Genomic DNA, 144,179 nt, shown 5'->3' with positions numbered 1-144,179 from the left:
AGCAGCCTGTTAATATTTTATCAGTGATCACATCACAGCATGTGGGGAGCCACCCTTTAGGGCACAAGAGAGCGATAACCTGCTGGACTTCCTGTTTGAGCACCCCCCCTCTCCGCCTGTTGAGATAACAGAATTTCTCATCAAAGCTGGGAGCCGCTGGCTCAGACCGCGAGACCAGGCTAGGCAGAGGCCAGGCTTCAGCCAGCTGAGGAGGAGCACATGTGCTTCTCAGACCTGGGGCCCCCATGTCCCAGTGTGGGCAGCTGTGGCCCGAGTGAACCCCCCCTCCCTCCATGAGCCCAGGGCTGAGTGAGAGGGAGCAGTTGAGCCTGCGAGGCCTCGTTTGGCTTCCTTTTGCACTGAGCCCCTCCTCTCTTCTCTCCCTGCTCCCACATCCGTGTTTCTCCTCTGGTCCAGGGCCAAACGGCTTCAGGTTACCTGGATGGGCACTGCCTCGGCTGCAGTCTCCAGACACCTGCCCAGGAGGAGGAGGTGGGGGGGGGGAGGCTGAGGCCCTGGCTCATCCCCAGCATTTAGAGCCACATAGGGGACCCACAGCCACATAGGGGACCCACAAGGCAAAGTCAAAGATCTCCTAGCTCACTGTGCAGCCAATCCCCGTTTCCTCCTAAGCACTGCTTTCTGTCCTATTTCTCTCTCTCTCTCTCTTTTTTTTTTTTTTGTCTTTTTAGGGCTGCACCAATGGCATTTGGGGGTTCCCAGGCTAGGGGTCCAATCAGAGCTGTAGCTGCTGGCCTACACCACAGCCACAGCCACGCCGGATCCGAGCCGCGTCTGCAACCTACACCACGGCTCAGGGCAATGCCGGATCCTTAACCCACTGAGCGAGGCCAGGGATCGAACCCGCAACCTCATGCTTCCTAGTCGGATTCCTTTCCACTGCGCCACAACGAGACCTCCCTCCCCTATGTCTCTTTCCCATCACCCTTTGGCTAGAGGAAGCAGCTTCTTTGGATCATCCTTCCCCCAGAAGCTCCAGTAGTGCCAGACCCTCATTTCCTCTGGACTGAGATTTGAGAGAATTTACAGACTGTTTTTTGCACGGGCCCCTGACATACCCTACCTTACGGTACTTTTTCCTTATCTCTTGCAGGCCAGACCATGGTGTGCCTTGTACCACAGGTAGGTGTGGGGGTTTAATCTCCCCAGAATCAACTGTCACCTCCTACGAGGCACAGCCTTTACCTGGTTCACCCTTGTTGCCCTCAAAGCCTGCAGCACATCACCTGCCACCGGGTGAGAGTGCAATCAATCAGTGTGGCTGAATGAATGGCTGTTGGACCGCCTGGAGGAAGGTCTCTCGGGAGGTTGGAGCTTGTCTTGCCACCAAGAAGCCAGTTTCGGCCTCCTCCTCCTCCCGCATGAATGATCACATAACAGTGGGTCGCTAGGGCCCCCAGGGGGAGAAAATGTGAGTCATGCCATTATCAGAGGAATGACGACGGAGGGCAGAAACATCTCTCCTTGTGCAAGGGTCAGAACCCAGAGCCTAGGGAATAAACACAACGGCCTTCACTGGCCCCTCGGTCTATGGTTAATCTAAATTACTTTATGATGGAAGGCAATGGGGTGAGCTGAAAGCTGTTCGACTTGAACCCAGACTCACCAGACATTTCTGGAAAAGCATTTCAAGCAAGATTTTTCTTGCTCAACCAGCCAAAGGGAACAGTTTCTCTTTGTTGGGTCTCCCCTCTTTTTTCTGAGTCAGGATGGACTTCCAGCTCCTTCCATGGGAGCTTTGGATTAGCAGATGCATTTGGAGTGGATAAGCAATGCGATCCTGCTGGATAGCACAGGGAGCTACATCCAGTCACTTGTGATGGAACATGATGGAAGATAATACGAGAAAAAGAGTTGTATATATATATATATATATATATATATATATATATATAACTGGGTCACTTTGCTGTACAGTGGAAATTGACAGAATACTAAATCAACCATAATTTAAAAAATCTGAAACAAAAGAATCTTCCCAGCTTAAAAGGAAGGCTCTCCTTTCAGGCCAGCCTCAGTCTATGTTGAGGTGCCCTGTGCCCTATTTTCCTCAAAAGCCCTCCTGTTGCAGGGGCGGCCAGGGATGGGAGGGCAGCCGGAATCTGGAGAGCAGCAGGCACCCTTATACCTTCTGAGACAGAATCCCAGACCCATGCTGCTGTGGCAAGCGTTTCCAAGCTTCTGTTCAGCCTCTGACATCCCACCAGCATGTAACTATTGCGATCTTTCCTCACCAGGAGCACCCAATAGAGGGAATCTTGTATTTGCCTGTTTAGTTTCTCCCCCGCCCCCTAGAAAGACTGTGACATCCTGTGACGTTTGCACTCACCTCATTGTGCCTCCATTTTGTCTCCTGCACAAGACCTGCTTCATGGCGGGTATCTGGAGGGTGCCCTGAAATCATGGATCTGAAAGTACTTGGGCTGCCAGAGGCTGGGTCATCAGAGCCCTTACCAGACTGCGGCCCCCTCAGCACAGCAGGGTCAGCAGAGGCAGATCCCCTGTCTTGCACCGGGAACCCCATTTTTGGCAGTGTCACCACAGTTAACGTCTTGAGGAATCAGGCTTGGTCAGTTCCCCCTGAGGTTCAAACAGGGCCAAATCATTGGCCTCTCAAACCTCCCCGCCTCCAGAGCGTGAGGGGATTGGACCTGAGGTGTCAGGTCTTATTCAAGTGTAAGCCTGATGAGCCGGCTAGCTGGACCCGGGCTGGCCAGCGCCACAGGAGAGGCCATTCCAAGTGGTCCAGTCAGTGAATTGTTCCTGCTCTCCCAGATTCTCCTCACGGGGGACCAGGAGGGCCTACGTGTCCTCCATGTTACCTTGCTGGCCACACGCTGTTTCCTCAGACAACTTGGGGACCTCTGGCAGGCTCTTCTTATCAGCTGTGAATATTGTTGGATCAGCAGAATGCAGAGTCAGGAGCCTGGGGCCCTAGCACCAGAAGGGTGGCCCTGCGGAAAAAATCTCTTTACTGATGTGGGCCTTAGTTTCCTCATCTGTCAAAAGGAAATAATCCGATTTCCTTCCCCTTTCTCATAATGGTGGTTCAGAGATGAATGGAGTAAACACATAGCCATTCAGCACATCACTCAAATGAAACATTTCTTGTGAGAAGGGAGGATCCCTGGACATGATGAAAAGGTTAATGTTTCCCCTTGGGAGAAGGAGGGGTGTCCTGCTTTCTTAAGGTCTCCTGTAAAGTCTCGAATTTTCTATCCACCCAGTGGTGGGGGGGGGGGCGAAGAAATACCAATTTCCATTCTATTTTCCCCTTAGCCCAATTCCCTCAGTCACACCTGTTGTGTGTGAATTAGTTTGAATTAATAAAACAGTTACTCTGGAGTTCCCATCGTGGCTTGGTGGTTAACGCATCATGACTAGAAACCATGAGGTTGTGGGTTCGATCCCTGGCCTCGCTCAGTGGGTTAAGGATCCAGCATTGCTGTGAGCTGTGGTGTAGGTCACAGACGCGGCTCTGATCCGCGTTGCTGTGGCTGGGGTGTAGGCTGGTGGCTACAGCTCGGATTCGTCCTCTAGCCTGGGAACCTCCATATGCCCTGGGTGCTGCCCTAGCAAAGACAAAAAGACCAAAAAAGAAAGAAAGAAAGAAAAAACAGTTACTCAATCAACAAGTGTTTATTGATCACCTAACACTGCGTGCCCAGCACTGTTACAAATAATCCGGGAGATAGAGACAGGTCTACCACGGGGCCCCTCCCCTCCAAGAGTTTACAATGTACTTGTGAGATCAGATACATACATACACAAAGACAACTATCCATCACAAATGGTGAATGCTAAGCATCGAAGAGTGACTCTTACATCCAGGGTTGGAGGATGGAGGGGTGGGAGAGGGATGGAGTGGTCAGAGGAGGCTCAGTGGAGGAGGTGGTGCTGAGCAACTTCTCCAGGCATGAGGCAGACGTGGCTAAGGGGAGAGGGCCCTCCCTCCCCCTTACGACAGTTTAAATAGAGGCAAAAACAAATCGAGAAAGGCGCAGAGGCATGTTACAAGGAATGGGCCCCTCCTGCCGGCACGGAGGTTCAGGGAGGGGTCCTGGAGTTTTTTTGGAAGCTGGTCATGTGCAAACCGGTGAGGGGACAAGGCCTTTGGTTTGGTTGGGACCCGCACCCGCACCTGCACCCCCACCCCCAGGGAAATGGGGCCTTTTCACACGTTAGAGATGACCACCTGGGCATCATCGCCTACATGTCCTCCTCAACGGCAGCCCCAACTGCAGCTCAAGTATCACCCGGATGTGGGCCATGGGACCTTGGGCAGGATTATACCACGCGGGAGCCTTTGGGGGCCTCCTGGCACCTCTGCCGTGTCTGGTAAAGGCTGGTGGGGAGACTATGAAGAGGGCTGCCAGGGGGCCCGTGTGGTGCTGTGTTCCTTCAGAGGCTCTGTAGTGCTCTGGGGGCAGCCCCTGGGGGCCTGATCCCAGGCTTCGGGCTGATTTTCCATTAGGCCCTGAAGACCCTCTGGCCCCGTAGAAACACCCACTGGACTTCCCACACGTGTCCACCCAGCTTCACAGACACCCAAGTTCTTATTCTTTCTTGGGCAGCATCAAGGAGGGGTATCCTTCTCAAGTCCCCAGTAGCTCCCATGCTGCCATCCCCCAGCCAAGAGCCGTGTCTTAAAAAAACTCAGTTTCCTGTTTCTAAGGAGATCACCGAATAGGCCCCTTAGCAGGATGCCTGGTCGGAGGGAGGCAGGGGCTTCAGAGAAAGTTGGAGCTGAAGTAGCTTCGGAGGGAGTTCCTCAGGACAGTCAGTGTCTGCTGCCACCTTGAACGTTCCACCATGTCTTCTTTCCTTGTGCTTTCCCTGGGCAGCGATTCTGGTCTTTTTTGGTCCCCCTCCTCCCTCTCATCCTATACCCACTGGTTCTCTGTTCCCTTGGGACTGTGGGATGGCTTTATTTCAGGTCACACACAAACCAGTCCAGACACTGTGGAGTTATAACAAGAGAGGGATGGAGGCTCCCGGGCCCATTACTTACTAGCCAATCAGTTCCTTTGGAGGGAGGCTTGGGATGGAGCTTAGCGCCAGATGGCCATAGAAGCCACCGTGTCTCCTTCCCACCCCCACCCCCCAGCAATGAGCTGAGAACCAACCCGAGCAAGAGGAAGGGTCTTCGATCACAGAGAAGGTCAGTCACTGGGATGCGATTGGTGGGTTTGGGGTTGGAGTTTCAGGTAAACCAGAGGACTGAGGGGCGCCTCTGGGGCCTGGCCTAGGGTGGGGGGTGGGTTTAGAGTGGAGAGTTGGGGATTCAAGGTGGGAGGAACGGGGCGCCAAGATGAAGGGAACCGAAAATCTGGCTTGGCAAGCATCTTGACAGTTCAACCTGCACGCTGTCACAGCAGCTCCCGTTTCTGCCCTTGCTTGATCCAGTGGCCAAAGTCAGTCTATCCTCAGCAGCACCTTCTGGCGCAATCCAGTGGCAATGTCCCTCACCTGTGGCCCTGGGGGAAGGCTGTCCACTGGCTCTCACAGACCCAGCCCCCCCCAACCGCCAGCGCTGGCCCCTGGGTCTTCACACATACCCTGTCAGGCTGTAGGAGTTAAACTCACTCTTGGCTTTGGGTGGTTGACCAGGCCTCGGAGAGCTCCGGGTGGCGAGGGGCTGGGCCTGATAGGCATCGTAGTAGTTGGAGCGATTTCCTTGCAGTGGGCAGGAAAAGCAGAGGATGATCCCAGCTATCAGGGAGAACAGGGAGGAAATGATGCCCAAGTAGAGAGCCTCTCCGATCTCAAATTTCATGCTGTCAGGCACCAGGGGGGAGTAGAAGTCCCGCAGGATCCCATGAAGATTCCACGCAACGGGGATGAAGCCCAGGAGGCCTCCAAGGAGGAAGAAGACTCCACCCACCACCGCCACTCTGTCTTTGGCGCGAGAGTTCTGGCAGAAGACGGTGCACCGCATGCCCACCACGGTGATGATACAGGCCAACGAGGAGATGGCGCTAGATGTCACCATCATGGCCTGGGCAGCCTGGATGTCAGCAGGCAGGCCCAGCATGGTGCTGTAGATGTCACACTGGGTGATGCCAGTGCTGTGCGTGGCACACTCCATCCAGAGGCCCTTGGAGAAGCCGACTGCCGTCACGATGCTGGCCCCGACGTAAGAACTCGTTCGCCAGCTGGGGAGCAGCATGGCAACCAGGGTGCCCAAGAGCCCCAGAAGGCCTAGGATGTAGCCTACAAGTTGGAGGCCGAGAGAGGCCATGGCCGACCTCTCCGTAGATGCGTCTTCAGGGCCCGTTCCCTCGTCTCCCGGCTGTAGCACTTGCTCCTTGGATCCTGGCCTCTAATCCCTCATTGCACAGTGTCTCCGCCAGGCCGACCTCTCGCCTCCTTACAAGTGTCTGTGGGTGGCCACGAGCAGGCTCAAGAAGGCATCCAGAAGACCTAAAAAAAAAAAAAAATCCATAAACCAGATTAAATATTGACCAGAAGCTTATGAGAAACCAGAAAATGCTGGATGCCTTTTGACCTTTGTTATCTTTAGAAATAACACACGAGAAAGAAAAAAAAAAAAAAACTTTGAAAGTGGAGCCAAAATGTCGTCGCCTCCTGCGTAGGCACATGCATTAGTTTGGCAGCCAGACAAAGCCAGCGGCCAGACGGGTGGCTGCTTTCCGAGAAGCTGGTGATGGCAGCGTTGGTCGTGGGGACTGTGTTTAACTCCGGGTCAGGCTGTCGGCTGGCACGGTTCTGTCTCCCAGGCCTACTGTTTAACGCATTGCCCGGCAACAGTGCCACAGGGCCCCTCAATTGCACACTGGGGCCAAACTCCAGGAAACTGGAGTGGGAGGAAGAGGCCCCAAGATAGAGCCGTGAACTCCAGCTTGTGAGAGACCTCTCGAATCTCCAAAGGCCTAGAGAGCAATGATGTAGGCCCGAGTCAACCTGTCCATGATGAAAGGGTTGGGGCAGGTTGGGACAGGCAACAAAGCCTTCAGTCCACTGTCTCAGAGTTCAAGTCTTCCCAGCCCTGCCCAAATCCTCCTCCACAGGCTAGCCTGAGGTCTCCTGTCTGTATAACACACGCAGATTTCTTTTCTTTTGTTTTCTTTTTTTGTCTTTTTAGGGCTGCTCCCGCGGCATATGGAGGTTCCCAGGCTAGGGGGTCTCATCGGAGCTGTAGCCTCCAGCCTACACCACAGCCACAGCAACGCCAGATCTGAGCCGCATTTGCCACCTACACCACAGCTCACGGCAACACCGGATCCTTAACCCACTGAGCGAGGCCGGGGATCGAACCCGCATCCTCATGAATACCAGTCAGTTTGGTTAACTGCTGAGCCACGACAGGAACTCCCACCCCGACAATTCTTGCCCACCCTCCTCAGAGGTGGCCCACCATCCCTAGGCCTTTTAGGTGACGTGGGAGGATTCAGGAGCAAAGATTGTTCCAGGGCCTGGAGGGAGTTCTGACATTCCCTAAGCTCTCTGTTAGGGGCACCAGGACAGACAGAGGAAAAGATAACTGCTCTAGAATAGAGGGCTTTGCAAGAGGCAGCCTTTAGCATCTCAGAGCTGTTCAGGATTTTGCAGGGTTCAGTGAGCATCCCCCCAGCCCCTGCCACTCTTACCAAGTTTCGACACATTAAGGGTCATCCTTCTCTCCAGCTATTGGAAGACCCTCCGACCCCACTACTTTTTCCACAATCTGGCTATTCCATTTTACCCTCTTCAAGATGTCTCTTTCATTTTACTCTCTTCAAGATTTCTCTTTCTCTAATCACCTCTTTTTTTTTTTTTTTTGCCTTTTTGTCTTTTGTTGTTGTTGTTGTTGCTATTTCTTGGGCCGCTCCCGCGGCATATGGAGGTTCCCAGTCTAGGGGTTGAATCGGAGCTGTAGCCACCGGCCTACGCCAGAGCCACAGCAACACAGGATCCGAGCCGCGTCTGCAACCTACACCACAGCTCACGGCAACGCCGGATCGTTAACCCACTGAGCAAGGGCAGGGACCGAACCCACAACCTCATGGTTCCTAGTCGGATTCGTTAACCACTGCGCCACGACGGGAACTCCTTTTTTTTTTTTTTTTTTTGTCTTTTTGTCTTTTTGCCATTTCTTGGGCCGCTTCCGCGGCATACGGAGGTTCCCAGGCTAGGGGTCCATTTGGAGCTATGGCCATCGGCCTACGCCAGAGCCACAGCAACGCGGGATCTGAGCCACGTATGCGACCTACCACAGCTCACGGCCACACCAGATCCTTAACCCCCTGAGCAAGGCCAGGGATCGAACCTGCAATCTCATGGTTCTTAGTCGGATTCGTTAACCACTGAGCCATGACAGGAACTCCTCTAATCACCTCTTAAATGTGAGTCCTCCTTGGAAGCCCATCCTTTTCTCAGTCCTGGCTCTGTCCCTGAGCAAACATGTCCACACCCAAGATATAACCGCCTACCCTTTCATGGCACTCCCTAATCTGAATTTGCAGCATAGAGCTTCAAAGACTTCCAGAGTGATCACCTGTTTAAAATGTCCACTGGGGAGTTCCCGTCGTGGCGCAGTGGTTAACGAATCTGACTAGGAACCATGAGGTTGCGGGTTCGGTCCCTGGCTTTGCTCAGTGGGTTAAGGATCCAGCGTTGCTGTGAGCTGTGGTATACATCGCAGGTGAGGCTTGGATCCTGCGTTGTTGTGGCTCTAGCACAGGCTGGCAGCAACAGCTCGGTTTAGACCCCTAGCCTGGAAACCTCCATATGCCTCAGGTGCAGTCCCAAAAAGACTAAAGACAAAAAAATTAAAAATAAGAAATTTAAAAAAATGTCCACTTGGAGAGTTCCCTGATGGCCTAGCAGGTTAAGGATCCGACGTAGTCACTGCTATAGCTCAGACTCAATCCCTGACATGGGAATTTCCACATGCTGCAGGCATGGCCAAAAATCAATCCATCAATTATTTAAATAACATGTCCACTTGGAAATCTCATGGGCACCTCACATTTGGCAAGTTCAAAAGAGCACTCATCACCTCCTCCGTTGCATCCCTCCAAAGAGTTCTTCCCTGGGCTCCCTGTGGTCACTGAAAGATACCTCTCTCCATCTTCTTGCACCAGACAAGACCTAAATCCCTAAATCCTGGAAGGGATTTTTTTTTTTTTTTAGGGCTGCACCCACAGTATATGGAAGTTCCCAGGCTAGGGGTCCAATCAGAGCTGCATCTGGGACCACAGCCACAGTAATGCCAGCTCCAGGCTGCATCTGCAACTTCCACCACAGCTCATGGCAACACCGGATCCCTAACCCACTGAGCAGGGCCAGGGATCTAACACACATCCCCATGGACACTAGTCAGGTTCCTTTCCACTGCACCACAATGGGAACTCCCAGAAGGGATTCTTGAAACCCTCTCTCACACTTAACCTTCGCCTCTCACATCACAGTCTTATCCTTGGAGATACTTCAAACCCAGGGCATCCTCCATCCCCATTGCTGCTTCTACAAGCCAAGGCTTCATTATCTTCTCTTCCCTGGTCTATGGCAATGATTTTCTCCCCGGTCTTACTTCCAATCTTGCATCCTCCAACTTCATTCTCCATGCTGTTGCTAAGTAATCTTTCAGCACTAATCTGATCAAGTCTCTGTGTAAAACATTCCAGTGGCTCCCCATCGGCTAAAGTCCAAACGTGTTTGTACACTATGACCTGTCAAACTTCATCTCTTGCCATTCCCCTCCTCATACTCTATGCTTTTGCTTAATTAAATTACTTTCAGTTCCTCAATCATGTCATGCCGACTTTTGCTCCCAAACCTGAGTGCAGGCAGCTCCTACTGTGCAGGAGACTCGGCATTCTTCTCTCTCTGTTTAGCACCTTTTCATCCTTTAGGGGCTCAACTCAGATGTCTTTTACCCTAGCCTGGGTCAAGTTCCCTTCCTGTGTGTTCTTATGGTATCTTGTGTTTATTTACCTCAATCATCGTAATATTATTCCTACTACTAATAATAGCAACACTCACATAATAAAATAGCAACACTCATAGAGTGTATCCTATGTGACTTTTTTTTTAGGGGGTCCTATGTGACTATTATAAACACTTCTTGGGAATTCCTACTGTGGCTCAGTGGAAACGAATCTGACTAGCATCCAGGAGGATGCAGGTTCGATCTCTGACCTCACTCAGTGGGTTAAGGATCTGACATTGCTGTGAGCTGTGGTTGGTGTAGGTCACGGACATGGCTTGGATCTGATGTTGTGGCTGTGGTGTAGGCCAGTGACTACAGCTCGGATTTGATCCCTAGCCTGGGAACCTCCATATGTCATGGCTATGGCCCTAAAAAGAAAAAAAAATATTATTATAAACACTTATTTACCTCAATCATAGTAATACTACTACTACTGATAATAATAATAGCAACACTCATATAATAAAATAGCAACACTCATATAGTGTATGCTATGTGACTATTTTAAGCCCTTTAATACGTTAACTCACTCATCACCACAATATCTTGTGGTAGATACTAATCCCTATAGCGTGGATAAGGAAACTGAGGTAGAGATTGTACTTATTTCACTATATTGCAATCTTCTCTTCAAATCCTTATTCTGGAGTTCCCATTGTGGCTCAGTGGTTAACAAATCTGACTGGGAACCATGAGGTTATGGGTTTGATCCCTGGCCTTGCTCCGTGGATTAAGGATCCAGAATTGCTGTGAGCTGTGGTGTAGGTTGCAGACGTGGCCCCGATCCGGCAATGCTGTGGCTCTGGCCTAGGCCAGTGGCTACAGCTCCGATTAGACCCTTAGCCTGGGCAGCTCCATATGCCACTGGAGCAGCCCAAGAAATGGAAAAAAAAGACAAAAAACAAAAACAAAAAACAAGTCTTTATTCTTCCCCAGGATTCTATGAGCTACTTGAACCTAAGGCTTGTATCTTGTTCATCACTTTGTCTCCAGGGCCTTGCATGGCACATTACCCACCAATCACACACCCAAAGAAGGGGTTCAAAAATGTCTTCTGGACCTCTTGTTGTGGCTCCATGGAAATGAACCCGACTAGTACCCATGAGGATGCAGGTTCAATCCCTGGCCTTGCTCAGTAGGTTAAGGTCCTGGAGTTGCCACGAGCTGTGGTGTAGTTTGCAGATGTGGCTCAGATTTGGCACTGCTGTGGCTGTAGCGTAGGCCGGCAGCTGCAGCTCCAATTTGACCTCTATCCTGGGAACTTCCATGTGCTGCGAGTGCAGCCCTAAAAAAAAATGTCTTCTTAATGAATAAATAAAGATGGTAGAGAGGTTTGAGGGACTCTGAGCCATGGACTTTCTAAATGAGTCGATGACACTTCGGTGTAAGATTCCAGAGCTGCCCAACGTTGGAAAAGAGAAACGATCAGAGAAAGAAGGAAAGCAATAAAGAGGGGGTGGGGAACACAGAAGGGAGGGGGAGAGAGAGAGAGAGAGAGAGAGAGAGAGAGAGAGGCTGTGACTGAGAGAAAGGCAAACGGAGTTTCACCATTGTATACGTATCTTCAACCAAATGCCAAAACAGTTTGAGGGAGGAAACCATACATGAAGCTCGTATTGTGCCTCTGCAGAGTCTGTCCCAAGGTTGATGGTCATCACTCCTCATCAGTGATGGTTATGGTGATGCCAAGGTGGATGCAAAGCAGTGTGGAGCAGGGGCAGGAAAACATTGGACAGGAAGTGTGGAGGGAAATCTGTTTGAATCTCATCCCTGTCTCTTGTCCGTGGGGACACTGCTCAAGTCTCTAGCAGGCATTCATCCTCTTATTGCTAAAACGAGCCCCATGCTACCTGCTCCAGTCATGATTATGCATCTCAATGGGGGCTTAAGAGCTGGTGGAAGCCCTTCTACCTCTCCCTGGTGAGTGTCTCCTGGGGACCCCTTCAAATACTTACCGGGTCTTTGAGCTCCTTGAGCTCCCTATGCTTACCTCCTCCCTACAAAGCTATCACCCTATCCTAATCATCCCCTTTTGCAGCCAGGATTCTTTTTTTTTTTTTTTGGCTGTTCATCTTTTTTAGGGTTGCACCCACGGCACGTGGAAGTTCCCAGGCTAGGGGTCCAATCGGAGTTACAGCTGCCAGCCTACGCCCCAGCCACAGCAATGCAGGATCCGAGCTGCATCTGTGACCTCTACCACAGCTCACAGCCATGCGGATTCCTGACCCACAGAGCGAGGCCTGGGATCGAACCCATGTCCTTACAGATGTTTGTCGGGATCATTACCTCTGAGCCATGACAGGAATTCGCTCCACTGGAAATGTTCTCACCAAAGTTACCAACAATGTCCTTGTCCCCACATCCAGTGGTCATATCTCTGCCATCTCACCTTGTCCCTCTCCTTCATGAAATTCTCTACACCCTCATTTTCTAAAACCGCACCCCCAGGTCTCCCTGCTCTTCAGAATGATTCCTCTACCGCTCCTTTATAAGTTCCTTCTCTTCTACACATGCTTTAAATCTGACTATTCCTCCCACCCAGGGTTTCATTTAGACATCTCTTCTTATTCTTTTTTGTGTGCATGTCTCTTTTTTGTCTTTTCTAGGGCTGCACCTGTGGCACAAGGAGGTTCCCGGACTAGGGGTCTAATGGGAGCTATAGCTGCGGGCCTATGCCAGAGCCACAGCAACACCAGATCCAAGCCGCATCTGCAACCTACACCATAGCTCACAGCAACACCAGATCCTTAACCCACTGAGCGGGGCCACGGATTGAACCTGCCACCTCATGGTTCCTAATAGGAGTCGTTAACCACTGAGCCACGATGAGAACTCCCCTCTTCTTATTCTTTACATTCTCCATGAGTGACCTCCTCCACTCCATCTCTATGCCAGGGACCCGTGAATCCATACATCTTGCCTAAATCTCTGTCCTGAACTCAAGAATTGTAGATGCATCTGTTTGGAATGTCCCATTCTGAACAGTTTAATGGCACCTCAGACTTAACATTTCGCAAACCCGAAATCATTTTCACTCTTCACTCTCTACTCCTAATCATTTTCACTCTTCCCTCTCTACCCCTAATATCATTTTCACTCTTCTCTCTCTACACTCACACCATGTTTCCTATCTCAATGGGACCATCACTCATCCAGCAACCCAAACCAGTCATCCTTGGCTCCTCACTTCTTGACATGCAATCAGCTATGAAGTGTATCAGATCTACCTTTAAACTGCATCCTGAATGCATCCACTTCTTTGCATCTCCACCACCTAGACTATAGTCAAACCCTCTAGCTATTACCTCTGTCCAGTTGGAAATCCCAAAGGTACCTCAAATTGATCTAATTCTGCTTCTGCCCTGCCCCTGCAATCAATTATCCCGCCAGTAGACAAGGAACTTTCGAAAATGGAAATCAAGGAGTTCCCATTGTGGCTCAGCAGTTAACGAACCCGACTAGTATCCATGAGGATGCAGGTTCTATCCCTGGCCTCGCTCACTGGGTTAGGATCCGGCATTGCTGTGAGCTGTGGTGTAGGTTGTAGACGCACCTCGGGGCTGGCATGGTTGTGGCTGTGGCTGTGGTGTATGCCAGCAGCTACAGCTCCGATTGGGCCCCCTAGCCTGGGAGCCTCTGTAGGCTGACGGTGCAGCCCTAAAAAGACAAAAAATAAATAAAAAATAAAATAAAATGGAAATCAAGTCATTAGTACCACCCCACCTCTTTGCCATGTTTAAAAAACCTTCAGGACCTCATCATTGTTTTCACAATGAAGTTCAAACTCTATAGCCCAAGAAACTAGGAGAGTTCTCCAATGTCTGACTCTTGCTTTTCTTTTTTTTTTTTTTTTTTTTTTTTTGTCTTTTTGTTGTTGTTGTTGTTGTTGCTATTTCTTGGGCCGCTCCCACGGCATATGGAGGTTCCCAGGCTAGGGGTTGAATCGGAGCTGTAGCCACCGGCCTACGCCAGAGCCACAGCAACGCGGGATCCGAGCCGCGTCTGCAACCTACACCACAGCTCACGGCAACGCCGGATCGTTAAGCCACTGAGCAAGGGCAGGGACCGAACCCGCGACCTCATGGTTCCTAGTCGGATTCGTTAACCACTGCGCCACGACAGGAACTCCTGACTCTTGCTTTTCTTCCAAGGCTCATCCCTCACCAACAACCACCAACCTCATGCTTTATATTCCTATGTGCATGCGCACACACACACACACACTCTCTCTCTCTAACCGTTCCTGAACATGTGTGCTTCTCTAAAGTTGCCTTTCTCTCCGGCTCCAAACCCTTAAGCATGCTATTCAAGCATCCAATATTTGTTTGAATAATGGCTAGTCATTCTTCAAGGCTCATCCTCTCCTTGAAACCTTTCTTAAACCCCTCTTCTGGAGTTCCCATCGTGGTCCAGTGGTTAATGAATCCGACTCGGAACCATGAGGTTGGGGGTTCGATTCCCGGCCTCGCTCAGTGGGTTAAGGATCCGGCGTTGCCGTGAGCTGTGGTGTAGGTTGCAGATGAGGCTTGGATCCCGCATTGCTGTGGCTCTGGCGTAGGCTGGCGGCTACAGCTCCAATTCGACCCCCTAGTCTGGGAACCTCCATATGTGATGGGTGTGGCTCTAGAAAAGACCAAAAACAAAAACAAAAACATGAGGACGAGGGTTCGATCCCTGGCCTCACTCAGTGGGTTAAGGATCCAGCATTGCCATGAGCTGTGGTGTAGGTCACAGAAGCAGCTCGGAACCTGCATTGCTGTGGCTGTGGTGTAGGCCAGCAGCTACAGCTCCGATTCGACCCTGTAGCCTGTGAACCTCCATATGCTGTGGGTGTGGCCCTAAAAGACAAACAAAAACCCCTCTTCCCATCCAAGCTGGCTTAAATGTTTTCACTTTGTAGTTCCTATCCATAGCTGAGCAGTCCATGAGGGTTGGTGAGCTACCCTGAGGACTTTCAGGGACAAGGATCCCTGCCTCCCAGAAGAGCAGCTCCTGATTTGGCCTTCCTCGGAAGAGCCTGGTTTAGGTTTCTCATGGGAGTCCACAGTGTCCTCAGGAGGAGAGCCTCTCCCCAGAGCCAATTCTGACTCAGGAGGAGTAAATAGGAAAGTGGTTTGGGGCAGAGGAAAGGCAAAATTTGTTTGTTCGTTTGAGGGGTGCACCTGCAGCATATGGAAACGCCCAGGCTAGGGGTTGAATCAGAGGTGCTGCTGTCAGCCTCCGCCACAGCCAAAGCCACCACCAGATCCGAGCTGCATCTATGACCTACACCACAGCTCATGGCAACGCTGGATCCTTGGATCCTTAACTCACTGAGCGAGGCCAGGGATTGAACCTGCATCCTCATGGATACTAGTCAGATTCATAACCTGCTGAGCAGCCACAGGAACTCCCAGGAGCAGGCAGCTTTGAAAGAAGTCTTCCTAGAAGTCAAGCCCTGGTGGCTTCAGAGGGACGGAGAACTCTAGGCTGTACCAGCTGAACTTGTTTTACTGGGCTTGGGGCCAACACACTCCATGGCCCAGGGGCTGGGGAAGCAGGCTTCATTTAGGAGTCTTATTTAATCTTCCTTAAGGGAGGGATTAGAACTGCAGGAGAGGATTAGGAGGGTCAAGACTGACAGCAGCCTTGGAATTAACCCCCTCTTGCCTGAGCCCCTGCCCCCGCCACTTGCCATTTCTTGCTCCAAGAGTCTTGTGCGTGGGCACTTTCATAAGACTCCATGGGATGAGACGGGAGGGGTTCTTGGGCTCAAAGAAGGATATGCAGTACTGTTGTGGGGGTGATGGAGGCCACCACGGCCCTCCTCTGTTAGCCTCATTTCTCCATCCCTTGATCTCACAGCCCCTCACAGAAATCGGAGACCCTGGCTTTCCTCCCCACACTCCACCCCCAGTTCCCAAGGGCTCTAGTAGGTGGTAAAGCCATTCCTTCGAAACCTGGCTTTCTGGAAAGCTGGTCCTTGGAGCAGTTCACCTTTCTTTCTGCATCAGCTGGTTGATGATAGCTCAGGGAACTGCAACTGGATTGAGAGTTTCTATTTACTTGAGAAAGATGTCTAGGAGTTCCTATCGTGGCTCAATGGTTAACAAATCTGACTAGGAACCATGAGGTTGCAGGTTCGATCCCTGGCCTTGCTCAGTGGGTTAAGGATCCAAGGCCGGCGGCTACAGCTCTGATTAGACCCCTAGCCTGGGAACCTCCATATGCTGCGGGAGCGGCCCTAGAATAGGCAAAAATACAAAAAAAAAAAAAAAAAAAAGTCTAGGAGTTCCCATCGTGGCTCAGTTAATGAACCCAACTAGTACCTATGAGGATGCAGGTTCAATCACTGGCCTTGTTCAGTGGGTTAAGGAACTTGCATTGCCATGAGCTGTGGTGTAAGTCACAGATGTGGCTCAGATCCCACGTTGCTACAGCTCTGATTCGACCCCTAGCCTGGGAACCTCCATATGCTGCAGGTGTGGCCCTAAAAGACGAAGAAGAAGGAGGAGAAGGAGAAGAAGGAGGAGAAGGAGAAGAAGGAGAAGAAGAAGAAGAAGAAAGAAGTTTAGTTTTGTCCTGATCATCAAAATAAGGCGCTCTCACATTTGAATGCTAGAAAACACAGAAAAGTAGAATTTAGAAAACAGATACCTCCTAGAATCTCCCCAGCTATCAGCGCTGTTCATGTTTTCGTTCCAATCCCATTGTCAAAGAGGTTACTTGAATAATGTCTCAGTCCAAAGAAGAACTGCCTTTTTTAAAAAAATTGAGATGTAATTGACATGTAACATTGCATTCATTTCACGCGTACAACATAATGATTTGATCTATGTGTATAGGGCAAAATGATCACCGCAGGAAGTTTAGTTAACATCCATCACCCCACGTAGTTACAAATTTTTCTTTTTTTTCTTCTGATGAGAACTTCTATCACCTATTGTCTTAGCAACTTTCAAATACACAGTACAGTATTAACTATAGTTATCGGAGTTCCCGTCATGGCTCAGTGGTTAACGAATCCAACTAGGAACCATGAGGTTGCGGGTTCGGTCCCTGCCCTTGCTCAGTGGGTTAAGGATCCGGCGTTGCCGTGAGCTGTGGTGTAGGTTGCAGATGTGGCTCGGATCCCATATTGCTGTGGCTCTGGCATAGGCCGGTGGCTACAGCTCTAATTGGACCCTTAGTCTGGGAACCTCCATATGCCGTGGGAGCGGCCCAAGAAATGGCAAAAAAGACAAACAAAACAAAACTATAGTTATCATGCTGTACCTGACATCCCCAGGATTTGTTTATATTATAACTGGACGTTAATACCTTTGACTTCCTTCACCATTTCATTCACTCATCCCCACCCGTACTTCTGGCAACCATCAGTCTGTTCTCTGTATCTATGATTTCTCTCTCTCTCTCTCCTTTTTTTTTTTTTTTTCTTTTTAGGGCTGCACCTGTGGCATAGGGAGGTTCTCAGGCTAGGGGTCAAATTGGAGCTACAGCTGCCAGCCTACACCACAGCCAAAGTAACATGGGATCCAAGCCATGTCTGTGATCTACACCACAGCTCACGGCAACATCAGATCCCCAACCCACTGATCGAGGCCAGGGATTGAACCCGCATCCTCAGGAGTACTAGTCAGATTCGTTTCCGCTTCGCCACAACAGGAACACCTCATTTTTTTTTTTTTTTTTTTAGATTTCACATATGATATCATACAGTATTTGTCTCTGTCTGACCTATTTCACTGAGCATAATGCCCTCAAGGTCCATCCACGTTGTCCCAAATAGCCAGATTCTCTTCAAAGAAGGAATTTCTAATGACAGACTTGGAGACCAGTGGGAAAGAGTTATTTAAGGGCTTAAGGGGGAGACTTCACCCAGAAATCCATCTTCTGCTGACTCCCTGAGTTCATGCCGAGAGGAAGGCACTAGAGCTAGCTATGAGGGAGTCCCCCTTCCAGACCTCCTCAGCCCTCAGCCCTTGTACCCACCAAAGCTAAGCAGAGGGGTAAACTGGGCCTCTGTTCCTCTCACCCCTTCGTTTCCATCTTTTTATCCTCAAAAAGCTCCATGCATCCAAAAAATTATTATCTGATTTGGCGAATGCTTCCTCTGGTCCTATAGTTTCAAAGAGTGGAAACTGGAATTCCCATCGTGGCTCAGCAGTGACAAACCTGACTAGGATCCATGAAGTTTTGGGTTCGATCCCTGGCCTCGCTCAGTGAGTTAAGGATCCGGCATTGCTGTGAGCCGTTGTGTAGTTTGCAGATACAGCTCAGATCTGGTGTTGCTGTGGCTGTAGTGTAGGCGGGCAGCTGCAGCTCCAATTCAACCCTTAGCCTGGGAACCTCCATATGCCACGGGTGCAGCCTTAAAAAGACAAAAAAAAAAAGAAAAAAAAAGAAAGAAAGAAAAGAAAACAAGTGGAAAATTTGTGGTAGTCTTGAGGAAACAAATACTACCAACCTAAGTGCTTCCTTCCCCACCCCTTTCCTCAGAAACCCAAGGTGGTCCAGCCTGGCTTCAGCATGGGCCAAACTGATAACAACTAGAAAGCAAGAACTCACCCAGGTGAATTTCAAAGCTTGCAAATAGGGAGTTCCCGTCCTGGCTCAGTGGTTAACGAATCCAACTAGGAACCATGAGGTTGCGGGTTCAATCCCTGGCTTCGCTCAGTGGCTGAAGGATCCTGCGTTGCCGTGAGCTGTGGTGGAGGTCGAAGGTGTGGTTCAGATCCCACGTTGCTGTGGCTGTGGCTTAGGCTGGTGGCTACAGCTCCGATTCGATCCCTAGCCTGGGAACCTCCATGTGCAGTGGGTGTGGCCCTAAAAAAACAAAAAAATTAAAAAAAATAAAAAATAATAAAAGCTAGCAAATAAATCAGAATCGAGACACTTACGAAGCAGTTCTCCTGCAGAGCCTTGGAGGAGATGTATGGCCCTGGAGAGGAAGGAAGGGATGCTGAGGGAGGGGAGGAAGGTGCAAGGGGCCCAGGCTGAGGTGATAAAGGATTTCTAATTGTTAGCTGCAGCTTTGCAAAATCCATCTGCAAATCTCAGCCTTGGGTCAGAGACTTATTACAGATCAGAATTAAAGCCCTGGAGGCTGTGGGAGATTGAGGTACTTAAAAAAAAAAAAAAAACTTTCAGTGAGTTTTGTGTTTTTCCTGTCAAAAACTCCAGCTGGGCTTTTGTGTGGTGACCTGTGTGGGTCCAGGAGAGATCTTGAGAGGAGAGGGAGGAATTTGGAACATTCCAGCATTGGGGTGGGAAGAGGTGGGGGCTCTGTAAACCCCCATTAGGTGTTCCTGGCTAGCGGCCTGGAGGCCCAGCAGGAAGTCAGCCTCATAAACACAGCCCTGGTGAGAGCTAGTACCTAAGCGGCCCTGTACTGCCTACAGCCCCGCAGACGCATCTACCCTGCTTTTCTCCAGCAAGTCCCCAGGCCTACCCCATGCCTAAGACTGACTACAGGCTCAAGGGCAGACTTGTGTAGGTTCAGACTCCAGTGGCTTCGAAGAGCACGTCCTGGTGCCTACAAGATGGGACTGAGGCAGCCATGATAAGAGTGGGCCTCCTGTGTGCAGCATACACAGCAGTATCCCCACTCTGTCACGTGATTCTCTCAAAAGTTTCTGTGGAGGGAGTTCCCCCATGGCTCAGGGGGTTAAGGATCTGACATGGGCACGGCAGTGACTCTGGTTACAGTTGTGGCGTGGGTTCGAGCCCTGGCCTGGGAACTTCTGCATGCCTTGGGCATGGCCAAAAAAGAGAAAAAAAGAAAAAGGGTCCATGGTGTGGAGTGTGGTGATTGGGGGTTCCTCTACAAATGGGAGAAAAGAAGGCTTTCCCATGTATTTTTTTCTGCTTAGAAACATAGATGCTATGGCAAAGAATTCCAAAAATAAAGCATAAAAAAGAAAGAGGTCCCCCATACCACAAGCAAGAGGTATAATTTTAATCATTGTTAACATTTTAATGTATATAGAAGATGGGAAGAGAAATACTTTTTACAGAATTAAATTGCATCAGTCCCCACAGTTCTATAACTTTCTACCAATTCTAAACAATATAATGATATGACATTGACCTAGTGCATTGATATGGGCCCATTTTTTATGTCAATTAAAAAGCAGAGCGTTCCCGTTGTGGCTCAGTGGATTAAGAACCTAAGTAGTATCCATGAGGTTCGGGTTCGATCCCTGGCCTTAGCTCAGTGGTTAGGGATCTGGGGTTGCCATGAGCTGTGGTGGAGGTTACAGACATGGCTCAGATCTGGCATTTCTGTGGCTGTGGCATAGGCCAGCAGCTGCAGCTCCGATTCAACCCCTAGCTTGGGGACTTCCATATGCCACAGTTGTGGTCCTAAAAAGACTATAAAAGAAAAGAAAACAGATGTGCATCATTCTCTTATGGATGTGCTCTATTCATATAGAAATATAATTTAACCATCAACTATTAGACATTTTTGCTATTTCCATTTTTTCACTACTATATCCTAACATCTTTGCATATAATACTGACAAATTTCTCGGAACAGAATTGCTAGGTCAAAGAGTATGAATGCTTCAAAGACTAACACGACGCATTACAGAAGTAGGGCAGCTATTGCTATTTTCAGATGAGAAATCAGGGGCCCAGTGAGATGAAATGAATGACACCCAGCATCTCGAGTTGAGCAGTAATCGTTAGACCTGGAGTCTAGGTCTCCAGATGCCTGGTTCAATAGACTTGCCAGTGTACCACACTCCCTCCCCCAAGAATGCCTAAGTTAAATTGGAAGACTAGTGGCCACTATTCACTGAACACTTTCTAGGTGTCAGATATCATGGTGAGGGTTTCATTATCTGACTGAGCTACTGCTGAGCAGGACCAGGTCTGGACATTAAGAGCCAATCCCTTTTTTTTTTTCTTGGGCTATTTAGGCATATGGAGGTTCCCAGGCTAGGGGTCGAATCAGAGCTACAGCTGCCAGCCTATGCCACAGCCACCACAACACAGGATCCAAGATGCGTCTGTGACCTGTACTACAGCTCATGGCAATGCCAGATCCTTAACCCACTGAGAGAGGCCAGGGAGCATACCTGGAACCTCATGGTTCCTAGTCAGATTCATTTCCACTGTGCCCCGACGGGAACTCCAAGAGCCAACTCTTAATCATTGGGCCCTGTTCCATCTTGGAAGCAATTATCAAAGCAACCATCAAAGCAACCAATCAGATTTGTCGCCTAGTGTGAATTCATCGAAGCAAATAGGAAATCACCCTCCTTCCCAAGGTGGCCTGTAATTGTCTTGGGGATGCTAAAGGGATGCTGGTCCCCCAGCAGTGCTCCTGATCTCAGGCCTTGGGAGTCTGGGGGCATGAAAGCAAGCAAGATGAGTGGGGGGGGGGGGAATAGCAGGCTAATCTTCCAAGCAGCTGTGTGTCCCAGGGTTAAGTCTTCATCTCTTCTTTCCCCAGGTTTCACCCAGCTGACTTTCCCAAACCTGGGCTAGAGTCTATGCTGACAAGTAGAAAATTCCGGTTGACATGAGGTTGCAGGTTCGATCCCTGGCCTCGCTCAGCGGGTTAAGGATCTGGTGTTGCTGCGAGCTGCGGTGTAGGTTGAAGACGCGGCTCGGATCTGGCATTGCTGTGGCTGTGGTGCAGCTATAGCTTGGACTGGACCCTTAGCCTGGGAACCTCCATATGCCGCAAGTGCAGCCCTAAAAAAGACAAAAAGATAAAGAAAAAAGAAAATCCTGGTTGAATGCGAGTGAGAAAGTATAATAAAGGGGCACCTTATCAGCTCACAGGGATTCTGTGCAATTGACGATAGGGAAAGGCAGAATCTTAGGGGCAGGTGCCAGGGCGGATGAGGGCAGGATGTGGTTACCAGATTGGCAGTCCCTCAAGGACTACGTTCTAACTCTGCATTTCCTCCAGGTCGGCACTGTCAGATCCTGGTGGAATCATGCCAAAGACTGCGACTCCTCAGTGTTAAGCCTAGAAGCCTCTTTAGTAATCTGCTAAGACTCCTGCTGAGATGCGGGAAGCCTCGATCAGTGGGGGAAGGGAGAGGACAGGAAAGAGGGGCAGTCTGAGAAAAGCAGTATCTGGGGAAGGAGGGGAGTCAGCGGTGAGAGAACAAAGGGAGGAAAATGAGGATCTGGGAAGATACAGCCTAGGGAGGAGAGCAGAAGAAACAGGAGAGGGGTCTTTGAGGAGGAAAATCTGAGAGAGATGTAAAGCCAGGTCTTAGAGAGGGAGGAGATGCTGCTAAGAAAAGACGAGTCTAGGAGGAATGAGAGATTCTAGGGGCAAAGGGGCAGGGATGAGAGGACTATGGGAGAAGGAGTCAGGGTCGGGGGCAGAGAGGTTTAGAACCATTCTAGCCCCACTATACCACCAAACCAAGAAATTCTCATCAAGGTCACGAATGACCCCTATGTCACCAAAACCAATGGCCATGTTTCAGTCCTTAACTTCTACGCCACCTTCGACAGCCCCTCTGACTTTGCCCTTCTTGAAATATTTTCTTCTCTTGGTCTCTGTGATAGTCTCCTGATAGTCCCCATCTCTCTGGCTACTTCTTCATTGACTCTTCCTTCTCCTCTGTTGGATTCTTTTTTTTTTTTTTGTCTTTTTGTCTTTTTTTTAGGGCTGTGCCCACCATGCATGGAGGTTCCCAGGCTAGGGGTCGAATCGGAGCTGCAGCTGCCGGCCTACGCCAGAGCCACAGCAACGCCAGATCCAAGCCTCATCTGCAACCTACACCACAGCTCATGGCAACGCCAGATCCTTAACCCACGGAGAGAAGCCAGGGATCGAACACAAACCTCATCATTACTAGTCGGGTTCGTTAACCACTGAGCAACGACGGGAACTCCTGTTGGATTCTAAAATACAGGTGTTTCCCAGGAGTCTGACCTCAGTCTATTTCTCTTCTGGCTCTGCATTCCCACTCTTGGGAGACTCATCTCTCTTCCAGGGTTTCAATTACCCTATGTAGCCTGATGACTTCAAATCGTCATTTTCAGCCCAGACTTCTCTGACATTCAGACCCCTATATACTGACATCTCCATTTGGCGGTCTGGAAAGCTTCTCAAACTCAACTTGTCCAAAAATTATATCCTTGATTCCCTTTGAACTAAAACCAATCCTCCCTCCATCTTCTCCATTTGAGAAAGCCATCAGTTTAGACTCATAGTTAGACTTAACATCATTCTTTTCTTTTCTTTATATAATGATTTTTATTTTTTTCCCTTATAGCTGGTTTACAGTGATCTGTCAATTTCCTACTGTCCAGCATGGTGACCCAGTTACACATACATGTTTACAATCTTTTTTCTCCCATTATCATGCTCCATCATAAGTGACCAATCATAGTTCCCAGTGAATGCCACTCTTTTCTCTCTCTCTGACCCTCCACACCCCATCGCATATGATCTGTAAATCCTTCCAATCCTATCTGCAGTATATGGCTCATTCATCTGTCTATTGGTTTCCCATGTAAAAATGATAACTCCATTAGTATCCATTACCATTATCTGTCTCTCAAAATTTGTGGTGTCGGGACCACCTGACACTTTCAAAAATTATTTGGGAAACAACTCAGTGTCCTTCAACTAGTGAATGGATAGACAAACTATGGCACATCTGTACAATGGAATACTACCCAGCAATAAAAAGGAATGTACTATTGGTACAGGCAATCACATGGATGAAGCTCAAATGTATTATGCTGAGTGAAAGAAGCCAGACTCAAAATGCTTTTTACAGTGTCATTTCATTTATATGACTTTTTGTTTTGTTTTGCTTTTTAGGGCCACACGCATGGCATATGGAGGTTCCCAGGCTAGGGATCGAATAGGAGCTATAGCCGCCAGCCTACATCACAGCCACAACAACGCCAGATCTGAGTTGCGTCTGTGACCTACACCACAGCTCAGGGCTATGCCAGATCCTTAACCCACTGAGCAAGGCCAGGGATTGAACCCTCAACCTCATGGATGCTAGTCAGATTTGTTAACCGCTGAGCCACAGGGGGAATTCCTATATGACATTTTAAAATGACAGAGCTATAGGGCTGGAGAATAAATTAGTGGTTGCCTGAGTTGGGGTGGGGAAAGGCATTGACTACAATGATGTGGCACATGAAATTATTCCGGATGTTGGAACTGTAAAGATTGTTGTATAACTACAATTCGTGAAATTATACACCCTAAAGAATGAATTTTATGTGTCTTTTCACATTGTGTCACACAGAATATAAAATGACATGTAGGGAATTCCCATTGTGGCTTAGCAGAAATGAATCTGACTAGCATCCATGAGGATGCAGGTTCAATCCCTGGCCTTGCTCAGTGGGTTAAAGATCTGGCATTGCCGTGAGGGTGGTGTAGGTCACAGACAGGGCTTGGATCTGGCATTGTTGGGGCTGTGGCATGGGCCAGCAGCTGTAGCTCCAATTAGACCCCTAGCCCGGCAACCTCCACATGCCAAGAGTGGAGCCCTAAAAAGACAAAAAAAAAAAAAAAAAAAAAAAAAAGAAAAGAAAAGGACATGTAGACATATTTAAAAATAAATAAATAAAAAGTATTAGTTAAAAAATTATTAAAGGCCCCAAAAGGGCTTTCATCTTTCTGGGTTATATCTATCAGTATTTAACATATTGGAAATTAAAATGGATAAATTTTAAAACTACTTTTAATTTAAAATCATAACAATAAACCCATTGCATGTTAAAATAAGCTATATTTATGAAAAATTACTATTTTCCAGAACCAAAAAATTAGCAAGAAAAACTGGCATTGTACTACATTTTTGCAAATCTCTTTATTTTTTATATATTTGTTTATTTTGCTTTTTAGGGCCACACCTGCAAAGTGGCACATGGAAGTTCCCAGCCTAGGGGTTGAATCGGAGCTGTAGCTGCCAGCCTACGCCACAGTCACAGCAACGCCGGGTCCAAGCCTCACCTTCGACCTGCATCACAGCTCACGGCAACCCCAGATCCCTGACCCACTGAGCGAAGCCAGGGATCAAACCCGCATCCTCATGGATATTAGATTTGTTTCCACTGCACCACGATGGAAATTCCCACAAATCTCTTCAATATCTGGCTGAATAAAAGAGCAGCTGGATTCTCGTACCTGCTCTTGCATTCAATCGATTGCAATATGTTGTTCTGGCTAAAGGATATGAAGATATGAAGAAAGGCTGGGTATGTAGTAAGAGAAGGGGGCGATTTAATAACTTTTTAGGCAGAATTCTAAGAATGACCCCCCAAATGATGCTTACCTATGGATAAATTTCCTCCCCTCGGAGTTCCCTGGTGGCTCAGTGGGTTAAGGATCTGTCATTGTCACTTGTGGCTCTGGTTACTGGGGAGGTGTGGTTTTGATCTCTGGCCTCAGGACTTCTTCATGCCATGGACAAAGCCAAAAAATAAAATTCACTTCCTCTCCTTTGAGAGTGTGTGTTTATGATGATTCTCACTCCCGTGATTATGTTATTTGGCAAAGAGAATTTCTCCAGAGATTAGAGATTAGAGATTCTAATCTAATCATGTGAGTCCTTTCCAAGTGGATTGCTTCCTTTGGCTAGTGGCAGGAAAGGAAGTCAGAGAGATTGGAAGCATGCAACGTGCTTGACGTGCCAATGAGGGTTTGATCGTAGAAGGGGCCACATGAGAAGAAATGTGGGCAGCCTCTAAGAGGCAGAAAATGGCTGTTAGATGACAGTCAGCAAGGCCACAGGGATCTCAGACTTACAACCTGAAAGACCGAAATTTTTCTAACATTCTGAGTGAAAGCAGATTTTTTTTTCCCCTAGAGCCTCCAGATAACAGCCCAGCCCAGCCAACAATTTGACTAAGCAGAGAACTCAGGTGAAACCCCCTGGACTTCTTATCTACAGAACTGTGAAATAAGGGAGTTCCCGTCTAGGCTCAGGAGAAACAAATCCGACTAGCATGCATGAGGATGTGGGTTCGATCCCTGGCCCCTCTCAGTGCGTTAAGGATCCAGCATTATCGTGAGCTGTGGGGTAGGTCATAGACACAGCTCAGATCCCAAGTTGCTGTGGCTGTGGTGTAGCTATGGCTCCGATTTGACCCCCGGCCTGGGAACTTCCATATGCCACAGGCGTGGCCCTAAAAAGGGAGGAAAAAAAAAAGAAATGTGAAATAATAAATGGGCTTTATATTAAGTTGTTAAATTTGCGGTACTTTGTTGTGGCAGCAATAGAAAACTAATACACTGTGCATATTCTTTTTAATAGTACATGTAAACTTCGCAAGTGGTAGTTTCTTAATGTTTATTTGCAGTGTGGAATCTGAAGCCATATCAATGAAACTTTTGTACTCTGTTATATTAAAATCCATTGACCCAAGTTGCACTTTGAATGGATCTATTATCCATGCACGATTTTGTAACATCTTGCGTTAGTCATTTGGAAAATATTGGCCCGCCCAGTTATACATATCTTCCGATTGTTGACTCATTTCATGATTATACAATATAAAAATCCACACTTATTAAGATCACTACTAATCTTATCAGAAATGTCTTCAGGATATTGAGAAACTCTTGAGCTCACAGAGGCAGATACAGGTTTTCCAGAATTCTTTTTCTTACTTGAAAGCTTAAAGTTTATCATTGACAACAGATATAATCAGTCATTTTCCTTGAAATGACTGGATCACTTTATTCATTTATAACAAAATGTTGGCCAAATACCCAAGCCTGAATCACCATAGCTTTTCTATCGGTTGTTCTTTCAAGTAAAAAAAAAAAAAAAAAGCATTCCATGAAAAACTGGCTAGTTTAGCTTGCAATTCCATCCAACAAGTGCTTTTCCTATGATAACCATCATACTTCAGTGACCTGTAGAAGAGCTTTATATATCCTTTCTATTTGTGACACAGACTTTTAAAAACAACATGTACTCAAAGGGTTGAGATTTATTCAAAATGAAGGATCTTGACTGTTTAATCAAGACATTCTTAAATGAAACTGGTATTTCTTCTACCAGGAGTACATTGATGATGAAGAAGAATATGAATATAGTCTCATGCCTTGCCTTGATCTGTGCTAAGGGGCTTGCATTTAATCCACTGTTGCTTTTGCTCTGTTGGTGCAAATGTCAACGTGGTGAAAATGGCAAATAATGTCTCAGTATTATTATGAAAGTAGCTTTGAACCCCTTGATCAACCCTTAGTGGCCCCCATGGGTTTTGGATCACACATTTAGGGTTGCTGGTCTAGGCTGAGGCTGGCAGGAGAGGTTAAAAAGGAGGCTGGTGGTAAAATTTTAAATAGGCTTAGAAATGGTCTGTGGAGTAATGTGTATATATATGTATGACTGGTTACTTGGCTGCACAGCAGAAATTGGTACAACATTGTAAATCAACTATACTTTAATAAATTGATTAATTAAGAACAGAAATGGGGCATTCCCACTGTGGCGTAGTGGAAATGAATCCGACTAGGAACCATGAGGTTGTGGGTTCGATCCCTTTGCCTCACTGCTCAGTGGGTTAAGGATCCAGTGTTGCCATGAGCTGTGGTGTGGGTTGCAGATGAGGCTTGGATCTGGTGTTGCTGTGGCTGTGGTGTAGGCTGGCAGCTACGGCTCCAACTAGACTCCTAGCCTGGGAACCTCCATATGCCACGGGTGTGGCCCTAAAAAGACAAAAGACAAAAAGAAAAAAGAAAAACAGAAATGGGAATTCCGTCATGGCTCAGTGGAAATGAATCTGACCAGGAACCATGAGGTTGCCGGTTCAATCCCTGGCCTCACTCAGTGGGTTAAGGATCTGGAGTTGCTGTGAGCTGTAGTGTAGGTCACAGACAGGGCTTGGGTCAGGCATTGCTGTGGCTGTGGTGTAGGCCAACGTCTACAGCTCCGATTCAACCCCTAGCCCCTAGGAACTTCCATATGCCATGGGTGTGGCCCTAAAAACCAAAAAAAAAAAAAAAAAAAAAAAGGAAATGGTCTGTTAACAGAGGAGGCAGCAGAAATAAAGAGAAAATAATTTCTAGATTCCTTCCCCACAAGGACATCTGCTGTGATTTTTTTTTTTTTTTTGCCTTTTTAGGGCCACACTTGTGGCATAAAGAAGTTCCTTGGCTAGGGGTCAAATCAGAGCTACAGCTGCTGGCCTACACCACAGCCACAACTACAAAGGATTCAAGCCGTGTCTGCGACCTACATCACAGCTCATGACAACGCTGGATCCTTAACCCACTGAGCGAGACAAGGGATCAAACCTGTGTCCTCGTGCATGCTAGTCAGGCTCGTTACTGCTGAGCCATAAAGGGAACTTCCTGTTCCCTATTGTAGTCAATAGCTACTCTCTAAATCGCACCCCCGCCCCATTCTGAGATCTTGGTTACTCCGTCTTGCAAGGTCAAAATACTAACAGAGAAACCCATCCTGGCTCATGTGCAGCTGGCACCCTACCCTAGAGCCCCAAGGCTCTGCCAGACTGAATCTGTCCAATCACTCTATGTCAAAAGGCATTTCATTCCTATGGAATGAGTGCCTTCTGTGTACCCACTCCTGGGCCTGGGAGGGAGGAGAGATGGCAAGGCCACAGCCCCTCCCCTGATCACCTCAGTAGAGTACCTGGCTTCACATCTGAAAAGGGAGCTCAGATAATAAGCCTATGGAAGTAGGCAGATATTAGCACGGTCTTGGAGGTTCCCTGGGATAAGTGTGGGTGCAATGAGGACCTGAAAATGAGATGAAGAATTTGAATCAGAGGGGAGAGAGAAGGCATTCCAGACCTAGGCAGGGGCAGAGATGATCACGTCGGGGGCAAATGTAGTGACAAGCGCCAGCTGGGAGGGAGAGGGAGAGCTGGAATCGGAAGTGAGGCTGGAGTTATAGGGGAAATTGTGAATGCCTGACTTATTCCATGAAAGCTGTGTTTTTTGGTTTTTTTGTGGGTTTTTTGCTTGTTAGGGCCGTATCCATAGCATATGGGAGTTCCAAGGCTAGGGGTCGAATCGGAGTTGTAGACGTTGGCCTACACCACAGCTCACAGCAATGCCAGATCCTTAACCCACTGAGCAAGGCCAGGGATCGAACCCAAAACCTCATGGATCCTAGTTGGGTTTGTTAACTGCTGAGCCATGAAGGGAACTCCTGCAAGCTCTTTTAGGCAGCTAAACCAAGCATACAGAAAGTATGTGGGACAAAAAGAACGAATACCAATTTACCTACAGTATTTCATTCCATCCTCACTCTGGCCTGTGAGATGGGTGCTACTGTTTTTATCTCCAGGAAACTGAGGCTCTGAGCGATTGGTTAACTTATCCAAGGTAAACTCCAGAGGAGGGATTCCAACCCAGGCCTGCTTTCAAAGCCTATGCTCTGAATAACCGTAATGATGGAGGGGCAGATGAAAATAATTAAAATGGTAACAGCCAACATAGCTTGGCTCCTAAATATGAGTCCTGCTGAACAATCTACACCCTTTTTCATTCCATCTTCACTATAATCCTGTGAGGCAGGCACCATCATTACCTTATTTCACACGGGAAAATTGGGAATTGAAAGGTTAAGTCGGAGTTCCCGTCATGGCTCAGCTGAAATGGATCTAACCAGCACCTATGAGGACGCAGGTTGGATCCCTGGCCTTGCTCAGTAGGTTAAGGATCCAGCGTTGCCCTGAGCTGTGGTATAGGTTGCAGACACGGCTCGGATCCTGTGTTGCTGTGGCTCTGGCGTAGGCCGGCAGCTACAGCTCCCATTCGACCCCTGGCCTGGGAACCTCCATATGCCGCAGATGTGCCCTAAAAAGACAAAAAAAAAAAAAAAAAAAAAAAAAAGGTTAAGTCATTTGCCCCAGGGCACACAGCTGGGATACACACCCAAGCCCATCCAACTCTAAAGCCCAAGCTTTTCCACTTTAGGGTCTACTGCAGAAATAATGAAACCAAGCAGGGCCCTGTGGGCTCCTGGGCACACAAGCCTTTCTGTGGTCCCCATTTCTTGTTTTTAGGGAATTAACTTCAGCCTCCAAGATCTTCCCTGAGTTCCAAAGGGCGGGTTCAGACAGTTGCTCATCAGGGAGGGGAGGGGATGCAGAGATCAGAGAGGAGCAATCAAGAAACAATAGCATAGCTTTGGGGCAGGGGCCTGGTCCCTCCTCAAGGAATATACATAACAATATCTTTGAGTTGTTCTGCAGAACTAACCCCCCGCAAGTGGAAGATGTTAATGAAGCATTCTTTATTTTATTTTATTTTATTTTATTTTTTTGTCTTTTTGCCTTTTCTAGGGCCGCTCCCGTGGCACATGGAGGTTCCTAGGCTAGGGGTCCAATTGGGAGCTGCAGTCACCGGCCTACACCAGAGCCACAGCAACGCAGGATCCGAGTCGCGTCTGCGACCTACACCACAGCTGACGGCAATGCCAGATCCTTAACCCACTGAGCAAGGCCAGGGATCGAACCTGCAACCTCATGGTTCCTAGTCCAATTCGTTCATCACTGCACCAAGATGGGAACTCCAATGAAGCATTCTTTATTCCAGAAAGAAAATCACCAGACCCCTGACCACCAGCTTTGAAAACAATGCAAGCTTGCCTCTACCCTGATCCTTATCTGCAGCCTTATTTTTCACTCCCCAAACTATAAACCACCTCCTCGTGTCCCCTGGGGGTGGGGGGCACAGTCTTTGAGGCATTAGTCTGCTATGGCCCTCCTTTGCCTGGCAAAGCAATGCAACTGTTTTTTTCTTCCTTCTCCAAAAACTCTATCTCCGCGTTTCTCTTTGGCACCAGTGAGCAGATGCCAAGTTTCGGCAGCAATACTAGCCATTAGATGACAAGGACCTGAACTGGAGTGGTGGCCATGGTGGAGACTTGCTCAGGTTGTGGCACCAGTCAGCCACTTACGTTGGGCCCTTCTGCCAGCTTCCTAACTCCACAGCCGCACACACAGGCCTCTAAGTGGGGCGTCTGGGGCGACTACCAAATGGATCGCATCCTCCACACAGCGGTATTCCCAAATCTCACAGAGTGCTGACACAAAACAGACTTCAATTCCAACCTCCGATCCATTAGTCACAAGCTATTGGGCATGTCACTTAACGTCTCTGTGCCTCAGTTTCCTGCTGGCCTTTAAATGGGAGGAATAGGAGTTCCTATCTTGGCTCAGCAGTTAATGAGGCTGAATAATAGTATCCATGAGGATGCGGGTTCAATCCCTGGCCTCTCTCAGTGGGTTAAGGATCCGGTGTTGCCGTGAGCTGCGGTGCAGGTCGAAAACACAGCTCAGATCCCACGTAGCTGTGGCTGTGGTGTAGGCCGGAGGCTACAGCTCTGATTCGACCCCTAGCCCGGGGACCTCCATGTGCCGTGGGTACAGCCTTAAAAAAAAAGAGACAATACATAAATAAATAAATGGGAGAAATAACAGTACCTACCTCATAGGATTTCCCTGAGGAGTAAATGAAATAATAAAGCAAAAAGTGCTTAGCACAGTGTAAACGCTCAATAAATGTTACTTATTTGTGTTGTAGTGGGAGTCATTCTTAGGAGTTTGTCAGGCTCCACCTCCTAGAAAGTTATCTGCCGCTAGTTACCAGTATCCGCATTTACTTAGGCAGGATCAAGAGGGCACCAAGAGTTTTAAAAAATAAATAAATAAAGGGGGTGCAGGGAGTTCCCGTTTTTGCTCAGCAGTAGCAAACCCAATTAGTATCCATGAGGATGCAGGTTCGATCCCTGGCCCCGCTCAGCGGGTTAAAGATCTGGTGTTGCCGTGAACTATGGTGTAGGTTGCAGATGTGGCTCGGAGTCTGAGTTACTACGGCTGTGGTGAAGGCCGGTGGCTGCAACTGATTTGACCCCTTATCCTGGGAACTTTCATACGACACACATGTAGTCCTAAAAAAAAACAAACCAAAACGAAACAAAAGTAAGGATGCAAACGAACCTCTTTGCAGAACTAGACTCTCACAGACTTTGAAAAACTTATGGTTACCAAAAGGGAGAGGTGGGGGGAGGGGTGGCCTGGGGGTTTAGGATTGGCATATGCACACTGTGGCATATGGAATCACTGGTCAACGGGGACCTGCTGTATAGCACAGGGAACGCTACCCAATATTCTGTGATAATCTGTGCAGGAAAAGAATCTTTGAGAGAATGGCTATGTTTGTATGTTTGACTGGGTTGCTCGGTGGTACAGCAGAAATGATCAGAGCCTTGTAAGTTCATTATACTTCCATGAAAGTTTAAAAGAGAGAGAGAGAGAGAGAGAGAGAGAGAGAGAGAGAGAGAGAGGAGAATGTACACCTGAGGACTCCGCATCACTGCATCTTCCTCAGGAGGCCAGGCTGGGGGAGGAGCCTGGCTCAGGGAAGAGGCTGGAGAGGCCGGTGGGCGGAGCCAGGGGCGGGGCTAGAGAGACGGAACGGAGGCCCCAGGAAGCCTGGCAGGGAGGGACCTTCCCAGGCACCCTCCCTCTCACCCCTCCTGCTTCCTCTGTTTTTCTAGGCCCCTGCAGGTCCAAATGAGGAGCAAATGGGGAGCTGCGAGGGGGCTCTGTCCGGGGAGAGCCTGGCACCACATGGGCCACAGCTCCGGCTCAAATGGCGACCCAGACGGACGCAGCCAGTGCGGGAGCAGAGCTGACCCGGCAACAAACTGTGCTCCAGAGGGGACCCCGCTGTCCCAGGCACCCAAGGGGCTGGGGCCAAGACTTGGCACATTTGGGACATTTGGACTTGAGGGCAGAGGTCCCAGTCACCATTTGCTATTTTTTGCTTCGGGGAGAGGGTTGGGCGTCAAGAAAACCCTCTGCCCTCCCCTCTCAGCACAGACCCTGCCTTGCTTCTTCCCTCCCCTTGGTCCCCATTCTGTTTTCTAGGCTTCTGGGCCCCGGCCCCAGGGACCAAGGCTCACGAGGCAGAGGCTAGAGGGAAAAGGAGTACCTCTTTTTCCCAGGGGAGAGCAAAACCTGTTCTGGGGCTTTCCACCTGGCATCCTAGGTCCTCTTCCAGTTTCCTGCTGGCCTAGGCTCTCCCTGTTCCCTGCCGCCCCCTCCCACCCTGATCCCCGGGGGCAGAACTGACAGATATGCAGTACTGTGGTTAAGAGCATAGAGGGGGAGGGAGTGGGAATTTGGGGTTAATAGATGCAAACTATTCCATTTATTTTTATTTGTTTGTTTATTTATTTATTTATTTAGCTTTTCTGGAAGATGGAACTTTATTTTCAAACCACCTGAGCTTCGGTGCTGCCCCCTTCCAGCCTGGGAATCTCATACAAGGGGGTGTAGACCCCTCCCTTTCAGAGGGAGGATGGACAGCAAATTCCTTCCAAAGGGGTTATTATTTTTATTTCTTTTAATTTAATTTTATTTTTGGTCTTTTTGTCTTTTTAGGGCCGCACCCGTGGCATATGGAGGTTCCCAGGCTAGGGGTCCAATAGGAACGATAGTGGCCAGCCTACGCCAGAGCCACAGCAACGGGGGACCCAAGCCACATCTGTGACCTAGACCACAGCTCGCCGCAACACCAGATCCTTAACCCACTGAGCGAGGCCAGGGATCGAACCTGCATCCTCATGGATGTTAGTCGTGTTCACTAACCGCTGAGCCATGACGGGAATGCCCCATAAGTTATTATTTTTAGAATGGATAAGCAATGAGGTCCTTCTGTACAGCACAGGGAACTACATACAATATCTCGTGCTAGAACATGATGGACGACAATATGGGAAAAATAATGTGTGTGTGTGTGTGTCTATATAGACACACACACACACACACACACACACACACACACACACATATGACCGGGCTACTTTGCTGTATAGCAGAAATTGACAGAACACCGTAAATCAACTATCATAAACATTTTTAAAAAGATTCTCTGAATGGATTCAAACGAGAGACCACAAGAGTTCCCGTCGTGGCTCAGTGGTTAACGAATCCGACTAGGAACCATGAGGTTGCGGGTTCGATCTCTGGCCTTGCTCAGTGGGTTGAAGATCTGGCGTTGCTGTGAGCTGTGGTGTAGGTTGCAGATGCGGCTCGGATCCAGCGTTGCTGTGGCCCCGATGTAGGCCGGCAGCTACAGCTCCGATTAGACCCCTTGCCTGGGAACCTCCATATGCTGCAGAAGCGGCCTTAGATATGGCAAAAAGACAAAAAAAAAAAAAAAAAAAAAGAGAGAGAGAGAGAGAGCCCAGAAACTACCCAAGTTCAAATCCCAGCCATGTTACTTTTCACTCTGTGACCTTGGGCAAGTTCCTTAATTTCACCTGTAAATGAGGTGAGAAATAGTATCTTCCTCATAGGGTTGTTTGTGAGACTTAAATTAATCCATGCAAAATGCTTAGAACAGTGCCCAGTACATAAATGTTTAACAAATGTTCTGTCCTCTTACTATCCACTTCTGTGCCAAGATTATATTTCCCCTCCTCTCTGCCTGTGTGAGCCGATCCCTGGTCAGTCGCCCCTCTTCCATGAGGGCTTCCCGGGGTCACCTGTTCTCTTGATCTCTGTGACACTCCCCGGGTGAGACTAGATGCACTGTGAGAGCAAGGACTCTGACATGAGCAGAACTTATGAAACGAGTCCCAGAATAACATCTAGTCCCTTGAGTACAATCAAGTTTTGTAAAGTGGGATCCACAGTAAGAAATGTGTTTTATAGCATAACTCAGGTCATGCATTTAAGTATCTTTTTTTTTTTACTTTTTATTTATTTTTTTATTCTTTTCGGCCATACCCAGGGTATGTGGAAGTTCCTGGGCCAGGGATGGAATCTGTGTGCCACAGCAGTGACCTAATCAGCTGCAGTGAGAATGCCAGATCCTTAACCCACTGAGCCTCAAGGGAACTCCTTGAGTACCTTTGGTTTTTTGTTTTTGTTTTGTTTTTTTCTCCTTGAGTATCTTTCAATCTAGATCTAGATACATGCACAAAACAAAAGTTTCACAGCACCATGTATACCCTTACCTCATGTGATTCCCTCTTCTATTTCCTATTCATTCATTTTGTTAAATGCTGGCCGCAGCCCACTAGATTGATTTTAAGCTCTGCCACTCACTGTGACCCATCGTGTTCTCTGTGATAAGCCCTATACAAGGTGGGATTGCGGGTGGGCTTCAGAAGCCCACAACTCTGAAAAGATGACATGTGAAAGACATGGCCTATTAACAGAGTAGGGGTCCCTACCGGGGAGATGCAGGGGAGGGGGTGCAGAGGGCACTGGAGGTTGGAGAGGCAGGCTGGGCTTAGGCAGCAAAGGGCTTCGAGGGCCACACAAAAGAGATTGGCTATTTCCCCTGGGCAATTGGGAATCACTGGAAGTGTCTAAATAGAGGATACGCATCCTCAGTCTTGTGTTACTGGGGTGGCCGTGAGGAGGATGGATCGGAGAGGCCAGTTTAAGGATGGGGGCCGATATCTGGAAGCTGCATCAGGTATCCAGGTGAGATAGGACAGATGAGGCCATGACTGGAGAAGCAACCAGGATAGTGGGGAGCACAGGAGGCAAATGTGAGAAGCTGTGAAGACCACCATGAGTGGGGCTTGGTGGCTGAGGCTTTTAGCTTGAGCCACTGGGTCAATGTGACGCTCGTTACTGAGGCAGGTATAGAAGAAGTTTGTGGGGGGGACAAAACCAGTTCACTTTTGGAATGAGTTGAAAACACCAATCAGGAGAATTTCAGATGGGAAACATAATTCTCCATTTGTCATTCATTGAGTAAGCATTAATGGGACTCACCTAGATGCTAGCATCCACAATTGCCATCATCTCAAAAAAGGAGAGACTATTTTGCCACCAAAAAAGGGGGGGACATAAGATTAAAAAAAGGACAATCTTTTTTTTTTTTTTTTTTTTTTGGTCTTTTTGCCATTTTTAGGGCTGCTCCCTCGGCATATGGAGGTTCCCAGGCTAGGGGTCTAATCGGAGCTGTAGCCGCCAGCCTACACCACAGTCACAGCAACGCGGGATGCAAGTCGTGTCGGAGACCTACACCACAGCTTACGGCAACGCCGGATCCTTCACCCACTGAGCAAGGCCAGGGATCGAAGCTGCAACCTCATGGTTCCTAGTTGGATTCGTTAACCACTGAGCCATGATAGGAACTCCAAGGACAAACTTTTATAAGTGAATACATTTAGATTATTTTTAAAAGCTCTACTTTTGATGATTTCCCCATTGAAAGCATGACTGTGTGCCCGCCTCCTTTGAGGATGGTAACTGAGATCCACAGATTCGAGGACGGAGCAGAGGAAGAGAGGGCAACAAAAGATACCGTGAGGGATGCTTCCAGAAATAGGAAGAAAACCAGGAGAGCATGACCGTGGAGGCCAAGAGAGGAAGGAGAGCTTCAGAAATGAAGGCTTGTACACCAGTGTCTTTTGCTACCCAGAGTTCAAAGAGATCATTGAACTTGGCAATTCAGAGGTCATTGGTGACTTCTGGTAGCGCCCTTTCACTAGCAGGGTAGGGACGGGGCCAAGTCACAGGAGGCTGAGGTACGAATGCAAAGTGGGGAAAAGTGTAGACTCGACTTTCAACACACCTGAGGGCCAAGGAGAGAAAAGAGAGAGAAAGAGATGAAGAGAAAGAGCCAGCAAGTTAGGGAAGCAGGAGAACACCGCCAGGGCGGGAGAGGCTTTGTTCTGGGCCCTTACAGAGACAGGCATTTTACAATCAGAAGGGAAAGACATGATACAAAGAAGCTTAAGTTTCCTGAGGAGAAGAGTCCTCGGGCCTGGAGGAAGGGCCCAGAGAAAGAGGGCGGATGAGGCCAAGGCCCAGGTGCACAGATTAGTCTTTAACTAACGAGAGGGGCACCTTGTCCCCTGAGAAGGGAGGGCTGAAGGGGAAGGAAATTGGAGAAGCAGGCCAGTTGGGTGGGGGTGGGCCAGGGCACTGAGGTAATTCACGCTTGAAAGCCTCTGTTTTCTCAGGGAAGTGGGAGGAGAAGTTGTTCCTTGAGGGGAGAGGGGGCAGGGCAGGAGGAACGCAGGCGCGGTAGGAGCTGAAGAAAGTTTGGAAGGTGGCCCAGGGCCATGTGGAGGCTGGAGCTGGGGAGGTGGCAAGGACACAGGCTCAAGGGTGGCAGAGGGGTAAGAGGCCCAGCTGAGGTTGTTCGAGTCTGTCTTCCTCTATGTAGGTCCTATCTCCCTCGCTAGGCCGTAAGCACCATGAGGCAGTGACTGCAGCCCCTTCCTCTTTCTAGTACATTTCCTTGCCTGGCAGTGCCCAGCAGTGTCTGGCCCAGAAGAGGCCCCCCAGCCCTCACAGAATGCTCTGGCAAGGAAGTCACTGACACAACCCAGAAGCACTCTAGGGCTGTTAGGGGAAACAGAGGTAGGACCGTTAGAGCCCTGACAGGAAGTCCTTCATTTTGGTTCTTCCAGACCTTTGCTGCCACCTCATTCCTGTTCTGCGCTGACAGGAGAACAGCCAGGTGCTCACTTTTGCCGAGCAAACCTGGCAGGCTTTAAATCCTTCAGGCTAGGAGAGGCCCATGGGAAAGGCCCAACTGAGGGGCCCGTGGCTTCATCTCCTACAAGCTGAATGAGGCCGAGGCAATTCTTAGGAGGTAGTAAGACAGAGCAGTTAGGTAGGGGAGAAGAAAGATCCATGGAGACAGGCCTGGGCTCCCAGAGAGGAAGCTGGGAGCTGGTGTGAGAGGAACCTCAAGGCCTGCTGTTCCGGGAGGGAACGGGCTGGACAGCCTGGATTGTGAAAAACTGTGGCTGAGTGAACACAGGTTCGAGGTTGACCGAGCATGAGCTCTGGGCTCTGGAGGAATATCTACCTCTTCTCCCCTGCTCTCCCCGCTTCTGCCTATGTTCTGAATTCGTGGCCAACCAGAGATCAAAAAGTTCCCAGGGTATGACAAGAAGTCTGCTTCTTCGTCCATCACATGCCACCTTCCAGCCCAGTCTCTTCCACCTGGTTCCCTCTCAGCCTTACCCCTCATTTGAGCCAGTGACACAGGACAAGCACACTCTCAACTTCTGCAGGTAAATTCAGCAAGAAGCCTCAGAGATGGATAGAAATTTGAGCTCCCTGGCAGGCCTCCTCCCCCATCCCACCCCCCCACACACACTTTCCCCCCACCCCCCACCCCAGACTTTCCTTTCCAGGATCCAGGCTGCACTTACACAATTCAGGGACAGAGAGCTTAGTCCAGTCCAAGGCTCCACTCATTTCACCACATATAATAAACCTCTGTTTATTGAGAGCCGGTATAGTGCCAGGCCTTTGGGTTAGGTGGTGGCTGGGCTGTGGCAAAGTTTTCCTTTGATCGAGCCAAAACGTGTCTCCCTGTAGATTCTACCCTGGGCTTCAGCCCTGCCCTTTGAAGTTACAGAGAACAAGTGTATAATCTCATTGCAGCTAATCCTCAGATATTTGAAAATGGCTGTCATTTCCCGAAGAGTTTTGTCTCCTCTGTGGATAAACCTTTCTTTCTTTTTATTTTTTAATGAGTCACAACTCTTTGTTTGTTACTCACATAATATCAGGGCTTGTGGAACTTGGTAGAAAAATTCAGAAAAGCCTGAAGAAGGAAGTAAAAACCTACCATAATCTTACTCCCAGAACCGACCACTATAACACACTCCTTTCTTCTTCTTTTTTTTTTTTTTTTTTTTTTTTTTTTGCTTTTTTAGGGCCACACTTGCAGCATATGGAAGTTCCCAGTCTAGGGGTCGAATCGGAGCTACAGCTGCCGGCCTACACCAGAGCCACAGCAATGCCAGATCCGAGCCGCATCTGTGACTTACACCACAGCTCACGGCAACGCCGGATCCTTAACCCACTGAGCGAGGCCAGGGATCGAACCTGCATCCTCATGGATCCTAGTCGGGTTCATTAACTGCTGAGCCACGACGGGAACTCCACACACTCCTTTCTTCTAACCAGTCTTCCCCCCAATCCCGCCCCTGCACACTGTGTAACTCTAAGTTATATTGCACAGGCTTCTTTTTTTTTCACTTTTCAATATATTAACTTTCCCCCAATGTTTTACCCAGCCAATTTGAATATGAAATTGTATAACTGTTCAATGATTGCTTTAACCGGCTTTCTAAAGTGAGACATTTGGCTGGTTTCCAATTTTCCTTACTACAGAAAAACACATTGGGGCTGGAATTTGAAGTAGGCTGGAGGGAGGGAGGGGGTAGGCGAACAGAGAAAAAAAAGAGCTCTTTAATCAAATTATTCATGCTATTTTATTTATGTATGTATGTATTTATTTATTTTTGCTTTTTAGGGCCACACCCTCAGCATATGGAAGTTCCCAGGCGAAGGGTCGAATCAGAGCTAGAGCTGCCGGCCTACACCACAGCCACAGCAATGTGGGATCCAAGCCACATCTGCAACCTACACCACAGCTCACAGCAATGCCAGATCCTTCACCCATCGAGCGAGGCCAGGGCTCGAAGCCGCATCCTCATGGATCCTAGTCAGGTTCTGAACCTGCTGAGCTACAATGGAAAGTCCTATTCATATTATTTTAGCATCTGAATTTTTTTTAATTTTTACTTTTGTGTTGATAACATACTTCCCAGAACATGATGGCGAGTGCCTGCTTAGTACTCAGTTGCAAGGACTTACCCTAATTAATAGAACTGGTTTCCTATTATTGGACATTGAGGGGGTTTCTAATTTTTGACGATGACACATCTGCCTGTGATGCATCTGAGGAGCTAAATAAATCTGCGCCGGTGCTGGACAACTGAGGTCAGGAGGCATATTTTCGGGACCTCTAAAGCATAAGGAACCTGCCAGTAGCTGTAACTGGAAGCTTTCTGGCAAAGGCCCAGAAGACTGGCTGAGGTCAAGGACTGTGGCTGAGCCGCTGGGCTTGCCCCCAGGTCAGTACCCATTTACCCAGCCCACGTCACAGAGTGTCCAGGCTGATGGTGCCCTTGGGGACCACTGGGGTCACATCCTCCTCTCACACGTGAGGGACCCGAGGCCCCAGGGCCAGAGATGGCCCTTCGGCAGCTGCGCAGCTGGGCAGGGCTCTGCTTTCCCCCAGCACCCTGGCTCCCCGACTGGAAGCTGAGCTCTGAGATCTGGAATCTGACCTGGAAACCCTAGAAAAATGCTGCCTGCGCTCCTTTCCCGGACCACTTCCTGCTGAGGCTGGACAGGGGATTCCGGCACTTTTGCAAACAAACCAGTAAAGGCGAAGGCGTGGAAAGAAGACTTAAGGTTCATCCCCACCGACAGGCATCCGCGCCTGCGCCTGCTCCCCGCCCCCAGAATCCCCCCCCCCCCCCCCCCCGGCCTTGGGTGATAAGTTTAAGGGCAGGACGCTATATCAGGTCCACCAGGGAAATCTATTTGGAGTGTGAGCTGAAATCACACGTGAGTCTCTCACTTGCCTTAGGAGCCGGCTCAGCTGTCTCTTGTCGCTGGGAACTGGCTCTGCTAAAGGCCCGTCCCCCCCCAGCCTCCTCTGCCTGAGCCCTCCCCCCCCTCCCCTCAAAGGCCTTGCTGCAGCCTGGGGAATTCGCACAAATGGTGTGCGATTTGCCCCTTTTGTGTTTTTCTTTCTGACTTGGAGGTAAAGAAAACCCTTCACCCCGCTCTGACTCTCTGTTTATTCAACTGGGAGAGATTTCACACCCAGGAACACCGCTCTCCCGGCGTGAGCCTTTTTTCCTAAATCTTCGTCGTCGTCCCAGCTATTCCATCCCTGCAGGTCCCTGAATAATTTATGAGTCCACGCTGGCCTTATAAAAGGGTCTTGCAGAAAAGGCCAAAGGAGTTCAGGAGGTTCTGAGAAATAGGAGCCCCCACAGCCTGCCTGGCTGTGACAGCCAGAGGATGGACTCTGCCACTCAGGCTGCAGCCGCCCCCACCCCAGCCCTGACCCTGGCCCCAGCTCCAGCCCTAGTGCAGAGCCCCCCGGCACTCCCTGGCCCAGGAAGCCCATTGTCCCTTCTCTCCTCTGGACAAGAAATAGATGGAAGCAAACGGTAAGTGGAACTTGGCCTTGGGCAACTTGAACTCAGACTTAGTGTGGTTCCTGGGAGAGGAAGGGACATTAGATGTGCCTTGTTCTCTGCAAAGGCAAAAGGCGAAAGCCTCACAGCCCCCAGAGGGCTCCACATCTCGGGCTGCAATATCTCAAATGGCTTGTCACCTCACAAGTCGCTCTGGCTGGCAGGAGGGGACTCGGGGACGGGGGCACTGCCAAAGCCGAAAGCTGAACTGTCATGAAACCTGGGTCGAACATGACCTAGGCTGTAGAACGGGGAACATGGTCCAAAGTCCCAAGAAGCCTGTGATGGAGGGACAGTCTCTTTCTTGACCACATCACAAGATTTTCACTGCCTTTTTCTTTTTCCTACCTTCTAAAGTCTCGTGGGGAGGTGGTGGACCCAGACATTTTTTTTTTGGCCCCTTTCCCCAGCCCAGGAAGATGGTGGAACTGTGAGCTCTCCTGCCTGGAGGGGGAGGTAGGGGGCAAGATATTTTTTCCGCCCAACCCTCATTCATCCCTCTAACCATTTAACCTTCACCAAGCATTGAGGGAAGCACCTGCTGTGTACTGGGCCTTAGGCTAGTAGGTGTTGGGGATTCAGATACAGCAGGACAGAAATCTGCCCTTAAGAAGCTCTAAGGGGAGTTCCCATCACGGCTCAGTGGTTAATGAATCCAACTAGGAACCATGAGGTGGCGGGTTCAATCCCTGGCCTCTCTCAGTGGGTAAAGGATCTGGCATTGCCGTGAGCTGTGGTGTAGGTTGCAGACAGGGCCGCACCCTAGAAAAAGACAAAAAAAAAAAAAAAAAAAAAAAGAAGCTCTAAGACAAGTAAATCAATCATCCTCAGTGAGATAACATTGTCCTGGACTCAGGGTCCTTAAGAAAGTCTTCCTGGAGGAGGCGGAATCTGAGCCAAGTTTTTGGCAGGCCTCCTATGTATCTCAGGGGGCCCACAATCCCCAATCCAGTCTCTTCTTCCTCCACCAACTGACTTCTCCTCCTTGTCCTAGAGGAGCTTGTCTGTGGAGGCCCTGGCTGTCCTCTGCAAGTGACCCCCGGAGGCAGGTGAGGAAACCTGCGGATCTGGTGAGTTTGAACCCCTGTTCCACGCGGTCGCATGTGCCCATGGCCACGTGCCTTCATGCTGAGCAGCTCCCTTCCAGAGAGCCCTCTGACCTCTTTGCAGGGCTGCAGATCCGGCAAAGCACCTCCCCAGCCTTGCCCACGTTTCGATTCCTGCAACAGCTCTAGGGAGGAAAGCAGAGTCAAGGTTCCTGGGGCGATTTGAAAGATGAAGAGACCCATTCCCAGAGCAGGAAAGAGATGTGGGCAGGCTCCAGAGCGCATCTGCTGTGGAGCTGGTGCTAGAATTCCAGTCTCCCAGCATCCAGCCCCAGTGCTCTGCCCCCACCTCATCTTTGCTGCTCCAGTAGAACTCTGTCCCCAGGTCTGTCTCCAAACAGGTGTTAGAACGGGGGCAGGAAAGCACTCCCCCCCGGACTTTATCCACTTGTTTTTCAACCACAACCAGGACAGACCCCCTTGCTGGGGCGGGGGCTGGACCCCAGAGATATCTAAGGTCTCTTCCAGATCAACTTACCTGCAGGTTCCTAACCCCTGATACAAAAGAGCCAGTTATCTGGCCATGTACTTTGAGCCACATGCTAGCTTTTGCTTTGGACAGGCCGCCGGTGAGGCAACAGGTGCCAAGGTCACCAAGGGTGACTCCGAGTTCCATCATCCTGTCAGGTAAGCATCTGGCACCAGGCTCAGAACTTGATGTAGCTCCATTAGCCACAGCCCCGTGAAGCAGGAGGAGGGAGGCACCGCTGCGATCACCTTTTCACAGACCAGGAAACTGCAGCCCAGAGAGGTTAAGGGACTTGGCCAAGGTTGCCGTCCCTGGAGTCATGGTCAATGACCCCTAAGAATGAGCCCCAAGGGAGGGGTCAGTGAACAAAGCCTTAGTAGGAGTTGGAGGACAGAGAGCTAGAGAATCCTTGGCTGAAGGCCTTCTGAGGTGGGGGTGGGTGGGTGGGATCAGTGTCAGGACCGATACAGGCTTGGGGCTGGGGCTTCCCATAGCTTTAAGCACACCAGACATTACCTTCCTGCCTGGAACCCAGTTGTAACAATCCAGAAGGTTCTGTTGCAAAGCTCTCTTTCTTCCTTTTCCTCTCACCCGGTTACTGCAGGCGGAAGGATTTAGGAGCTGGCTTCCTTCTTGGCACTACCGAGCCCTCTGCACATATGAACCCTGCTAAGTTGGGGCCATATTTCTTCTCTGTCCACAGGCTCTTCTGGCCTAAATCCCGCTCCTTTGACTACCTGTACAGTGATGGGGAGATTTTACTGCAGAACTTCCCTGTCCAGGCAACCATCAACCTCTATGAGGACTCGGACAGCGAGGAGGAGGAAGAGGAGGAGGGGGAAGCAGAAGAGGAGGAGAAACAGGAGGCAGATGAAAAGGGGCCAGAAGGGTGTGGGAAGGTTCCAGGGTCAGCACCACACAGGGCCACAGCTCCTCCTCCCTCCCTGCCCCTGACCTGTCCCAATTGAACCAGACAGAGTCTGATTGGGGTTCAGTATGCCTGGTAAGGCCACCAGGGCACTGATTAGCCAGGGATCTCCAGGCACAGCTGTCTGGATTGAAAGCTGGGGCCTCAAGTCATTGGCTCACCCTGGCTCACCCACGAGTCCAGGCCTCTGGCATCTCATTGGGTTGCTGTTTTGTTGACAGTGATAGGGTCCTAGGAGCTCTAGGGGAAGGAAGACTTGCTTTCTGAAGTCCCCAGGGAGCAGATCCGGACAGAGCATGCCCGTGCAGCGGGGAATGGTTGCTCTTCAAGGCTCTTTGACTCCCCAGCCTTCCAGGTGGTTGTATAGTCCTGTCTCCCTAGAGAAAGCCCACCTGCTGGCTTCATCTCCAGGGATATGAGAGCAACAGCAGATCCAGGCACAATTGGGGTGCCTTCCTGATGGACCTTGCAGGAAGGGAAGGGCACATCTAGAGAGTCAGCTTGCTATGGGGACCTCCTTCCTTCTACTGGGGGTCTCTGTGTTGACACGAGATGAATCAGGAGAAAAAATAAACTAGATGATGTTTACCTTTTTCCTGGAACTGAACTGATTTCTTAAGTGAACTCTGCCCATGTTGTCAAGCCGCGGACGGAGGGTCAGAGACCAGCTCAAGGCCAATTCATTGGTCTACCCGAGGTCAGTTGACAGATCATTCTTCACAGGGATGTACCACAGGGGGCCCAACATGGGACCAGGCCGTCTTTGTCAACTTGTGCAATCAGTTTAATTAACCATCAAAGACCTCTTGGAAAGGGGACACAGAGGCCCCCTAGAGAGCAGCTTAAAAGTTGGAAGGAGGGCTGGGGGGTGGGGAAAGCGATATGTGCAGCCTCAATCGAACTATGGAGATGAGCGGGTGCATGTGCGTAGGGGACTTGGGAGGCTACTAAGTCCTATCAATTTTACCTTCTCAACTCCCTCTGTATCTGCCGCAGCTCAGGCTCTGGGTCACTCTGCAACTTACTTTCTTGCCTCCAGCACGTCCCTCTGCAACTCATCCTCCCTACTGGCCGCGAGATCAGATTATGTTTTATCCCCTGCTTGAAGCCCTACCATGACACTTCATTGTCTCATCAACAATCGGACTTATTATTTTTTTAAATCACAGATCCTCATGAGAATATATAGCTTTTCTACTCATACATTTCCAAACCAAGTCTTCAACTGGATATTCTAGGCTGTCCAAGTGCCTAGACACAGGTCCTTACCTGTGTCTTCAGACTCATCTCTCTCTCTCTCTCTCTCTTTTTTTTTTTTTTTGTCTTTTTAGGGCCACACCCTCAGCATATGGAGGCTCCCAGGCTAGGCATCAAACCAGAGCTATGGCTGCCAGTCTACACCACAGTCACAGTAACACGGGATCCGAGCTGCGTCGGAGACCTACACCACAGCTCACGGCAATACCGGATCCTTAACCTCATGAGCAATGCCAGGGATCGAAGCTGCGTCCTCATGGTTGCTAGTCAGATTCGTTTCCACTGAGCCATGATAGGAACTCCCAGACTCACCTCTTGACAGTTGAAGTTCATGCTGCCTGTTCTTGAATGTGTCAGGCTTTCTCACACTTCTGTGGCTTTAATCCTCTGTTCGAAATGCATTTTAGACTTTTGCAGGTCTGATCAAGTCCCATGCATCCACTAGGACTAGCTCAGACTTCCTGTGAGACATCTCCCCACACTCCCAGGTCCAGTCTTGGAGGCCCCCCCCCCTTATTCAGCACCTCCTCTACCATTGCAGCTACCCCTCTTCCTGTGCAGGAAGATAGGGTTGTATTTGATAACCCCACGTGACTTCTCTGAACCGCAAACTGCCTGGCACAAGGGAAGTGCTCAGAAAATGTTGAAGGAGGAGTTCCCGTCCTTGGCACAGCGGAAATGAATCCGACTAGGAACCATGAAGTTGCGGGTTTGATTCCTGGCTTCGCTCCGTGGGTTAAGGACCCAACAACTGAGCTGTGGTGCAGACGTGGCTTGGATCCTGCATTGCTGTGGCTCTGGCAGGCAGCTGTAGCTGCGATTGGACCCTAGCCTATGCCATGGGTGCGGCCCTAAAAAGCAAAAAAAAAAAAAAAAAAAAAAAAGAAAAAGATTTGCAGGTCTTAAAGCAGTTTTTGGTAGAACCCCCTCTGTCCATCCAGCCCCCCACCCCTCGGTCCTGGCCCACCTGCTGGCTTCCCATGTCTTTGCTGAGCTGTAGGAAGCACAAGGTAACCTTATCTGATTGAGGAGCGAAATGCTGGCCATATTCCTCTCCCTCTTCCCTCAATACAGTCTATTCAGCTCTCCAAGCTCCCTGGGGCTTCCCTGAATTAGACATGGCCTTGAGCGGGCCACCAAACTCACACGCTGGTGCCATCTATTGGTCAAAGTTCAGCCTTGTTCCTTAATGAAGGCTGCCAGGCAGTTGACCCTTGATCATATTAATTCCTTCAGTCCATTCTGTTTCTGCTTGGAGGTAAAGTGGAATTTACCATGTGCTGCCTGTGTGACCTTGGGCAAGTTACTTATCCACTCTGAGCCCCGCTCTCCTCATCTGTAAAGTGGGCAATGTAAGGATACTTCCTCTCGGGGTGGTTGTAAGGATTCCGCGAGGTAATATAGGTAGAGTACTTAGCACGAGCCCTGGCACATAGTAAAAGCACACAAGGGAAATTATTCATAGTCATCATGGTTGTAGTAGTGGTTGTTATTATTAACTTCATGACCGAAACGAGCTAAGAGGCTAGAGTCAGGTAATGACAGGCTTATTCAACTCATGACTGATTTGTCAGCTCTCTCCACCTGGATCCCCCGGCACTATTTGATCATCTACCCGTCAAAGCATCTTTGTGGTGTTTGTGCTCCATTCAACAAAGAAAGAAAGAGACGGGACAAATGTAGCTTCCAGGGCTACTTGTTACAGGTTTCTGGTCCCTTTTTCCTAGGAGAGAGATTTCAAAACTTAGTTTTTTCTAACCTTTTTTTTAACTTTTTTTTTTTTTTGGTCTTTTCATGTTTTTCTAGGGCCACACCCACAGCCTATGGAGGTTCCCAGGCTAGGGGTCGAATCAGAGCTATAGCCACCTGCCTACACCACAGCCACAGCAAGGCAGGATCCGAGCCGCGTCTGCAATTTACACCACAGCTCATGGCAACGCCGGATCCTCAACCCACTGAGCAAGGCCAGGGATCAAACCCGCAACCTCATGGTTCCTAGTCGGATTTGTTAACCACTGAGCCAAGACAGGAACTCCTCAAAACTTATTTTATGTGCTTTAGCAGGAACGCCTTTCTTCTGAATTGAATGCAGAACCCCAAAGTACAAATCAGAAAAGATGGATCTCGGGAGGTCCCTTTCATGGCGCAGCGGAAAGAAACCCGACCAGGAACCACAAGGTTGCGGGTTCGATCCCTGGCCTTGCTCAGCGGGTTAAGGATCCAGCATTGCCATAAGCTGCGGTGTAGGTTGCAGACATGGCTTGGACCTGGTGTGGCTGTGGCTGTGGCGTAGGCCGGTGGCTGGAGCTCCAATTAGACCCATAGCCTGGGAACCTCTATATGCCACAAGCGCGGCCTTAAAAAGGGCTATAAAATTTGGTTGTGATGACTGTTGTACAACTATAAATGTAATAAAATTCATTGAGTAATTTAAAAAAAAAAGATGAAGCAGCCCTGGTGGGAAACACAGTGGGAGACACAGAATTCCTCCCTGGGCAAACTCTCTCTGTTCTCTTTCTGTGAGGCACCTTCAGAGATCCCTAGTTTGTGAGGAAGACTGTTTGGAAAGCACTCTCCCAAGGGTTAAAGCAAGATTGATTTGAAGTCCAAGGGGGATTAGTATTTTAACATGTTCAGTGTTCCGTTTAAAATCCTTGTTTTGGGTTCTAAGCTCCCAGCATTTCATAGCTCAAAAATTGCTCCAGTCCTTGTACCATAGGTAGTAGGGGTTTAAAATCCTTGGAATCCCAATATCCTTGGTTTTAGGGTATTATATAGCATAGAATTACTAATCCCTAAATCCCCAGTGGCTTAAGAACCCTAAAACCCTTGGAGCAGTAATTCTTAACTCAGAACAACCTCCTCTCACTGCCCTTCTCCTGCCCCTTACTGCGCATGTGCCGGTTGGTAAGTGGCAGCCATTTTGTCTCACTTTCCTCCTCCGTCCTGAATGGCTTGTGATCTTCTTCCCCAGACAGTGTGGCTATGCGGTTGAAATTCACTATCTGACTCCTCAGAGCCCAGCCTGCCGTTACTTTGTTATGGGTGTCTCCAGTCCTTGCAGCAACTTCAAATCTAGTGCACCAACTCAGGGGAAAGCAAAAAATCTTTGTAAAACTTAAGAGCCCTTCCTCTGGCTCCACCCCAGCTGGCCCATCCTAGTGCCCCATCCTTCCTCACCCCGTGCTGATGCCTCCTGTTTCCCCCACCCCCTAGCAACAGACAGATGGCACAGGGTTTGGGTGGGAGGCTTGTTTGATCTGGGCCTTGAAGGACGAGCCCAGGTGGAGATGGAGAGAAAACATTCCAGAAAGAGGCAGCAGTTCGAATTCCTTCCTTAAACCAATATTGAGCACCTACTCTGCGCCAGGCATTCCTACTGTAGTGGTTAAGAGCATGGGCTTTGGAAGCAAATGTACCTGAATTCAAACCTCATATTGGCCTCTACTGGTTCTATCCATAGGCCCACTCCTCTCTGGTGACAAGGTCAGCTCTCTGCCCTAAGCCCTCTCACTGCCACCTCTGTAGTCCCTTATTATAGTGCTTAGAGACACAGACATACACAGACACACACACACACACACACACACTGCATATGTGCATTAAAAGTTACCTATATTCTCCCGTCTCTGTGCAAGGAAAGCCCCTTCCCCGACCCCACCTTGTCCCCCTCCCCCCTGACTGTACCTGTGTAGTTATCTACAGTGTGTCTCCTCTCTGCCCCAGGCCCCCGTTATAAACGGTGGCCTGTCCTCCTTCCAAACAAAGTTGTTAGGTGGACTGATCTCACTGTTTGGACTTGCTGGGGGCCTGGTGTTGGTTACTGTGTTTTTGGTTTACTCCCCAGCTGGCAAGGCTTATAGCAACCTCCAGGCAAGCACAGAAACCCAGGTAGAAAACCCAGCAAAGAGCAAGTCCTCAGAAGTGGTGGCCACACATTCTGCCAGGTGCTTGCTACTCACGTTACACCCATGGTTAACTCCTAAGGGTCTATAATTGCAACACTCCTCGGAGAGAGGCACAGGAATGATGCCCATTTATATATGAGAAAACCAAGAGTTAGTAAGGTTTTTGCCCTAGTGAGCACAAGCCACCATTTTAAGGACAGGGGTCTGGAGCAGAAAAGAGACAGACTGCTCCCCACTGGGTATCCACACAGTCACCTGGGTACCAGGTGGTAACACCTGCTGAGGTGGAAGAGGGGGCTCCCCCTTGCCCAGAGGGGCCTAGACAGCAGGGCACTTTACATGTATTACCTCGTTTGATCTTTACAACGACCCTGAGACCCAAATACCATTTATTATCCCCATTTTATGAGTGAGCAAACTGATATTCCAAGAGGTCAAGGAATCTGCTCAAGGTCACACCATGAGTCAATGGCTGAGTTAAGATTTGAGAGATTATAGCACTTGGCCCAGGTGGCACCAGTGAAAAGTGTCAGGACCAGCATGCAGGTCTGTCTCATGGTAGAGCCCCAGTGCTGGCAGAAGGCAGAGTCTACAGGATTTGGTGAAGGATGAAGTCTCTGGGGAGGGTGGCCGAGAGAAGCTTTCAAATCCTGCTGGAGGGAAGTGAGTCAGAGGTTAGGAACAGTTCTGAGCCAAGAAGAGCTTCGAAGGTGTCACCAAGAGAGGGACACGTCGGGGCCTCCTGCAGGGCAGGGACAGCCTCTTATGGAGCCTGGGCTCTTTGAGGCAAGGGATGGAGGAGGGAGCACGGTTGCTGGCCCTCAGCGCTGTGGAACCTCTGCGTGGACAGGGCCCTGGCTGGGCGAGCTTCCTTGTGGATGAAGGGTCTGGGCCCAGAAGGAGAAACTACCTATGGCCCAGCTCTCCCAAGATGCACCAGGCACTGAACTCAGCCCCCCCCACCCCCACCCCCCACTTTATCAAGAACAAGGGCTCGCCAAACCCCAGCAGGACGGGAGGTGCTCTCCTCATGTTTACAGACAGGAAATGGGGCTCAGAGAGGTGAAATCATGGTCAGAAAGTGAGGGAGACCCCAGTCCTGGCTCTTAACCTCTTCTGTGCATCCCTCCCTGAGAGTCCCATTAGGGCGGGCAGCTACGTAGAAGAGAAGCACATAATAAACTGTCAGGCAAAGGCATTTCTAGCCGTCACTGGGGATACCTGGGGCCGGAAGCTAAGTGGGAATTAAAAAGTGTTGAGGGAGAACCCAAGAACAATCTGGAGTCAGGCTCTGGGGTCTTCCAGGAGTCTTCCATCCCTGGCAGAGAACAGCCAGCTCCTGCAAGTCCCGAGCAATTCAATAGCTGTCCATTAACAGTAGGGGAGGCAGCGCCCCCTCGTGGCCAAGATATAAACTGAGCCTGGACCTACAACACTGGGCAAGGGATCAGGAGGCTCAGGCGCCCAGAAGGTTCTGTGGCCAGCAAGTTAGTGCCCTTTGGTTATGTGGAGAAGCTCTGAAATTACACTACACCCGTGTTGTAAGCACTGGTTCTTTGTGAGCTCAGTGATGATGGCCCAAATAGCAAATTAGTCTCTAAGCCCCAGTTTCTTCATTGAAAAGATAGGAATGATAATAATACTAATTTCAGGAGTTCCCATTGTGACTCAGTGGAAACGAACCTACCTAGCATCCATGAGGACGCAGGTTCGATCCCTGGCCTTGCTCAGCGGATTAAGGATCCAGCATTGCCGTGAGCTGTGGTGTAGGTCGCAGACGTGGCTCAGATCTGGCGTTGTTGTGGCTGTGGTGTAGGCCAGTGGCTACAGCTCGTGATTCAACCCCTACCCTGGGAACCTCCATATGCTGTGGGTGCAGCCCTAAAAAGACAAAAAAAAAATACTAATTTCATAGGATAATTCTAAGGATTAAATGATATAATACATGTAAAGGATTTAGAATCTTTGGCACATGATAGATGGGAGATACACGTGTGTGGGGGGATATATATATATATATATATATATATATATATAGTGCGTGCATATATATAATCATCTTCCTTTTTGACACATGCTATCATGTTAGTACTTCTTTGAGTCCCCTCGACTTCCCTTTCTAGCTCTGTTAGGTCCCTGATGCCTCCAAGCCCGCTGTCTTTGCCCCAAGGCACTGTCCACACACTTTCCTAAAGCTTATGGCTATTACACAGGCTAAGTAAGACATTTGCTTTACTCCATGGATACTTTCAAGCACCCTGGACCGTTCATCTTTGTCCCTCACTATCCTGTTAGTAAGCTTGCTTTACACACATGCTGGGCGGGCTCTGTCCGTGCTTCAGAGCAGCCTGACATCCATGTTCTCCCCAGGAGGTCCCCAGGAGGTACTCGCATTTTTCAATGAGGAATTTGAAGATGGTGGGAAGAGAAGTGATTTGTGATGTGTCTTTTTTTTTTTTTTTTTTTTGGTCTTTTTAGAGCCGCATCCGGGGCACATGGAAGTTTCCAGGCTAGGGGGTCGAATCAGAGCTGTAGCTGCTGGCCTACACCACAGCCACAGCAATGCCAGATCCGAGCCGCATCTTCGACCTATGCCACAGCTCACAGCACCGCTGGATCCTTAACCCACTGAGCGAGGCTAGGGATCGAACGTGTGTCCTCATGGTTACCAGTCATTCGTTTCCGCTGAGCCACAATGGGAACTCCCAAGAGAAGCCATCTGCTCAAGGCCACACAGCAAGTCGGTACAGGAGTCAAGACTGTGCACACCCCCCCACCCCCACTGCCATCCGGAATCTTGTGTTGAGTCCAGTGCTTCTCCTTCAACCCTTGCAATGGCTCAGTGCCCTGAGCTCTGGCTAAACGTGAAGCATCTCTAATCCAGGATTCAGCTTTCTAGTTTGGAAGCTGCATACATCACTGCATTGTGACAAAGTTTTCTTGTTTCTACCAAGGCCAAGGTTGTATCTCCAGGAAACTGTCAAACTATGTTCCTTTCTTAAAAGAAATGCCAGTAAGTTACTAGGACTGGTGAGCCAAAACAGCTACCTCTCCAACACATGCCAAGAATCCCCAGCCGAGCTGCAGGCACCGCTGAGAAATTAACCACTGTCCCCGTGTTCACAGCCAACTGGATTTAGCTACTCATCTCATCTCATGTTGGACATAACCTCAGGGGCTGGAAAGGGCAACTCTGCCCCAAGTCGGTACAAAGATTGGGAGGTGTTGATGGGTGTCACCAGCATGGGTCCTTGTGGGGACACCTGTTGGCAGGCACTAGGGGAAACAATATGATAATAGCTCTCAGTGTCACCTGACGTGACTCTGGGGGATGCAGGATTAGGGGGTCCCTGTTGTGGCACAGCAGAAACGAATCCAACTAGTATCCATGAGGATGGGTGCTCCATGACTGGCCTCACTCAGTAGGTCAGGGAGCTGTGGCATAAGTCGCAGATGCGGCTCGGATCTGGTGGTGCTGTGGCTATGGTATAGGCTGGCAGCTGTAGCTCTGATTTGACCCTAGGCTGGGAACTTCCATATGCCGCAGATGTGGCCCTAAAAAGGAAAAAACAAAAAACAAAAAACAAAAAAAAGTAGAGTTCCCATCATGGCACAGTGGCAATGAATCTGACTACTACCCATAAGGATGCGGGTTTGATCCCTGGCCTCGCTCAGTGGGTTGAGGATCCTGCGTTGCTGGGAGCTGTGGTGTGGGTCGCAGACATGGCTCAGATCCTGCGTTGCTGTGGTTGTGGCTCCGATTCGACCCCTAGCCTGGGAACTTCTGTATGTCATGGATGCGGCCCTAAGAAACAAAGAGAGAGAGAGAGAATGCAGGCTTGAGTGTTAGTACCAGAGGCTGGTCTCCTCTCGTTCTGACACACTGGCAACAGCACAAACCCCGCTGAAAGGACGTATCACGGAGCCCAGAGACCACCTCCTCCCGCCCTATGTTATGTGGAAGCCCTGGCAAGCTTGGTTCTGCTGCGAGGAAAACCTTGTTACCTCCTCCTGGAGCACTGGATCCTCGGGTGACACTGAATTTCTCTTTCGGCTGTCACTTGCTCTTCACTCTGCCATCACCATGGCAACCTGAGAGGCAGCCAGCATCAAAAGCAACTCCTCCCCAGCAGACATATGTGGAACAGCAAATGTACTGTCTCTGATACTAGGGGAAGGGAACATTTTTATTCCATGCTGCAGCCTTGATCCGTGGTGAAGAGTAGCTTCTTCCACCTACAGTTCTGGTGTTGGACAGACCTCTTTTTTAGAGCTTCCTGCATAGGAACTGCTAATCTGATTGGTGTGAGATCAGTCACGAGGCTATATCTCACCAGTGAGCCGGTTGAGATACTTCTGTGACTCTGGTGTCCATTCCGCCTGCTCTGGGTGATTAGGTCAGGTCACATTTGTGCTGAAGGGCTTAGCTTCTCAGATTCAGAGGAGACAGAGTAGCTTAAGCTGCCTGTTCCAGTCCATTTGTCAAACCAGATGACCCTACAACAGAAAGAGGGAAAGGGATGGAGTGGGATTACAAAAGCATATGCTGAATTCTTGAATCAAGCTTTTACTAATAAATGGCACTTTGTTTGCTGTTCTAATCGCTCCATGTGCATATAGCTTTCTTTCTCTTTCTTTCTTTTTTCTTTTCTTTTCTTTCTTTTTTTTTTTTTTTTTTTTTGGCCATACCCACAGCATGTGGAAGTTCTCAGGCCAGGGATCGAACCTGCACCAAAGCAGCGACCCAAGCCATAGCCACGACAATGCCAGATCCTTAACCCACTGCACCACACCAGAACTCTGCATGCAGCTTTCTCAGTGGAAAATCTTGAAGAGAAGAAGGATGAGTGGTGAGATTCAGGCATGAAAACTCGTTGAGCCTACAATACTTAGGAAGGTTTGGCTAGAGTCAGAATTTTTGTCTTTTTTTTTTTTTTTTTTTTTTTGTCTTTTTAGGGCCCCACCCGCTGCATATGGAGGTTCCCAGGCTGGGGGTCAAATCGGAGCTGTAGCCACTGGCCTAAACCACAGCCACAGCAACGCCAGATCTGAGCTGCGTCTGCGACCTACACCACAGCTCACAGCAATGCCAGATCCCCGACACAGTGATCGAGGCCAGGGATCAAACACTCAACCTCACGGTTCCTAGTCGGATTTATTTCCACTGCGCCACAACGGGAACTCCTAAACCCAAATTTCATATTGGGCTTCTAGTTGCATGTAGCTCTTTCACAGACATGTAGGAGCGATGGGACTTTGTTGTGAAATTGTGAGTAGTGGCTTTGCCTTGGGCTAACAGTGGAATTTCCCCTGTTCTAACAGACCCATGGAAAATTGTTTAATTATCAAAGCCCTTTTGGAAAATGGATGACAATTTCCATAGGTTAAAAAAAATTAAATAAAAATCCATTCTTTGGAAACTTATCCAACTTTATTAATGGCTAATATTTTCTAAAGTGGGAACAGTGTTGTGGAAAGAATCTGGACACTTAGGTACTTGTTCAAGTTCTGTCATTTATTTTTTAATTTTATTATTATTATTATTAATAGCTATTTCCCCAAAACAATTTTTTTCTATTGTACAGCATGGTGACCCAGTTACACATACATGTATACATTCTTCTTATCATTTTCTTTTTGTCTTTTTGCCATTTTTTGGGCCGCTCCTGTGGCATATGTAGGTTCCCAGGCTAGGGGTCTAATCAGAGCTGTAGCCACTGGCCTACCCCACAGCCACAGCAACGCGGGATCTGGGATCCAAGCCATGTCTGCAACCTACACCACAGCTCACGGCCACGCTGGATCGTTAACCCACTGAGCAAGGCCAGGGATTGAACCCGCAACCTCATGGTTCTTAGTTGGATTCGTTGACCACTGCGCCACGATGGGAACTCCACATGTATACATTCTTTTTTCTCACATTATCATGCTGCATCATAAGTGACTAGACATAGTTCCCAGGGCTACACAGCAGGATCTCATTAAGTTCTGTCATGTATATTCTCTGTAATGTGTTGGACAATTGACTTAGTTTCCTCAGTTAGTCTTTCGCCTGCCCACCTCTTTAGGTTTCTTGGAAATGAGGTTTGAGTGGGTAGTTATATGATGCAACCATTCTACAAATTGTAAAATGTTATATACAGTTGTATTTTGTTTTATTTCTTTTATTATTTTAGTTTAACTTAGTTTGGTTGCACCCACAGCATGCGGAAGTTCCCGGGCCAGGGAACAAACCTGTGCCACAACAGTAACCAGCCATGGCAGTGACAACACCAGATCTTTAACCCACTGAGCCATCAGGCAACTCCATATTTTAATAAGTACTGTGAAAGAAACTTCAGTATAATAGTCTTCCTTTCAAAATGCAGGCACAAGCCCCAGATATTTCTGGGAGAAACCTTTGAAGATTTGGCATAAAAGCCATTCAGGTGAATTACTGGAGGAGCTGAAGCTCATGGTTTCACACCTAGAGGCAGCTGAAATATTTCTGATTTTCTGTCTGCTCAACTTTCCTGGATACTCGATTTTCTAGTCAACTTGGGGAAGCTGTCTAAGAGGCTCTGTGTACACAACTGTGAATATGGGAGCAGTAGCTTTGTTTGAATTACCGGGAGGGGTGACTTTAGGTAGTTGCCATTGGCAATTCTCAGTTCATGTTATTTCTCCAAGGTTCCCTGCACACTTCAGTGAAAGGAACATATTATGCTGAGTATTCCGAAAGTACTCAGCATGTTGGGAAAATGGATCTTTTAATTTTTTTTAATTTTTCATTTATTTTTTAGGGCTGCACCTGCGGTGTACGGAAGTTCCCAGGCAAGGGGTTGAATGAGAGCTGCAGCTGCCACCCTCTGCCACAGCCACAGAAACACGGGATCCGAGCCACATCTTGGACCTACATCACAGCTCACAGCAACATCAGATCCTTAAGTCACTGAGTGAGGCCAGGGATTGAACCAGAAACCTTGTGATCGAACTCGTGTCCTCATGGATGCTAGTCCAGGTTTGTTACCCCTGAGCCAGAACAGGAACTCCAGGAAAATGGATTTTTTATTCTAAAAACCATTTTAAGGACTCCCACTATTTAAATTCCAACCATGGTCATGAAAGGTGGTTTTTTTTTTTAATTCTCTAAAATCATGGAAAAACTTATAGGTAATTGTAAGGTGAGCACGGAGAAAAAGAGAACGGAGCCGGGTGTTCAGGCAAAGAGAAGAAAATTGATTAGAGGGAAAAAGGAGAGGGTGACTGACCCTTGGGAAGAGCCAGCTCCCCCCTTCTCGTGGGGCCTTCTTATACCCTGCGGATGGGAAATTGGATTCCCTGAAGCTGGGGGAGTTTATCTTTCGCCTGCAGCTGAACTCTGGTGGTCAGGGAGTCATGAGAAAGTCGGAGATGTCTCACGGTAGGGTGGTCTCGTAATCTTGAGAAAGCTGGAGGTATGTGGTGTCCCACGGTGAAGGGGGGGAAGGGTCTCATAGTCTTGGGAAAGGAGGCACCAGCGGTGAAAACAGGATGTCACTTAAGCAAGGCAGGCAGTCTCATGGGTCAGCAGAAAGAGCCATTGCAACAATGAGCCCCCATGGAGCCCCGAACAGAAATCTATAAAAGAATTACCATAGGTACAAGGACAAGAGTCAAAATGATGGGAGACATCCCAACTGACCAAAACATTAAAAGTAGAATGAGGAGTTCCCGTCGTGGCGCAGCGGAAATGAATCCGACTAGGAACCATGAGGTTGCAGGTTCGATCCCTGGCCTCGCTCAGTGGGTTCAGGATCTGGCGTTGCTATGAGCTGTCGCAAACGCAGCTCGGATCCCACGTTGCTGTGGCTCTGGCACTGGCCAGCAGCTGCAGCTCCGATTAGACCCCTAACCTGGGAACCTCCATATGCTGCAAGTGCAGCCCTAAAAAGACAAAAGGCAAAAAAAAAAAAAAAAAAAAAGCAGAAAAAAAACCAAAATAAAAGTAAAATGAAAGCAGAGTCATGGGAATAAAAATAAAAAGGATTAAAAGTATCACAAGGAGTTCTCTTCATGGCTAAGTGGTTAACAAACACGACTAGTATCCATGAGGATGCAGGTTCGATCCCTGGCCTCGCTCAGTGAGTGGGTTAAGGATCTAGCGTTACCATGAGCTGTGGTGTAGGTCACAGATGCAGCTCAGATCCCACGTTGCTACAGCTACAATTTTTTTTTTTTTTGTCTTTTTGCCTTTCCTAGGGCAGCTCCCGCGGCATATGGAGGTTCCCAGGCTAGGGGTCGAATCGGAGCTGTAGCCGCCGGCCTACACCACAGCCACAACAACGCCGGATCCTTAACCCACTGAGCAAGGCCAGGGACAGAACCTGCAACCTCATGGTTCCTAGTTGGATTCGTTAACTACTGAGCCACGATGGGAACTCCATTACAGCTCTGATTTGACCCCTAGCCTGGGAACTTCCATATGCCATGGGTGCTGCCCTAAAAAAAGCAAAAAAAAAAAAAAAAAAAAGCTGAATAAATAAAAGTATCACAAGGAGAGTCATATACAAGGAATGTGAACTTGAGGGATCAGTTTCAAGAGAAAAATGAAGAAAAAGACAGGACCAGTGAGATGACAGATGGCCACGTGCTCATCAGTATGGCCCTTTCTCTCCTATAACCTCATGAATCTTGAGGAAAAAAAATGCAAAAATCATCATGTGCTTATTGTGTTTTGATTTCTTTTAGAAGATGGTGAAAGGGGTGGTGTTTTTGACCAGGTTCTGATTAAAGGTGCTAGAAAGCCTGTGTGCATTTAGAAGCAGAGAATGATTCAGAGAAACACAAGAAAAGAGAGACAAAATCAGAGAAAGAACTCTGAGTTCCCTGTGATCCTGGAATTGAGGTTCCAGCTAAATAAACTGAATCTTTTTTTTTTGTCTTTTTTTTTTTTTTTTTTGGTCTTTTTAGGGCCACACCTGCAGCATATGGAAGTTCCCAGGCTCGGGGTCGAATCAGAGCTGTAGTTGCTGGCCTACACCACAGCTACAGCAACTTGGGATTCGAGCTGAGTCTGTAATCTATACCACAGCTCACAGCAATGACAGACCCTTAATCCACTGAGTGAGGCCAGGGATTGTACCTGCATCCTCATGGACACTAGTCAGATTCATTTCCAGTGAGCCATGAAGGAAACTCCCAATAAACTAAATCTTTGATGAAGGCTAGGGTAGCTACTATAGCTTGGTGTTCAGCTCCATTCCATCCTCATCTTAGTGTGTCATGCAGTTGATGGAAAGTACACACACTTTCCAGACTTCCTTGCAGCTGAGATTCTTTTTTTTTTTTTTTTTTTTGTCGTTTTAGAGCCGCATGGGAGGCATTTTGAGGTTCCCAGACTAGGAGTCCAATCTGAGCTGTAGCTGCCAGCCTACGCCACAGCCACAACAATGTCAGATCTGAGCCACATCTGCGACCTACACCACAGCTCATGGCAACACCAGATCCTTAACCCAATGAACGAGGCCAGGGATGGGACCTGCAACCTCATGGTTCCTAGTCGGATTTCCGCTGTGCCACGACAGGAACTCCGCAGCTGAGATTCGGAATATGATTTAGGTTCAGCTCATCAGATGCAAAGGCATGAGATTTGGAAGGTGTAACATGGCTTTTGCTTCGTTTCTGCTGCCAAGCATAGGGGTTTAGATGTTTAGTTATTTTCCAGGGGGGTTAGCAGAGGTCCCAGGATCTAGTCATTAACTACACAGGAGTCAAGAGGCAATGCCTGCAGCACCCATTTGACTGGAAGTGCAGGTGGTACTATATGTGGCATGTTTCTGGAGTTGGTAGCAGTAGTAATGGGTTCTAGATTGTGGCAATAGTAACACAGTTCCAGAGCCAGAAGTTTCTTGACTGTATGGAGAGACAGCAGCACTCTTTGCTGGCTTGGTTTCACACCATGGCCTTGAGAATCATTCTTTTTTTTTTTTTTTTTTTTTTTTGTCTTTTTGCTATTTCTTTGGGCCGCTCCCACGGCATATGGAGGTTCCCAGGCGAGGGATCAAATCGGAGCTGTAGCCACCAGCCTACACCAGAGCCACAGCAATGCAGGATCCGAGCCGCGTCTGTGACCTACACCACAGCTCATGGCAACGCCAGATCCTTAACCCACTGAGCAAGGGCAGGGACCGAACCCGCAACCTCATGGTTCCTAGTCAGATTCGTTAACCACTGCGCCACGACGGGAACTCCGAGAATAATTCTTAAAGGCTCAGCATAACATCTGTTTCTTCAGCCCTCCTAAATAATTCTATAGCCATTTGAGACCCTGTAATGAATGGCTTCCTCCTTAAACTAGCTAGTGTGGTTTCTGCTCTCTGAAACTGAACCCTGACCAATGAAGGATCGGGATATAGTACCAGGAGTGCTCAAAGGCGATAGTGTTTCAAGGAAATGGGAAAATGGAATTGATTACTTAACCTGATTGGATTTGAAAGCAGCAATAATCCTGTTAGTCTTAGAAGATGAGATGCTGGTAGTTCATGATATGAAATGGCAAACCAATGAAATTATTACCAATGGGCATCTAAAATGAAGTGCCTATTGAAAGCAAGGCTTGGCGTTCCAGTCGTGGCTCAGTGGTTAACGAATCCGACTAGGAACCATGAGGTTTCGGGTTCAATCCCTGGCCTTGCTCAATGGGTTAAGGATCCGGCGTTGCTGTGAGCTGTCGTGTAGGCTGCCAGCTACAGCCGATTAGATCCCTAGCCTGGGAACCTCCATATGCCATAGGTGCAGCCCTAAAGAGACAAAAGACCAAAAAAACAAAAAAACAAAAACAACAAGACGATGGTCCAGGTAGCTGCTACTATGGATTATTTTGGCACGAATGATGAACCCAAGAACCATGGAGTGGGATGACTCCTAATTGTGCTCTAGAGGTTTCAAATAGTGAAATGGCAATCTTAGGATTTAAATTCCCAGCTCCAGAAACAGAAGACAGTATTTTCTATTCTCTTTTCTCTTGTTAACATAGAGCTGACATAGGTGAAAATTAGTTGGTTTTATCCTATGGGTTTTTTAAAAATTTTATTATTTATTTTTTTTCTTTTTCTCTTTTCTAGGGCCATTCCTGAGGCATATGGAGGTTCCCAGGCTAGGGGTCTAATCAGAGCTATAGCCACCAGCCTACATCACAGCCACAGCAACGTGGGATCTGAGCTTCGACTGCGACCTACACCACAGCTCATGGCAACGCTGGATCACTGAGCAAGGCCAGCGATCGAACCTGCAACCCCGTGGTTCCTAGTTGGATTCATTAACCACTGCGCGCCATGATGGGAACTCCTCCTATGGCTTTTTAAATTTCAATGTCCATTATGTTGAACTCATAGCCTTGTCGGGGGTCATTTTTGTGAAAGTAAGGGCATTTAATTGAGTGAGTCTCCCTAGAATGGAAATGAGGATAATTTGGGTGAATTCAGATGACTTTAAATACTTCACCAATAAGCCTTCTTTTTTTTTTTTTTTTTTTTTTTTGGTCATTTCTTGGGCTGCTCCCACAGCATATGGAGGTTCCCAGGCTAGGGGTCTCATCAGAGCTGTAGCCACTGGCCTACTCTAGAACCATAGCAATGGAGGATCCGAGCCGCATCTGCAACCTACACCACAGCTCACAACAACACTGGATCCCCAACCCACTGAGCAAGGCCAGGGATCGAACTCGCCACCTCATGGTTCCTAGTCGGATTCGTTAACCACTGAGCCACGACGACGGGAACTCCCCCATGAGCCTTCTTTGTCAGTAGAAGCATCCGCAGCTTGAGGAAGCTAGTCCTGCCTTGCTTAAACACCCTACAAGTTACTTGTAAGGGAATGTCGGTTTTCCACCATCCCTAATACCTCTCACTGCTCCCGGGCTTATAACTAGAGTTAGATCACGGTATGCTCCAAGTGTAGGAGAAAATGTCCCAATAAAATGGTAGAAAGGAGAGACCCCGGCCATGATGACTAAGCAAAGGCCAGCCAACGGCCCCAACCACCCTCTGCTTCTGTAAACTTGTTTCCGCATCTATTACTTTGCCAGGTCTCACTCTGGTCCGCCAAGCACAGACCCGGAAGAACTAGCCCATAAAAGCCTTGTGATACAATAGCCAAAACATGGAAACAACCTAAATGTCCATCGACAGAGGAGTGGATCAAGAAGATGTGGTACATATACACAATGGAATATGACTCAGCCACTAAAAAGAACAAAATACTGGCATTTTTTTGCAACATGGATGGACCTAGTAACTATCATGCTAAGTGAAGTCAGCCGTACAATGAGACACCAACATCCAATGCTTTCACTGACATGTGGAATCTGAAAAAAGGACAGACGGAACTTCTTTGCAGAACAGATGCCAACTCACAGACATTGAAAAACTTACGGTCTCCAGAGGAGACAGTTTGGGGGGGTGGGAGGAATGTGCTTGGGCTGTGAGATGGAAATCCTGTGAAATCAGATTGTGATGATCATTATACAACTACAGATGTGATAAATTCGTTTAAGTAATAAAAAAAAAAAAAGCCTCATGAAACCCCTCTTTGGGGCTCAGACTCCGGAGAGCAATCTCCTCTGAGCCCACTGGCGTAATAAACCTGAGTTCTCCAACTCTCCGAGTGCTTGCTTGGTTTCTTGCTGGGTGAAAGAGCTGCTGGAGCTGGTACACTGGCCATAGGGCTGCCACCAGAGCTGATACACTCCGGCCTTGGGCTGCTGACAGCCACCGCAACACAAGGACACAAATATTAAGGTCTGAACTGGAAGGAGGGAATTGCAAAATTTTGCTAACTGATAGTGGAAGAAATTCAAAGAATATGTGCAGGAATGTATTTTGAGAATACTATACCGGGGAGGAAGGAATGTAATTTTAGATGGGGCCTAATATTTCAACACCTGAATACTCACCAGAGTTTCTGTATTCAATTACTCGCTTGCCCAATTGGAAGTGTTGCGGAACTTGGCCTTTGCTTGCTGGTGCCAAATAGAAATATGGAGACAGAGTTTTGGGCAGAGGAGAAAAAAGTTTTATTTCTTTGCCAGGCAAAGGACAGTCATAGCAGGCTAATGCCTCAAAGACTGTGGGGCCCCCCCTTAGGGGATATTGGGAGGTGGTTTTACAGTTAGGGGAGTGAAAAACAGGTCCACAGACAAGGATCAGAGTAGAGGCAAGCATGCATTGTTTTCAAAGTTGGAGGTCGGGGGTCTGGTGGTCTTCTTTCTGGAATAAAGAATGTTTCATTAACATCTTCCATTTGTTGGGGGTTTAGTTCTGCAGAAGAAATCAAAGATATTGTTATCTATATTCCTTGTGGAGGGACCAGGACCTTGCTTCTATTTGCTTGGTTGATTGAAGCTAAGGCTGAAAATTAGCCCACATTTGGTAGTTCCCGTCGTGGCACAGGGGAAACAAATCCAACTAGTATCCATGAGGATGCGGGTTCGATCCTGGCCTCATTCAGTGGGTTAAGTATCTAGCATTGCCGTGAGCTATGGTGTAAGTCAAAGATACGGATCCCGAGTTGCTGTGGCTGTGGTGTAGGCTGGCAGCTATAGCTCCGATTTGACCCATAGTCTGGGAATCTCCATATGCCACAGGTGCAGCCCTAAAAAGCAAAAAAAAAAAAAAAAAAAAAAAAAAAAAAAAAAAAAAAAGAGAGAGAGAGAGAGAGTGAGAGAGAGAGAAAATTAGCCTACATTAAATGAAGTTGATATGCCGGATATCCTTGGTATAATATAGAGGAAGTACTCCAAAGACTTAAGAAAATAGAAACATTGGAATACACTCAGGATACATGACTCACACACCTACATCCTAACCATGTCCCCGAGACATTGAAAAATATATCAATGAGAGCTGCCTTCTGATAGCCTTGGGACATACTACAGAGATAGAGGCGACAGGTGCTGACACTGAAAGGAACTTGCTCATTTCAAAGAAAATAATGGGATCTTGAATGGCAGAGACCTAGTGGCAGCATTTAATGACCAGAGGTGGGGTGAGCATGGTTAACATGACAGAAGCTTGGCCAGAGAAGTAATTGGAGTGTTTTGAGCTGCAGAAAAGTTTGGTAATGGCTCCTTGTTCTTCAGATCCCTTAGAGGGAAATAGATAATCAACCTATTAATTCCTACTTGATCTGTATAGCCAAGACATTTCTGTCCGGTGAATAAAAATCTAATTTTAGCTATTATCATGGAGATTCATGGCCTCTCACCTAGTTTGGAAACCTGAGTCAGTTCACACACCCAGAGGCCCCGGATTCAGCAATATATAATAATAATAATAATAAATGTTATATATTGTATATTATATAGTATACATAATACATATATATAAATTATATTATATTATATATTATATATAATACAATATATTATGTATGTTATTTAATATATACACTATATTATATATTTTTATATTAATGAATAATATAAATAAAAATATAATAAGCATGTATTACAGATTTTCTTCCTAGCTTTTCTTTTTCTTTCTGCCATCGTTTACCATGGTAGCCATGCACTGGGCAACTGGAACCCGTAATAATTTTCAGAAATTACTGGACACTGACCGAGTTCACATTCATCTGGGGCCAATATGGGAAGTCGGGGTAGCATTTGGAGCATGAAGTTCATCCAGCGGTCACAGTCAGGGGTTATGGAGTCAAGAAACATAATTTTTTTCTTTTTTCTTTTTGTTTTTTATTCTTTTATGGCCGTACCCGCGGCATATGGAGGTTCCCAGGCTAGGGGTCTAATCCGAGCTGTAGCTGCCATCCTAGGCCCCAGCCACAGCAACTTGGGATCCGAGCCACGTCTGCGACCTACATCACAGCTCACAGCAATGCTGGATCCTGAACCCACTGAGCAAGGCCTGGGATTGAACCTGCCTCCTCATGGTTCATAGTCGGATTCGTTTCCACTGCGCCACAGTGGGAACTCCAAGAAACATAACTTTATCTCAGATCCATCTACAATGGGTCCAGTGGATCTGCAAATGCATCATAGGGTCCTTGGTTTGTGAATATTTGAAATAGCAATATTTACCAATGGGTACATCTACTGTAACCAAGCAGGGCTCTGTGGGCTCCTGGGCACACAAGCCTTTCTGTGCCCATTTCATGTTTTTAGGGAATAAACTCAGCCTCCAGGACCTTCTCTGAGTTCCAAAGGGCAGGTTCAACAGTTGCTCATCAGGGAAGGGAGGGGATGCAGGGACCAGAGATGAGCAGTCAAGAAACCATAGTGTAGCTCTGGGGCAGGGGCCTGGTCCCTCCTCAACAATATGGATGAAACAATATCTTTGAGTTGTTCTGCAGAACTAAAACCTCCAACAAATGGAAGATGTTAATGAAGCATTCTTTATTCTGGAAAGAAGACCACCAGACCACCCCAACACCAACTTTGAAAGCAATACAAGCTTGCCTCTACCCTGATCCTTATCTGCAGCCCCATTTTTCACTCCCAATCTCGCCTAAGGGGGAACAGAGTCTGAGGCATTAGCCTGCTACGACCCTCTTTTGCCTGGCAAAGCAATGAAGTTATTTTTTCTCCCTCGCCCAAAACTCTGTGTCCGTGGCATTTCTATTAGTCACCAGTGAGCAGAGGCCGAGTTCTGACAACACTACCCAATTTGCTCCCTGAAGGGTGTAGGAAGGGCTATTTATGGTAGGAAGGGCCATGTAGAATTCACTGCATCTGTCAATACTGTATCCCTGGGGAAATCACGGAGGCGAGTACCTACAGAAGATGGGAAGGATGTGTGTGTGTGTGTGTGTGTGAGAGAGAGAGAGAGGTGGGAGGTGATATCTTTTTTTTTGGTCCTTTTGCTATTTCTTTGGGCCGCTCCCAGGGCATATGGAGGTTCCCAGGGGAGGGGTCGAATCGGAGCTGTAGCCACCAGCCTACGCCAGAGCCACAGCAACGCCAGATCTGAGCTGCATCTGTGACCCACACCACAGCTCACAGCAACGCCGGATCCTTGACCCACTGAGCAAGGGCAGGGATCGAACCTGCAACCTCATGGTTCCTAGTCAGATTCGTTAACCACTGAGCCACGACAGGAACTCCAGGAGGTGATTTCTATTACCTCCTTTAACTTGCTTGTCTGTTTTGCTGCAAATCATCATACTAAGTGACGTTAGTCATACAGTGAAAGACAAGTCCTATGATATTACTTATATGTGGAATCTACAAAAAGGACACACATGAACTTATTTGCAGAATAGAAACAGACTCAACAGACTCCGAAGGAGGAAAGTGTGTGGGGAGGGGGAGAGGGGAAGGATGGACTGGGGGTTTGGGATTGGCATATGCACACTGAGGTCTATGGAATGACTGGCCAACGGGAACCTGTCGTATAGCACAGAGAACTCTACCCAATATTCTGTGATAATCTATGTGGGAAAAGAATCTGAAAGAGCATGGATAACTGAATCACTTTGTTGTGCAGCAGAAATAATCACAACCTTGTAAATCAACGATACTTCAAGAAAAGTTTAAAAGAAAACTTTCCTGTCTGAACTGTGCAAAAGTTAGGCAGCACTTGGAGAATAATAGTTGATAACCAAAATTTAATAATTAATGCAAAACAGGATTTCTTTTTTGGCCCCACCTGCAGCATACGGAAGTTCCCGGACCAAGGATCAAATCCAAGCCACAGCTGCAGCAACACTGAATCCTTAACCCATTGCACTACAGCGGGAACTCCCCAAACGGAATTTTTTAAAGAGTTAGATAAATCATAAGAAACTGCAGAACACTGGCAACACTGAGATCTTAAAAGCAGTCATAAAGAAAACATATTACCTGCAAAGGAAAACAAGTAGAATTAGAAACTAGGAAATCTACTGCTTGGTGCTTTGGTGACGGGGGAAAAGATGCAGTACTGATGACAGAAATGGAAGCTTCAGTATAAAGTGAGATTAAGGACAAAACGTCCTTCTGCCTGCAGTCGTAAGCCTGGGATGGTAGCTACCAGGATAATTTGCTTGCTGTGCCTTGAGTCAGTGCTACAGGGCTCTAAGTGTCACATGTATCAATCTGACTTTTTCTTTTTGGTCTTATTTATTTTTTTTAAGAGCCGCACCCATAGCATATGGAGGTTCCCAGGCTAGGGGTCCAATCGGAGCTATAGCCTCTGGCCTCCGCCACAGCCACAGCAACTTGGGATCTGAGCCGTGTCTGCGACCTACACTACAGTGGTTCAGGGCAACGCTGGATCCTTAACCCACTGAGCAAGACCAGGGATCAAACCCGCGTCCTCATGGATGCTAATCGGGTTTGCTAAACCACTGAACCACGACGGGAACTACTCAGTCTGACTTTAGAAAGCCAAAGCAACAGATTCTGGCTGATAAAAGCAGAACAAGACTTTATTGAACTGTTGGGCTCATAGATTCACTAAGAAGCCTGCCCCCTACCCCCGCCCAACCCCTGCCAAAAAAGGAAGGATAAACTCTGGGCATCTAAAAACACTTTAAATGCTATTTAAGAACCGGAGTGTTGATATGAAGATGTCACCACTGCCACCAGAATGTATTCTCCACTTGCGCTCCTGCTTTGCCACAGATTGAGAAATTCAGGCAGAAGCATCTGTTTAACCAATCCTTGGTCACGTGGCTACAAGAGGCAGGGATTGTGGGAAAGCAAATATCTAGTGTTTAATATGATGGACAGAAAACTGATGAGGGGCTGTTCGGGGTAGGGAGGGAGTGTGACTGTGAAGGGACAGCAGGAGGGAGTTTTCTAGGGTGATGGGACTGTTCTGTGTTCTAATCGTGATGATGGTTACAGGAATATATACCTCTGTTAAAAATTCCTACACGTGTACACCAAAAAGAAGTTAACTTATTGTTTGATAATTCTAAACAAACAAAAATAAAAGACAACTGGAGTTCCTGTCGTGGCGTGGCGGAAACCATGAGGTAGCGGGTTCGATCCCTGGCCTTGCTCAGTGGGTTAAGGATCCGGTGTTGCCATGAGCTGTGGTGTAGGTCACAGATGTGGCTTGGATCTGGTGTTACTGTGGCTCTGGCGTAGGCCGGCAGCTACAGCTCCAATTCCACCCTTAGCCTGGGAACCTCCATGTGCTGCAGGTGCAGCCCTAGAAAAGGCAAAAAAATAAAATAAAATAAATAAAATAAAAGACAACTATGGCCTCGTAGAAACAAGGACTGCAGTAGCTACCCAGTTTCTGCCTTTCTCTTTTAGATACATATATCATATATATAATAATCAATGTGTCGATTTTCTACTTTTCCTCTACTATTTTATAAGGTGAGTTGATGGTCATTTTTTTTTAGTCCACATCTTACAGGATATCGAGATGGAGTTGAGACTGAATTAGGAGTGGACATTACCCATCGAGGGATCCAAGTAACGAATAGACACTTGCATTTTCCCCTAGGAGAGAGGATCAGTGCATTTTTGTTGGGATGAGGGAGGCTTGTGTTATAGGCAGCAGCATGCCATTGATGTGATTAGCTTTTATGTAGAAGTACAGAAGAGTTGGACAGACTCTACACTTGCACCATAATCCCTGCCTCTTGATGTCCACACCCTTGTGTAATCCCCTCTCCTTGAAAGTGCGTGGGACCTGTGACTTGCCTTTAAGCAACAGAATATGGCTTGAAGGGGATACGTCATCACTGTGAGATTATATTATGTAAGACACTGTCTTGCTAACAGACTCTTCTCGCTGGATTGATGAGGGTAAGTGGCCATTTGGGGAAAACCCACATGGCAAGGTTGGGCAGCAGTGAGGAACTGAGTGAAGCCTCTAGGAGGTGAGGGTGGCCTCCAGCCGACTATCTGCAAGAAGCTGGGCCCTCCAGACCTATACCCATACGGAAATGAATTCTGCCAACTGCCTGAGTGAACTCATAAGTGGATTCTTACCCAGTGAAGCCTCCATGTGAGAACCAGCTTGGCTGACACCTTGGTTTTGCAGCCTTGTGAGATCCTAAGCAGAGGACCCAGCTGAGCTGAGCCAAGAGTCCTGACCCATTGAAATGGTGAACTAGAATTCTGGATGTATGATAGGCCAATCAGATGGCCTATAATGTGTGTTGTGGTACTTTGCTACACAGCGATAGAAAGCAAATACAGTGCTCAGTGTCCATTCCAGCCTCTCAGTGTGCCTTCCTGTACAGCAGGGGCTAAAAAGCTAAGAAGACATCTCCCAGCTTCCCTTGGAACTAGGATTCTGGATGTATTTTTTTATAGGCCAAGCAGATACACACTCGTGAAACTTAAACAGCAGAAGGGAGGTGGCGACTATGCTTCTGCCATTTCTGCTGGTACACGTGGTTGTGAAGATGTTTGGTTGTTCTACTGCAAGTTAGTCACTAGCTTATGGATGCTGAGAGGCAGGATGCTTGGTATCCATTTTGCTGGTGTAAATCATAGCAGGTGGAGCGTGGTTCTGGAGGTAGCAGCTGTAGTGTTGGCTTTTCATCATTGGCAGTAGGCAGGAGCAATTTCCTAATCACAGAAAAATGAGCAACTCCCTTGGTGGCCTGGTTCTGTGGTGTAGCTTTGGAAGTTGTTCTTGAAAGCTCAATTTTGAGTCATTCCTCTTGGTAATTCTGTAAGCCACTTAATGTCTGGTAATAAATCTTTTCCTGACTAAACTAATTATAGAGTGACTTCTGTTCTCTGCAACTGAACCTTAACTAGTATAGGAGGGAAGTCCTCAAGTGATAACCAAGTTAAGTACAAACAAAAAGACATCATAAGAAATAATGGTAAGATCTTTAAGTAAGCCATTTTTTCATGTTTATTATAACAGATTTATAACATTTATTTTTAGAAAGACCAGGAAAGCCACCTTATAACATTTAATTTAATGTAAAAGGTATAATGCACTGGTTCAGTGTGACACAATTACATAAGATTTTAAGTATTAAGAACAACCCATTTGCTTAACAAGGTAGCAACTACAAAACTATGTGTTCAGCTTATTTCTCCTGCAGACTCAGAAAATAAATGTCTGTCTTTTTAACTTACACTTATAATCTTTCTGCAACTCAAAAATCTCTTTAAAGTATTCAATCTTAATCTAGGCTAAAATACAATACTAGGTAATCTTCAATATTCTGATTTCAAAAATCATATCAAATATTAATAACATATGCTCTTAAAAAGTATCTTTTTTGTAAATACAACTGACAAAATTTTGAACAAAGTATTGGCAATAGTGCCTTTGCACATAAGCATAGAGCCTTGTGGTTATAGAGCTATTGTAGTGTAGTTTAACAATTACTGTATAATAGTTGTGATAGTTCTCATATAAACTATTAACTAACCACTAAAATTTGGACATGTTTTAGTCAAGCCACTTCTGACAAAAGGGACAATGCTTATTTATTGTCTCTTTAAGTGGCAATTTCCTTGAAAAGATAAGACTGGCAAAATCATTTTAAGAACACGACTAGAAGTGTTTGACCAAGTCCAATTTACAACATTTTCAAAAGCTCAATTTTGGAACAACTTGGAAATTCTTGGAACTCTCTGAAAATAACATATTACATGGTGATGAAGCCTCTGTGTTAGGTCTGTTTCATAGTGGATTCCTGACAAAGGCTGACTATACCAATTCTTTCCAGAAAGGGAGATTTCTTGGGTTGCTCTAAAGGATGTCTGCCCTTTCATTGTTTCAAATCTGAAAAGTCAAAAAGGCTTAAATCAAAGTCTTTTGTGAAGAAAGACACTCCAATGGATGACGTCTCCCCACAATGTCTAAATTAACTGATTAATAAACTCTCTTCTCAGAAACAGCACAGAAGATTGGATGGGTGTGATTTTTTTTCTTTAAAGTGCTAACAAAGCCCATTATCTCTAAATGAACTTGTATTGTAATGACTGAAATATAAGCAGCATAAAGTATATTGAGATTACACATCTCAATCAGATAGATTACAGCTTCTGAGCTAGATGCCAGGAATTCGATACATTATCTTAACAATCATCATGCACAAGTACGGGCATACCTCAGATATTGCAGGTTCGGTTCCAGATAACTGCAGTAAAAGTGAATATTGCAATAAAGTAGGTCACATGAATTTCTTGGTTTCCCAGGACATATAAAAGTTATGTTTACACTACAGTATAGTCTATTAAATGTGCAATAGCATTATGTCTAAAAAACAATGTACATACCTTAAACTATTTTATTGCTAAAAAATGCTAACCATCATCTGAGCCTTCGGTGAGTCATAATAGCAATGCCAAAGATCACTGATCACAGATCACCACGACAGACATAATAATAGCGAACAAGTTTCAGATGTTGCAAGAAACATTGGACACACGGAGGCAAAGTGAGCAACTGCTGTTGGAAAAATTGGCGCCACTAGACTTGCTCAACACAGGGTTGCCACAAACCTTCAATCTGCAATAAAACTATAGTATCTGTGAAGCGCACAATAAAGCAAAGCTCACTAAAATGAGGTATGCCTGTACACTTTGTGAACTTGCCAGACTAATACAATAATTCAGTCTATCTGATGTAACTTAAAATACAACCGGTGAAAATCCAAAATCTAAAACTATAACCAAAGCAGTCACAAGCTACTCTGAGACAAATGCCACGAAGGGCAGCACTCAGAATTTCAAGTAATATCGCAGCCTAATGAGAGACCTTCGCACAGGAAACTGTACTGTTTATTAAGCCTTCTGAATTGGCTGGCTTGAACCAGCTCAAATCCAAATCCAATATTGTTTTTCTTTATATCAGCCCAGAGTTTTGAGTTCTTTATTTTTATCAGTAACAGAGCTAGAAGTGTGTCAGCAGCTTCTGAACTGCTCAGGTGGGGAGAATGTAGAAATTACTAAAAAAAATATTATTAGAAGACCGAGTGAGATGTACTCTGAAAACTTAATATTATTTCAGTTAGGTAACTTGAAAATGAATTTCCCATTGGGTAATCGTGTGGATAATTAAGGCTACAGATCTAAGAGCCTGGTTTTCTAAAGCATTCTAATAGGACTTAGGCAATTTGGAAAGTAGGATTTATCACTAATACTCAAACGTAACGCCACATTTTCAAAAATCCTCAGTAATTCACATGTAAATAGCAAGACAAACTAGGAATTTCCTTACTAAAAGTGATATGGTGGTGCCCTCTGGTGGTAACATTTAGCATACTCCCCCTGATAGTGCGTGTCTTAGGAAATACAAAAAGTTTATTTGAATCAGAGAATATCAAAATATCAAGATATGACCACAAAGGAATAAATCATTGTGCTTCCAAATGTCTTCTTTTTAACCTTCAAATATATTAGTAACAAGATAAATCCCCGATTCCTACTCCCAGGAATCAAGCTGACAACTACAAGAATCTTGGTAAACTTGTCTATAGTAGGCAATTCCTGTTAAGAGACTTACTTCTTGGTTCTAGAACTTAACTGAGAGGTTTTTGCATTTTCTAATTTGGCTTTTACATCTATAGGTTTCTCAAAAAACTTCACCAATGCTGGCTCATTCAACAAAGATGCGAGAATCTGTTCAAAGGCAAATGACCACTGAGGCTCTTCCCGAGGGGAGGAAGGATCTTTCTCCAAGTGGCTCTTGGTTTGCCCCTCACTAGGTCCTCCAGAAGCACACACTGCACCAGACAGTCCTTTGGCTGATGACGTAGGGCTATGGAGTTTCCTTCCAACTTCTTCCATCCTGAGCAAAAGGCTGGTTACAACGGCAATGGCTTGATATAATGACTCTTCTTCAGGGTCCCCATGAAATAAGTTATATAGCGTCTTTGAAAACTGAATAAATTGTGACTAGAAGACACAAGTTAGAAATATCGCATTTTATATTAGACTTAGCACATATAAAGAGAACTTGAAAGTGAATTCTATTTAGAATTGGTACCATGTAACTTTCACTATAGAAGTTATAAGAACTGATGATTAATCCTCAAATAAATCTTGGTTCTAGAAAGATGAGTATGAACCATGAAAGAAATTCTGCTTAAGTCTTATCATTTCTTGCCTAATAAAAGTAAATTATGTACATATATTATATATACACAATAATTCCTGGACAGTATCCGCTGGCATTCCTTCAATGTTCGGTGGTACTTTTGATTAGGCAAAGTCCCTAATTTCCCTACATGTAAATCATTCATTCATTAACCAATCTTCTTTTTTTTTTTTTGGCTGTAGTAACAAGGCCAAATCCTTCACCTGCTGTGCCACAAGGGAACTCCTCATTAATGAGTCTTAATGAACAGATTAAGAATGAGTTCCCCTTGATCTCCTCAAGAGGTAGAGTAGAGTGGGCAGCTAAACTAAGATGATTTAAAAAGACCAAAAAAAAACCCCAAAAAACAAAAAAACAAAAAAACAAAAGGGAGGTCCTGTCATGGCACAGTGGAAACGAATCTGACTAGGAACCATGAGGTTGCAGGTTTGATCCCTGGCTTCAATCAGTGGGTTAAGGAGGCAGCATTGCTGTGAGCTGTGGTGTAGGTGGAAGACATGGCTCGGATCTGGAGTTGCTGTGGCTGCAGTACAGGACAGCGGCTGCAGCTCCAATTAGACCCCTAGCCTGGGAACCTCCATATGCCGAGGGTGCGGCCCTAAGAAGACAAAAAAAAAAGATGACTTAAATTTAAGGAAGAATGTTTTGGGACCTATTTAGTAGCACAAGGTAGCTCAAAGGAGCCCATTTGGAATGTTTCTCTTTAAAGCTTCTTTTTTAAAGGCTCAAGGAGCGAAATAAACTGGGATTGTTTGCTAGCTGCCCCTAAATAATCCATAGATAATCCTAGAAGATATCTGTCAATTAAAAAAAACCTATTCTAACACAAAAGTCCTATAGATCAATGTCCTACAGACAAGTTTATCTATAAATAAAAAGCAAGTAAAAAAGATATACTTCATAAAAATATATACCAAAATTTTAAGCTTTTATTTAAAGTCTGTAGTACCGTTTATTTAAATTTTTGAATAAATATATCATGTTGATTAATTTTTAAAAGTACTTATTCAAATACCAAATTACCTAGTCCATTGAGAAAAACTAAGTTATTTCATATTTTTCATTTTGGCAAACTTCTGGGAATCATCAGTATCTATACCAAAAGATTTTCATTAGAAAATATAAGAATATATAATGACTGAATAGTGTACAAGAAAGAGATAGATTTAGAATGGTGCCAATAGTAGTCATTAGTACTGTTTGAGCAGGTTCAAATACAAGATGACTAGAAACCAGGGTGTTATAACCTATTTTAGTTATTTCTACTACCTAGCATTGGGCATGTCATCTTACTAGGCTCTAAAAAATGTTTACTAAATAAATGAACATTTCTAATAGAGCTAGAACTAGAAAACATTGAAATATATGTTACACATACACACATCATTTCTATATGGTACAAATGTTGCCATAGCAGAGGACTGGACTGTACTGAAACTCTAGATGCATTTAAGGGTTTAAAGTAGAAAATCATTTAAAATTTACTCCCAGTCTTCTATGCTCATCTGAAATGTACAAAGATGATACATAGATTATTTATGTTTGTAATACCATGTTAGCTATTTTAGATTTGGATACAACCACACTCATTTAAAACACACACACACACACACACACACACATACACACACAAAAGAAAACCAGAATTTTTCTTTGAAAATACCACACCTGATTCATTTTTGGTAAATCCTTAATGTTTTCTTCTTTTTTTAAAAGCTCATCTTGCCATTGACTTAGATACGCTTGAATATCAACTTTTCCTTTTCCTGAATAAGGGGAATAAAACCATTTCATAATGATCAACCCACATCCCAAAAAGAGCAACTATGACTGAAAGATATTTCATTGAGATAGAAGATTCCAGAAATGGATCTGACTATAGCTTTTATTTCACTCTCTGGTTTTCAAAATACATTCTCTATTTCCATTAAACTAAAACCTTTACTTTGGAAAGGCTGGAGACTAGGGAAGATGTGAGTAGAGAGGGAGAAGGATGCATTTTAGATTCACCAGTACACTCCAGCTTGATGATGTAAATTTCATGGAGATATTCTCCTGCATGCCACTAAGTTTAAAATAGCTTCTATCTGATGTTCTTAATATGCAGATACCAAAGTGGTCTTTGGTGGCTCTTTTTCAAAAATTCAAAACAGGAGTTACATGGTGGCCCAGTGGTTAAGGATCTGGTGTTGTCACTGCTGTGGTGCAGGTTTGATATCAGACCCAGGAATTTCTGCATGCCATGGGCATGGCCAAAAAAACAAAAAGGGAGTTCCCACTGTGGTGCAATGGGATCTGCACTAGGACGCAGGTTTGATCCCCAGCCTGGCACAGTGGGTTAAAGGATCCAGTGTTGCCTCGGCTGTGGCTTAGCTCACAACTGGCTCAGACCTGATCCTTGGCCCAGGAAATCCCCATGGATGCAGGGTGGCCAAAAAAAGAAAAGAAAAAAAACCCCCAGAAATTCAAAACAGTATGTATTCACTCATTCCTTTGAAGAATTTTTTTTTTCTTTTTTTGCTATTTCTTGGGCTGCTCCTGCGGCATATGGAGGTTCCCAGGCTAGGGCCTCAATCGGAGCTGCAGCCACCAGCCTACGCCAGAGACACAGCAACGCGGGATCTGAGCCGCGTCTGCAACCTACACCACAGCTCACGGCAACGCCGGATCGTTAACCCACTGAGCAAGGCCAGGGACCAAACCTGCAACCTCATGGTTCCTAGTTGGATTCATTAACCACTGCGCCACGACGGGAACTCCCCTTTGAAGAATTTAACCATGATGATATTAACATGACTTTATCATGATTACTTAGATCTCTTGGAAAACTAGGATATACTCAACAGCCTGGTGAGGTTGTCATATTTAAGCAGACCTTCAGCAATTGTTTTTTAACTAAATGTTACTCAAAAACATAAAGAATGATGAATGTTATATTGGAGAACAATATAACAATAACAATGTTATATTGGAGAACAATATAACAACCTCTATCAAAATGTTAAATGTGCACATTCTTTGTGACCCAAATTTCTCATTCTTCTAGGAATTTATCCTATACTAAAAAATACATGTAAAAGTATCCTAAAATGTAAGTATAAAAAAATCTTTGTTGGAGCATAGTTTGCAATATAATTAATTGGGCACAACCTAAATGTTCAGCAATTTCAAGCCAGTTTCTGAAATAAATGGCAGAATACTCTGTACCCATTAAAAAGAATAAGATAAATCCAAATGTACTGACATGAAAAGATGTCCGTGATACACCACAAAATCAAAAAAGCAATTTGCAGGACAGTATTTATGAAATAATCCTTTTTTAAAAAAGAGCGATATCTATTTATTGTAGTTTATACATAGACACAGGCCTGGAAAGAATATAAACCAAAGTGTTTTCACATTTACCTCAGGGTAATGTGAAAACAGGTTGGTTAAAGTGTATGATGATTTCTGTACCATTTAAATTTCTTTTAGAAGGATTATATATTACTTATGTAATTAAAATAGATATTTTCAAAATAATAACATTAAATCAATGTGGGAGCTTCCGTCATGGCTCAGCAGAAACGAATCTGACTGGCATCCGTAAGGACGCAGGTTTGATCCCTGGCCTCTCTCAGTGGGTTAAGGATCTGGTGTTGCCATGAGCTGGGGTGTAGGCCAGTGGCTATATCTCCTATTTGACCCCTAGCCTAGGAATCTCCATATGCCATGGGTGCGGCCCTAAGAAGCAAAATAAATAAATACAGAAATACAGAAATAAATAAATAAATGTCATTTACTATTGTCTATAACTTCTGAGACTTAAGTATTAAGAGAAGAAAGAATAAATTATTAAATTAAAACAAAGGAAACTGAAAAAGCTCTCAGGACAAATCAATAGATTTAAAAGAAATGCATGTTTCCCTTTTGTGTAGTTAACCCTATTCACAAAAACAACAACTTATACTAAATGAGACTCCTAGGTCATATACCTTTTTCAGGGCTGTGTTTCACTGACTCTGTTTCCTTCTCCTCTGCAGGCTTGGAAACTAGAGGAAAAGAAGATAAGTGCATTTTGTAGAATATTTAACAAATACCTTTTGAAAGTAAAATAGTGTTTTATGTAAAGACTTAAGAATACTGGGGAAAAATCCATATAAAAATGCTAGAAGTATACCATATATTAAATATTTATTTTTGGGTGGTATGTGATATTTCCTTCCTTGTGATTTTCTTCAAATTGTATTATTTCAGAGTTCCTGTCGTGGCTCAGTGGTTAACGAACCCGACTAGCATCCATGAGGACGCAGGTTCGATCCCTGGCCTTACTCAGTGGGTTAAGGATCTGGCGTTGCCGTGACCTGTGGTGTAGGTTGCAGACACGGCTTGGCTCCTGCAATGCTGTGGCTGTGGTGTAGGCCGGCGGCTACAGCTCTGATTCGACCCCTAGCCTGGGAACCTCCATATGCCACCGGTGCAGCCCTAAAAGACAAAAAAAAAAATATTGTATTATTTCTATTATTGGGGAAAAAAAAACATACTGGAAGTCAAAGGACTGAGCTACTAGTCCTGATTGTGATAAAACCTCACTGAAAAATCTTTCACAAGTCACTTCTCCTTTCTAGGCCTCAGTGACCTAAATGTAATTAAGGAACTTGAGGAATTCCCATTGTGGCTCAGTGGTTAAAGGAACCCGACTAGGATCCAGGAGGATGCGGGTTCGATCCCTGGCCTCGCCCAGTGGGTTAAGGATCCTGAGTTGCTGTGAGCTGTGGTGTAGGTCACAGACGTGGGTCAGATCTGGCATTGCTGTGGCATAGGCTGGCAGCTATCGCTCTGAATGGACCCCTAGTCTGGGAACCTCCATAAGCCGTAGGTGCAGCCCTAAAAAGCAAAAAAAAAAAAAAAAAAATTAAGGGACTTGACTGGATAATTTGTATTTGTAAGGTTTCTTCAAACTTAATGTTCAAATGCTAACATAGAGTAACCATAAACATATATTAATAAGGACTTATCCTTCTATAAGACATTCATATTTATGAAAAACAAGTAAAACACAAAAATGAGCTCATAATACTTTCAAACTGTGTCTTGGAGACAGACTCATCCCTGTCTCCTACAACTACAGAGATTTATAATAAGTAGTCACTGTCTGAATAATAGCTATGACCTTCGATCATCAAAAATACCATTGTCTTCAGTGCATTTTAACAAGGCATGAAAAACGGTCTGATACATTTTAGAAATTTCTGCTACAGAAGTAAAAATAAAATGCGTTTTTTTTTCTAATTCTCCAGTAAACAAGAAATTCCATAAATCAAACCCCCAAATGTAACCTAGTTAATCAGGCAAATATTTATAGAATACTTACCATGCATTTAGGGCTGTGTGAAGTGTTACTGTAGCACAAAAAAAGTATAATTGACCCAAATTTAACTAGTGGTAACTGGGTAAAGAATATTTAAGCCAAGAAGATCTCTTGAGTATCTAATCATCGAAACAGATTTTAAACAGATATTTACCATGGAGCTGACTGAAATAAAGTAATTCTTCCTTGGAAAGTTCATCTCCCCTTGAAGGGTCCTTAGCATTCACCTCAGTATAAGCTGAAAACAGATAACCCAAATCATATTTATAACAATGAGGGACAGAAATGGGTCCTATAAGTGGTCCAATTAAATCTGGGGGCAGAGAATTAAACAAAGGGTTCCTGTAAAAGAAAGACATACATGAAGAAACGTGGAAGTGGTACTACTGTATAGTATTTGATCATTTTCAGTTCTGTTATTTCTGCAAACTACATGCTTTCTAATAAGTTTTCTGAGAGCCATTATAAGTTGAAATTTAAAAATCTGGCACGTGGGAATCTCTGAAAATATAACCTCAGTTGTTTAAAAATGTCTTTAAGGAGTTCCCATCGTGGTGCAGTGGTTAATGAATCCGATGAGGAACCATGAGGTTGTGGGTTCGATCCCTGGCCTTGCTCAGTGGGTTAAGGATCCGGTGTTGCCGTGAGCTGTGGTGTAGGTCGAAGACGTGGCTCGGATCTGGCGTTGCTGTGGTTCTGGTGTAGGCCGGTGACTATAGCTCCGATTTGACTCCTAGCCTGGGAACCTCCATATGCCACGGGAGCGGCCCTAGAAAAGGCAAAAAGACAAAAAAAAAAAAAAAAGTCTTTAATAATAAGGAAATCATTGAGAGCTCTAACAGATATACAGTGCTTTTTTTTTTTTTGATACTTCTACTGAAAGTATATTCATTCTATGGCAATCTTAGACATTCTGAGGACAACGTAACTTGACAATGTAAAGTTCTTCATAATTAAATTATTATTTGGCTTGTCTGTTGTTTTTAATGTTGTATTTGTGATTTGAGTTTGTGAGGGGTTAAAGATGGCTTTTAGATTTTTGGTCTGCCTGGTAAGAATGGTTCCCAGCTAACCTGGGAAGACTCTAAGAGACCTCAGGTACAGTTTTAGACAAATTACGATGTATGTTTTTTGGAGGGAGGCAGTGAATCACCCTATCTAAGCTTAAAGGTACATTTGCGATGTTCCTTTACAGCCTAAAACTGTTTTCCCAAAATATGAATCAGGCCATTAAAGGCAGTATGGTAAAATACAAAGAAACCTGAATTTTGGATTCAAACTTCAGTTTGAATGCCAGCTATGCAATTTATTAGCCATGTGATCTTCAGCAAATTTAATCTTTCTCTTAGTTTACTTATTGTCAAAATTGGAAAGATAATACTACCTTTCCGAGATACCATGAGAATTAAATAAAACAATGCATATTAAGTAAATAAATGCCTTGACAGAACAAGTGTTCAATAAATGGTAGCTTTCATTTTGCTTCCTTTTCTAAATGTTTAACATCCCTGCTGCCTGTCTCATTGTTCTGAATAATTTATGGTACTTCACAAGTTTGGCAGTTTGTCTAAAGTTAAATTCTATGCTCTAACGACAACAGCAGCAGTAATAAAAAAAATTCAATATTATACCAATATTCAAATGATAAATAGTTCTTATACACAAACTACTTATCATGAAATTGACCACTAACAGGAAGGAAACTTGTGAACCCATCTGTTATACAGAATCTCTTCCATAGATTTCAGCGTAACTATACATTAGCAAAAATACTGGCAATATGATCCACTGGCCACAATGAAGCAATGACTTTATGTCATGTGGAAAGTTATGTTATTTGTTAAAATGGAATGGCATGTGTAATATATAGTGGTTAAAATGGAGTCAACTTCCATACATCACTAACAACTGTTAAACTCTTACCTGGAGGAATATGCAGCTTAAAAAGCAGCTTAAGCTTCTCGGTGAAACTTCCATTGTACATTATGTCTGTTCAATAAAATTAAATTGCAAATAATCACATCTGAAGAACATTGAAGCAATTCCAGCAACACAGATTATAAAGATACAGCTATTAGCCAGGAATTAGGGTTCAGAAACTTTCTGTTACTTAAACTAACAGTTAAACCACCACCCAGTCAGCCAGATTCTTTCCTTGAAGTATATAAGCAAAAGATCCTTTATCAGAGGAATAAATAAAATGCTCTCCTGTTGAATTCTCTTCCTCCAATCCCAATCTAAAATTAATGTTTTTCTTTTGAATCAGGCTTTATGCTTCATTTGAGGAGAGAACTCTTCTTCAAGGGGGAGCCCCTGGTAGGAAAGCATGAATAGGGTGTCTGGAAAAGCAAAGGAACGATATAACTGATGGACTATCTACAGGCACAAAATGTTCCCTGAATATTTCGCTACCATTTTTCTAGGCTATGTGGTTGGATTTTTACTGAGGGAGACTGTCCTCTGAAGTATTCATGTGCCCAAGTGTGGGAAAAATCAGGACATTATCTTCCTTCATGTTAACCATTAAATCATCTGCATCTAACAGCTTGGTTTTCTGGAAGGGTTGAAGCAAAATTAGACAAATATACTTAGCTTTAGTGACAAACACACAAAATTGTCCAGTTTTCGCTAAAGCTGGAGACAATGTAAATAAGGCTGATAAAATCTAACGAAAGTGGCAATAATAGGCAATACTAAGTATTTCTAAGGGTACCTTTATTTTTTGTTTTTAAGAAGAAAATTATTGGACATCATCCTACCAATTACAGAAGAGAATTCTTTGAAGTTTATAAGGCAGTCGGAGTTTTCATCCAAAAATCTAAATGTCCATAAAGCTAGTGAGTCTCTGTTTGCAGAATGAGCCCAGGGACTCAACAAGTGATACAACACTCTGAACTGCTGGCAGTCAATCTGATACTGTTCCAAATATGGCAGACTGGGATCATGGTGCTTCAACACTGGAGAACTCAAACACCAATAATAAGAAAAAAACAACTCTTTCTATTTAAAAAAAAAAGAAAAAAAGGAAAGTCATTAGGTCAGAAAAAGTAACTTTGTACGATTTTTTTTCTTTTATAGTTGAGTGGCTGTGGTAAAATTATGCTAAGAATATTATTTTTCATTTAAAGAAGGAAAATAGTACCTTAAAGATGACATAAAGTTCATCCAATTCTTGAAGGCTCAACTTCACATCTTGTGATACAACACGCAACTTTAAAAAGATCAGAAGCAATGTAGAATTAACACTTCAGTTTAGAAATTCTCTTTGAATATAATTAAAAAATCTTTCTCTGCCAGAATAAAATATTTTTCTTTTAACTTTTTAAAGGGCCAACAAAAGTAAATGTACCTATTTTGCCCTTTAAAAAGTTTGTACATAGACTATAGTTCAATTTTACTGATTATATAATTTGACCTTCATCGCTTCATACCTAGAAATTACTCCTAAAGGACAGCCACTTAATGTCTAGAAATATAAGCAACAGTATTCTATGTCTTTTTTCAGCTATTCCTGTCTTGCTACATGAGCAATTTGTTAAGTTATCATGTGAGATTGTCAGTAAACACTTGAAAGGAATTGGGAGATATACATTCCCTCTCTGTGTCAAGAAATGTAATCCTAGAAACAATTATCTTAGAAAATATGTAATTTCATTCGACTCCATGAAGAATAAGCACTATGGGAGTTCCCACTATGGCTCAGTGGGTTAAGGACATGAACTTGTTTCTGAGGATGCAGGGTTGATCTCTGGCCTCACTCAGTGGTTTAAGGATCTGGTGTTGCTGCAAGCTGCAGTGTATGTAGGTTGCATATGTGGCTTGGATCCAGTGTTGCTGTGGCTGTGGCAGAGGCCTTAGCTACAGCTCCGATTCGACCCCTAGCCCGGAAACATCCATTTGCCATGGGTGTAGCCATTAAAAAAAAAAAAAAAAGCACTGATGGTAAAATGGTTTTACTATTTAAGAAATTTTAAAGATGGGTAAAGACAAAGGCTAGAATTAATGAAACGGGTAATAAAAAAATAGACTTGATAAATAAAAGAGTTGGTTAATTGAAAAAGTAAGTAAAATAAATATGTGGCAAGTATGATAAAAGAAATAAGAAATCACAAATAAATATCATTGAGAAGGAAAAGAATACTATAAACATATCTATAGAGCTCATTAAGTGTCCAGGACATAAAAAAGTAGCATTATCTGTTGAATGAATTTCATAAGCTTTATGAAAATATATCTGTAAGTCTAGATGAAATGGCTAATTCTCTAGGAAAATATAAATGCCAAAATTAACTCAGGAAGAGCAAGTTCTGAATAGGCTAAACTGGTAAGCAAAGATCTGCCTCCCACCAAAGGCAGCAGATCCAGATGGTTTTACAGGCTCATCTCAAACTGTCAGGTAATGGATAATTCTTATGTGATTTAAACCATCTAAAAGCATAGGAAAATATGGTTTGCTCCAAAATCCATTCTATGACATGAGCGCAATTTTTTTTTTTTTTTTTTTTTTTTTTTGTCTTTTGTCTTTTAGGGCCGCACTCGAGGCATATGGAGGTTCCCAGGCTAGGGGTCTAATCGGAGCTGTAGCCACTGGCCTACACCACAGCCACAGCCATGCCAGATCCGAGCCGCATCTATGACCTACATCACAGCTCACAGCAATGCCAGATCCTTAAGCTGCTGAGCGAGGCCAGGGATTGAACCTGCAACCTGATGGTTCCTAGTTGGATTTGTTTCCACTGTACCATGCTACCATGCTGGGAACTCCTGTGAGCACAATTCAAATACGAAAAATGAAGTTAGCACACACACACAGTAAGCCAACATCACTGTAACATAGATATAAAGAACCTAGCTACACTATTTAGGAACATTATCAAAGCAGAATATTAAAAGAACATGAACAAACAGAATTCATTGGAAGTCTATTTTTTTTTTTTTTTTTTGTCTTTTTAGGGCCGCACCTGTGGCATAAGGTTTCCCAGGCTAGGGGTCGAATCGGAGATGTAGCTGCTGGCTGACGCCACAGCCACAGCAACATGGGATCCGAGCCTATACCACCGTTCATGGCAATGTCAGATCCTTAACCCACTGAGAGAAGCCAGGGATCGAACCTGTGTCCTCATGGATTCTACTCAGATTTGTTTCTGCTGAGCCACTACAGGAACTCCTAATATTACGAATTCTTTTTTTTTGGTCTTTTTGCCATTTCTTGGACCGCTCCCGTGGCATATGGTGGTTCCCAGGCTAGGGGTCAAATCAGAGCTGTAGCTGCCGGCCTACACCAGAGCCACAGCAATGTGGGATCTGAGCCACGTCTGCGACCTATACCACAGCTCATGGCAACGCCAGGTCCTTAACCCACTGAGCAAGGCCAGGGATTGAACCAACAACCTCATGGTTCCTAGTTGGATTTGTTAACCACTGAGCCATGACGGGAACTCCAGGAATTCTTTAATGGACTTGACTACATTAATAAAGTAGAAAAATACATAATCTCAAGATATGGAAAAGTTATTTGACCAAAGTTAACAATATTGATGATTTTTTTTTTTTTTGTCTTTTCTAGGGCTGCTCCCACGGCATATGGAGGTTCCCAGGCTAGGGGTCTAATCGGAGCTGTAGCTGCCGGCCTACACCAGAGCCACAGCAACGTGGGATCCGAGCCACGTCTGCGACCTACACCACAGCTCATAGCAACGCCAGATCCTTAACCCACTGAGCAAGGCCAGGGATGGAACCTGCAACCTCATGGTTCTTAGTTGGATTCGTTAACCACTGCGCCACGATGGGAACTCCACATTATTGATGTTTTAAAAATGTCCCAAACCTCTTAACCTAGAAACTTAGTGAAACTCCTTAATTTGATAAGAGGCATCCTTCAAAAATCAAGAGCAGGAAGTTCCCACTGTGGCTCAGTGGTAATGAGCCTGACTAGTGATGTGGGTTCAATCCCTAGCCTCGCTCAATGGGTTAAGGATCTGCCGGCATTGCCATGAGCTGTGGCGTAGGTCGCAGACGCAGCTCTGATCCCAACCCGTAGCCCGAGAACTTCCATATGCAGCAGATGTGATCCTAAAAAGCAAAATAAATAAATAAATAAATAAATAAAAATCAAGAGCAATCATCATACCTAACAATAAAATACTAGAGGAATTCCTATTAAATCCCAGAATAAGACAAGGAAGCTTGCTTCACTGCTATTATGTAATACCTCTATGAAAATTCTACCCACTATAATACCCCCCCCAAAAGAAGTATACATCCTAGGAAGGGTCAAAACTCTAAGACTAGAAATGATAAGCTTGTCTATTCAGAAAACTGGAGAAATTCAACCAAAAAAAATTAGAATTAATGAGTCAGTAACACAGCCACTGAAAAAAGCAACGTGTGCAAATCAATAGCTTTTACACATACTGCAATAAATTAGAAAATATAAAGAAAAAAAACCTCATTCATATTAGCAATAAAACCATAAAATACACAGGAGTAGATAAAACACAATAAGAAATATATAAAACCTCTATGATAAACAATAAATGCTTACTAAAGGACACTTAAAAAGACACTTAAAAAGACAGGTGAAAGTCCAGATTTCAAAATGGACTATAAAGCCACAATACTTAAAATAGTTTGGTGGTGTTGCAGAAAAAAAGACTCCAGAAATAAACCCATGTATGGAGTTCCTATTGTGGGTCAGTGGTTAATGAACCCAACTAGTATCCATGAGGACGCGGGTTTGATCCCTGGCCTTGCTCAGTGGGTTAAGGATCCTTGTTACACTATGAGCTGTGGTGTAGGTTGCAGACACAGCTTGGATCTCGCGTTGCTGTGACTGTGGTGTAGGCCAGCAGCTACAGCTCTGATTCGACTCCCTAGCCTGGGAACCTCCATATGCTGCAGGTGCAGCCCTAAAGAGACAAAAGACCAAAAAATAATAATAATAAATAAATAAAAATAAAATTAAAATTAAAAAGCTATATTGCCCTCTAACCCCCCATTGTATACACGTATGTCTATAGATATTTAGAAAAAAGGTCTAGAAGGATATATGGCAAATCATTTTAATATTGGTTACTCCTGGGGTAGGAAACTTACTTTTTTACATTTCTATAATGTCTAAATTATTCAAAATAATCATGTATTGCTTTGGTATGTTTTTTTAAAGTTAATATAGAAAAACTAAAACAAGGGGGCTCTATGCTAACTATGTCATGGTAACATCATTGAATTACTTGTGATCTAAACCTGTAATCTTCAGAAATGTTAATTTTCCCAGATTTGTATCTCTGTGGACTTGACCTTTAAGCATTAGGTTTACAAAAACAATACATTCTCATGATAAAAGCTCAGACAGTACAGAAGGATTTATACAGCAAAATAAAGCCCTCCCTCTTCGAACCAGCAATCTGTTAATGAGTAGATTAATTGATTAATCTATTAATCTATTAAAGAGGCAAGCAATATTAACAGCTTCTTATGTAGTCATCCAAATATTAGTAAGAAGTACTTAAAACATACCGCTTCATAACTTTTTCACTTTATCTTAGGTATCCAAGGATAATAATACATATTAGCAGCATAAACTACTATGTGGGTCAGCTGTTCTTATTGATGAAGCGTATCACAAATATGTTATGCTTAAATGCCTACATCATAGCATTCAATACTAAAGGTCAAATAGCACAGAACATGTTGGAGAAACCAATATAATTCAACCAGAAGAAAATAACTTCTTTCCTCTCAAAAAATTTACAGTAAGCTAAGCTATGGCAAGAATCTAGCTCAAATGTCTATAGTTATTTTATTTTCTTCGCATGGAATGATCATTTTTAAAAGGAAGCTGAGAGAAAAAAATGTGACTCCAATTGGTTTTCTCCTATTGGGTGGATACTCACCACATTCTGCTTTGTCGTTTCCTCTAGGGTCTGTATCACATATAACCTATTTCGACAGCGCATGCTATGTATATCCTCATAGCGAATACTGCCATATTTCTGCAAGAAATACGATTTCAGTAGATACTCATTCATAATAAATATCCACTTCTCTTACAATTGAATTTCAGCAGATTCAATTCTCAGAGGCCCTGGTTCTATTTCTAGCTATTTTCCTAACTTGTGCAGTGATTATGCAAATTTTCACCTCCCACGTTTCAGTTGTTCTGTATATTCACAGGAGAGGACTCCATCTACTATGAGTCTAGACTAAGTACAAGGACATCGGTAAAATTCTTAGTCTCTACATCGAGCATATTTTCCACCTTTTTATACAGTGATAGATATTTGAAAGTGGATATTATTTGTGAATAGTTTCATTTAATGAAAAGCAAACTGAATCAGAGGAGGCTCTATAACTTAGGAATGGTTCACAGAACTCATTTTTAAAGTGAAGTTGGGTTTTAAATTACTTTATCTTTATTTATATTATCTTACTCTTAATATACCACTAGAGCTAAAACTATAGTATCTATCGTTTAAATGTGCTAGTAATTATATATTATGGCATAAGAAAAACTTACCTCATTTGACTCTCTAATCAAATCTGTAATATCCACTCGACTATGGCTGCTTTTATCATCACTTACATTTGAACCCTGCTGCACACTTGAAGGCAATGGGCTATCCTTATTAGTGACATTGTCAAAGAACCTATCCAAAAGGGATAGTAATAACAAGAATTAGTAGAAGTAAAATGCCAAGAAAGTGACAGCTAATTTCTCCCTAGTTAGTCAGAGGTTAATTTCAACCAAGAGGACAAGGGACAGTCTTAGAAGGAAGTAGAAGTTGAAGAGGGTTGGGAATTAGGAGGACAGAGAAGCAGGAAATGGGATGGTATGAAATGATGTCAGAGGCAGGGAAGGAGAGCACAGAGAAGCAGACAGGCTCAGAGAGGACTCAGCAAACAGCCCAGTGGGGATGGAATATAGGGTACGTAGAGGTACCTAAGGAGAAATAATTTGAGAAAGATACACGGAGGCCTTAACATGGAGAGTTCTAAATGCCAGAGTAAGGTGTTTATACTTTATTCTGTATATAAATGGCATTTGATGCACCATCACAACAGTTCCCAAATATTTATTTTTTTTATTTTTATTTTTTTTGTCTTTTTGCCATTTCTTGGGCTGCTCCTGTGGCATATGGAGGTTCCCGGGCTAGGGGTCTAATCGGAACTATAGCTGCCAGCCTACGCCAGAGCCACAGCAACGCAGGATCCGAGCCACGTCTGCAACCTACACCACAGCTCACAGCAACGCCGGAACCTTGACCCACTGAGCAAGGGCAGGGACCGAACCCGCAACCTCATGGTTCCTAGTCGGATTCGTTAACCACTGCGCCACGACGGGAACTCCGCAAATATTTATATATACATTCATTTAATATATACATACATAGTATATACATACACACAACACATGTGTTACAATACAAAATAGAATTCACAGAAAAGGCACTAGGCAAATAAAGCTCGGCCTATCTGATTGAAACCACTTAGAAACCAGAAAAATTTCCTTCACTGGATATTTAATATTATATAATGTTATATAGTATATAATATAATAATTATAACATGAATATAATATATACTGTATAATAATATGAATGATAATATTATATTGCTACATTTCCCCCTTCAAATTACCTGTACATGCTTTAATTTATAGCACAAACTGGGACACTGAAAGTCCCAGCATACTGAATCAACAGTATTACTGTAAATGTGTATATAACCTAGTGGTTTACATCAAAGTGACTTACTTTTGTTATATTCTGGAAGCAGAAGAGTAGACTCTAGGCCTGGCTTTTCATTCAACTAGCTGGTGAGCTTGGGCAAATTATTTAAAGTTCCTAGGGCTCGGTTTCCTCATCAATAAAATAAGGGGCTTGAACAACATAACCTCTAAGGTGCTTGCCAGATTTAAATGCTGTGGGTCTCACAGTACCTGTTTAAAGCTGTAACAGCTTCAGCATCATCTTTACAGGCCAGCAGTTTGTCTAAATTATAGTCAAGTATTGCCAATCCCAGTTGTAAAATGGCCTTTATTCCATCATAGAAGAAACAGTCTACTACGTTCACTGCACTCTCAATAGGTAGCACACTAATAAAAAGTGTGAGGAACCATGAGAGAGAAACTGAGGAAAAGAATGTCATATCAGTCATGTGTTCAGTCAGCTGGGGAAGGTGATCTCTGATAAGCTCTTCAAAGACCGCCTGATCCACCAAGGCACCTGGAGAACATAAAAAGGAACTTAAAAATAAACACCTTTCAAGAGGACTTGTTTTTGATACCTTCCCACTTCTATTAGTATGCCGATATATTTTATTTCTCTTAAATTATAAACATCTTCTGTGCCTTCTCTATATTTCACACATCTCTTTATCTGCTAATGGTATCATGCATCAAGAAGCACCTGAGAAACTCAATTCATATTCATTTGAACAATTATTTATGGAATCTTTATTATGTGCAGACACTTGTAATAGGTGATATAAGAGATATACCGATTAATTAAATGGCTCATCTTCAAAGAGCTTAACATCTAATAGAACTTAAGATAAATACACAAATAACTATAACACAAGACAATACAATCGATGACCTGGTCATGATACCAAAGGTTTATGATGGTGACAAAGGAGAGACCCTCTATGGTTTTAAGAGAGGGGATCACAGATCTATAAATATTTGATGACTAAAGAAAATATTATATAATTAACAAACTAAGAACTTGATCCTTTGAAAGCCTGCATATATCTATACAGTTCATAAAAATGTGGAGATTTTAAGCTGATTAAAATCTCTCTAATCAAGAAACAATTACAAATTTTCCAATAGCTCCAGATGCTTCAGATCACCACTGTTTTACCAATACAGAGATAGTAAACTTAAATTTTCTATTTTATAAAGAAACAGACCTGGTACTTTATCTTTAAAAAACAATATATTAAACAATCTTTCCAACTGTATATTCAGTGCAAAAAGCTCTTCCCTTGAGCATGTCAGTGAATGTGACATTTTCATATTGCTTACATTTTTTTGTATTTCAAAACTTAATTGATCAGTTCTTCCATATGCTAGGTAATTGGATAGACAAGGGGCCTATAAACTGTTTAGAAAAGAAATATGTGTTTGTGTATGTATATGTGTGTGGTTTTTTTTACCAATGATTCGACGATTAAAATAATCAGGTAACATTCGTTCACATACAGCAACCAGAAGCCAAAAAGCTTCTTCCTCTTTTGCATACAGAAGCAACACTGAAGTCAAAATGTTCATCGCCTAAAATTAAAAAATAAACATTGCTTGGCCAATAATTACATTTCTTCTTCAAACACAGTAGTTTTCAGCAATAACAACCATGAGAGTAATCATAATGGAAACATAAGAACTCTGAGCCAGTCCAAAAAAAAACAAGGTGAAGTCAGGATAACATTTGCTAATCAGTTATTTCACATGGTAAATTCAAGGAAAATGAAGAGGTAACATCATGAACACAGAACACAAGTAAAACCTCTCTGATTTAGACTACTTTCAATGAGTAAAAAATATTAATTATTGCAAATCTTAAAAAAACACCTACTTTCAAGGACATATTCAAATTGTAGAAACAAACTTCATCTGTATTTTCAACTCCCTCTCTTAGATGTCCATCTTCCTCAATTGTGTCAGAAATCAAACATCTTCTTTCCTCTATTAAATAGGATTCCCATCTTTGCTCCCTTAATTTTGATCATGCTAGAAGCCCTTTATTTACCACAACTGATCTGTCTTCATATCCTAGTATCTTCTTATAAAATGTCTTTTAGATTTGATTTATCCTCTCCATTCCCACAACCACCCTAGTGTCCACCTTCTTCTAATCTATCTTCCATACAAATGTCAGATCATTACTTTTATATTACATTTGGCCATGGCCCTTATTATAAAGGTAATAAACCTTTAAGGGACAGGGTCTGGAAAGAATGGAAAGGCATGAAGAAAACAAAATCTCCTATATCCTACCTACCCAGAGATCACCACTGTTAACAAGTTGATGTGTACTTTTTGTGTTTTTATTTTTTCTTTTACCCCTTCTAAAATGTATACCAAACTATAAAGTTTGATTTTTTTCACTTAACATTATATTATTCATTTTCAACACCATTAAATAATTCTAAAACCATATTTTCATGACTGTAAAATAATCGAGGAAGTTGCATACATTATAAATTATTTAACCATTCTACTATTATTGAACATTTAGGTTGATTTCAACTTTTCACTACTATATATAATTCTGCAAGGAATATCTCTGTATATAAATCTTTACTATTTTCTTAGAAAAGATCCATAGAAATGAAGTTATTTGGTCAAAGAACATTTAAAAAAAATTTTTTTGGCTGTGCCCATGGCATGAAGAAGTTCCCAGGCCAGGGATAGAACTTATGCCATAGCAGTGACAATGACAGATCCTTTAACCACTATGCCACCACGGAACTCCAAAGAATATTATTTTTATTTATTTATTTTTATTTTTTATTTTTTTGCTTTTTAGGGCCACATCCACTGCATATGGAAGTTCCCAGGCTAGGAGCTGAATCAGAGCTGCATCTGCCCACCTATGCCACAGCCACAGCAACACGGGATCCGAGCCACGTCTGTGACCTACAACACAGCTCACAGCAGTGCTGGATCCCTGACTCACTGAGTGAGGCCAGGGATCGAACATGCATCCTCATAGATACTCATTGAGTTCATTTCCACTGCACCATGAAGGGAACTCCCTAAAGAATATTATTATTATTGTCTTTTTTGCCATTTCTTGGGCCGCTCCCACGGCATATGGAGGTTCCCAGGCTAGGGGTTGAATCGGAGCTGTAGCCGCCGGTCTACGCCAGAGCCACAGCAACACTGGATCCGAGCCGTGTCTGCAACCTACACCACAGCTCAGGGCAATGCCAGATCCTTAACCCACTGAGCAAGGCCAGGGATCAAACCCGCAACCTCATGGTTCCTAGTTGGATTCGCTAACCACTGAGCCACGATAGGAACTCCAAGAATATTATTTTTAAATGACTCGATATTACTGCCAAATTGTATTCTGGAAAGGCTCTACCAATTTATATTTCCGACTTAAAGTGTTTGAATGCTTACTTCACTGCTCTTTTGCCAATACTAAGAATTATAATAATTTTAATTGTCTTTGCTGATTTGATAATGAAAGTGGCATCTCATGGTTTGAATTTGGATTTGAGGTTGAACTTTCTTTTTTAGACTTTATTATCAATCTGTATTTTTTGTTCTATGACAAATCTTTTCATGTCCACTGCTCATTTTTATAAGTTAGTACTTTTCTTATAGATTTATATATTAAGTATGTCAGTTCTTTGTCACTTCTGGCACAATATGCGACCTCAAGTTCAATTTTTACTCCACCACTTTCCTGTTCAAGAATCCATTATGGGGAGTTCCCGTCGTGGCACAGGGGAAATGAATCCGACTAGGAACCATGAGGTTTCGCGTTCGATCCCTGGCCTTGCTCAGTGGGTTAAGGATCCATCGTTGCCATGAGCTGTGGTGTAGGTCACAGACGCAGCTCGGATCTGGCATTGCTGTGGCTCTGGCGAGGCCAGCGGCTATAGCTCCGATTAGATCCCTAGCCTGGGAACCTCCATATGCTGCAGGTGTGGCCCTAAAAAAGACAAAAAAAAAAAAAAAAAAAAAAAAAGGAAAAAGGATCCATTATGGGAAATTCTTGTTGTGGCACAGTGGGTTAAGAATCTGCCTGCAGCAGCTTGGGTCACTGGAGGTGTGGGTTTAATCCCCTGCTCGGCGCTGGGTTAAAGGATCCAGCATTGCTGCAGCTGTGGCATTCGGTCACAGCTATAGCTCAGATTCAATCCCTGGCCTGGGAACTTTCATATACCACAGGTGTGGTCATAAAAAATGAAAAAAAATTTTTTACTTTCGAAAAGAAGCCATAATCAGAGCAGCATCAGTGAAGATGGCAGAATAAGGCTCTCTGAAAATGCTCTCTCTATAATAACAACAAGAGTATGAGCAAAAATTATCAAAAATAATTTTTCAGAACTCTGAAAATCCACAAGCTTATAGCAATCCAGGAAGCATTTATTTAACAAAATGGCTGAATCTCAGTAAGAAGAGTAAGCTCTGTGGTATTTTAAATTGCTCAAGTCCCAGCCCTCTTCAGTTTCACAGAAGCCTGAAAAACCAACACTCAGCAATCACGGTGAAAAGCAGCACCTAGCAGACACAGGAAGGAACAGAATGGGGCTGGAGTGCCTTCAAAGTCTCATTCCCAGAGAAGTGTCATTATTGGACCTGTCTGGTGGTTCCCTGGAAGACTGCACTCACAAGGCTGTCTTTATTTGACCCGACACAGAGCTCACCCAAGGCAAACAGACTTTTCTCCAGCATGTTCCTTGAAAAAATCAGAGGCAGCTGTTGAACGTGTGGCTGCCTGAGGCAGTGGGTAACAGTTGGGCCAAACAACAGGGTAATACAGGGTTAAAATGAAAAGCTGAGGAATGATATATCCATAAGGGACTTTGGAAAGCTGTAATTTATTCCTGGGAATCTAGAAGGCCAAGTGCATGTGGCTTATATGTCTGCCCAGAGCTGTATGTATGCTCAGGAAAGAACAGAAAAGGCTCTATTCCCTTACCTCTGGCTAATCTTGAGGTTCTGCACAAACAGGAAAAAAATAGGGGAAAAATCAACAAAATTAAAAGTTGGTTCTTTGGAAAGCTTTAAAAAACCCTGAAACTCTTTAGGTAGCCTAACCAAAAATATATATATATATATAAAAAAAAAAAAAAACAGAGAGAGAGAGATAGAGAGAAATTAAAATCAGTACTTGGCCATAAAAAAGAATGAAATAATGCCATTTGCAGCAACATGGATGGACCTAGAAATTATCATACTAAATGAAGTAAATCAGGTAAAGACAAACATCATATAAGATCACTAATATGTGGAATCTAATTTAAAAACGATACAAAAAACTCATTCACACAACAGAAGTGGACTCAAAGATTTCAAAACCAAACTTATGGTTACCAAGAGGGAAAACATTGGCGGGAGGGATAAATTAGGAAGTTGGGATTAACATATAAACAATTCTATATATAAAATAGATAAATAAAAAGGACCTACTGTATAGCACAGGGATATATACTCAATACTGTGTAATAACCTACATGGGAAAGGAATCCGAAAAGGAATGGATATATGTGAAACTGATTTACTTTGGCATACACCTGAAACTAACACAACATTGTAAGTCAGCTATATTCCAATAAAATTCTTAAAAAATTAAAATCATCCTGCTGTGGAGAACTGGGAACTGTGTCTAGTCACTTATGATGGAGCATGATAATGTGTGAAAAGAGAATGTGTACATGCATGTGTAACTGGGTCACCATGTTGTACAGTAGAAAAAAATCGTATTGGGGAAATAACTATTAAAAAATAATAAAAAAATTAAAATCAAGAAATAGATATCATTACCATCAACCTTAACAGAAATAAAAAGGATTATAAGGGAATAAGATGAACAACTGTGTGCTAACAAATTAGACAACCTAGATAAAATGGACAATTTCCTAGAAAAACCACCAAGTCCAACTCAAGAAGAAATAGAAAAATCTGAATAGATTTATACGTAGAGAGATTGAGTTAATAATGAAAAAAACTTTCTGCAAAGAAAACTCTAGGAAGAGATGGCTTCACTGGCAAATTCTACCATATAGTTAAAGAATTAACACCAAATTCTTCATTAACTCAAGAAAATAGGAGTGGAAGAAACATTCTTTGAGACCCTGTACCAAAACTAGACAAAGACATCACAAGAAAACTATGCATCAGTATAAGTAAAAAAATCTCTAACAAAATACTAGCAAACCAAATCCAATAACATACAGCATGACCCAGTAAGATTTATCCTGTGAATGTAAGGATGGTAAAACATGAAAATCAACAGAAAACATGATGTAAAAAATTAACAAATGTAAACCTCAACTAAATAGAGTTGGTGGACAAGAAGGGGGTGTGTTGATGCCCTGCCACTATAGCAGAGACCAACAAGTAGAAAAACTCTTCTTTCCTGGAAAGGCCAATGAAAAATCCTAGACTCTTAGTTTAGTATAACCCTTCCAACTTTCTTTCTTTCTCTATAAAAGCATTCTCCTCCCCTTGCCATGGGGGGAACTTGCCCATTGCTCACCATGGCTGTCCCTGTATTGCAATTCTCTGGTGTTCTCAAATTAGCCTGTCTTTGATGGAAAAAAAAATCTGGCAGTCTATTTGTTTCAGGCCCACAACAATATTAATAAAATAAAGGAAAAAACCCCACAAGATTATCTTAATAGATGGAGAAAAACTACTTAATAAAATCCACCACCCTTTCATGATAAAAATACTCAAACTACGAAATAAGGAAACTTACTCAGCATGATAAAGTAAATCTACAAAACTCCCACAGCTGGAGTTCCCGTCATGGTGCAGTGGAAACGAATCCAACTAGGAACCATGAGGCTGCAGGTTCGATCCCTGGCCTCACTCAGTGGGTTAAGGATCCAGCGTTGCCATGAGCTGTGGTGTAGGCCACAGATGTGGCTCGGATCTCGAGTTGCTGTGGCTGTGGTGTAGTCTGGCAGCTGCAGCTCTGATTAGACCCCTAGTCTGGGAACCTCCATATGCTGCAGGTGCGGCCCTCAAGAAGACAAAAGACAAACAAACAAACAAAAAACTCCCACGGCTAACATCATACTTAATGATGAAAGACTAATTGCTTCCCCCTAAGATAAAAAAACAAGACACAATACGCATTCTCATCACTTCGCTTCTACACTGCACTGAAAGTTATAGCCAGGTCAATCAGGCAAGAAAAAGAGGGGAAATAAGGCATCTGGATTGGAAAGGTAAAAACATCACTATTCAGATTCCATGGTCTTGGGAGCTCCTTGGTGGTCTAGTGGTGAGGATTCAACACTTTCCCCACCATGACCCAGGTTCAATCCCTGGGTTGGGAACTGAGATCCCAAATGAAGCTGCTGCACATTTGGGGCCAAAAAAGAAAAAGGAACAACAACAACAACAACAGAATCCCAACAGATTCCCACAGTCTTGTATGTAGAAAATCCTAAGTAAGGAATTCACAAAAAAATCTGCTAGAACTAATAAGCTCAGCAAGGTTGCAGGAGAGAAGATCAATATATACAAAAATTAACTGTATTTCTATATACTGGCAATGAGCAGTCCAAAAATAAAATCAAGAAAACAATTCCATTTACTGCAATGTCAAAAAGAATAAAAAACTTAGAAATGAAATTAGCAATGAAGTACAAGTCTTGCATATAGGAAATGATTTCTCCAGAAATTGACAATCTTAAAATTCATATGAAAATGCAAGAGACCTACAAAAGCCAAAAAATTTTTTGAAAAGTTAAAAAACTCACATTTCCCAATTTCAAAATGTACTGCACAGATGTAGTAAAAAAGACCATGTGATACTGGCATAAGAATAGAAACATAAATCAATAGAATAGAATTGTGAGTCAAGAAATAAACCCTAACATTTATAGTCAATTGATTTTCAGCAAGTGTGCCAAGGAAATTCAAGGATAGAAAGATTTTTTTTTCAACAAATGACATTGGGACAACTGGCTATCCACAAATAAAAGAATGAAGCTGAACCCTTTCCATACACTACACAGAAAAATTAACACAAAATGGCTCAGAGACCTAAATTTAAGCATTAAAATTATAAAACCTTAGAAGATAACATAGGAATAAATCTTTTTGACCTTGGATTAGGCAATGGCTTCTTAGATGTGATATCAAAAGTACACACAACAAAAGAAAAACACTAAAACTTTTGTGTTTCAAAGAAGTGAAAAGACAATCCACAGAACAGTAGAAACTTTTTACAAATATTATATCTGATAGATGATTGGTATCTAAAATATATAAAGAACCATTACAACTCAACAATAACAAGATAAATAACTTTAAAAATGGGAAAGGACTTGGGAGTTCCCATTGTGCCTCAGCAGCAACAAACCCAGCTAGGATCCATGAGGATTTGAGTTCAATCCCTGAACTCACTCAGTGGTTTAAGAATCTGGTGTTGCCATGAGCTGTGGTGTAGGTCACAGACGCGGCTCGGATCTGGTGTTGCTGTGGCTATGGTGCAGGCCGGCAGCTGCAGTTCCCTAGCCTGGGAACTTCCATATGCCATGAGTGTGGCCCTAGAAAAAAAATGGGAAAGGACTTGAATTGACATTTCACCTATGAAGATATACAGATGGCCAATAAGCACATTAGAGAAAGGCAAATCTAAACCATAATGAGATACCACTTCACATTTACTAGGATAGCTATAATCAAAAATAAGATAATAATAAGAGTTGTCAAGGATGTGGAGAAATTAGAAACCTCATACATTGCTGGTGGGAATGTAAAATGGTACAATATCTTTGAAAAATAGTTTGGCAATGCCCTAAAATGTTAAACAAAGTTACCACATAACTTAGCAATTCTACTTCTAGCTAAATACTCAAAAGAATAAAAAACCACATCCATACAACAAGTTGTACATAACTACCCATGGCAACATTATTCATAACAGCAAAAATGTGGAAACAACCCCAAATGCCTATCAACTGTTGAATAAACAAAACGTGATATATCCATACAATGGACTATTATTCAGCCATAACAAGGAATACAAAGAATACAAGGAATACAAGGAATAACAAGGAATAACTAGGAAATACTAACACATGCTACAACATGGATGAATCTTGAATACAAAACGCTAAATGAAACAAGGCAGACACAAAAGACCACATATTGTATCATTCCATTTAGATAAAATATCCATAATAGGCAAATCTATAGAGACAGAAAAGTAGATTAGTGACTGCCTAGGGTTGGGGGTAGGGGGAAATGGGGAATAACTGCTAATGGATATGGGGCTTCCTTTTGGGGTGATGAAATTATTCTTTTTCTTTTTTTTTTTTTTTTTTTTTGTCTTTTTAGGGCTGCACCCGCGGCATATGGAGGTTCCCAGGCTAGGGGTTGAATCAGAGCTGCAGCCACTGGCTTACGCCAGAGCCACAGCAACGCCGGATCCAAGTGGCGTCTGTGACCTACACCACAGCTCATGGTATCACCGGATCCTTAACACACTAAGGGAGGCCAGGGATCAAACCCGAGTCCTCATGGATGTTAGTCGGGTTTGTTAACCACTGAGCCCCGATGGGAACAAAGGAATATAGATCAGATAGATGGAAGGAAGGGACAGAGGGAAGAAGGAAGAGAAGATAAAGTCAGTCAGCCAGCCATAATAAGTCAGTATGGATCATCCGGGGTTGTGATCAAAAGCAATAAAACCTGCTTACCGTATTAAGTTCAAATTTTTCCCAGGCTTGAAAGATTCACCATGATCTTGCCTCACAAAAACTTATTTCCTTCTTGATTTCCAGCATGAATCTAGCCAGTCTGATCTCCATAGTAGGCTTATTTTCACCGGAATGGTATTGCTCATAGAGTTACCTAACTCAGAATAACTTTCCTCTGGCTCTCCATGTTTCTAAGTTTGCTCTCATTTTTTAGAAGTCAAATATCAAGTATTGCCTACTTTGAAGCTGCCTCTAAACTACTGCATATAGGTAACATCGCAGGCTCTGTGAGTATATGCTCTGAGAAAAGAAGCATTATGCGTCTTTTTAGCTTTCAGAGATCCTAAAACATCCTAAATACTTGTCATTTAGATAATTCATTCACTTAAATTGCTTTTCAAAAATACCTCTCTCGGGAGTTCCCATCATGGCTCAGCAGTAGCGAACCCAACTAGGATCCCTGAGGATGCAGGTTCAGTCCCTGGCCTCGCTCAATGCACCGGGGATCTGGCATTGCTGTGAGCTGTGGTGTAGGTCAGCAGCTGTAGCTCTGATTCAACCCTTAGCCTGGAAACTTCCATATGCTGAGGGTGCAGTCCTGAAAAGTAAAACAAAACAAACAAACAAAAAGACACCTTTCTCTATTGACAAGTTTCAATGGATAGATAGGATTGATACGGAAGTATTATGGGTGTTTAACCCTATTATGAATGAATGACTATGTGGCTGAGAGTGTTAAGCTATCCACCATAATCCAATTGCCCCTTCTTCCATAGCATCAGAATATATGTGTGTGACACAAGTGTGGCTATGAGACCAAGATCCTCCCATAAACTGTGGGGGAAGTGATGTATGCAACTTCCAGGCCTGGCCAACAAAATCTCCCACAATTGTTCCTCCATGCTCTCTCCCCCTTCCTGTGAGCAGTATTGGCAATGAAAGAGCACCTTTGAAGCCATGTTTTGAAGATGATAGAGCCTGCTGTCAGCCTAAATCCCTGAATAATCACATGGAGGAGAGCAACCTGCTGACTTGAATACTTGCTATCCTCTGTTTACTCCTTTAAGTAAACTTCTATTGTGTTTGAGCAACTATCTGTTTGAGATTATTTGTGTCAGCAGTCTAGCATACCCTAACTAATATAATGTGCTCCTAGAGGATTTTTTCTCAATGATTCCTCTACTGCTTACAAAACATAATTCAACCACCTGACCCTTCCCAATCTACCTCATTGATTTTTTTCCCTCCAATTATTTTACTTCACCCACTCTACGCTTCTACTAAATAGAACATGGTCCTACATATATTCCACATTTACTTCTGTGCTTGGTTAACTGATCCCTTCACCTAGAATGGTCTTTTTTTTTTTTTTTTTTTTTTTGTCTTTTTGCCATTTCTTGGGCCGCTCCTGCGGCATATGGGATGTTCCCAGGCTAGGGGTCTAATCGGAGCTGTAGCCGCCGGCCTACACCAGAGCCACAGCAACACGGGATCCGAGCAGCGTCTGCAACCTACACCACAGCTCATGACAATGCCGGATCGTCAACCCACTGAGCAAGGGCAGGGATCGAACCTGCAACCTCATGGTTCCTAGTCTGATTCATTAATCACTGTGCCATGACGGGAACTCCTAGAATGGTCTTTCATTCCATCTCCATACATCCAAATTTCATCAATTTCAAGACTTATAAATGCCACTTCTTCTATAACCCCTTCTATGTTCTTCTAACTTATCCCTATTATAAATCCTGGCAAGACTTAATATTTCTCTAATAAATTGTCTCATTTGTTTTTCATTTGCATATGCATATGTTTTAATACCTACCAGTCCATATAATTTTAAGGGCAGGATCCTTATCTGATTCAGTTTTACATAGTCTTGAGCACCTAGCGCAGTCTCTTTTACAGAGCAGAAATTCAATAAGTATTTGTTAAATATAAAAGAAAAAAAGAATGAATGAAAGATAAAGTCTAAGTTTTCCCAATACCATTCTACTTAGATTAATAATATTCACTGTATCAATCTTAGCCCAACCTCTGTCCTTATTAGTATAGTTGGATTTGAGCTGATTTTATCATTTGGAACATGTAAACAGTTGAGCTCATAATGAAATCATACCTGGCAGTATCCAATTTTGGGATTCCTGAATGCATAAGCAGTGAGTACCCGTCTCAGAGCAGATATGCCAGTGTCACTTTGAAAGGCTGGATGCTCAGGCAGTGAGCGACGCAAATCACGTTCAATTTCTTCAGTAGCTAGGTTGCAGGTCCCTAAGGACTGCTCAACCACCTCAGCATAATAGCCAGGATTAGCAGCCATGTCATTAACAGCACCTATAAAGATGATTACATTTAACATACAAAAGAAGAGCAATAAAACAAAGTGACTACTTGCAGATATACATGAAGAATTGGATTACCTCTAAAAATAGCTTTATGCTCAAGTGTTATCTGAGTGTAAACAAATAAAAGGGAAAGCTTCACACTAACATCGGTAACATCAGGAAACCAATCTTGTTCAAAAGAATAACATTTTCATAAACTGTCTTTTCCCCTTAACTTTTCTCTGACATTAGAGATTCCCACCCCATCCCTTGCAATTAGCCATATTTTTTTTGGGTCTTTGTGTCTTTTAGGGCCACACCCATGGCATATGGAGGTCCCCAGGCTAGGGGTACAATCGGAGCTGTAGCGGCCGGCCTGCACCACAACCACAGCAACGTGGGATCTGAGGAGCCGCATCTGTGACCTACACCACAGCTCACGGCAACACCGGATCCTTAACCCACTGTGAGGCCAGGGATCGAACCCACATCCTTATGGATGCTAGTCAGGTTCGCTAACTGCTGAGCCACGACAGGAACTCAGAATTAGCCATATATTGCCTAATAAACTAATCTGCTCAGACAATGGATGTGTGGATATATAAGTAAGTAAACAAAACTACTCTACTCTCTGACTAGTCTGAACTCATGATGAGTAAGACTTAGTCCTAGGATCTTTGTAATTATTTTCATTTAATTTATTACACAACTCCTAGAAGAGGCATAGTCATGTCTATCAAATAAAGTGAATAAATGTAATACCTGAAAAAAGCATCCAGAGCTCTCCTCTTAAGGTCTCTGGAATTCCTCTTACAACCAGATCACGAGTCTTTTTGGTTCGAAACATGCTAACACCACGCCCACATTCTGCAAACAGTATGTTCCATGACTGTTCCTTCATCTTTTCTTTCAACTATAACAAAAAAAAAAAAAATCAAAGCAACTAAACATAGTGAGAAATTAACTTAAAAATAAATTGATAACTCTCTTCACCATGAAACAATACCTATGGAAAACAAGAACATAGAAAGTAAAAATCAGTACTCACACACTGGCCAAAAACTGGACCACTGCCATCACAAAAATCTTTTATATCTGTGTGAGCATAACAGCTTTAATTTACTATTTTAGTTTTTAACTAAACTCATATTAAAATGGGAAAAGCATAACACTTAGGAGGTAAAGCTTTGAACCATCATTCTCACTAAATCGCCCCAATTAGGACTGATTGTTAGAAATCTATGCAAATAAAACGCAAGGTTCAACTTTCATCTAATTCTTGATAATAGTCCTATTATGTAATGGAACCAAACATGTCACCTGCTAGAAAAACTTTTCAAGCCCCAAAAGAAGAGTTTTCAGTTGGGATACCTTCTGGTCTAGTCTAAGATTTTTATTTTTCATCAACTGTTTCAATACATAGATTTAAATATTTTATTTTCTTACCATTTTGGAATTAAGAGTCTCCAGGTTCTGAGGGTGAAATACCGTCATTAGGGCTTCAGTGTTTACAGCTTTACTGCATTCTCTCTGACACGTCAAAGACTGCACCTCAATATTATCAGATGGGTCTACAGAATCAGAACTAACAGGAACCTGAAAAAGAACGAATATAATTGTCCCAAGTGTATGCCTAAAAGTTTCTGCCAGAAAAAAAGTGCTGTTTTGTCATTTATAAACCACAATTTAAATAATAATAACTATTAAAGCAATCTCTCAAGAGACCATCGTTTTTCTATCAAAATTAGAGATGTCCACAAACTAATGTCTAGAACATCAAACTCAGGACCCCAGTGAATCAATTCCCCTACATGGGCAACAAAATACTGGCAAAAATTAAAAACAAACAAAAAACAGTTCAGACATTGGAAATTTCTGAATTGAATAAAGCAACAGAATGAACTGAAAGGTATCAATTTCAAAAAACAAAACAAAACAAAACTAATGAACCTCAGTAAGAACACCAGAGTCTTGTGAAGTTTTAACTTGAAGCTATTTCCATTCTCTCTCCCTTCCAAGCTCGGAGGTGTGAAAGCCATGAAAGCCAGTATTAGCACAGCCAATGGACCTTTCAGAGTTTTTTAAAAGCCCATCCCCAGAACAGTCAATATTTTCACCAGACTATCAGCTCCCTGGAAAATCTCCATCCCCAGGGTGTTGTTATCCTGTGATTTGATTCAGAGCTCGGCTCTGCGTAAAAAGCCCCGTCCCCAGGGCATTCCAAAAAACCACAGCAATCTGCTGATAATATCACAGCTGCCTAAAGCTGTGATTTCAATTTGAGGCAAAAGGAGCTTGGCTAAAAATTTAAAAGAAAAACCTTGAGAATCACAGGGGAACTTTGAAAGGTTCCAATATATTCTTGGGGATCTGGAAAGTATACGTGCATGTATGTACAAGAGTGTGAAACTGCCCAGGAAAGAAATGGGACAGGAGAAGGCTCCACTCACTCAACTCTGGCTGACTCTGCAAATAAGAAATGAAAGCTAAGGCTGATTTATAAATTGCCTAAAGTTTGAGGTATACCTTTGCACAAAGATCCCTTTGGCAAAAGATGGATCAAGGCATTTAAGGAAATATTTTGACCCATCACTGGCTAACCACTGATTTATACTGACTGGGGTGGGGGGAGGGTGTGACCTGAGGAAGCCAGGCTTAAAAATATAAACAAGAACTTAAAAAAAGCAACCAGCAACAACAACAAAAAAGTCCCTGAAGGGGCTCATTGCCATGATTTTCTAAACTAGGAATGGGAAGCATTTATTACATATATACTCAAAGAACTAAAGGAAATTACTTAAAAAAATAAAGGAGCCAGTTAAAAAGTGGGCAAAAGATCTAAGCAGAGACTTCACCAAAGAAGATATAAAGATGACAAGTAATTATATGAAAAGATGTTCAATGTCATATGTCAATAGGGAATTGCAAATTTAAACAACATGATACAGTTGAACACCTATTAAAATGGCTAAAATTCAAAATACCAAGTGCTATTGAGGATATGGAACAACAACTCTTATTCATTGCTAGTGGGAATACAAAGCAGTACAGCCAATTTAAGAGATGGTATGACAGTTTCTTACAAAGCTAAACATAGTCGAACCATGTTATTCAGCAACTGTGCTCCTGGGTATGTACCCAAATAAGTTGAAATTTATGTACACACCAAAACCTGCACAAGAATGTTTACAGAAGAATCAGAGGGGAACTTTGAAAGGCTCCAACATATTCTTGGGGATCTGGAAGTATATATGCATGTACAAGAGTGTGAACCTGCACAGGAAAGAAATGGAACATGAGAAGGCTTCACTCACTCAACTCTGGCTGACTTTGGAAATAAGAAATGAAAGCCAAAAACTGGAAGCAACTAAGATGTCCTTCGATAGGTGAATGGATAAATACTGGTATACCCATACAATGGAATATTTTTCAGCAATATAAAGAAATGAGCTATTAATACAACTAAGAGTTGGTTTTTCGATAAGATAAACACAACTGACAAACCTTTAGCTAGATTTGCCAAGAAAAAGAAGGGAGGATTCAAACATAAAGTTAGAAGTGAAAGAGGAGACTTTATGCCTGATAACACAGACGTTAAAAAGATCATAAATCAACTATACTTTAATAAAAAAATAGAAAAAAAAATCATGAGACTACTATGACCAATTATATGCCAACAAATTAGATGAAACTGGAGTTCCTAATGTTGCACAGCAGGTTAAGGGATTCAATCCCTGGCTTGAGAACTTCCATATGCCACATATGCAGCCAAAAAAAAAAAAAAAAAAAAAAAGAAGGATGTCATACAAGAAATGGACAAATTATACCAAGACTCAATCATAAAAAATAGAAAATCTGGGAGTTCCCATCGTGGCAAAGCAGAAACGAATCCAACTAGGAACCATGAGGTTGCGGGTTTGATCCCCGGCCTTGCTCAGGGGTTAAGGATCCGGTGTTGCTGTGAGCTGTGGTGTAGGTCGCAGACGTGGCTCGGATCTGGCATTGCTGTGGCTCTGGCATAGGCTGGCCGCTATAGCTCCGATTAGACCCTTAGCCTGGGAACCTCCATATGCCACAGGTGTGGCCCTAAAAATGACAAAAAAGATGAAAAAAAAAATAGAAAATTGAACATAACCAATAACATATAAGGAAACTGAATCTAATCCAAAACCTCCCAACAAAAACAACAACAAAAAGCCCTGATGGCTTCACAGGTGAAATCTACCAAACATTTAAAGAATTAATGCTAATCATCAAACTCTTCTAAAATATTAAATAGAAGGAAACACTCCCAAACTTATTTTACATGGCCAGCATTCCCCTGATATCAAAGCCAGATGGGAACACTACAAGAAACAACAACAACAAAAAACAGTAAGACCAAAATCCCTTATGAATACAGATGCAAAAATTCTAAAGAAAATACTTGCAAATTGAATTCAACGGCACATTAAAATGATTATACATCATGATCAAGTGGGATTTATCCCTGGGAGGCAAGGACGGTTCAAAATACACAAACTGATAAAATGTGATATACCACATTAATATAATGAAAGGTAATAATCATATAATCATCTCAGTAGATGCTGAAAAATTATTTGACAAATATTCAACATCTTTTCATAACAAAAACTCTCAACAAAGTGGGTATAGAAGGAACATAACTCAATATGATAAAGGTCATATATGACAAGCTCAGAGCTAATGTCATACCCCATGGTGACAAGTTGAAAGCTTTCTCTCTAAGATCAGGAACAAGATAAGGGTACCCACTCTCACTACTCCTATTCAACAAAGTACCATGAGTCTTAGCCAGAGAAATTAAGCAAGAAAAAGAAATAAAAGTCACCTAAATCAGAAAGACATAAAACTCTCTGTATGCTGATGATATGATCTTGTACAGAGAAAATCCTTAAGAATCTATATATAAAAAAACCCTGTTAAACTAAACAAACAATTCAGTAAAGTCTTAGGATATAAAATCAGTTGTGTTTTTATACACTAGTAGTGAACTATCTGAAAAAAATTAAAGAAAAAAATCTTATTTACATTAGTATCAAAACAATGAAATACTTAGAAATAAATTAACCAAGAAAGTGAAACTCTATACACCAAAAATGGTAAGACCCTGAAGAAACTGATGAAGACACAAACAAATGGAAAGATAGCCGTGTTCATGGATCAGAAGAATTAATATTGTTAAAATGTCCATACTACCCAAAGCCATCTAGAGACTCAAGGCAATCCCTACAAAATTCAAATGGTACTTTTTATAGAAATAGAAAAAAATCATAAAATTCATATGGAACCACAAGAGATCCTGAATAGTAAATGCAATCTTGAGAAATAACAAAGTTGAAGGCATCACATTTCCTGATCTTGAACTTTATTACAAAGCTATAGTAATCAAAATGGTATGGTATTGGCATAAAAACAGACACATAGACCAACAAAAGAGAACTGAGAGCCCAGAAATAAATCGACGTATATATAGTCAACTAGTATTTGACAAGGGAACCAAGACAACCCAATAGGGAATGAATAGTCTCTTCAATAAAGGATGTTGTGAAAACTTTATATTCACATGCAAAAAAATAAAATTGGACTGCTGTTTTACACCATGCACAAAAATTAACTCAAAATGGTTAAGGACTTAATCATAAAACCTGAAACCATAAAATTCCTGGAAGAAAACACAGAGGAAAAGTTCCTTCACATTGGTCTTAGCAATGATTTTTGGATAGCACACCAAAAACATTATCAATAAGCGGGACTACAAAATGCTAAAAAGCTTCTGCACAGGAAAAGAAACAATCAACAAAATGAAAGACAACATATGAAACAGAAGAAAATATTTGCAAACCATAAATCAGATAAGAGGTTAACATGCATGACATATAAGGAACTCATACAACTTAACAGCAAAAATATAATCTGATTAAAAAATGGACAAGGGACCTGAATAGATATTTTTTTAATAAAGAAGACAGGCAAAAGCCCCGCAAGTAAATGAAATGGTGCTGAACATCACTAATCATCAGGAAATACAAATTAAAACCACTATCAGATATAACTACACACCTATTATCAAAAAGACAAGAGATAAGCATTGACAAGGATGTGGAGGAAAGGGGACTCAAGTGCACTGTTGGTGATGATATAAATTGGTACAGCATTATGGAAAACACGTGTGGGGGTTCCTCAGAATGTTAAAATTAGAACTACCATATGATCTGGTAATCCCACTTCTGGTATATATCCAAAGGAAACGAAATCACTGTCTTGAAGAGAGATCTGTACAAGTATGCTCATTTCAGCATTGTTCACAAAAGCCAAGACAACCATAATTGTTGATAGATGAATGGATGAAGAAAATGGGGTCTATATATTAATATATACACATATACATATATATATAATGAATTATTATTTAGCCATATAAAAGAAGTTCTGCAATGTGCAATGACATAGATGGACATTGAGGCCACTACACTAAGTGAAATAAATTAGACAGAGAAAGACAAATATTGTATGATCTCACTCATATGTGGAATCTAAAATAGCCAACTTTGGAGTTCTCTGGTGGCTCAGCAAGTTAAGGATCTAACATTGTCACTGCTGTGGTGCAGGTTTGATCCCTGGCCCCCGAACTTCCACATGCCACTGGCGTGGCCAAATAAAATAAAATACAATAACCCATTGTATAGAAGCAGAGTAGAATGGTGGTTGCCAGGGGAAATGAAGAGATGTTGGTCAATGTGTACAAACTTCTAGTTTATATGAAAAATAAATTCTAGGAATCTAATGTACAGCATGGTAACTACAGTTAACAATACTTGAAAGCTGCAGTGAGAGTGGAATTTAAATGTTTTCACTATAACAAGAACAAAATGACAATTACATGAGGTGGGGGATATGTTAATTGATCTTACTAAGGTAATCACTTTAATATGTATCAAATCATCACATTGCACATCTTCAACTTATGCAGTATTATATGTCAATTACCTCAGTAAATCTGGGGAAAAAAGAACCCGACAGTCCCTCACACACATAACTGAAGTTTAATAAATATTTGTTGAATTTTTCTAAATTCAAAAAAAAATGAGAAATGAGTATCAAATCACAAAAATATATATAGAGGAAGCTTAAGTGCATATTGCTAAGGAGCCAGTCTGAAAAGGATATATACCATTCCAAATATACAACATTCTGGAAATGGCAAGATTATACAGAATAGTAAAATGATCAGTGGTTACCAAGGGTTAGAGGTAGAATAAACAGGTAGAACACAGGGGATATTTAGGGCAGGGACACTATTCTGTATGATACTATAATGGTAGATATATTATGCATTTGGCAAAACCCATAGAATTATATACCACCAAGAGTGGACCCTAATGAAAACTACCGACTTTAGTTAATAATGTATCAGTATTGGTTCATCAATTATAACAAATATACCATTGCAATGCCAAAATGGTAATAACCGGGAAAATTGGGCAGGTAAAGGGTAGGTGGACGTATATGGGAACTCTCTGTACTTTCTGTTCAGTTTTTCTGTAAACCTAAAACTGCTCTAAGGAATAAAGTCTATTAATTAAAAGGATAAAAAGGAAAGTATGACAACTATGTCCCATCAAATAGAGAATATCATCCAAGGGACAGAAATTATTAAAATAATCAATGAACAATGTATGAAGGATTTTAACTTCTTCACATTCTCAACATTTGTTATAGTCTGTCTTTATTATTTGAGACACCCTACTGGGTGTGAAATGGTATCTCATAATTTTTTTTTTGTCTTTTTGCCATTTTTTGGGCTGCTCTCGCGGCATATGGAGGTTCCCAGGCTAGGGGTCTAATCGGAGCTGTAGCTGCCAGCCTACGCCAGAGCCACAGCAATGCGGGATCTGAGCCGCATCTGTAATCTACACCACAGCTCACGGCAACGCCGGATCCTTAACCCACTGAGCAAGGGCAGGGACCAAACCTGCAACCTCATAGTTCCTAGTCGGATTCATTAACCACTGAGCCATGACGGGAACTCATCATGGTTTTGATTTGCAGTTCCCTAATGACTATTTACACTAAACATCTTCACATGCTTACTGGACATTTCTTTATCTTCCTTGGTGAAATGTGTATTCAAATCCTTTGACCATTAAAAAAAAAAATAGGTTCTTGCTTTTCCTCCCTGGCTGCTTGAAGACTAGCAGTCATCATGAATAACACAGTTTAACTATCCGGACCTGGAAGTTCATGAGCGACTGACTACTTCAGCGGAAACAAATGGTCACCGATGTCCTTCAACCTGGGGAGGCAACAGTACCTAAGACAGAAATTCGGGAAAAACTAGCCAAAATTTACATGACTACACCAGATGTCATCTTTGTATGTGGATTCAAAACTCATTTGGTGGTGGCAAGACAACTGGCTCTGGCATGATTTACGATTCATTGGATAATGCAAAGAACAATGAGCCCAAACACAGGCTTATAAGACATGGCTTGTATGAGGAAAAAAAAAAAGACCTCAGAAAAGAATGCAAGAACAGAATGAAGAAAGTAAGGGGAACTGCAAAGGCTGGTGCTGCCAAAAAGAAGGAGTAAAGATTCTGCAGTGACTCTGTCTGTGGTGATTGTGCAAACTTTTTGTGAGAGGATTATTAAGCCAAGAATTTGAAAAAAAAATAAAAAATAGGTTCTTTGCTTTTATTATTGAGTTGTAAGAGGTCTTTATATATCCTGGATAGATGTATTACCAGATATATAATTTGCAAATATTTTCTTTCTGTGAATTATCTTTTCACTTTTTTAAAAAGTTTACTGTAACTTTTTATTTTAGCAATATGAATTTTTTCTTTATTTTTATTTTTTGGGGGGGCACACCCTCGGCATATGGAAGTTCCCAGGTTAGGGGTTGAATCAGAACTATAGCTTCCAGCCTACGTGACAGCTACAGCAACGCCAGATCCGAGCTGCATCTGTGACCTATGCCACAGATTGCTGCAATGCTGAATCCTTAACCCACTGAACAAGGCCAGGGATTAAACCCGAATCCTCATGGATACTAGTCAGGTTTTTAACCCGTTGAGCTACAATAGGAACTCCCGTTTTTGTTTTCTCTTTTTTGGCCACACCCATGGTATGCAGAAGTTCCCAGATCAGGGAACAAACCCCAGCCACAGCAGTGACAACACTGAATCCTTAACCACTAGGCTACCAGGGAACTCCATCTTATCATTTTCTCGATGGTATCATTTATAGAACAAACATTTTTACTTTTGATATAGCCTAATTTGCATATTATTTTTGTTGTTTCTGTGTCATAGTTTAAAAAAAATTGCCTAATTCGAGGTCATGAATATTTTACTCCTCTGTTTTCTCTAAGAGTTTTCTAGTTTTAGCTTTTACATTTAGGTCTTTGATCCATTTGGGGTTTATTTTTGTGTATGGTGTAAAGAAATGGTCCAACTTTATTTTGCATGTGTAAGTGTGTGAATATCTACTATCCCCATACCATTTGTTGAATAGACTGTACTTCCCTCATTGCATCTATTGGGTACTCTGTTGAAAAATCAATGGAAGTTTATTTCTAGACTGTCAGTTCTCTTACAGTGATCTTTATGTCTACCCTTACAGCAAGATCACACTGTCTTGCTTACTACAGCTGTGTAACAAGTTTTGAAGAAATGTGAGTCCTCCAACTTTGTTTTTCCTCTTTAATGCTATGTTGGCTCTTCTGGGTCCCTTGCATTTCCACATTAATTTTATGATCTCCAAGGCTTTACTCTTAAAGTGTATCTGTTACCCAACTTCTGTGGATTATAACTATACCTGAATTCTAGAGTTACCACTAGAGGTACTAAAGAAAAAGACTTACTTAATATCATCCCTTTAATTTTAGGAGTGTAAGAAAGATGAAAAGACTGTCCATGACTAAGGTGACGAAAAAGTAGCAGCTTAGGGTGGAGCACTCCAATAGTATTTCAGCCTGAAACCAAAGAAGCGACAAGACCTAAAAAGCTTAGAATTTAAGAGGATTCAGGGAAAGTTAAAAAGGAGTATTCGAATCAATGCCCGAACATAATGGTAGGACAGAAGAAGCTTACAAGGGAAACGATAATTATTAGTACTATACATCCCATATTACAACACTTTTCTTTTTTAAAAAGTTTGTTTCGATGAGTCTGCTTTACTATTCATGTTAAATTTTGCTGTTCTAATGAGGGATTATGTCTTTGCAAAACCAGCTAAAAAACTTCATGGTTATAGTCTGGATCTCGAGCAAAATACATCCCCTTAATGTAAGCCATATGACTGAGGAAGCAGTTTATCTATTTAGTAGTCTATCCAAACTATAAGAAAAGTAGCCAAGACGGAAAAGAAAAATAACCTCTGAAATAATGAAGCCCCAAACATCAATTTATAAAAGAGATGGCAAATGTACCACTTCTATCCATGATTACCTTTTGAGTATTCATAAAATCACATTAATATATTCACCTTCAAAGATGTTGGTTTACATCAATTTACTATTTGAATTATTTAAAGAGTATAAAAGTAGATTATTCAAGAAACTAAGCTTAAATTTCTTTGATTATTTTTTTTTTTTGCTCTGGCTCTTCTGAATGGGAGCGTTTCACCAATTCTATATATTCTATATATTCATTTATTTGGATGCTCATACTTGTGACAGCTATAAATCTGGCACTCATCAGCCATTTAGTGGCAGAGCAAAATCCAATGACATGAGGAAGCAACATAGGTTGTTGACTTTATAAGAGGTATTTTTAACACTGGTTTGGTTTATGGTATCTGCTATTTAGAAATAGCATATGGCATCTAAAAGTGAAGGAAAGACGAGGTAAATAAAGACTAATATTTATGTGCAACTTTTCCACAAACTAGTAATTAGACCTAAATTAGAATATTTCACAAAACTCAACATAATAATAATGGCTGGAGGCCAGAGTTGACCTGTGAAACCAAAAATTACAACAAAAATACAAAGAAACACTTCTCTTAGGTATCAGAAGCTTACTTTGTTCATAGTACATAATTTAAAATTAGTGCTAATTTTATTCTTAATAAAATTTCTGGTTTCCTAATGCTGAAATAAATCTAGTCCACACAGATTAAAAATCTCTACTTAATTTATACTGTAGTTACAGAAAATGCATTACTTTATTCTTATTCAGGCAAACACCAGTTGTGTGGGTTAAACTATTATTCTTATCTGCATTATTATGTAGGATAAGGAGGCCACTACTTTCAATTAAAAAAACTTAGGAGTTCTCGTTGTGGCACAATGGAAACTAATCTGACTAGTAACTATGAGGTTGTGGGTTCAATCCCTAGCTCAGTGGGTTAAGGATCCGGCATTGCCATGAGCTGTGGTGTATGTCACAGACGGGGCTCTGATCCAGCCTTGCTGTGGCATAGGCCAGTGGCTATAGTTCCATTTGGACCCCTAGCCTGGGAATCTCCATATGCTGCAGGTGCAACCCTAAAAAGCAAAAACAAACAAACAAACAAAAACTTAGATAGTGTTGTCTATGAGAATTAATGAAACAAGTATGTTTATACATGCTTTGATAATGTGTAGAAGATATCCGCCCTTCTAAAAACTTCAAGGCATAGTTCAATTTCTACCTCTTTTTGACATTGTAGTTCCTATGATCCACTTATAATACAGTTTCAAAGCATCAAGTAAATGATCTTTAGCAGTAATTTCCCTTCTTAGGCCACTTTGCTTAAAATTAAGCTAAAAGAGCCCATTTTTCTTTCCTTTAGTATAGTTTTGAAAAACTAACATATCTGGTAATATTTCTTGAGCATATGTGTAAATAAAAATAAAAGATTAATGTGTTTTCTAATTATTTGGTTAGATTTTTTCAAAACTTGTATATGCACCCAGATTTTAACGTAATTTAATAAAATGTGGAGAATTATTATTATTATTATTATTTTTTTTTTTTGTCTTTTTGTTGTTGTTGCTATTTCTTGGGCTGCTCCCGCGGCATATGGAGGTTCCCAGGCTAGGGGTCTAATCGGAGCTGTAGCCACCGGCCTACGCCAGAGCCACAGCAACGCGGGATCCGAGCCGCATCTGCAACCTACACCACAGCTCACGGCAATGCCGGATCGTTAACCCACTGAGCAAGGGCAGGGACCGAACCCGCAACCTCATGGTTCCTAGTTGGATTCGTTAACCACTGCGCCACGACGGGAACTCCCTTTTTTTTTTTTTTTTTTTTTGTGGAGAATTATTTTTAATGGCCGTGCTCGCAGCATATGGAAGTTCCCAGGCCAGGGATTGAAGCTGAATTGTAGCTGCAACCTATGCCATAGCTGCAGCAGCACCAGATCCTTTAACCAACTGCAGCAGGCCGGGAATCATACCTGCACTTCCACAGTTGAGCCACTGCAGTCAGATTCTCACCCCACTGTGCCACAGTGGGAACTCCATGGAGAATTTTAATTGACATATTTAAACATATAGACAATAGTACCTATGTATAATCCCAATTGTTTCTGGGAGGATTTTTTCCCCTTACATCACATTTTGATTCACTCATGGGAAAAACTTCCTAGTCCTTCCAGGATTCATATTTAGCTTTGTTGATTTATACTTCTTTGAGATTTAGAATAAAAAATCCCATTGTGTAAATTTTACCAGATACGGTAAAATTACAGAATGTAATTTTTTGTTTTTGTTTCAGTATGCTAGGTGTAGCTATAAAATACAATTACAATTTCTGTCATTTAGAAATCAAATGGAACCCAGCTCTCATTTAAAAAGCTTTCTCTTCACTATTTTAAAAATGTACTATAAATAAAGCTAGACATATACAGATAATACTAAAACGAATTCATATTCTTCCTCATTGCTAAGATAAAAATCTTAAGTGAAAATAGAGTGTATGACAATGTTTAATTTTTTAATTTATTTTTATTTTTAGGGCTGCACCTGTGACATATGGAAGTTCCCAGGCTAGGGGTCAAATCAGAGCTGCACCTATAGGCCTATGCCACAGCCACAGCAATGCAGGATCCAAGCTACATCTGCGACCTACACTACAGCTGTGGCAATGCCAGATCCTTAACCCACTGAGTGAGGCCAGGGATTGAACCCGCATCCTCACAGAGACTAGTCAGGTTCTTAACCCACTGAGCCACAATGGGAACTCCATGACAATGTTTAAAAAATACATTTCCAAGCAACCAATACGTTGACTGGTATTTTGTACATATTTTTCTTAACACCTCTAAAAATTTATAAGAGGACCTAGAAAACCTTGGAACTCCAACACACATCTGAAAAGATGGGAAACTCATTTTGAAACAAAATCATTTCTTAACAATTAAGCACATCCAACTACTAGAGGCACCTGAGAGTTTTCAGGGGAGAAATTCCAGTTCTTCAGTTCAAGAGACACAGGTAAATTAAAGGAGAAGGAAAGATAAGCAAAGCATTAAATCTAATGCAATCTGAAATGGAATAGGACAAAAAAAAACAAAAGTGATATATGCAAGAATATGGGAGCGCTAAGAGAGAAACTACCAAGACTGATCAGATTTTACCTATGTCCTCCCATCAACAATGGTATATCCTGGGTACATATTTGAAGAGAATGAAAGAATAGCAAGTTGGGGTAAGAAAACTCTTGACAGCCAACATGAAGGTTCTGTGTCTGGAACTGAGCTGAGATATATGTACTTTTTAAGTTATATGTTTTCACTATGCTTTTTCTATTATTAAAGAGTTAGTCTTGGAGTTCCCATTGTGGCGCAGCGGAAATGAATATGACTAGTAACCATGAGGTTGTGTGTTCGATCCCTGGCCTCGCTCAGTGGGTTAAGGATCTGGCATTGCCATGAGCTGTGGTATAGGGCTCAGATCCCGAGTTGCTGTGGCTGTGCTGTGACTGTGACGTAGGCCAGCAGCTGTAGCTCCAATTCAACCCCTAGCCTGGGAACCTCCATATGCTACAGGTGCGGCCCTAAAAAGCAAAAAAAAAAAAAAAAAAAAAAAAGTGTCTTGTAAATCCCACATTCTAATTGATTTAGCATAATATTTTTAGTTTCTGCTCTGGAGAAAGAAATAAAAGCCTCTATAATCCAGTCTAAGTAAAATCACATAACCAGTGAAGCCAATGTTGATTTCTTCTTTGAATTTTTAATTAAAATATAAATAGTTACCTTTTATGTTTTACCAATCTATTAAAACATGAAATTCCTTGGCATTGAAAAAGAAAATTAATTTGAATTGAAACAATCTACATTGCCATGAAAGACAAACATCAAAATCAGCCTTTGCCAAGAATATCTGCCTTCTCTAATATTTCACTAGTAAATAGATATGTCACTATTTTGCTTTGGCCTAGATTATGTAAATAAGGCAGACCTACTTGATGTTAAATAAAAAGATATTCAGACTGGTTCAATATTGCTCTTTCTAGAGCAATAAGACGAGAATCCTTTTCAAGTCCTTGTTGAATTCTCAAATATATTTTGAGTTGTTAAAAAAACCATGTTATGTTAAAGTACAAGGTATGATAAACAGCAAATGCAGTCAAGAAAAATCAAATGATAATATTTTTTTCAAAAGTATAAGTTCTTAAAAAAGAATAAAGTCCTTACTCTCACTTCTGCTTTAGGATGTGACTTAGAGAATATAATTTCTTTGGTACTCATCTTTTTCAAAAAAAACCTAAACCCAAGTATATAAATAGGAAAGGCTATGGATTCCTTTTGAAAGAATGGACCAAACATAAACCTTTTTCTTCAAAATGATTTGAATGGCATATAATTACCTCTGTACTAATATCATGATATTGAGTTGAAGATGCCCCGCACTTGAGCCGGAGTTTTGCCACCAATTCCTCAAATTCTTTAACTTCACTGAAGCGAAAAGCTGTTTTTCCTTTGATGCTAATGATGACAGATTTGCTGGAATCATTTGTCTTATCTATAGCTAAGACCTGGGGGGTGAAGACATATTATAAATGAATCACGTTTTTCCTTGTTACAGAGAGTCAGGCAAAATGTGTTTAGCTGTGTGTATGAGTGTGTGTGTGTGTGTACGCGTGTGTGTGGGGGAGGGCAACAAGTTTTGATCTATGGTAGGACTTAGTTAAGAGACAGACCAACATCAAATGCTATCACTTACATGTGGAATCTAAAAAAAAAAGGACACAATGAACTTCTTTGTAGAACAGATACTGACTCACAGACTTCGAAAATCTTATGGTTTCCAAATGAGACAGGTTGGGGGGTGGGGGGATGCACTGAGGGTTTGGGATGGAAATGCTATAAAATTTAGTTGTGATGATTGTTGTACAACTATAAATGTAATAAAATTCATTGAGTAATTAAAAAAAATAAATAGACTTTGGGTACTAGTTATGCAACTGATACAAGCACCCTCAGTGCAAGTTATTATACTTCTTAAGGAAAAGGTTTAATTAACACGTAACTTTTAAAAATGACAATACAAATGTAAAAATGCAATGCCACAATACTGACAATTGATATCTGACTTAGACAAAAGCTATCAATTCTATTCTGTTTGACTATGTGTACTAAAGTGATGGTACAAGTTTTGAGATTCATGTCATAAATGTCCAAGTGATCATGCTCCATGTTGAGCCAGCCTAAACCCTTGTTTATAAATTTAAAATTCTTTTCTGTTTTCATCTTCAATAAGTACTCTTATCCTGAGGAATGGTACTCTTACCCTGGAGAATATTACTAAAAGTAAAAAAACGACTATTTAAAAACTACTAAAAAGAGGCGTTCCTGTCATGGCTCAGAGGTTAATGAACCCAACTAGCATCCATGAGGATTCGGGTTTGATCCCTGGGCTCGCTCAGTGGGTTAAGGATCCAGCGTTGCTGTGGCTGTGGCGTAGGCCAGCAGCTACAGCTCCGATTTGACCCCTAGCCTGGGAACCTCCATATGCCGCGGGTGTTATCCTAAAAAGAGACAAAAAGACCAAAAAAAAAAAAAAAAAACAAACAAACAAACAAAAAAAACCAAAAAAAAAAAACAAAAAAAACTACTAAAAGGAGGAGTTCCCATAGTGGCTCAGCAGTTAACGAACTCAACTAGCATCCATGAGGACGCAGGTTTGATCCCTGGGCTCGCTCATTGGGTTAAGGATCCGGCATTACCATGAGCTGTGCTGTCGGTCATACATACAGCTTGGATCTGGTGTTGCTGTGGCTGTGGTGTAGGCGAGCAGCTACAGCTCTGATTCGACCCCTAGCCTGGGAATCTCCATATGCCACAAGTGAGGCCCTAAAAGGCAAAAGAAAATAAAACAAAACAACAAAATAAAACAAAAAAACTCCTAAAAGGATGTGGTATAACTGAGTTTTTAATAATTTACAGAATTAAAAGGCTATTTTACTCTGTGAATGATAACATTTTCGAGCTAAAAACCAATATTTAACCAAATTTATTTTACCTCTCGTAATGGAATAATTACACTACATAGATTGCCATCCTGGCTAGCAAAGCAGATATAATTTTCTGAGATGCACATTTTTCCGTGAGTGTTGAAGTGGCTGAATGGTACCCATAAGAAACATTCATGTACTTCTTTCAAAGTCTCTTCTTTGGGCAGCCTAAAAAAGGCATTAAACTGCTCGCTGTGGGCTCGATTTTCCAGACCTCTACAGGAAAGAAAAAAAAAGGGGGCTCAAATGACGACTTCTAAAGTGTACACATGTCTATATTGATTCTTCTAAGTGCACTGTAAAGCAGAATGATTAAATACTACATGCTATGCTCTTCAACAAATTATGAAATGGAATAAACACACTAACTCCTAACAAATTCATTTTGTTTGTGCTCCCATTTTGTATTATTAGTAGATTACAATGCACAAAAGTTAGAGATGACATCTGCTAAGGAGTGATTTGCTGGGGGATTACTATATTATTATATATTCATAGTATATGAATATGGCTAAAGCCAATCTTGGCAGTCAATAATTTTTCCACCTGGTTATCAGAAAATCAAGAGTTACCCAGTTCAAACAAAATAAAATAATGGAAAGTTATGGCATCAAAATTTTGATGGGAACAATAGTACATAAAATAATATTAATGGAGTTCCCATTAAGGCACAGCAGAAATGAATCCAACTAGCATCCATGAGGATTGCAGATTCGATCAGCCTTGCTCAGTGGGTCAGCGATCCGGCATTGCCGTGAGCTGTGGTGTAGGTCACAGACGTGGCTTGGATCTGGCGTTGCAGTAGCTGTGGTATAGGCTGGCAGCTGTAACTCTGATTTGACCCCTAGCCTGAGAACTTCCATATGCTGCAGGTGCAGCCCTAAAAAGCAAATAATAATAACATTAAAATTAAGTGAAGCAAAACTTCAAATGTTTAAAAAATTCAAAGTAGAGGCAAGATAAAACAGCATGCTTGCATAGTATTGGGCACAGGATGAGTGTCAATAAATACAGATGACTTGTTAACTGCTACATAAATATATAAATAAAAAAACAATTGCTTAAAATAGTACAATTTTTCTAAAGGCACTAAACACTTGTGCTAAGCAGCAATACCATCTGGGATAGTAAGTATATTATGCAAGTTCTAACTCAAAGCCAACAAAGTTAAAACTAAATTTATCCTTCCAGCAATATGTGGTAGTTCACATCTTTCAAAAATAATTTTGATAAATATGAAAAGAAAACCACATTAATTTTTACCTCACTTAAATTGTAGTTTGGTGGATTATTTTACTATTATTTAAAAGGATAGGATAAGATCTCTTTATATGAATGAAGAGATACCCATGATATATTATTTTACGAGGAAAAAAATTTATCAAACAATATATGTTTAGTCCCATTCATGTTTTTGGAAAATATTTTTTAATTCATGCATTAAAAGGCCTGTTATTTAGCTATTATTATTATGCTTCTGTGTTGTTTAAATTATAGAATACATATTTTTTAAAATAATAAGCTGAAGCAATAAAGATACCCATTTTAGAAAAAGGCCATTTGGAGACAAAGTCTAAATAAGATATTGCTCTTTTTAACTTACTACAAAAACAGGATTTAGGTAATTTTCAATAGGCTCTTTAAAAACGCACATAGACAAAAATCAATTTCCTATACCTCATTTAAATACAGACTTGGTAATGAATAACTCATTGATAGATGGCCTTTTAGGCTATTTTAAGGGAAATAAAATGGCTAAAAAGTTTATGTTTATGGTGGCCAGTCAAGAAACAACCTGTAGGAGTTCCCGTTGTGGCGCAGCATAAACCAATCTGACTAGGAACCATGAGGTTTTGGCTTCGATCCCTGGCCTCGCTCAGCCGGTTAAGGATCTGGCATTGCCGTGAGCTGGGGTATAGGTTGCAGATGCAGCTCAGATCTGCCATTGCTGTGGCTATGGTGTAGGTCGGCAGCTGTAGCTCTGATTAGCCCCCTAGCCTGGCAACCTCCTTATGCTGAGAGTGCAGCCCTGAAAAACAAAAACAAAAACAAACAAACAAACAAAAAATCCCAAAAAACAAAAAACAAAAAAAAAAGAAACAACCTATAAAAACAAATGTCTCACTATAATATAACATAAATGATTCTTAATCCTTACAGAGTTCTATTTATAAATCATGCATACTAGGACCTAATTTTGGTGATAAGGTGTTAAAAAAAATTCACATTGCTAATCTATTTGCAGAAATGCAAGAAGGCTCACAAAGGAATTCTTATGTATATAGATGTTAGGAATGGTTTAAGAATAGGCAAGAGAAACAACTGCACTCAGTTAGGGCTATGTAGCAATCACACAACCCTCCAGGTCACTTGTTCTGGTCTATCCATAGGATTGCGGCTTAGGTTCCTCTTCTTTACACTTTCCCATACAGTCTAGACCCTTATCCTTCTTGCCAGAAGCGGCTCTCACCAGCTATTTCTGGATTCTCTCTGCTCTCCCTCCCCTTTGGCATACTCATTTCAGTCAACTGTGCTGAGTGTTGAGCAGGATGAAAGGGCTCTGGGCCCCTCCAGCAAACCAAATATAGTAGCAAACAGCTTTCAGACAGATACTTCTGATGCGGACGCTAAAAATGATTAATATTTATCTAGTGCTTTAAATTTTACAAAGTGCTTTCACTCATTATATTGCTCATTCCTCACAAGTGCTCTCTGAGGTACAAATGATGAGAAACTGAGGTCCTGAGAGATTATGACTTGTCCCAGAGTTGCTCTACTCTCATCCTAAAGCCCATGTTCCACCGACTCTACTAACTTACCCTTATATTAAAAAATGAAACTGTGTATAAATTACGTTTAAAAATAAACAATAGGAGTTCCCATCACGGATCAGCGGAAACGTATCTGACCAGGATCCATGAGGATGCAGGTTTGATCCCTGGCCTCGCTCAGTGGGTTAAGGATCCAGCATTGCCCTGAGCTGGGGTGTAGGTCGCAGACGTGGCTTGGATCTGGTGTTGCTGTGGCTGTGGTGTAGGCCAGCGACTGTGGCTCCAATTCGACCTCTGGCCTGGCAACCTCCATGTGCGACGAGTATAGTCCTAAAGGCAATAAATAAATAATACATTTAACAATTTCAGACCTAAAATTATCTAGGCTATTCCTCGAACTAACCGTGCACACACATAAAAAATCTCTATGCTTCTAAAAGCACTCCAGAACAAATCCTACTGAGATCTAAAGAAATAATTTTCAAACTTAACTTCCATCACTTCTTACAATTAAATTTCATGGGGAGGATACTATTTGTGAAACACGCATGAATGAACTAAAAAAAAAAAAAGCAAAAAACAAACCCACACATCAGGAATTCCCTGGTGGCCTAGGGGTTAAGGATTCAGTATTGTCACTGCTGTGGCTTGGGTTCAATAGCTGACCTGGGGACTTCCGTGTGCCGTGGTGCGCCCCCCCCCCAAAAAAAAAGGAAGAAAGAAAAAAGAAAAACACACATCAATGATTACCTCAAAGAAAAATTATCATACAACAAGAACAGCTAACTTTTAATGCTATTTAAGACTACCATTCTTTGGTCAAACAATACTTTAAAAAGTAAATATTAATTAAACTTTGAATACCTTTTAGTGATTTGTAGAGGATCATCAAGGATTGGATCATTATCAAATGTTTCCTTATCAAAAATTCTTTTTATGGCATAGTTTGCCAGCTGTTCCATAAGAAGGTATGTTTGGTTAATATGCAAAAACATTGAAAAGTAGTGATTCTCTCCTTGCGAACACACATGAATACTCTCTGTCAGTATGACATTTGAAGTCTTTTCAAGTTTTGAAACTGCATCCCAGGAGATAATGAGTTTTACTGTAAACAGCAGTTATAAGCAGATATGATTAACTTTCTCAATGTTGATTAATATTTATCAATTGGATCTTTCAAAACAATAGTTAACCACTTGAAAAATTCTCAGAACAACTAACATACTTTAGAGTTCAAGATTAGTTAAAATTTTGAAGCATAGCAATGAACATACAGCAACTGGTGATTCTAAAGATAGACAATTTAAAATTTTTCTCTGATATGATATTTAAATCATATATTAAATTTGATATATAAATTTACACAATTATATAACCATTGATGTAAAAGCTATACATGTGCTATGAACAGTACTGTTCGATTCTTCTTTGTAGCTGTGAGCCATTAGGGACTATGGTTACTAAATTTATATTGTATGTTTAAAACAGGATTAAGGGAGTTCCCATTGTGGTGCAGTGGTTAACAAATCCGACTAGGAACCATGAGGTTGCGGGTTCGATCCCTGCCCTTGCTCAGTGGGTTAACGATCCGGCGTTGCCCTGAGCTGTGGTGTAGGTTGCAGACGCGGCTCGGATCCCGCGTTGCTGTGGCTCTGGCATAGGCTGGCAGCTACAGCTCCGATTAGACCCCTAGCCTGGGAACATCCCATATGCCATGGGAGCGGCCCAAGAAATGGCAGAAAGACAAAAAAAAAAAAAAAAAAAAAACCAACCAAACAAACAAAAAAAACAGAACAAGGATTAAAATGAAAACATAGATTGAAGAAAGTAGGTAATTTAGAACAAGAGAAAAAGGAGTTCCCACTGTAGCATAGTGGGTTAAGAATCCAACTGCTGGAGTTCCTGTTGTGGCTCAGTGGGTTAAGAACCCGACAGTGTCCATGAGGATGCAGGCTTGATCCCTGGCCTTGCTCAGTGGGTTAAGGATCCCGTGTTGCTGCAAGCTGCAGTGTAGGTCACAGATGCAGCTCCGATTGATTCCCTAGCCTGGTAACTTCTACATGCCACAGGTGTGGTCCTAAAAAGCAAAATAAGTAAATAAATAAATAAAATAAAATAAAATAAAATAAAATCCAACTTCAGTGGCTCAATCCCCAGCCTGGCACAGTGGGTTAAAGGATCTGGTGGGGTTTTTTTTTTGTTTTTGTTTTGTCTTTTTGTCTTTTTAGGGCTGCGCTCGTGGCATATGGAGGTTCCCAGGGTAGAGGCCACAGCCACAGCAACTCCAGATCCTTAACCCACTGAGCGAGGCCAGGGATTGAACCTGCAACCTCATGGTTCCTAGTCAGATTCGTTTCCACTGCACCTCAACAGGAACTCCAAAGGATCTGGTTTTGCTACAGCTTCGGCATGGGTCACAGCTGTGGCTCAGATTCAATTCCTGGCCTAGAACGTCCATATGCCATGGGCGTGGCCATAAAAAAAAAAGAAAAAGAAAGATAAGAGTTAATATGCCAGATCACCATCATAGTTTAATATTCATTTGCTTCCTATAATATGCAAGGCATTCTTTACAAAATTCTAATGGTTCCTATGTCAAGCAACCAGTCTTAAAAGGATTTGTTCCCTAGGTGAAGTGAACTTTTAAATGTACAGTTTAATTACCCTTAATATCTATCTAATCACTTTATACACCACCTAACACCACCACAGAGCTGATAGGTCAGTCTGCAAGTTCAAAGTCACAGGAAGCAATAGAAACCACTTACTTTCTGATCCCAACAAAAAAGAATAGAAGCTCAGGAAGTTGGTGCTAAGATACAGCCAACCCTGACAAGGAACTCGTCCTTTCCAATAACTGCATGAGTAATAGGTCACTAACTTTTCCTGCTCTGGTAAACCAAAACATTTTTCAAATTTCAAAAGGGCTTCTCGAAATTTCTCAGGATCATCTTCTTTTGCAAAGGAATGCTTTCCCTCTTCAGCAATTAATCCCTAAAGAAGACAAGATATTTTTGGAAAATTAGTAAGTAACTACCAGTAAAAATTATTTCACATATTTAAACAATTAGTTGAATAAACCTGTGTATAGCCACACAGATACATATCACATACACATATGTATACATACATCTCTTAGGGCAGAGGTGAGCAGATTTTCTTTAATTTTGTAATTAGGATTTTTTTTTTGGCCATGCCAGTGGCATGTGGAAGTTCCCAGGCCAGGGATGGAACCCATGTCACAGCAGTGACCCAAGCCACTGCAGTGACAATGCCAGATCCTTAACCCACTGTGCCACAGAAAACTCCTATAATTACACTTTTTCTAATGCCTCACAAGAAACTACCACAAATATAGGTGCTAAATAATCATTTGATTGAGTGAAGGGTTCATTCAAACTCCAAACTCAGTTTGGAAATGAGGGAAATGAAAATATCCCTAAGAGTACTCACAAGGGCACCGAAGACTAACCACTAAGTATAATTTTTTTTTAGTTCTGATTCTGATATTCATTCGTATACTCCAGCCAACCCTGAAAGGTGCCAGTAAAACCAGGACCTTCCACGTAGCTTTGATTCCCAAAAAGAGGGTCAAACATTTTAGTATTCCATCTACAAAATATATCCATGCCACTTACTCTTATCTTTCCTTGTACAAAATTAGTAATATCTTCATTTGAATCAAACACAGATAGAGTCTTCATGATATTTTGTTCTAACCATTCCCAATGTTTGGTTATTTCTTCTCTGTTGGCTCCTGATTAATAATAAAAGAGAATGAAATACTCAAAGAATCTCCACACACAAAAAACTGCTCTTGGAGGAAGGGAATGGGATGAACTGGGAGTTTGGGGTTAGGAGATGCAAACCATTACATAAAGAATGGATAACAATAAGGTCCTACTGTATAGCACAGGGAACTATATCCAATCTCCTGGGATAGACAATAATGGAAAATAATATAAAAAAAAATGAAATATATGTATGACCGATTCACTTTGCTATACAGCAACAACATTGTAAATCAACTATACTTTAATAAAAAGTAAAAAAAATGCTCTTGATATTTATAAGCTTGGTTTAAAAAGAAATAAAATTATATTTGCTCATTTTTAAAAACAATCATCATAAAGGAACAGGGATATTACTTTTATTCTCTATTTCATCCCAATATGTGGGTATGAACACTATTTTTCATTATAAATTGAGAGAATAAGATATTTCATGAAAGTGGAGAAAACAAAACTCATGAAAAAAGATATAAAATTCTGAAAACAAGGTGCCAGTAACTGGTACCTAAGGCAACCAGTTCTTTTAAGAGAATATATAGAATATAAATATACATACAGAATATAGAATATAAATATACATAATTTAAACTTTGGCCCTCAAATAATATAATTAGTACTGTGCCTATCTCTGTGACTGAAAGTAGCATGCACATGACTAATCCTATGCACAAGGTATACACATGAATTTCACTTGTCACAACTCTATCTCAGAAAGTATGAAGCCTTTGCTCAGAGTCAACTCTTTCAGTAAAAGGCCTAGTCAACTTCAACAAATTTTATGAAAAGAGTTTAGAAATCCTGTAGCAAGGTTAAATCCATACAGTCTGTTGAATGAGTGTTGGGTGGCTTACTGAAAGTTAAATACTACAGTTAGCTCTGAGTGGCTTTGGCTTGAAGAACATTTCATTGTCTGTCAATTTCCTCCTATAACCCATGTATCTTTAATATATCTACAGTACTACAGATTATACAAATCTCATTCAAAAGAAATGTCTTGACTTCTAAGCATGTTTTATGATACTTGGAGAGGGAGACCTTAAAAAAATTTACTGACACTGCGAAATTGTCTATTTCCCATAATTCAGTTAGAATTGTGTTCATTACTAAAGTCATCACAGAATGTATAATATCCTTCTTTAAGGAACCACAAATAAAAGCCAGGGGGAAATTTTTAAGGCCTTTATTTTGGTCCTTTAGGTATAAAGAAGTTTCATTAGTTGGTAACTACTATATTTCTGTATCAGGTTAATTTGAGGGAATAAGTTATACCATCATGCTTTTTCTTAAGTAAAAAGGACATTTTTTTCTAGATAATTTCTACCAACTAGATTTAGAGTTGAGGTTGTCAGCAGGTATAATATCTTCTTCATTTAGTTTAAATGGCATTCTTTTATTCTTTTTTTTTTTTGCTTTTTAGGGCCACACTCTTGGCATATGGAGGTTCCCAGGCTAGGGGTCGAATCAGAGCTACAGCTGTCGGCCTACACCACAGTCACAGCAACACAGGATCTGAGCCATGTCTATGACCTACACCACAGCTCACAGCAACACCAGATCCTTAACCCACTTATCAAGGCCAGGGATCGAACCCTCAACCTCATGGTTATTAGTCGGATTCATTTCTGCTGTGCCACAATGGGAACTCCAAGGCATTCAGTTTAAAAGAGCCAGGATAAAACACTCACCAGGAACTCTAAAGGAAAAGTAGAAAAATACAAAAAACAAGCCACACATATTGTTAAAAAATTAATTGTATACTTTATGTTTATACATGTGAACTGTTCAGACATTCACATGTGTTTTTTTGTTTGTTTGTTTTTGTTTTTGTTTTTTTGTCTTTTTTTAGGGCTGCACCATGGCATATGGAAGTTCCCTGGTTAGGGGTCAAATAGGAGCTGTAGCTGCCGCCCTACACCACAGCCACAGCAACACAGGATCTGAGCTGTGTCTTCAACCTACACCACAGCTCACGGCAACGCCAGATCCTTACCCTACTGAGCAAGGCCAGGGATCGAACCCGCATCCTCATGGATACTAGTCGGGTTTGTTAACCACTGAGCCACGATGGGAACTCCCACATGCTTTTTTTTGAATCTTACTGAGAAGAGGGGAAAGAAGAGAGAAAAAGAAAAAGGCAGCCTTTCAATATTAAAAAAGCCATACATCTCAGATTCCAATTTAGATTAACACTATAATACCATCATAAAACAAGTAACAAACTGTCATTAATTTTGAGTTGCTTTGTTAGGAAGAATCATCCTAATTCCTCTTCTACCACAATAGATATGTGTAGAAGCATCTGAACCACCGTAGCGTGGATAAATATATAGCATTACCTGTAAGATACCCTTTCATATTTCAAGGATGCCTTTTATAAGAAAGTAGGTACATAAAAAGGCTCCATGGAGTTCCTGTCATGGCTCAGTGGTGATGAAACCGACTAGTATCCATGAGGACATGGGTTCAATCCCCGGCCTCATTAAGCAGGTTGGGGATCTGGCCTTGCTGTGAGCTGTGGTATAGGTCATGGACGTGGCTGAGATCCTACATTGTTGTGGCAGTGGCATAGGCTGGCAGCTGTAGCTCCGATTCAACCCCTAGCCTGGGAGCTTCCATATGCCACCAGTGTGGCCCTAAAAAGCCAAAAAGAAAGGGAGTCCCTGTTGTGGCACAGCAGAAACGAATCCAGCTAGTGTCCATGAGGATGTGGGTTCGATCCCTGGCCTTGCTCAGTGGGTCAGGGATCTGGTGTGGCCGTGAGCTGCGGTGCGGGCCACAGATGCTGCTTGGATCCTGCATTGCTGTAACTGTGGCATAGGCTGCAGCTACAGCTCCAATTTGACCCCTAGCCCAGGAACTTCCATATACCAAGAGTGTACTTCCCCCACCAAAAAAACAAAAAACTCCGGAGGAAAAAAAAGGCTTCAGTTTTTCAGGCTTATGTTTTCTTAGGGCTCAACCTTTAGATTTTGAGTTTGATTCTCCTCATTTGAGTTATTAGAGATGAAACAAAGTACTTCACGGGGAAATTCTCATCTTCCTAAGCAGTTGGGTTAAGCAGGAGAGGCAAGTTGAAGAAAAGAGTCCTACAGCAGTAGCACTGACCAAAATTTGCTCAGAACACTGTAAACCAACTATAATGGAAAAAATAAGAATCATTAAAAAAAATTTGCTCAGAATCAGCGCTGTTAGAACATATGCTTCATGTCCCTCACATTGATGGATTTAAAAAAATAATAATAATCTGTAATCCTTCTTAAATAAATAGATATCTTTCTAGTTTCTCAAAGCAGAGTTGCGCATTTAACTCATTTCTAAATCAAAATAACTGGAGAGTATAAATAAATTTAAATATTCAATTTCTTAGTGTCCTTATTTAGTTTGAAATCTATGTTTTGAAAATCATACTCACCACATGCAATTGACAGGTAAACTTGAGAATCTGGTGTTTGGTGTAGGATACGAAATGGAGCTACTTTAGCAGTAGAGTCTAAGACTGAATCAAGAGTCCCAACCAGAAGTCCTGTTGTAATAAAGAGACTATTGAAAAAAATATCTTTCAATAAAAGAATAAGTCACGTTCAGCTGTCTAAGCCTCATGATATATTTGCAGCACTTATTTATCTACTTTACAAGATTGTGTATAGAACAGATAAGAATGTAGATTCTGGTACCAGAGATTACCTAGGTTTGAATTCTGGCTCTGGTATTTTCTTGTGTCCATTTGAGCCAGCTGTACTTACCTTTCCTTCGTCCTCAATTGTAAAATAAGGTGGTAAAAATGGAGCCGACCACAAAAGGTGGTTGTAAAGATGAAAACACTTAGAGCAATGCTTAACACATAGTAAAACACTCAATGTTAGTTAACACTATTATTATATAAGAAAACATTGGGTATTTAAACAAGATAAAAACCTTGATTAATTAAAAGGCTTAGGTAAAGGGATTTTCTTTTTGACATGAATTCTCAATCTGGAATTCAAGGTTTTGATCACTTAGTTTCAATTTAATCATCTGATATTTCCTACTCCTCCCTAAAATAAAGTTCGCTGTTTCCTTAAACAGCTAATTTCTCCCTTAAAGTCTGCTCAGCAAGTCTCTTTTTACCTAGAACTGCAAAGGCAAGTCTTGTAGCCCAGTCTAGCTAATCCACATTCTACATTTTCTTCAAGACCCAATTGTCCCACGAAATCTTCACTGGCAATTCCAGGCAATTATGCCTTCCATTGCCTCTGATTACTTACAGCACTTAAAGTCTATATGACACAACCTAGCATTTTGATTATTAGGCTGCTTGTTACAACTACTTTCTAAGTGCTTCTCGCATATTAAATCTTGCCTCCTTATAGATTATTAGTTCTCTGAGGACAAAAATAATGTCTTCTACCTCCAGGTTTGCATCCCTAACTTTTAACACATTGCTGGACACAGCAGGAGCAAAATTTGTTGACTTAACTGTATCAATGACATGGCTGAAATACATAAATCTACCTTCCTTTTCTGAAAGCTTTGATTGGTTGAGTGTTGGTTTTACTTTATGAGACATCCCTCTTTGATTTAGCATACAGACTTTTGAGGGAAAAAAATCAATTATAAAACAGGTCTTTGGCTGTTTTCCTGCCTTTACCCACTTGAAAGGAGTTAAGATTTCAAGCAAGCTTTGAATGAGAATATAGGTAAATTGGCAGATGTGAGGTAGGAAGTCATAAACATAGAGGGAGGTAGATTAGAAGAGTAGGAGAAGGAACAAAAAAAATAAAGGGAAATTTGGCTCAGCTGAAAGGAAAGAGTGGGAGAGTAGATGTAGGAATTGGTAGAAAGTAAAACACAGGGGTCACAAATGCAGCATTAATATCAATTAGCAATCTGACAGAAGGTTTTGATAGTAAAGTATAAAGAATGAATATTATGGCAATCATAACCTGTGCAGATTATACAGCAAAGAAATCTGATATGAAAAAAGCTATAATATGGTTTGAAGACTAAGAAAAAGCAATATGAACATCCAGACAAATATTATGAAAGATGGTACCGGGGAAGAGATAATGGGAATGAGGAGGAGAGACAGAGGAAGAGATTATATGCCAACTAATGATGAGGGAATTACTGGAGGATGTGGAGGGAAAAGGTAAAATAATTCTATCACTTTCAGCCTGAAAAAAAGTGGCTGTGAGAATTGGAGATCTGCCTCAGAGATCAAGGATAAAGTAAGAAAAGTGGGAGTTGGTCAAAGATAAAGAAAGAAAAGTGGGAGCTAAACATATCCAGATGGCCGCTTCAGAGCAATGTTATTGAAATTATTCAGGAAATGCAAAAAAAAAGGAGAATGTTCTCAGTTTGAAGATGATAAAGTGAAAATACTCGAAAAGATAAAAGAGTAGTAGTACAAGACAAACAAAAGAGGCAACTATCCTCAGGTTGAAAAAATGGAATTATGTGTACAAATGTCTGAACATGTAAAAACTTGACAAAATTGTCAAAATAAAGGGATTATAAGTTCAAATAAAAGCATTCATTAAACACCGCACTGTTTTAGCTGCAGGATTTACCTTCCAAGAACTTAAATTCTAAAAAAGCTTTCAAAAAAGTGTTTTCAAATTTGCAAGGAAAATCACTTGTTTCCCCTTTACCATATTTTAAATAAAAGTAGCTCGAATTGTATGTCCTTTTTTTTTATATACACTAGAAAAGCAGTATTACAAGAATGGGAAAAAGAACAAAGAGGTAAAGAAAAGTTTTCAGCTGGAAGTTAACAGTGGGAGTGTGGATGCGTGAGAGAGGAAAGAGAAGCCACAGATAATCATTCCTGGGTAACAGAACAACAATTAGTTCTTTGATAGAAAGTTTGCAACTGGGGACAAAGCAGTCAAAATCACTGGCATGAAAGCTTTTTTTCTTTTTTGCAACCGAAATGTTTGCAAGATTTTAAGTGCCTTGTGCTATTCAGAAGGGAAATTGTTCAGTTTTTGTTAAGTGTTTTAAATCAGGCAGTTAGTGTAAAACCATGCAATAATTTGGAAGCTAGTGCTAGAATACATTCCCAGTCACTTGAGGAAGGCTTCCAGCTCATTAAAGCTATAATCATGTCCCTGCAAGTCATTTAGGAATTAATATGTGCCAATGTCTAAGTTCTAAGTGTACAAGGAGACAGACAACTTTGGGTTGCTTTTCCGTATTCATATAGGTTTATCATCTGACAGACTGAACACTCAAGTTCATTTAAGCCTACACATGGGCAGTTCTACAGCAGTACTAAATTGGGAAGAGAGTAGAAACTGTCTATCAGCTGCATGCTAGAACAAGAGATTTTAAAATATCAAGAAATTCAAATCATCCTTTGAAGATCTATAACTGAGTAAAGTATCAAAGTTCTAGACCCTACTAAAGGTCTATGTGGTTTTGGTAGCATCCTGCCATGTAAGTAGCAACAGACTTCGGAAGGAAACTCATCATCATAATTGGTGTGAAATACTTTTTATTAAATGACACAGCAAGATAAAAAGCAAGATGGAGGGATTTCCCGTCATGGCTCATGGGTTAACGAACCCGACTAGCATCCATGAAGAGGAGGGTTCGATCCCTGGCCTCGTTCAGCGGATTAAGGATCCGGCATTGCGGGAGCTGTGGTGTAGGTCATGGCTGTGGTTCAGATCCCGAGTTGCTGTGGCTCTGGTGTAGGGTGGTGGCTGTAGCTCTGATTGGACACCTAGCCTGGGAATCTCCATATGCCGCAGTTTGGGCCCTAAAAAGACAAAAGACAAAAAAAAAAAAAAAAAAGATATAAACCAAGGTTCTATTATTAAAAAAAAAAACAACAACGGGCATTTTCAGGTAATAACAACAACAATAATAATAATTACTATTATTATTATTATTTTGTCTTTTTGCCTTTTCTTGGGCTGTACCCATGGGAGGTTCCCAGGCTAGGGGTCTAATCAGAGCTATAGCCACCGGCCTACGCCACAGCCACAGCAATGCAGGATGCGAGCCTCAACTTCGACCTACACCACAGCTCACGGCAACACCAGATCCTTAACCCATTGAGCAAGGCCAGGGATCGAACCCGAAACCTCATGGTTCCTAGTCAGATTCGTTAACCACTGCGCCATGATGGGAACTCCAATTATTATTATTTTTAAACAAGTGGCCGCACCTGCAGCATATGGAAGTTCCCGAGCCAGGAGTCAAGCCACAGCCAGTGCAGAAGCAATGCCGAGTAGTTATGCTTCGAGCCACACGGGAAGTCCTAGGTAATAATTATTGTTCATGAACCACTTATTTTTGGATGGATAGAGATAAAGCACCACTGACATCAGAGATGAAAACTATCCTAGCAGTTTATGTAATCCAATGACATACGTTTATCTACTCTATAGTATTCCTCAAAGTAAGCCCAGCTTTTTCCTTTTTAACTACAGAGTTCTCCCCAAGGCAGCCATTGGTGTGAATTTCTACTAATTAGAAAGTTATTTCTAAAATATTTTTGGAGTTCCTGTTGTGGCTCAGCAGTAATGAATCCAACTAGCATCCCTGAGGACATGGGTTCAATCCCTGGCCTTGCTCAGTGGGTTAAGGATCCAGCATTTCTGTGAGCTGCAGTGTAGGTTACATACATGGCTCAGTCCTGGCGTTGCTGTGGCTGTGGTGTAGGCTGGCAGCTACAGCTCCAATTTGATCCCTAACCTGGGAACTTCCATATGCTGTGGGTGCGGCCCCAAAAAGACCAAAAAAAAGAAAAGAAAAAAAAGGAAGGAGACACACTTCTTAGACAAAAGCGTAGTACCTGTGATTATAATGTCTATGGAAATTTGCTGAAAAAAATATTTTACAGATGACCCTTGAACAATGAAGAAGTTAGGTGCGTCAACACCCATGCAGTCAAAAATCTGCATGTAACTCCATAGTTGGCCATCCATTATCTGCAGTTCTGCATCCTTGGAAAAGATACATGTATTCCAATATTCACTGCAGCACTATATACTATAGCCAAGACATGGAAGAACCTAAATGTCCATTGACAGAGGAGTGGCTAAATAAGATGTGGTACATATACACAATGGAATATTACTCAGCCATTGAAAGGAAAGAAATCGCATTTGCAGCAACGTGGATGGATCTAGAAATTATCATGCTAAGTGAAGTCAGACAGTGAGACACCAACATCATATGGTATCATTTGCATGTGGAATCTAAAAAAAGAACACAGTAAACTTCTTTGCAAAACAGATATTGACTCACAGACTTTGAAAAACTTACGGTTTCCAAATGAGATAGGTTGTGGGGTAGGGGGATGTGCTGGGGGTTTAGGATGGAAATGCTATAAAATTTGGTTGTGATGATCATTGTACAACTATAAATGTAAAAAAATTCATTAAAAAAAACTGCGGATCATGTAGTACTATTGTATTTATTGGGGAAAAAAACCCACAATGTAATATTATTCAGCCATAAAAAGAATGAAATAATGCCATTTGCAGCAATATGGATGGACCTAGAGATTATCATACTGAGTGAAGTCAGAAAAAGACAAATATATGATATCACTTATATGTGGAATCTAATAAAATGACATAAAAGAACTTATTTATAAAACAGAAACAAACTCAGATTTCAAAACCAATCTTATGGTACCAGAGGTGAAACCATTGTGGGGAGGGAGGGTGGGAATAACATATACACACGACTGTATAAAGTAGATGATTAATAAGAACTGGCTGCATAGCACAGGAAAATCTACTCAATAGTTTGCAATAACCTGGATGAGAAAGAAGAATGGATATATTTTTATGTATAACTGACTCACATTGCTGTACACCTGAAACTAATACAACATTGTAAGTCACCTATAGTCCAATAAATTTTTTCATTAAAAAAAACAAGATTAGAACTATGTCTAGATACTCATGTTGCAACAGAAGAAAGGGTGGGGGAAAAATGCAATTGCAATGTATACATGTAAGGATAACCCGACCCCCTTGCTGTACAGTGGGAAAAAAAAAAAAAACAAGATTAAAAGAAAAAGAAAGAAAACCCCACATAAAGGTGGACCTAAGCAGTTCAAACCCTGCATTGTTCAAGGTTGAACTGTATATATACAGATATTACAGTAAAGTTTGGCTTCATGACTTGCCAATAGGGCCTCGTGCTTAGAAGGGCTCCATGCTGTATACTTTATTTTATTATTTTTAAAATTTATTTATTTTTTGTCTTTTTGTCTTTCTAGGGCCTCACCTGTGGCATATGGAGGTTCCTAGGCCAGGGGTCGAATCGGAGCTGTAGCCGCCTGCCTACGCCACAGCCACAGCAATGCAGGATCCAAGCCACGCCTGAGACCACCATAGCTCACAGCAACGCCAGATCCTTAACCCACTGAGTGAGGCCAGGGATCGAACTCGAAACCTCATGGTTCCTAGTTGGATTCATTTCCGCTGTGCCATGACAGGACCTCCCATGCTTGCTATTTTAATACTTCTCTCTCACCATCTTAGCATTCTTAATTTTTGGAGTTTCCGTTGTGGCTCAGCAGTAACGAACTCTACTATTATCCATAAGGATGTGGGTTCAATCCCTGTCCTCGCTCAGTAGATTAAAGATGTGGCCGGCATTGCCGTGAGCTGCGGTGTAGGTCACAGATGTGGCTCAGATCTAGCACTGCTGTGGCTGTGGTGTAGGCCAGCGGCTGCAGCTCTGATTCGATCCCTAGCCTGGGACCTTCCATATGCAATGGGTGTGGCCTTAAAAATATTATAAATAAATAAAAATAAAATTCTTAATTTTGGGGGGGTTTCCATCGTGGTGCAGCAGAAACGAATCTGACTAGGAAACATGAGGATGTGGGTTCAATCCCTGGCCTCGCTCAGTGGGTTCAGGAGTTGCCCTGAGCTGTGGCGTAGGTCGCAGACACTGCTCAGATCTGGTGTTGCTGTGGCTGTGGCGTAAGCCAGAGGCCACAGCTCCAATTGGACCCATAGCCTGGAAACCTCCATATGCCATGGGTGTGGCCCTAAAAGACAAAAAGACCAAAAAAAAAAAATTCTTAATTTTTGAACAAAGAGCCCTGCATTTTCATTTTGCATTGGGCCATACACATTAGGTAGCCAGTCCTGGTTTCAGTGGTTATCTCTGGGCAGCAGGATGATGAGTGATCATTAGTTTCTTTTTATACCTATACATATTTTTCTAAAAATTTTCCAATGTACATTTTTTAACTTTTAAGATAGAAAAATAAAGTTATTTCTTAACGCATTTAGAAAACAAAGAAAAAGGAAGGTCTTTCTTAGGATAAGTAAAATGCTACTGCCTTGCAACTTTGGGACAAATACAAAATAAATGCTCTATTCAACATGATAGGTCTTCAAACACTATGATTATAGTTATCTTCTTTCACCTTTGTTATTCTTCTCTTCTCCTAGCTTAAAATATACCTAGTTCTTTCACATGTTTGTTATATGATTGTCTGGGCTTCTTATTTCTTCAACCATTCTCTTAACATATGTATTTGCCAAAGCCTCTTATAAAATGTGTCATTCAAACCTAAATACTAGATAAGATCTGAACAAATGCAAGGTTTTTTTTTGTTTTTTTTTTTTGTCTTTTGTTGTTGTTGTTGCTATTTCTTGGGCCGCTCCCGCGGCATATGGAGGTTCCCAGGCTAGGGGTCGAATCGGAGCTGTAGTCCCCGGCCTACGCCAGAGCCACAGCAACGCAGGATCCGAGCCGCGTCTGCAACCTACACCACAGCTCACGGCAACGCCAGATCGTTAACCCACTGAGCAAGGGCAGGGACCGAACCCGCAACCTCATGGTTCCTAGTTGGATTCGTTAACCACTGCGCCACGACAGGAACTCCGGTTTTTTTTTTTAATATTGTGGGCTACATGGTTCTATTAATATAGTGAACAATCATATTAGTTTTAGTCATACATCATATCATCACCATACTAAGATTGTGATCAACTAACCTGCTTTGATCTTTTTCACAAATAAAAGCACCAACCTAGGTAGTCTCTGTCCTGTACAGCTGATTTTAAAAAACCGATTAAATGAAGTTTACATTTACCCCTGTTAAATTTTATCTCACTGATTTCAACTGTGTATTTTAACTTGTCCAGATCTTTCTGAATCTAGATTTTTATCTTCTATGATGGTGATTCTCAACCCTAAACGCAAATCTGAATCATTTGGAGGAGTTTAAAAACTACTCAAGCTTAACTTTTAAAACTATTAAAGCCTGGAGATTCTAATTTAATTCATCTGGGATATGGCCCAGGTCTTCTATTTTTTTCCTTAAGTTAGTATTATAAAAATTTTCAAAAAGAGAATAATATACTAATACTTCTATGTGCCATCACCAAACTTCAAAAATATCAACATTTTATCATCTTCTATTATTTGTCCCTCTTAGCGTATTTTTTTTTTTCTTTTTAAGGCCATACCTGCGGCATATGGAAGTTCCTGGGCTAGGGGTAGAATCTGAGCTGCAGCTGCTAGCTTATGACAGCCACAACACCAGATCTGAGCCGCATCTGCAACCTATGCCGATCCTTAACCCACTGAGCAAGGCTAGGGATCGACCCCCATCCTCCTGGATACTAGTCAGGTTCTTTTTATTTTATTTTATTTTTTTATTTTTAATTTTTTTTTGTCTTTTTGCCATTTCTTGGGCCACTCCCGTGGCATATGGAGGTTCCCAGGCTAGGGGTCGAATCGGAGCTGTAGCTGCCAGCCTACACCACAGCCACAGCAACGCGGGATCCAAGCCACGTCTGCAACCTACACCACAGCTCACGGCCACGCCGGATCCTTAACCCACTGAGCAAGGGCAGGGACCGAACCCACAACCTCATGGTTCCTAGTCGGATTCGTCAACCACTGCGCCACGACGGGAACTCCCTAGTCGGGTTCTTAACCTGCTGAGCCACAATGGAAACTCCCCTCCTAGAGTATTTTAAAGTAAATCCCAGATATCGTATCATTTTACCCATACATACTCCAGGATCATTTAGTTTGTATAAAAGGTTCTCAGTTGACTCTAACATGCAGCCAGTGTTGAGAAAACTGATCTATGGTATTAATTGTCTCTTTCGACTTTCAGACATCTGCAAAATTGATAAACATTCCTTTTTTACATTATGTTAATGATAATGACGAACGAGTAGGTCCAAGGGCTGAGTTTTGGAGGAAGGGATACTATAAAATAGCCAACTCTTGAAGATGGTACTCATTATCAATGCACTAGTTTAGTACACTTTCATTTGACAAGTGGCTCTTTCTGCTTGTAAACTAAATTGAGGACACTATGTAAGGCAACACTGCCTGAGCTGCAGAAGTGTCATTAAAATGAACTTCCTAATACAAACAAGATTTAATTTCCATTCTAAGTAAAATGTTTGATTATAAATTTTAGCCAAAGAAATGACTGCTGGAACTTTAGAGTGGATTCTGTATCCTGTCTTAAGTTGCCACGTTTACCAAGTCAAACAAGTACACCTTCTTCACTGAATTTTTTATAATCTCAAGTTCATTAAATGTTAATGAACAAAGTAATTAGTAAACTGACAACATACTTAGTAGGAAAGAGAGGAGAAAGCAGTGTTCTCAGTAGAGGCTGTAGGTTTTCCTGTTTACTGCTTTTGCTACCAGATGTAAATCCTTAAAACAAGACTGTGAATGCTTATTTGATAATAATCGGATAGCCACCGTTGACATTTTGAAAGCTGCCAGCTTTGGAAAACAGTTAATAATTCTTTTGTCCTGTTTTCCTTCTCGCTGTATTCCTTTAAAGACATTTACTTGAAAGCTGGATCTATGTAAGCACTCATTTCCTTCCCTAACTGAAATCTATGTTTCATTAAAGGATTTAGAATTTTTTAAAGGTAAGTAATTGATGCCAAAAATGGCAGATTACAATGTCATGTGGGGAAAAAAAGAATACATGAATTACCGATCAAACTCAGCTAAAGATTAGAACCATCTAAGGATTAAAACATAAGAAATATGAGAATTGTTTACCGTCTTTATTTACAGCGCCTTAATACACTTTAAGACTTATGCGTCAATGTACAAAAAGAGTAGCCCTCAGAAAATTAAAGAAAATACATCTGAATTCCTAGGTGCAAAGTAAAAACCAAGTGTGGCAGCAAAAGAATAAATTTATATATAGTACAGTACTTTAAAAACATTATTTAGAGGAGTTCCCGTCGTGGCGCAGTGGAAATGAATCTGACTAGGAACCATGAGGTTGCAGGTTTGATCCCTGGCCTCACTCAGTGGGTTAAAGATCCGGCATTGTCGTGAGCTGTGGTGTAGGTCGAAGATGTGGCTTGGACCTGGCGTGGCTGTGGCTGTGGTGTAGGCCGGCAGCTGTAGCTCCGATTGGACCCCCCTAGCCTGGGAACCTCCATATGCTGCAGGTCCGGCCTTACATAGCCAAAAAAAAAAAAAGAAAAAAAGGAACTAAACCTGGCCATGATTTTGGTTAGTTTAAACAAGAGGACAACTACTATAATGATAAAAATCAACAAATGTGATTATCTTGTTTTAAAAAGTCACTTTTTTTTATACTGGAGTAAGAAAGTAAAAAACAAGACCATCTAGGTTGGAGTTGAAAGGGCAGTGGAGACAAACAACAAAGGTTTAATTCTCAGGTCCCTTTAATTTTCTAACTCAGATTTCCTAGGTTTTCCTCTTTTGTTGATGAGGGCATTGCTCTTCAACAACTTTTCTAGTTGCTCAGGGCACTATACCTTGGGTCTCATATTTTTAACCACAAATATATGAATCTGGAGTACTTTCTGTGTCCCCAACAAATGCCATCTTTTGCTTTTGCACTATCGTATCATTCCTCCCACTTAGAATGTCCTCCCCAGTTCTCTCCACCAAACCACATTCCAGATATCGTTAGTGCTGAGAGATGGCTTATTTAATTAAAGAACAATCCAAATGGGTTTTTGGCAAGTTGCTCCACAGATGTCACCTTGGAATTCTGCCACTAGAATACCACCTATTGTTATTAATCACTGCTTTTAGGAAATCTTTGTATTATTTAACAGGACATTGGATAAGCACACATTACACCAGATCCTGGGCCTGGAAAATCGCTTTGGGAGTTTCAAATACTCCTCGTGCACGACTATGTATGAGCCACTCGAACCAGGCTGATATTATTATTGACTATCCCAGTAATTACATATTCCCTTGCTTTCTTGTTTATTATTTTTCTGTCCCATCAGATTATAAAACCTGTGAGGGTAGACACTATTTCTGTTTTATTCATGGCTGTGTATCAAGTACACAGGACAGTAGCCAGCTACCACACATTTTTCTGCTTCCCTTCACAGCAAAATTCCTAGCCAGAATTATGTATATTCACTCTGCTCCCAAATATCTGCTTGGCTCATACACTCTAGTTCCTCTGGTCTGTGTTCATAGGTCACCTTGAAGAAGGCTTCCTGGACCAAATTTATCTAAAATACCGAATCCCTACTCTCTTTAATACTATACCTTATTTGATTTTTTTTTTGTATTGATTACCACCAGCAGCCATATATTTTTTTGTCTTCTTTTTAGGGCCACACTCTCAGCATATGGAGGTTCCAGGGTAGGGGTCAAATCGGAGCTGTTGCTGTCTGCCTACACCACAGCCACAGCAATTCGGGATCCGAGCTGCGTCTGCATCCTACACCACAGCTCACGGCAACACCGGATCCTTAACCCACTGATCGAGGCCAGGGATCGAACCTGCATCCTCATGGATACTAGTCGGGTTCCTTACCATTGAGCCACAAGAGGAACTCCTTTTTTTTTTTTTTAAGTAGCTATATATTATTTATTTGTCTCCCTCAACTAGAATGTTAGCCCCATGAGAAAAGGTATTTTGGTTTTGCTCACTGCTGTTATCTCTAGCACCTAAAAGAGTGCTGGATTTTTCAGAAGGCACTCAGTAATTATGTGTTGAATGAATATATCTTGTACCATCAGATTAAGGATTTATTCTTGTTTTTTGTTTTTTGTTTCTGTTTTTGTTCTTTTTTTGTCTTTTTGCCATTTCTTGGGTCACTCCCGAGGCATATGCAAGTTCCCAGGCTAGGGGTTGAATCGGAGCTGTTGCTGTCTGCCTACACTACAGTCACAGCAACTCGGGATCGAGATCAGAGCCGCATCTGCGACCTACACCACAGCTCACGGCAATGCTGGATCCTTAACCCACTGAGTAAGGCCAGGGATGGAACCTGCAACCTCATGGTTCCTAGTTGGATTCATTAACCCCTGTGCCATGACGGGAACTCCAAGATTTATTCTTATCTTTTGTGCTCATATAGCAGCAGCAAAAGGTGGAAAACTGGGCAGATTTTCTAACATAAAAGCAATAAAATGCTACAAATTTAGACCCTATTTGATCTTCAGGCACAGGAAATGGCACTTAACATCTTATTCCTTCATTAATAGATAAGGGAATGTTAAATGTTTATATAGTTGCTCATGGGTTCCAAAACTCATTTGACTCATAAAAATGCCCGTGAGATAGGAAAGATAAGTTTTGTTCCCATTTTACAAGTGACAAAACAAAGCCTTTACAAAATAATTACAATTGAATAGGCACACAAAAATATTAAAGAATCGGGAAAATAAAGGAAGCAGGGTTAATGGGGTAAGTAGAATTACTGGGCAAGGTGATATATGTGTTATTTGCAGAGTTGTGCTTGTAGTTCACTCATTAAAATCTCACATGCTAACCCCTGAGAAGGGTAAATTACACTGTGCTCAGTTCCTTCCCTGGAACACTTTGATCCACGTGAAATCAAGTAAAAAGTCACCTTTAGAGATCTCTTTGAATGATAGAGAACAGCTCTGTAGGTTTTGAAAAATTAAGGATGGTCAGTGGCATTGCTTTATTTATTTATTTTTATTTTTTTATTTTTTTGGCTGCACCTGCAGCATATGGAAGTTCCTGGGCCAGGGACTGAATCCCAGCTACTGGCGGATCCTTTAATCCACTGCTCGGGCCAGGGATCAAACCTGTGTCTCCCCAGTGAGCCAAACTGCTGCAGACAGGTGTTTTCTTTGGGTTTTTGGGGTTTTTTTGGTCTTTTTTTGTCCTTTTAGGGCCACATCCACGGCATATGGAGGTTCCCAAGCTAGGGGCTGAATCAGAGCTGTAGCTGCCGGCCTACACCAGAGCCACAGCAACTCGGGATCTGAGCCGCGTCTGCAACCTACACCACAGCTCACAGCCACGCCGGATCCTTAACCCACTGAGTGAGGCCAGGGATCAAACCTGCAACCTCATGGTTCCTAGTCGGACTCGTTTCTGCTAAGCCACCACAGGAACTCTTGTAGGCAGGTTCTTAATCCACTTTGCCACAGTGGGAACTCAAGTGTCATCACTTCTTAGTCTTTTATTAGAATGAAATCTACTTGACAGCAAATATTACAGATGTGGCTCGGATTCCGCATTGCTGTGGCTGGCGTAGGCCGGCAGCTATGGCTCTAATTAGACCCCTACCCTGCGAACCTCCATATGCCGAGGGTGCAGCCCTAAAAAATGACAAAAAGACAAAAAAAAAATGAAGTCTGAGAGGGACTGTCAATCCAACACACAAGAACCTGCTTACACTATTCATATATGGAAAAATTCAAGAGTAAAATACTCTCAACAAACTATCTAGATTAAAGCTTCCTAATTGGCAAATTTTCCTAAGTCCCATATACTAGTGTACTTAATAGAATGTAGCCCCATAATTTCACTCATGTAGTGGCTCCCATCTGCCAAGCAGAGCAAATTGTTGATTTGTGCTTAATAAGCCAAATATGCATAAATTATTTTTAATTACATAAAGCTAGGTGCTAAATTTAGGTGCCAGAGAAAAGTCATCACCCTACCAGCCAGGAGGAACAAGCAATAATAAAAGGTAACTGCAAAAAACCAGAAGGGTGAATTACTTCTCTTAAGTGAAAACCACTTTATCTGAAAAATAATCTTATGTATAACAAAACTCACAAGATACTCCACCCTGTTGTGAACCGGGACAATTAAGATAAAGCTAGGCAAATCCTTAGTAATCTATCAGATATCCACTAGAAGTGTTTCAGAAATTTAGAAAAGGCCTTCAGAATTCTAACTTCCAAATTAGCCTCCTGCTATAACCATTCTAGGATTCTCTGTTGCTCCAATTCCATTATTAGAATTTTAAAAAGGCCAACGAACTTCACCAAGTTCATAACTAAAGTCATTACATTGCTGGTCCTTACTGCCAATTATCACATGGCCAAGAAATGAAATCTTAAAGAAAGTACAACTATTAACATTTCTAGATGGTCATTATCTTTTCTTCATTAAAGCAAAATGTATAAATGAATCTTTTAAAGGAGGAGCACCTAACACTGGATTTTAGCAAACAAAATGGACAAAGGCAAGCTTATGTTGGCGCACAAACTCCTATGAGAGCTAATGCAAACGTAGATTTGTGGTAAAGCACAGCAACGCTCTTGGCTTCATAATTTTAAGTAAGAATACAGTAATTGAGCAGCCATGAAAATCAGTACACATTTTTGCTCTGGACCAAAGAGAACTAAACAAACCTTAAAAATGTCTATTTGCTTCATTCTGATGCATTTTATTTAATTTACATGAAATATAGTGGCCCCTCTCATGTGGTAATTTCAAGCATCTTGACAATACCACAGGTAAAGCGAAAATGCAGACATACAAATGGAGCACAAAAACGGGGCTCTGGCTATTCTCAACACACAGGTGTGGCAGAAATCTTGGCTTATTTCTTCAGACAAAGCACTTAATCTAGAGAGATGGAGCTAGAGTAAATGGGAGTGGGACAGAGATAAGAAATTGGTACAAGAAACTGATCCATGCTTTAAGAAAGCAGGTCAAATGAAAAACCAAACACAGAAAACAGTTATTTAAAGGAAATGTGCAACAAGTAAAAAAAAAAAAAACAAAACATTTACTACTATATAACAGGGCTGGATCCTCAAAAATCTGATTTACCTATTCCTTTCCAGGAACACAGTTGTATAAAGTGAAACACATTTATTTGGTAAATGTGAGCAAGAGCACCAGGAAGATTCTGGTCAAGTAGAGTTATGGGGAACCGAAATATGCTGTGACCCCGAGCTGGAACATCTATTTTAAATATATTCTGATCTGTTCTCAATGGACTCAAGTGGATAAATTATATAACTGGGTAACTATGAACATTGATTCTCAAATTTTAATCTGGAAAACATAGCCATCTATTAAATGGAAAGACTCCTCTGCACAACAATATTTGTAATTTTTGAAAATCAGAAAAGGACAAAATGTGAAGCATTTGGGGGGTGAGTTTTTGGGGGTTTTTGGTTGGTTGGTTGGTTGGTTTTAGGCCGACCCGACCCAGGGGCATGTGGAAGAAACCTGCACCACAGCAGTGACCCAAGCCGCTGCAGTGACGCCAGATCTTAACCTGCTGTGCCACAGGAGAACACCAAAATGTGATCAATGAGGCAATTCTTGTCGCTGTATTTTCAAGAAAGCCTTTTTAGAAGCTGGATAGGATGAATGGGTCTTGCAGGATTTTTTTTTTTTAATGTCCCACAGAACCTCAGAATTCTCTCCACACTGCGGGTGTTTAGAAAAAAAGAAAATAACAGCACATGTTCATCACCATCTCAACAACACACACTGATTTGGCACCTATTTATTATCTTTCATTTTATCCTCTCAACTCTGAGGTAGACACCATTTAACAGGAGAGAAAAAGCAATGTCATCTCCTCTGTGAAGCTTGACACAATCTTTCAGTTATTTGATTCTAATTACAATTTGCTTGGTTTAGTAGTTATGGGTTATATTTATAATTTGCATGGTTTGCTGGTTACTTCCCCCAAACCCGGCCCTCTACCACTTATCCAGATTATGAGTACTTTAAAGGCAGGGAACTGAATCTTAATCATCTTTGTGCCCTAGCATTCCATGCGGCACATAGTAGGTGCTTAAGTTTGAGTAAATGAAAGAATTTGTCGAATGTCATTCAACCAGAGATTAAGGATGGGACTAAAATGCAGGTTTTGGGACTCGTTCTTCCCATTCCTTCTCGCTGCTTAGTTAAGCCTGGTCCATCACTTCAAGGCCACAATACCAAAGGAGAAACTGTCACGAAAAAAGCTCTGATCTCCCCGACGACCAAAACTTTCAATGCCCATGCCCTAGACGACTGGTCTCAAAACCAAATTCCTTGGAGGCTTTACACCTTTGACCCAGATAGAGTTCTTGATCTGTAAATCAAAGTGAAGGCAGGATGGATTAGGCGGGAAGAGAAACTTCCGTTTGTTTAAATGGTTTGCTTACAACCTTGGCTTTGAAAGAAAGGGCAGCGCCAAATTCTAAAGAGAAATGAATTACGACAGTTTCTTTGGGAGGGGATCCCAAGCACAGAAAACTTGGCAACAAAGAGGAAGATGCTAAATCGGGGTGGGGGTGGGGTGTCAGCAATTCTGAGACCTACCTCTCGCCCTCCCCTGCCCCGGACTCCCTATTCTCTCATTTGATGTGGATCCCTCGAGATAGGACTGGAGCGCCTCCTTGTCTCCTCATCATCCCCCCTCCCACACAATTACCGCCCCCCGACTCCGGCCCGGGTGGTGATGATCTATGGAGGGGGGTGAAAAAAAGTTAAGTCCACAACTGCGAGCCTGCCCTAGTCACCTGCCAAAATGCGACCTGCCCACGTCTAACGCTCGTCACCAGCCCCCTCCCCCATGGGAAGCGACAGGGCAGGTACTCAGCCTCAGAAAGAACCCCCTCCTTTACCTCGGATTGTTCCCTAGCCTCAGAAAGAACTCCTCCTCCCTTTTCCGGTCCCACTCAAGGAGCGACAACCGATCCGGGGAGGCGTTCTCGGGACTCGATGAGGGGACCGAAAGGTGGCGGGAGAAGAACCCTAGTGCCCCTCCGTCACCCCCAGCGCCCAGGGTTTAGCACTGGGCACGGGGCGGCGACTAGTAACTGACTCCCTCACCACCTTTTAAGGACCAGCAAACACTGCCCCGAGGCGAGATGGGGGGCAATGGCCACTGCTTACCTGTGAGTCCCCCTCCGCCTTCCTCTCCGTAGCCCCGACGCCGCTGCAGCACGAAGTAGTCGTTGGACCTTTCCATCAGCCACAGCTTCAGCGCATTTTTCAGGAGCACTTCCTCGGGCTTCAGCCACATAGCGAAGAACTTTGTGCCGCCCGGGGGCAGCGACCCAGATGCCCTCCTCACCTCACCCCCTCCACCCGTTTCCTTCCCTCTACTTCTCCTCCCACCAAATCCGCCTCAGGCGGCAGCCGCTCAGATTCTGGTTTTCCACACTTCCCCCAACCCTCCCTTCTCTCCCACGTAGGCAGAGAGATTGCCAATTCCCTCCCACAGCGCTACCGCCCGACTGGGAAATAGTCCCGTTTCTTTCCCTTCTGGGAGTTGTAGTTTTCTCCCCGTTTTTCTGTATCCAAGCATCAGCAGCGCAGGACTACACTTCCCACAATCCACAGGGGGTGAGAACTAGGTGGGAGTGCTTTCAAAGCGGGTCCCGCCACCAGTTAAGTGGATTTTGCCTATGGAAAGTTTAAAACGGTTTTGTGTCAAATGAGTGAGTCCCGGGTATAAAACTGTTGTTTCTTTTCATCATTTTACAGCCGAGGTGTTAAACTGTAGAATACAAATTTTCCGGAATTTGGGAGTAACGGACGGCTATTCTGGGAAGGAGCAGCAGCGGCAACCAACGTTTAATGAACTCTTACTATGTACTAAAGCGATTTCACGTACAATGCCTCATGCAATCCTTACTGAAGTCTCACGAAATATATCTCATTCCTCACTTAGCACATAAATAAACCAGTGCTCAGACAGGTTAGGTGACTTATCCAAGGTCACACAATAAGTGGACTCTGATACGATTCTTTGTCTGATTCAAAATCTGCCTTAGATAAAGCTTTTTCTGCCCTTCCTGTAGGAAGAATATAAAATCTCCAGAAGCTATGTAGTGTTTTTTATGCCATGTGCTCCTCCCTTCCCCGATTTCTTTATTGAACTATTGTAATATGCCACAGAAAATGTCATCCAACTTTGCTTTGCTGGATCTAAACAATTTATGAGCAGTTTTTTCTTTTTCTTTCTTAAGCTCTTTAAGGAAAATAAAATCGCTTTCAGGGAAGCCTGCACCTCTTTGTACCTTGGCAATGATACCCTTAAACATTAAGGTGAATGAGGTCAGTGGTGTGTGAGACATATCTGTGAGGAATTATTTGAAGGACGATTTTATGTACTACAATAACTAAACCCACCAGAATTAAACAGTGCACTAAAAGCGAAATCAGGCTTGTAGGAAGGAAGGAGTAGGGAGGGAGGCAGTGCACCAAATCAAGGGGCTCTTGGCAGGGTCTTTCCAGAATGAAGCCTGAAGGAGCTGGCTTTTAAAAACAATGGGGTAGAGCACACCTGGATGCCAAGTTGTGGGGTCAAAAAACTCCGCCTTTGGAGGAGATTCTCTGGCTTAAACCTCCCAAAATATGGGCCAGCCCAAAGGAGGCAGGTGAGAGCTACAAACAGGGATTTTTCTTGGAGGTGAGAAATGGGTCATTTGGGGATTCTCTTCTTCTAAAATGCAGTCTTTAGTCCCAAGGCAGCTTTCTGGAGAAGATGGGGAGAGGCAGTTTTCCCAGAGCCTAAACTGCAATATATCCTTGGGAAAAGCCATCCTAATTTGGATGTGTGCTAAAGAAGATAATTTCTCATCTTCCTGGTGAAAGATCCGTAAATGTGGCAAATGTAGAGATGTGAGATATCCTTTCTTTTTAACTTTCCTTCCTCTTTTTATTTCCTTCCTCATCAAACCACATTCTTTTCCAATACCTTTAAACTTTAGAGTTGCAGAAAAGGGCTGTCCAGAACTAGATGATTCCTCTGCCTCTTTACTCCACAACTCCATTCAGATATACCCACATGCTCCCTGTTATAGAATCAGACCCACTTTGGGCTCCGAACAGGGAGGGCATTTAGCAAGCTCCTGCAATAGTAAACAAACATTTCATTGATTATATAAAGAAAACACTTTGAAATTACGCCTGTGATATAAAATTTTAATCACGAACTGTATTTCAAGACTTTGCAAATAAAAGTGTTTTTCTGCAAGTGCCTTAAAAAAAAACCAGAGCATGTCACTCTATTCAATTGTGTATGTTCACATGCATTGTTTTTAGGGAAGAAAGACTGGAATTACAAACTGCCTTGGATGTCACTGCTGATACTGGCTGGTAATAACCCTCATTAATAAGCTTGTACATTTTTACATCCATACTTTGCAGATGAACAGGAGGCTCAGAGAAGTTAAGTAACTTGTCTAAGATCATGTAACTACATAAATGGCAGAGCTGGGATTTGAACCTGGATTTGTCTGGCTATAAACCATAACAATGTACTATCTATGAATATGGTTTGTAGATACCTCAAACACA

At 42.8% G+C, this 144,179-nt stretch overlaps 3 protein-coding genes and 1 pseudogene across 9 annotated transcripts; 2 read left to right on the top strand and 2 right to left on the bottom strand.

The window, feature by feature from the left end:
- Positions 1–5,443: 5,443 nt before the first annotated feature.
- Positions 5,444–6,397, bottom strand: CLDN2 (claudin 2). Its single transcript, NM_001161638.1, is given in 1 exon segment — positions 5,444–6,397. A coding segment is annotated over 1 exon segment (693 nt). The 5' UTR covers positions 6,263–6,397; the 3' UTR covers positions 5,444–5,569.
- Positions 6,398–40,685: 34,288 nt separating this feature from the next.
- On the top strand, positions 40,686–61,211 carry RIPPLY1 (ripply transcriptional repressor 1). 5 transcript variants are annotated; one of them, XM_085008103.1, is made up of 4 exons: positions 40,686–40,899; positions 41,921–41,975; positions 42,595–42,659; positions 60,641–61,211. In XM_085008103.1, the coding sequence occupies exons 1-4, from the start codon at positions 40,748–40,750 to the stop codon at positions 60,705–60,707; spliced, it is 339 nt and encodes a 112-aa protein (XP_084864229.1). In that variant the 5' UTR covers positions 40,686–40,747; the 3' UTR covers positions 60,708–61,211. The 5 variants fall into 5 exon arrangements, with proteins under 5 accessions (XP_084864229.1, XP_084864228.1, XP_013841779.1 ...); XM_085008102.1 differs by having other exon boundaries at positions 41,921–41,996; positions 60,641–60,837; XM_013986325.3 differs by lacking the exon at positions 60,641–61,211 and adding an exon at positions 43,205–44,021.
- A 7,143-nt stretch (positions 61,212–68,354) lies between these two features.
- Positions 68,355–142,062, bottom strand: TBC1D8B (TBC1 domain family member 8B). Of its 3 annotated transcripts, XM_003135293.6 has the most exons (21): positions 141,768–142,062; positions 125,106–125,216; positions 121,541–121,659; positions 120,671–120,896; positions 118,767–119,007; positions 115,140–115,347; positions 113,485–113,652; positions 100,107–100,256; positions 99,423–99,573; positions 98,456–98,670; positions 88,093–88,210; positions 86,873–87,158; positions 85,451–85,580; positions 84,828–84,926; positions 80,075–80,143; positions 79,692–79,932; positions 78,856–78,921; positions 77,087–77,170; positions 75,557–75,613; positions 73,251–73,348; positions 68,355–71,380 (listed from the first exon to the last, which is right to left on the bottom strand). In XM_003135293.6, the coding sequence occupies exons 1-21, from the start codon at positions 141,895–141,897 to the stop codon at positions 70,985–70,987; spliced, it is 3,363 nt and encodes a 1,120-aa protein (XP_003135341.2). In that variant the 5' UTR covers positions 141,898–142,062; the 3' UTR covers positions 68,355–70,984. The 3 variants fall into 3 exon arrangements, with proteins under 3 accessions (XP_003135341.2, XP_084864166.1, XP_084864167.1); XM_085008040.1 differs by lacking the exon at positions 118,767–119,007; XM_085008041.1 differs by lacking the exons at positions 113,485–113,652; positions 115,140–115,347; positions 118,767–119,007; ... (1 more) ...; positions 121,541–121,659; positions 125,106–125,216.
- On the top strand, positions 106,936–107,275 carry LOC106507010 (small ribosomal subunit protein eS24 pseudogene; annotated as a pseudogene).
- Positions 142,063–144,179: the final 2,117 nt, after the last annotated feature.

The sequence above is a fragment of the Sus scrofa genome, chromosome X, assembly GCF_054392235.1.
Source record: "Sus scrofa isolate SSC_HxYL_T2T_F1_AM1 chromosome X, Sscrofa_HxYL_maternal_Yorkshire_Landrace_v2.0, whole genome shotgun sequence".
Taxonomy (NCBI): domain Eukaryota; kingdom Metazoa; phylum Chordata; class Mammalia; order Artiodactyla; family Suidae; genus Sus; species Sus scrofa.
Note: the sequence above shows the minus strand (reverse complement) of the source record. Positions and strands in the feature narration are given on the sequence as shown.

Bases quoted from the DNA above. Each gene is read 5' to 3' on its own strand.
- TBC1D8B (XM_003135293.6), bottom strand. From the start codon at position 141,897: ATGTGGCTGAAGCCCGAGGAAGTGCTCCTGAAAAATGCGCTGAAGCTG. The intron at 120,897-121,540 runs GTAAGTGGCATG...TGTCTTCTTTAG, and splicing joins TTGTACAAGGAAAGATAAGA to GGATTAATTGCTGAAGAGGG. The intron at 77,171-78,855 runs GTAAGAGTTTAA...ATCTGTTTTCAG, and splicing joins TAAGCTGCATATTCCTCCAG to CTTATACTGAGGTGAATGCT.
- RIPPLY1 (XM_003360408.5), top strand. From the start codon at position 40,748: ATGGACTCTGCCACTCAGGCTGCAGCCGCCCCCACCCCAGCCCTGACC. The intron at 40,900-41,920 runs GTAAGTGGAACT...TCCTTGTCCTAG, and splicing joins GAAATAGATGGAAGCAAACG to AGGAGCTTGTCTGTGGAGGC. The intron at 42,660-43,204 runs GTAAGCATCTGG...CTCTGTCCACAG, and splicing joins GAGTTCCATCATCCTGTCAG to GCTCTTCTGGCCTAAATCCC.